The 108,053-nt window shown below is 41.8% G+C and overlaps 4 protein-coding genes across 12 annotated transcripts; 1 reads left to right on the top strand and 3 right to left on the bottom strand.

Annotated features, from left to right (window-relative positions):
- Positions 1 to 7,545: 7,545 nt before the first annotated feature.
- On the bottom strand, positions 7,546 to 10,633 carry LOC115598812. 8 transcript variants are annotated; one of them, XM_030456700.1, is made up of 5 exons: positions 10,279 to 10,631; positions 9,675 to 9,826; positions 9,433 to 9,553; positions 8,474 to 8,585; positions 7,546 to 8,378 (listed from the first exon to the last, which is right to left on the bottom strand). In XM_030456700.1, exons 1-5 carry the CDS (start codon positions 10,548 to 10,550, stop codon positions 8,373 to 8,375), a joined length of 663 nt encoding a protein of 220 aa, XP_030312560.1. In that variant the 5' UTR covers positions 10,551 to 10,631; the 3' UTR covers positions 7,546 to 8,372. The 8 variants fall into 8 exon arrangements, 7 of the variants coding, with proteins under 7 accessions (XP_030312560.1, XP_030312559.1, XP_030312562.1 ...); XM_030456699.1 differs by having other exon boundaries at positions 7,546 to 7,911; XR_003987936.1 differs by lacking the exon at positions 10,279 to 10,631 and having other exon boundaries at positions 9,433 to 9,533; positions 9,675 to 10,188.
- Positions 10,634 to 11,948: 1,315 nt separating this feature from the next.
- On the bottom strand, positions 11,949 to 61,985 carry IQGAP1 (IQ motif containing GTPase activating protein 1). The gene is made up of 38 exons (XM_030456697.1): positions 61,836 to 61,985; positions 60,377 to 60,476; positions 46,047 to 46,203; positions 45,598 to 45,675; positions 44,686 to 44,762; positions 44,521 to 44,588; positions 43,386 to 43,499; positions 42,787 to 42,965; positions 42,121 to 42,211; positions 41,491 to 41,654; positions 40,621 to 40,705; positions 39,415 to 39,578; positions 38,893 to 39,053; positions 38,275 to 38,399; positions 34,148 to 34,311; positions 31,573 to 31,663; positions 30,224 to 30,391; positions 29,727 to 29,869; positions 29,224 to 29,394; positions 28,040 to 28,123; positions 27,877 to 27,948; positions 27,704 to 27,773; positions 27,056 to 27,264; positions 26,409 to 26,564; positions 26,085 to 26,248; positions 25,534 to 25,758; positions 24,208 to 24,348; positions 24,030 to 24,114; positions 21,545 to 21,777; positions 20,668 to 20,800; positions 20,217 to 20,319; positions 18,957 to 19,092; positions 17,940 to 18,027; positions 17,275 to 17,487; positions 16,022 to 16,188; positions 15,263 to 15,385; positions 14,745 to 14,853; positions 11,949 to 13,826 (listed from the first exon to the last, which is right to left on the bottom strand). The coding sequence occupies exons 1-38, from the start codon at positions 61,885 to 61,887 to the stop codon at positions 13,713 to 13,715; spliced, it is 4,977 nt and encodes a 1,658-aa protein (XP_030312557.1). The 5' UTR covers positions 61,888 to 61,985; the 3' UTR covers positions 11,949 to 13,712.
- A 4,437-nt stretch (positions 61,986 to 66,422) lies between these two features.
- Positions 66,423 to 79,373, top strand: TUBGCP4 (tubulin gamma complex associated protein 4). Its single transcript, XM_030457155.1, has 18 exons — positions 66,423 to 66,545; positions 66,634 to 66,762; positions 67,348 to 67,470; positions 67,975 to 68,028; positions 68,472 to 68,528; positions 69,090 to 69,169; positions 69,795 to 69,996; positions 71,655 to 71,820; positions 72,940 to 73,064; positions 73,621 to 73,671; positions 74,077 to 74,182; positions 74,525 to 74,632; positions 74,846 to 74,984; positions 75,448 to 75,625; positions 76,553 to 76,687; positions 77,516 to 77,632; positions 78,048 to 78,187; positions 78,528 to 79,373. Exons 1-18 carry the CDS (start codon positions 66,468 to 66,470, stop codon positions 78,538 to 78,540), a joined length of 2,001 nt encoding a protein of 666 aa, XP_030313015.1. The 5' UTR covers positions 66,423 to 66,467; the 3' UTR covers positions 78,541 to 79,373.
- A 1,216-nt stretch (positions 79,374 to 80,589) lies between these two features.
- On the bottom strand, positions 80,590 to 107,829 carry TP53BP1 (tumor protein p53 binding protein 1). Of its 2 annotated transcripts, XM_030456911.1 has the most exons (27): positions 107,499 to 107,829; positions 107,334 to 107,403; positions 107,191 to 107,264; positions 106,803 to 106,870; positions 106,045 to 106,204; positions 105,498 to 105,579; positions 104,492 to 104,638; positions 103,229 to 103,349; positions 102,818 to 102,909; positions 102,118 to 102,314; positions 99,873 to 101,091; positions 92,708 to 92,827; positions 91,772 to 91,999; positions 91,195 to 91,237; positions 90,261 to 90,353; positions 88,904 to 89,405; positions 88,422 to 88,571; positions 86,913 to 87,205; positions 86,406 to 86,579; positions 85,715 to 86,136; positions 85,394 to 85,585; positions 84,710 to 84,910; positions 83,941 to 84,153; positions 83,733 to 83,827; positions 82,541 to 82,740; positions 81,534 to 81,679; positions 80,590 to 80,922 (listed from the first exon to the last, which is right to left on the bottom strand). In XM_030456911.1, the coding sequence occupies exons 5-27, from the start codon at positions 106,057 to 106,059 to the stop codon at positions 80,735 to 80,737; spliced, it is 5,133 nt and encodes a 1,710-aa protein (XP_030312771.1). In that variant the 5' UTR covers positions 106,060 to 106,204; positions 106,803 to 106,870; positions 107,191 to 107,264; positions 107,334 to 107,403; positions 107,499 to 107,829; the 3' UTR covers positions 80,590 to 80,734. The 2 variants fall into 2 exon arrangements, with proteins under 2 accessions (XP_030312771.1, XP_030312770.1); XM_030456910.1 differs by lacking the exons at positions 106,045 to 106,204; positions 107,499 to 107,829 and having other exon boundaries at positions 107,334 to 107,381.
- Between the last annotated feature and the right edge of the window lie 224 nt (positions 107,830 to 108,053).

The raw sequence follows: 108,053 nt of genomic DNA, 5'->3' as shown, positions 1-108,053 counted from the left end.
CCGCTTGCTCCTTTACCTTGGCCCGTCACCCATCTGCCTGCCAGCCTTGCGGGGTGCCAAAATGAGGTTTGGAGGGCACCCAGAAAACACAAAAAATAGGGGATGCCAATGCCTTCCACGGCAATACAACACCTGAGAAGTAACCGCTTCTGCAACCCACCGACCTTTGATCTATGGAGTGCTGCTTAACGTATGGACAATTCTGCTGAGACTCTTCCAAGGACCCTTGACCATACAGTGTGGGCAGGGCAGCTCCAAACCAAACTCTCAATGCTGAGGCCAACCCAATACACAACACTGCAAACCACAAAACTCGACCTCAAGAGAAAACTCTCAGGAAGATGAATGGTTCCAGGATCCAAGACAGCTCGGCTGGAAGACATACTGGGATGCAAGAGTGACACACAGAGGCTCCGTTGTGGCCCCAATAGTGTTGAAGGGCACCACAATTAAAGATGCTGCTGCAGTCAGGAAAACATGTTAGAAAACAACCTTTGAGAAAGCTATGATATACAAGACTGTTTGATGTTGTGAATTTGTTATTCAAGACAACACATCACTGAATGCATTGATAAGGTGTTTCAGAGCCTAGGGATGGTGCCCAAGGTGCAGGACCTGCTCTGTGAGCACAGCAAGGACATCAAGGCCGTGGAAAGTTCTAAGACAATACAGACAAACAGCAGAAACTACACACCACCACACACAAAGGCTGGAGCTGCCCTGCCCATGTTTGCATCATGTTGGAATCTAAACTGTTCCCTTCACCTGACCAAAGCTGCTCCTGGACAGCCCTCTCACCTACACTATCTTCCAACCCCCTCCTTGCAATTCTCAACTTTCCTCCTCCCTGCCCAGCCCTTCCCCACACCTGGTTCCACTTATTTTTCAGAGGCCTGGGCACCTGAAGCCATGGTCAACACAGAAAGCCACATCAGTAGGCAGGGATGTTCCTGTAGCCACAGGGTTCCTGTCTATCATGTGCCATGAAAAACTTCCAACCAACAGTACCACCAGCAAGTCCCACACCAGTAACACTAACCTCTTTTAGAACGTGGAATTCCTCCCAAGAGCCCCTGGGTGTTCCACTTACCCTCATTCTAGAGTTGAACACTGCAGCTATTACCACTTGAGGAACCAAAAAATAGCAAGACAGAGCAAACAACCACTGCACCAGCCAAACAACCCCAGCCCTCCTCCTCTCACCTGGTAGAGCTCCAAGCACAACACAAGCCCAGAGCAGACTGAGCCACTTACTAGAGGTGGAGGCTTATATGCCTGGACCCCACCCCAATGTGCTTCCCACAGTCCTTTGGGAAAGGCCCCTCATCAACCTGACTGCCCACACCTGGGCTACCCCAGCCCCAGCTGGAGCCCTTCAGAGAACATCATCCCCTGCTCCAGCCACAGCTGGGAGCTCTGTCCCCAGGGGCTGCCAACCCCACCCCCACCCCCCATTCCCCCCAAAGTAGGAAAATGTTCATTTAGACTCCTCAGAAATCCCAGTAGAGATGGAGACAAGGCTCAGTGCCTGAGCTGAGCCAGAGAAATGAAGAAAAGGAAAGAGAAAAGGAGAGTGAGGGTGAAATTGGGAGGGGTGGGAAAGAAGGGCACAGCTGCACCCATAGGGGGAGGAGTAAAAGGACAGGGCCACAATGACAAGAAGGGGGCAAGGAACCAAGCCACAACCAGTGCTGCCAATGAGCATCACACCAGCCACTGCCAACCTTTTCAGCACCTGACTCCTCAGACCCCCCACAGTGTTCTGCTCATTCCAGAGTCTGATGCGGGGGCTATGATTTCTTGACGTACAGAAGACACCAGCAAGACACAAGATTCCTGTTATGTTTGTCAGAAGTCACCTGCCCCCTGACCCTCCTGGCTACCATCCCAGCTCACCCCGAATGCCCATCCAATCCCAACAGGGCCAGCGCAGCACCTTCAAACACAACTGGAAAATGCTGCACTGAGCTGCCACAAGTTTCTTTCCCTTAGCACAAACCTGCCTGAATGCATCACCATCTGCACAGCCTACTCATGGGTATGGAGCTTAACCACCCTGGAGCACAGCCCTGCTCAGAGGGGTGGGACGAGGCACAGGTGTGGGGGCACCAACCAAGTGTAAGGCTAAAAATGGGCACGGGGGGGGGGGTCTGTGTGGGAACCTATGGGGCAGCAGGGATACCTGATGGGGCACTGGGGATCTCTGTGGGGCAGGCTGAGAGACTCTGGGGCAGCCGAGATGCCCAATGGGGCACTGGGGGGGGTCCTTTGGGGGCTGACTGGAGGACTATGGGGCAGTTAAAATGCCCTGTGAGGCACTGAGGGTTTGTGTGGGGCAGGTTAGGGGACTAAAGGGCAGCTGAGGGACCTATATGGGGCAGCTAAAACGCCCTATGGGGCACTAGTGGGCCCCTTAAGGGGCTGACTGGAGGACTCTGGGGCAGCTGGGACACCCAATGGGGCACTGGGGCTCTGTGTCAGGAACTATGGGGCAGCAGGGATGCCCTATGAAGCAGTGAGAATACTCCATGGGGCACTGGGGGCTGTGTGGGGCAGGTTGGGAGACTATAAGGCAGCTGAGATGCCCAGTGAGGAGGTGACTGTGGGTCAGGTGGGGGTGCCCGCTTGTCCCTAGGGGTCAGCATGTGTCCTGTCCCCCCCCCCAAACCCAACTCTCCCGCTACGTGTTCCAGCTGGGGTCCATGGCAGGGTTGGATCTTCCGTTACCTTGGCGCCTCCCTCTGCTGCTGCTGCAAGCCGCGGCTGCTGCCGTGCAGACATGCCCCTCTCATGGGCACAGGTCCTGCCCCATTCTCAGTGGACAAATGCCCTGGTGTAAAGGCCCCGCCCCCTCTCAGGTGTAGACACGCCCCCCGTGTGACAAACGCCCTGTGTACAGGTCTCATGCACACCCCCCTTTGTGTAAAAACCCTGCCCCCTCCTAGAAGACGCATCCCAAGACCAGGAAGCCACGCCCCCTTGTTGTGTGTGTGTGGGCACCCGCTCTGGTGCAAAAAACACACCACCACCGCCCCCTTGGCGTTAAGCCCCACCCTTTGGGAGCGCAGACACACCCCCCCTCTGAAGAAAACCCCACCCTTATTGGGTGTTGACATGCCCCCTTTGGGTATAGTCCCGCCCTCCTGAGATTGGATACACCTTCTGTATGGTGCAAACCCCGCCCCCTTTGGGTGTGGACGCACCCACTCTGGATGTGGGCACGCCTCCTTTGCATAAAGCACCGCCCTCTTGGAAATGAACACTTCCCTTGTGTGATGTATACCCTATCCCCTTAGCTGTAGCCAAACCCCTTTCGGGTATAGCCCCACCCTTCTAAGAAACACTCCTTGTGTAATGCAAGCCCCACCCACTTTGGGTGTGGACACATCCCTTCCAGCTTAAGCCCTGCCCTTTAAGGCATGGATACACCCCTTCAGTGATGAAAACCTTGCCCCACCCCTCTCTGGCTGTGGGCACGCCCCCTGGCATGGAATAGCCACCCCCTTTTGGATGTGGAATTGCCTCCTTTGATTAAGCCCCGCTCTCCTAGGAATAAACACTCCCTGTTATGCAATCCTCCTCCCCCCCCCTTTGGCTGTGGACATGCCCCTTTGCTTTAAGGCTTGCCCTCTTTTGCATGGAAATCCTCCCGTGTGAGGTGAACCCCGCCCTGCATGGGTGTGAGCACACCCTTTTGTGTTAAGCACACACACACACACACACACACACACACACACACCCCTTACAATATACACTCCCTTTGTGACAACCCCCTCCCCTTGGGTGTGGACACACCCCTTTTGTGTTAAGCCATGCCCTCCTGAGTGGGCACACCCCCTCTTCTTTGAAACCCCACCCCTCTTGGGCATGAACATATGATCAAAACACCTCCTCCCTTTGGGTGTGGTGTGTAAAGCCCTGCCCTCTTAGGAGTGGACACCCCCCCCACCGTGTCATGCATAACCCACCTTTTATCACTGTGGACACGCCTTCTTCAGATTAAGCCATGCCCTCCTTCATACAGACATGCCCCTCGGGGGTGCAAGCCCCACCCCCTTTGGGTGTGGACACACCCCTGTCCCATAAAGCCCCACCCTCCTGGGAAAAAACACTGCGTGATGCAAACCCCACCCACTTTGAGTATAGTCCCCCGTCATGAGTGAACACACCCCCTCTAATCATAACACTGCCCCATTTGGGTATGGACACACCAAGTCTGGTTGTGGATACGCCCCCTTTGCACTAAGCCCCACCCTCTGGGCAATAAACGCTCCGTGTGGAGACGCACCTTTTTTTTCATAGCCTTGCTATCATATGATTGGGCACATCCCCTGTGTGATGCAAGCTCCCTCCCCCTTTAGGTATCGACACTGCTCTTTTGGGTTAAGCCCCGCCCATTTCCGATGGACACAACCCCATGGGGTGCAAACCCCAACCCATTTTGTGTGTAGACACACCCACTTTTTCTTAGTCCCACCCTCCTGTGTGGACACACCCTCCGTGTGACTCAAACCCAGCCCCCCGCCCCCCCAGCCCCTACTCTAGGAGCCAATGCTGGTCTTCTGTTCCTGTCCTTGTCTCCCCCCACACACCAGCCTCACAAACACCTCCAGCATCACACAATTCAACGCGTGCCCGTATGGCTGCATCTCCGGTGGCAAGAAAGCTCCGTCCAACTCCTCGTCGCTGTGCCGAGAGACGCCATTTTCTCTCTCCGAGCTCTTCAAGACACTCCCCCACCCTTTTTTTTGCCGCTGCCACTCCCGCGCCCCCCCTTCGGGTCCCCCCGTGTTCGCGGATCCCCTCTGACTGTTCCCGGCCCCCCCCCCCAAGCCCTGCTCTGCCCCCCATGCCCATCTCCCCGGCAGCCATTTCCCCCTCCCCCAGCTCGCTGCCGCCGTTTTGTCTCCTCGTAGGCACCGTCGCGCCATCACACTGGCGAGTCACTGCTGCAAAGTTTCGGGGCCCGCTGATTGGCCGCCCTACCCGCTTACATTGGCTCAGCCGCTGGTGTGCCCAACCTACTTCGTGAGGTGATACAGGCGCTGATTGGTTGGCCCTCTCCCGACTACGCTGCTCGCACCCGCCCCCTCATTTTGCACTCTCCCGTGTTTCTGATTGGTCAGCGACGCTGAGGCCGCTCTGCCATTGGCCAATGGGCGGGAATCAACAGCGCCCCCTCATTGGTCTCTAAGAAAAATTAGTTAAAAAAAGAAAAAAAAAAAAAAGGTGAGGGAGGGGCAGAGAGTGCCCTTCCCTTGTCTAAAGGACTCAGGCACCTTCTCCTCTTGGAAGAAAGGTCGTCCATTTTTCCGTCTGTTATTAAGTACACGCTGAACAAGTCAGGGGTTTGTCGTTCCCCCCAGCAGCCCCTGATGGACTGTCCCGCACTTTAGGGTCCCCCCCTGTCCCCTATAGCCACCAGTTGGGGGTCTGCTGCTGCCCCAGAGCACCCTCCACAAGTGCCCCCCCCAGCACTATAGGGTCGCTCCGGTTCAGCCGTGGCCGTAATTTCACCACCGGCAGCTTCTTCACCAGGTCCTGACGAAGTGGTAGCTCCTGACCTGTACCGACCAGTACACACTGTATAGACCCGTATGCAGTATAGATCAGTCACACATTCACTGACCCATTATTCACACTCAGTGCACAAGAGTAGCCCCCAGTGCACCCTTCCAGCCCCCTCAATACACAGCAGTTTACACCACTACCCCCAAGTTCCACTTCAACCCCTCCCAGTGCTCCCATCCCCCCTCCAAGTTGCCTCCTGGTCTTATCTGTGCCCCTCCCACTCATTCCTAGTTGCTCCCAGTGCCTCCACCCCTCTACCAGTACAATCCTGTAGCCCCCAGTGCCTCAGTGCACACCAATTAACTCCTTACAGCCTCTTTATAGCCTCCCTCTAGTCCATCCCAGTGCCCCCCAGTATAAACTGCCTGATGCAGACGTGTAGAGAACAAGAAACACATTTTTATATAAAATGACCTGTCTCTCTCCCTGAGGCTTACCTCCTTCCTTCCTTCTCTCTTTATAAGGGGTTTTTTTATATTTCTAAAATGTAAACTATGACATTAAAATTCCCTGGAAGGCAAGTTATGATCCAATTATCAAATTCAATCACATTTTAAGATATTTCTAAAATTAAGTTCAAGTGTTAAGTAATGTCAAAGGCATTCAAACTGCCTCTTCTCTGTCCTGATATGCTTCCGTTGCTGAAACTCCTGAACAGCACTTTTTTTTTTAGACAGAAAAAGTCCCTATAAATGTAATCCAGTGAGCCAGATTGCAGGAACAAAAAGGCAAACCTCGATCAGAAATTACAGTTCTGTGACTAGTTTGTATGTATGCAGAGCAAGGTAATTCCAAAAGCAAGGTAATTCCTGTGTAGCCAAAAAACCACATTCAGATGACAGCAACTGACTAAGTTCCTCTATTTTCTGTCTGCTTAAAGCTACACTAACCCTCTCTGTTGGGAACCAAGGTGGTGTTACCTTGGGGTGAGAAATGGAGCTTGGGGGGAAAAAGGGAATTGGAGGGGACCTAGTGGGAGAAACGGGGGTTTAGGGAGGGGGGAAGGGGACTGGGGGGAAATAAAATGGGTAAGAGGGGATTTTGGAGGGGGGGAAAATTAAGAGTTATGGGGAAAAAAGAGAGGAGAAATGTGGCTCTGGAGGAGGAAATGCAGTTAGAGGAGGGAAATGGGGGCTGGGGATAGAAATGGGGATTTTAGAAAGGGTCTGAGGGGGAGAGAAATGTGCCTCTCGAGTGAAAAAAGGGGTTTAAGGGGGGAAATGGTGGTTCAGGGGCTGATGTGGGGCTCATAGGGCCTAAAGAGCTCCAGCCCCACAGCGGGGGAGTGAGGGGTAAGTTAGGGGGTGGGGTGGCTGTTGCACACCCTCAGGGTCCCCCCCAGGGACTTCACCCCTGCAGGTCTTTTTGCCTATTAGACCCCCCCAGACCCAGCTCTGCCATTCTGGGACACCCAAGAGCTCCTTAAAACCCCCACAACCCCACTGAGAACCCCCCCAGAAACCACCTGGACCCCCCAGGGCACCAAGAGCATGAGTTACTCGCATCATACTGAAGCATGATGGGAAATGTAGTACTGTCACACTAAAAAAAAAAACATTTTATCAAATTCAAACCAAATGAATTGGTTGAAATTATCCAATTCAAATAATCAAATTCAACCAAAGGCTTTTCTATAAGGTATTTCTAAAATTAAGTTCAAGCATTATTTAAATAGTCTCACAAGTATTCAGACTGCCTCTTCTTTACTCACATGCGCCTCGTTTGAGGAAACTGTCAAAGAGCTCCTCCCTAAAACAAAATCGGAAGCTTAAATTTCACATGAAAATTTAATAATGAAATCATAAAAATAACAATAAAGTAATAAAACTTTACAAAAAAGAATGAAAATCTAGGCACTCGCAGAAAAATTATACCAGCATCACCAGGATTTCCCATCTGAAATGATAACCTTTGACAACATAATAAAGAGGTGAAAATCAGCTCAGTGGAGCCACATTCTGAGATGTAGTGCTATATAGGTGTATGTTGTAAAGTTTGGACAGAGAAAGTCTCAATAAATGTAAGGTCACAGTATGCTTAGCTTTTATCCAGAGATGATTTTGGAGCCAAATCCGGGAACTCACTATCTCCCAAGATCCGAGAGCAGAGGGTGACTTTACCTGAGCAGATCTCCCCACAACTGGCTGATGCAGAGGAGACACAAAACCACAAAACTGTTTTTTGTTTTCGTCTTCAGTGTAAACCGGCATCCTGGTCAGGTCATAATAGAGAAGAAAGATGCCCTGGTTTTAAGGTACCAACACTGCCTGTGAGCCAGGCCAGGCTGCGAAGACTTGGATTCAAGCAGACCTTTTTTCATTTCTCTGAAAGCACAGACACCTGCGTAGAGGACATAAGTCTAGTGTGAAGTGAGGCACTTCAGGATAAACAGAAATTGTACCTCAGCCGTTAAACCCCACACAGATACACCACCACTTAAGACACAGATTCTTAATGATGCTTTCACACTTTTAATTTACCTTATCCATTTAGTGTTTAATTGCATTTGCTTACTGTTTATTAACTGCATCTGCCAACTAATATACTGCATCACTACACTAAACTTATGTTCCAACTATATTCTACATATTAAATATTAAAGCTTCATTGTAATGTATTCACAAAGTAACACACTAAACTTTTATCAGATCTGTCTTTTGGTAACCTCTTAATCTGCACACAAAGTAAGCTTTTCACATCTGCCTACCCTATATTTGGTAAATCATACAGCAGAACAATGTATAGAAATCTTCCCTTTTTGCCTCCCACTACAGATCACTGCATCATCTTGGAAAAGCAGTTTAAATCTGCAATAGAGAAAAAAAACAACCCAGAGTTCCTCAGTGTCTCCAAGCTCTTATGTTGAATGTTTGGATAAAGAGCCATAAATAGCACCACCCACCTTAAAACATTTGTTGTGGTTTCTATCCCAGCCAGGAGGAGTTCTCCCACAGAAAAAATCAGGGTCTCTCTTGACCACGCAGATTCTGGATCTTGATTCTTTGGGGATTTCTCTATAATGTAAAGCAGAGACATCCTGTTGGCTGAAAACAGCATTGCTCTGGTTTTGACCTAAAACACGAACAGAGCACGCACACATCCTAAAACCCAAGTGCCTCCAAAAAGTCTGATCTTTTTTTTATTTATTTTATTTTATTAATTAGCACGCTCTGCAAAGTGCATGGACATATAAGGGGAACATAAAGAGGTGTAAAAGTGATACTTCCTGTCTTTAAATCCCTTTACTTCACCTTCTCAAGAGTGTGCCAACAGCAACTGGAATTTTAAGCTTTCACAGAAAAAAATAAGTTATGGACTACCCTTACTAAGCTGAAGCTATGTATTTCTCTTACATCCACATCCCGTTAGACCTTGCTTCTCACCCCGGGTCACAATAAAGGTTTCCTGGTTTTTAACCCCTTTCCTTGACGTTGAGTTCATTCACTAACTAAAACAGGGGAATGGGTGAAAATAAGGACACACATCAGAGGCCAGGACTCCCGAGAGAAACTGGAGCGAAACTGGGTTCTAGATGCTCAGCTGGATATTTTAAGCCGCTCAGCAAAGACAGGACTTGATCACAGCGGCAACCAAAGTGCTTTTGCCTCAGCCCCTTCATTTCACCTCTTGACAGTGTTTTCGAAGCCGAGAGCATGCCAGGTCTGGACATCTGGTTAGAATAATTAATTTTTTTTTCACGTAAAGCTCTATTGACCTTCAACATAAAGGATTTTATGTATAATTCTAAAATAATAAATAACTGGGAGGAGGGGGGTTGCTACCAGATTTAAATTAAGAAATTTTCAGAAAGCATGGAGTCAGGCACCCACTACCACCTGAAGAAAACGGAATCCCTCCTACCTAACAGATTCCCGGTTTCTACGCAGACCTTCAGATTCTGAGAGCCCAAGAGCCATGGGCAGCCTTGTTGCCCCCTTCCTGACAATCCTTTCAAGTAACATCTGCAACAAGGCAGCACCAGCTGTGATAGGGAAGGAGATAAAGAAGTGGAGAAAACAGCTAAAGCAAATGTTTTGTGTGATGAGAAACCCATCTAGTGGACAAAAAAAAAAAAGTTTTATATAAAAGACTTAAGCACATACCTCCCATCCATCTCTGCAGGCTTCTGAAACCAGGGAAAAACCAGACCGGTCTAGCTGCCAAGGTTTCAACGTTTTGCCCTGATGAGCATGGCGTTCTTTGACTGACCAGCAGCCGCTCGGTACAAACGGCAGATACGCCTCCGAGATCGAAACTGAAGACCCTCGGGGGGTGGAGGGAGTGGGGAGGTGAAGGGGAAGGGGGGCGAAAGAAAAAAACTTGTAAAATGGTATCGCAACCAAATCTTAAGAAGAAATCGCTAAATTTCTGCCCCAGCCAGACTCTGACTGGGTTTAAACGGAGGCCCTCTGCACTCCCTACGGATGATGCCGAGGGGTGGGCAGGGTGGGGGAGAGAGCCGCCCGGCTCAGCTTTTGTTTCTTCGGCGGCACCGCCCCTGCACAGCACACGCACCCTTCTGCACGCTACCGCCCTGGGAAGTTCCAGTCCCCCTCCCAACTCTACGCAGCCGCTCCTGCCCCCAAGGAACCGGCGAGCAGAAGGCGGGAACAGGACGGGGCTACCCTGACACCCCACCCGCCCAACCGCCCCCGGGCCAGCACTCCGCAGAGCAGCCCCGCGCCGCGCCCCCTCCCCCCCACTCACCGTCCCCGCCGATTCCGCCCCTCTCCTCGCCTCAGAGGAGGGAGGCGAGAGGAAGTGGCCAGAGGCGGCGCCCACCCGCCGCTCTGCGGTTCCGTGCTGTGCCCGCCAGCAGCTCCGTACGGTGCGAGCCAAAATCCCGCAGCGCCGCCATGACTCCGGAAGCACCGCGGTATCACGTCGCAGGAAGTCATGGCTAGCGGAGTTCCGGAAGCGATGATGCGCACGCGCGGCTGCAGCAAGCGGCGCTCCGAGCGGTGAGAAAAAAATGTCATTAAAATAAACAAATAAAAAGTAAAATAAAGGACCAAGGACCCAGGCGTCCGGGAAAGGACATTCAAGAGGTCGGGCACCCAGGTCACTCTCTGTGACCAGGGCCCTCCCTATCCCCACTCACCTGCTCCTCCCCTGCCCACCGCCGCCGCGGGGACGCAGTAGCTGCCCCACTGCCATCATCCTCCCCAGGTTTTCTACATCTTTTACAGCGGCCTCCAGGATACATGGTGGCTACCGTTACCCTGTGTCACGTCCACGCAAAGAGATTCAGAGCACACTCATTCACAGAGCAGCAAAGGTGCAGCTAGATCCTGTTCTCTCAAACCTGTCCCTCCCTGGAAAAGAGTCTTGACTGTGTTCAAGAAACTTTATTCAAGGATTAGCAAAATGGGGATGGAGAGGTAGAAAGAAACTTTTAAAAGTGATGGGAGTACAAAAAACAGGCAATAATTAAAAAACCATGGACACAGAATGTGATAGGAAACAGTGGTGGCTTGCCCTCTGCTAGCCACTAGTGCTCACCAAGCCGCTCCTGGCCCTCCTCAGGAAGACAGGAGTAGAAAACACAACATAAAAGCTTGTGGGGCAACGTAAGAACAATGACATCATTCACCCACTATCGTCACTGACAAAAGAGATTTGACTTTAATTTACTGTCAATCAAAATCAGAGTAGGATATGGAGAAATAAGAACAAATCAAACACTCCCATGTGTCTGTTTTTTTCCTGGGCTCATCTTTGCCCCCCACTTCTCTGACTCCTCCTTGCAAGCAACACGGGGAGACATGAGAACAGGGGTCACAGTCAGTTTATCCCAAGTGTCTACTGCTCCTTCCTCCTCACCTTCTTTTGCTTCAGCATGGGGTCCCTGCCCCAGGGCAACAGGTGCTGCCAGAACACCTGCTCCAGAATGGGCTACCCACAGGATCACAGCTTCCTTCAGGCACATTTGTGGGGTCAGGATTCACAGGCTGCACATGGGATCTATCCCACCATGGACCTCCATGGGGACAACCTGTATCACCATGGTCTTCATCACAGGGGGATTTCTGCTCCAGTGCCTCCTCCCCCTCCTGTACTGAATTTGGTGTTTGCAGGGCTGTTTCCCACTCACATTTTCTCTACCATAACTTCTGCAGAGCAGTTTTTAGTCACCACAGAGGCGCTACCAATACTGCTGACTGGCTCAGCATTGAGCAACAGCCAATCCATCTGGGAACTCAAACTGGCAGTGTACAACACATAGGCAACTCTTCACGGCTCCTCACAGAATACAACCCTGTACTGTGCCACAGATAATGAAACCTTTCCACCATGCTCACCCAGTGTGGAGTCCACTGTGCCTGGGCCCCACCTGTGTGTTTGTGGCTTCTACTGCACTCAGTTCACACACCATCCAAGGGGACAAATGATTTTTTACTTAGATGCAAGTTACAAATTTTACCAAGAAATAAAGAGGATTTTATAATATAGCTATCTCCCATGGTAAATACAGTCGTGCAATGGAGTAAGCAAAGCTAAAGCACAAGTAAATTATAAAATATATAGAATTAAGTGCTGAGACTGGATCTTTTAAATGGAGCTTTTTCCTTTAATTAAAAAAAAAAAATCCATGGCTAAAAACAGAATCACAGAACTGTTTTGGTATGAAAAGACCCTGAAGATCATCCAGCCCAACTGCTCCTCCATCACTGGCAAGGCCACCACTAACCCATGGCCCTCAGTACCTCATTTCCACTGCTCAGAAACCCTGCAGGGGTGGGGACTCCACCTGGGCTAGAGCCTGACAACTCTTTTCAGGGAGAAACTGTTCCAATCTAAATCTCCCCTGGCACAACCTGAGGCAATTTCCTTTTGTTCTATCGCTTGTTACTTGGTAGAAGAAGTTTTAGCACCCACCTCACTCCAACATCCTCAATCCCTCTCTTCCTAAGACTTGTGTTTCAGACCCTTCACCCAAGTCATTTAACAACACAACTGACCTATGAATAACTTTAAATTTGTAACTAAGAGATATGTCTCTTTTTAAAAAATATTAAGGAAAAAACTAGGTGTGAGCTGGAGCAACTGATGATTTTAAAGGTCAGATTTAGTTCTTTTTAAAGAGTCTCTGCATTTTTATTGGATACAGCAGAACACCCAGCACCAACACCATGGTTTAAAAAAAAAAAATCAACATCAATGCCATAAAAGAAACAGGGACTTGAGTATAGCTAGAAAAATTTAAGTTTTTAAAAGCTAACCTAGTTAAGATAGACATCTTCCTTTGACAAATCGGCAGGTAGAGCCTAATATTCATTGCATCAGATACATATATATATATAAAGAACATTGCTCTAAACTGGAAAAAAACCCTTATTTTTACATTTCAAATGCTTTGCAAGCAACATTGAAAGTTAACATGTCTCAAGAGACTTTTTACATTTCCTTCCCCTTCCTCAAAAGGCTCTTTTCATCTATAAGCACTAGTAAATACATTCCACACTCCCTCTATTTGAGGAGACATCTGTAAATCACTACAGTGTGATAGAAAGAAAAAAATTAAGAAAAATGAGACACTGAAGCTGTTCTATGCGGCTATAGTACATAATCACCAACAGTCCAGCCACCATTATGACAGTTACTGATTCCGTAGACCATACTAGTTCTTTCCTGGCAATCAGCCCTCAACAAGCTTGCAAATAAATGTGTAACCTGGACCTTGACCATTTCTTATTTTGGTCATTGCTGTTAGAGAATAATTGGAGTCTGAATACAATCTTCTTGCCAGAAAGAGTTGCAGAGGCAAACCAGCTGCTGTGCAGTGCAGTCTCTCTCCTCACACAGGCAACGATAACTCAAGCCTCATGAAGCACACAATTAGACAAATAAAGCATCCAGATGTCCTAAGCATACTCCAATATTAGTTTAATCCCCAGCGCCATATAAAAATAGATTCTAAATTAACTGCTTTTCAGAGGACCTTCAAAGGTAGATACAGATCATAAATAAGCCAACTCCCTGCAGACTCAATCAGGGTCGTCAATTCACAAGTCCTCCTTCATGATACATTTGATATATTTTAGCACAGCATGGGCATACACTGATACATAGCTATGTCATTAAAAAGTTGTACGTGCAAGTATGTAATCATCTCCCCTTTCACTGCTGGCAGAGGTCGGTTACTTCCCATAAAATTTCTTATTCAGAAGAAAGATCAAAAGGTTGACATTCACTTTTGCTCTGTCAAACAACTTCATGACCGCAACACCTTCGTACTGCAGCTGCAAAAGATCCTGCCAAGGAGAATGCTTCTATGAGTGCAAAATCTTCAGAAGGTTAGAAAGAATATACAAGACCCTGTGCTACAGAAAGATTTTGAGGAATATCTGATCACAAAGCACATGGAGTAAGACAGAGCAATGAGGGACTCGTAAAGATCCACTCATCCTCCATGAAGAACAAAGTTCCTCTAAGGCATTTAAGATCCTATTTATTAAAAAGTAATAATTAAAAAGAAAGGCAGAAATAGCAGACAATTCTAAGAATGCCAAATTTCTTGTCTAGCCATCTCCACAATTTTCATTTGAACAGTAGCCATAAAGTTGTAATGTTCAGAAAGGGTCTCCTGCGTGCCTAGTTATATCGTGTACCTGTGAAACATTACAACATTCCACCGTGTTACTTTCTAAAAATCTCAGTTGCCATAGGTGTCAGTCAGGTGGCTTACAGCACTGCAGTTTAGGGCAGAGAAAGAAATGGCATCTCTGACAGGACCACTGACATTATGCCAACTGAGTCTTTTGGGTGTTCATGTAGGCAGAATTTCCAGTTAGACTTTGCTCCTGTCAGTGATGCACCTGACAGAGAAACAGAACTCCTTGCACACAGTTATCTTGGCAATGAGTTTCTTCCAGCAAGCCTGCTCTTGAACAGTACTTATTGGAGAAGGCATTCAGGTAGTGCTTCTACTTATGTTGTGCACATTCCAAAATTCAAATCTGGTTCCTGCAGCCATCCAGCCTGGGTGATACTGGAGTAAACAATCATAAAAAGCTATTTCTGCTGCCTTCTGTAAAAATTCTGGCAAAGGCAATGCAAGGCTTTTGAAGTGATGCTAACTATACTTGGATGACCAACAGCAATTCCCTCATTGCTGTCCCCTCAGCAGCAAGCAGAACTCACGTGGCACTATTAAATAGGACAGTTCTTACCTGATAATGTAACATAAAGGTTTCCATCTGTACCCCCATGAATTTTGCTTTTACCTCAAAATCTCCTACTTCTTCTGTTGGACTGATTTCAAATATCACATTTTTAAACCTAAGAAATTTGAGAAATGAAAAACCACAGTTCATTACTGAACAGGGAAAGAACACATGGGATGAAATCTGAAGGTAAGTTGTGCTGCACGTGCACACCTCATTCAGTGCACAAAGTACAAAATGCAATTCAATCTGAAGAGAACTGAGAAGTGATTTCTATGCACGGTTTCTTGGCCATTGGGATGCGAGTCCAGATTGCCAAAACTATGCCTTTAACAGCTAAGTCTACCAGCACTGTTAAGTTCCAAGAACAAAACTGCAAGACAGTCTGTCACAATCTCAAAGCTTCTGTTCCTCAACTTCCAGCACCTAGACTATGTTCAGAGAAATGAGAATATAGGATATTTGGTTTCCTCTTCCTCTGAGAAGGTAATTTAACTCCAAAAGGATTTTTAAAAGATACTCACTGGTTACCTTGCAGGTCCTCAATCTCTAACAGCACTCCCTTCTCATGAAGTCGAGCTGCTGTATATTTTAGAGAAATCTTCTTACTGTTTTTGCCTTTCATCTCCCGAGGTTTCTTAGAGACCCTGAAAAAAAAAAACCCGAGAAAAAAACAAAACAACAACAACAAAATCACAAGATGATCAAATGAGTAAAGAGATTTCAGATAGTAAACGTTCCTGTTTGGATGATGGGATAGAACCATCATAGCTAATTAACTATAAGTAACGCAGATCATTGATGATATATTTCTACTAGTGAGTTTATCCAGAAAGCACTTGTAGCTCATATCAGATATTCGATTTTTCACTATTTACCCATCGCTCCTATGCTACAGGAGAAGAAAATAAAACCAAACAAAAAATACCCAAAACATTACCACATGGTACTTCATAGAAAGCAGCACCATCTATCATTAGGCAGTCCAGTGCTTTCCCAGATATTTTAATTCTCTGTTCCTAGAAAGGGTGGCAGGACAGACTCACTGACCACCATGTGCATTATGGGCAATCTGCTTCATTGCCAATGGACTCTCTCCAGTCCCCTCTCCACAAGGGACCAAAATTCTTTCAGGTCCATCTTCTTGACCTCATTTGGAGCACTACCCACCACTGCTGAGACCCCTCTATAGAGAGCTTTGAGGAGATGGTTTTACAATTGTTCCCAGCAACAATGTAGAAATGCTTCCTACTTCAGGCATGGCATGTCTCCAAGACACTTACTTGCCCTTGCTGGCCAGATTATCCAAGCAGGTTTTGATGTAGCTTTTGTAATAATCCACTTGTTCCCCATAGAAAGTAGCTTTGGAATTCAAGGCACTGTATGTCTGCTGCAGCTTGACCAGCTCTGCCTTTCTTCTCTGACGGTACCTACGCTGATTTCGGATATCCTGAACCACAGGAGAAGACACACAGAGACTTAAAGTCATTCAAGCTCTCCAGTTGGTTGAAGAGCACGTAATCTTTGGAACACACCATTTGATTTTGCTTAATGTTGGTTCATGCTACAAACTGGAATTCTCAGTTGCAACTTGCTCCAGTTTAAGTGTCACCACTTTTCTGTGCAGTTTTTTGAACTAAACAACTCTACACAAAGCAATTAATTTGAACCTTCTTTCTGCTTTCTTAAAACTTCTATTTGAAGTGACTAGAAGTGTTCTAAGGCATTTAGACTAGTCTAATGACTAGAATGCTCACTGACAGAAAGTGATCTAAAGGAAGACAGCAATTTTTGCCACTGTGGGGCTGGAAAGGTACCTTACAGCCTAAGCACAACACAGACTTCCTTATCTTTCTTTGTTAGAGAGCTGTCCTTAAGGATACATAACCCTAAAATCTGAAAAAAAATCTGAAAAAAACCCATCGTGTTAAAGGTGACTTCTATCTTTTGAAATAGAAGAATTTTATGCAGATCCTTAAAGGGAATTATTTAGTTGGATGCAGTGATCTTAGAGGTCTTTTCCAACTGTGACAATTCTGTCTGTGATTCACTTTACATATTTAACATTTTCCAAACAGCTTTTTGGTAAACATGTGATATAAAACACATGTTAGATCACTTTTGCAAGTTTTTCTCAGCTCCCCCATCTATTGTTAGGTATTCTTGAACAGGTACATTTAAATAGCAATCACAACTTGGATGTCTATAAGTTAATGGGCAAAACTTCCACATGTAAGTCTGTAGAGGCTTTACTTAAATTAGTGAAAAGTAGCAGAAAAAAGATCAAATATCAGGACTTCCCCACCAAGCTGTAATGCTTTTCCTTAAAACTCCCTGAGATTCTGGCAACAGAGTCACTTGAGAAAACACAAATGGCCTATAATGGAGGAGTTCACAAATGGCAAGAGGTGGAAATGCTAGGGTAATAGGTAGGCTGTATGTCTGTAAATCAGTTACAACAAAACTTACTCCTCCTGAAAACTCATGCCAGTTTCACAACACTGAACTGTGGAAAAAGCTCCACTATAATTAGTACCTTGGCAATGTCATTGATTAGTTCTTGGTATTTGTTGTTTGCATTCACTGTCCCCAGTTCTGTCAACTTCTTCAGGCCTGCCTGGATTTTTTCTTTTTTTTCTTGAAGATTTAAGTTTCCATCTTCCTTTACAGACACAGACTTTTTCATCTTATCAGGAGTTTTAGCATCACGAATGGCCCGTTTCTGCATAGCTCTTTGATGCTCCACTTCCTAGAAAAAGAAAAAAAATAGCAGTTTCACCAGCAGATCGGTTGTAAGGTGAAGAAAAAATCCAAACCCTACCACCAACCCCCGCCAAAACAAAAACACACAAAAAACCAGAAACAACACCACCCAGATTGTCTGACCTCCAACCTAACACTGGCAAAAGAGTTTTACATTTTTCTTGGTTGTTTCTCTACTGACTCCAATGAATCCATGTTTGATGAACACATTCCACATATGGGAACCAGCAAGGCCTACCTGCTGTATAAAATGGTTTTCTAGATAAAAAGTTTCTAACTACTGGAAGAGCAAGATTCACAAAAGCAAATTATTTCCACTATATTTCCTCCTAATTACTATTACGTACTGCTCCATCATCAGTGGAGACAGCTTCACTGCAACAGAGAAATGCAGATTCCTAAATATATCCATATATATCTATGTAAACCATGTCATACTTGCTCTGCGGTAGCTGGAGTTCCCAGGATTTCAGTCAGCGTTTCCCCTGGCTGGAAGCGGATTACATCAACAATTAAACGTTTTGTGCTGCAAAGAAATAAAGAACAAGAGGAAAAACTTACAATTGAAAGACCTTCAGTACTGTTCTATTCTATCCTGTTCTGTGCCAATGTTACTGGTTCACCTAAAGTCAGATTATCCCTGGACATGCACTTAGATATTCACAGGCTTAGACTCGACCAGACCAGAACCACAAGAAATACTTTGATTATTTCACTCTGCTACCAGAAACTGGTTTCCTGAAAGAATAATCTAGGTCATGCATACAATTTGCTCCCTATTACCCCCTCAGACAGGGACAACCTGACCCCACATATTCCAAGGCAGCCCCAGCACTGCAAGCAAATAGACATCAGCACATCAGGGAGCTGTACTCTACATCTCAGCAACAAAGCTGTTTAAAAGTAACCAGAAGTCAGTATTAGTACCAAGTCCTCCAGAACAGAGTCTGGCAATAATGAAATCCCTTCAATACTGTTTTACTGCCATTAAGCTAGTAACACCTGTATTTTCCCCAAAAGGCTTAGTCTTCACCTACAGTCAGGTTTGGGTACAGCAAGTGCAGAGAGCAGGGGTCTGCATCATAAACCAGAACAGGGAAGCAGCAACAGCATCTTATTTGAAATGCTCTTTACAAATCATTCACACATAGGCAAATCCAACTGCTAGTGTCACACTCACTCAAATCTAAAAAAATTTTCTTTTTGGGACTTTTCCCTGCCAGAACCACTCAAGATAGATTTTTAAAGAATGAAAAATTCAACACTGACAAAGACAGGGACAAATTTGACAGCCAGAGCATTGAAAGAACATGGCTAGAAATGTATTTGGATTAACAGTCACAAACTTGTTTAAATTACACTTCAAGGATTTTATTTTCACATGCACACTAACTGTGAAAATTCAGGTTCCTCCACCTCTTTACAAACATACCAGGTAGTTACCCTTTCACTTACTTCAACAGAATTGTCCTTGCATCCACCTCTGCATTCTCATCACCAGGAACATCAAATTTATTAGTGAGTGTGAGAGAAACCTCAGTCTTTGCTAGCATTTCCCTGTTGGGGTCATTAACATTGCCAGACCCTTCCCCTGCCAAGCAGAAAGAGTTTATATATTATACCATATTCTTTACATTTTGACTTCCACACTTTGTCATTTTTCCCTACATAGCAGACCACAGAAAAACTACACTGTTTCCTGTATGATCAAAAGCCAGGCTTTTAAAGGAGCCTTCCTTTAAAAGCCAGGAACAACTTTTAGAAACATCATCTAATATGTTACACTTTTTCTTTACAAAACAGAGAATGCACCAGCCAGAAAGGCACCAAGAAGTCACTAGAGTTTGTATGCCTTAATGATGGATATATATTCCACACGGTATTGCACCATCTCACTCTCCAACTGAGAGTAGATGAATTGCCAGAAATACTTCATAAATAAAAACATGACCACGCTTCTATGTCTGTGTTGGCAACCATCTTCTATTAAACACAGTAAGCTATCCTGTCTAAAGGAAATTTTCCTGCTGTAATTGTTTCTGAACTTTCACCAGAACAATTGTTAGGATGCTTCCTCTCCCACCTGCTTTAATAAAGGGCTGCAGAAAGAATAAACTCTGACATATGAACCACATTGATACAATGCATGCAGGAGAAATTAAATGGGGAAGGTAGACAAGTTCTCCTTAAGCTCAAGGTATAAGGTTGCTCAGATAACACTTCTGTTCTTTGCCAGGGCTTGGAAGAAAATGTGCTAACAACCATTCCTTTAAAAAGTTCCAACCTTTCTCAACAAGTGAGCTCAAAATAAGCATTTTGCTGTGAAAGCATCCCCTCCAAAAGACACTCTCCATTTGCCCCACACACACTAGATTTCACACTTCAAGCAGAAGCAAGACAGAAACCATGGAAGGAGAGAAGCTTGTGCAACTTTCCGGTGTTTGTTACATCCTGAAGCACTGAGCCACAGCTCAGATATTTAGATAGCTTTCACAGATTAGTAACATCAGTTCCTTCCTCCCCCTGCTAGAATAAAGAGGATAAAATTCTTAACATATTTAAAAAAAGCTCTAAAGGAAGCAGAAAATGTTACTTGTCCATATGTAAAAGATCCCTATAGAGACACACATCATTTAACAAACTTGTTACCATACTATGAGAGGAATGTATACAGACAATAAATCATGCTCATTTTAAGACAATAAATTAGATCACCTATTAAGGATTCAATTGTAGGAACCTCTCCAAGGTCATCCAGCAGCTCATGAATTGGATCATTGTGCTCAGGAGCAATCGCATCTTGATGGTCTAAGAGCAACTAGATGAACAGAAAGAACATTTATGTTGTTAACTGAATATCCGTTGCTAGACAGTACCTATACATTACTTGGAGCTGATGTATTTTTTTGAAAAAGATTTTATTTCACTAAACTTCAAGCAGCAGTATCAACATTCAAAGCTATGCCGTTATCACATACTCAAATACTTCCAGAAGAAACTCAGAAAAGCCACAAGCAATTACTGAATTCTATAAGCCAACAAGCTCTTTCACACTACAAAAGACAACTTTTGGTCTTGAATTTGGTAATTCTTTGTTTCAGCTAGAAGCAGAATTTTCTTCATAAGCACTGCTTATCAGGAGCAACTTTGACCGATATATACTTACAGTGTGTGTATTGATGATTTCACCGATAGAAATATAAATAACTGGTTTAGTGAGCGTCACCAAGTCAGAATATTCATCAATATTAAATTTATCCTGTAATTCAGGAACCTCACAGGCAGTCTGAAAAAAACGCCTTCAGAAAAAAGGAGGAGAAAAGAACAATCAGGATGACTCAGGAATCACATGATGTATCAACATCAATAATTCCCCATTAACAATCCCAGGTATAGTCTCTCTTTAAACTACAGTACATTACAGATTACTACAGCTTGTCCACTTTAGTTGAACACATCAGAAGTAACCTGATAAGTTCAATTAATGACATTAGCTCATTTTTCAGCATTCACAGGACAGGTATATGGCTCTGGTAACCTAGTTCACACCTTGTACTGCCCTCCACCGCAGTAACACCCCTTGCTCCCTCTTAGAAAACACAACGTATACCACCACGATTTTTTAATAAAGCTTACTTCAATGATATGAACAGCTAAATGCCATCCTGCTTTATTCTTGAGAACTACTAGGTTTTCATTTACACCAAGGGTTTAGATAGGAGAGAAAAATGTATTCTAGTTGTCCAAATCCAAAGTGTCACAACAAGGGTGTGCAAAAGCAACCTCTATGATGGAAACTACCGAGTCACAAAGATACTTGACTTCACAATCTCATGAGCATATAATGTACTGTTCATAAATTACAGGTACAGTTTTATCTCACGGTCGCTGACACTTATGGCAGCCTAGAGTGCAAACTCTTATTTTTAACAGGCAGCACATTTGAGAAAGAGAAAATTTATCATCTTTAAAATTTATTATTACTGATTTTTACTTGCAGTGTTACCCTCTGCCAAACTTTCAAGCTTAATTAGATGATCTACCTGAACTTCTGGTATGACTGCAACAGGTATTCATTAATTATGCTTAGGTGTGCATTGTCTCCCATGAACATCTTATTGGATGCAGCATGCTGCAACATCTTTGCAATGGAACCCAGGTTCCTGCGCTGATCCGTGGTCAGCTGACCTCCAGCTGAAAGGTCAATGATGTCAAACGCATCTGGTGCCACAATGGCTGGATTCATGTAGCGATAATAGAGCAAGTTGCCAACAATCTGGGAAAAGTCAGATAGAGAAGAAATGCACCAAGGAACAATCTGAAGCCCAACTAAATTCTGTTGAAACTACTCTGTTAATTTGATACATTATTTCCTTGTAAGCCAGACGCCCTTCCAAGGTTCTGCTGTGCTGCTGTATACAAGCACATACTATCCCAAGGAATCCAGTGTAAAAAATTAAAATAAAAAAAGCATAATAAAAAAAACAAAACCAAACACACACTACGATGCAATAGGACAGTCAAAGCAAAGAGTGAAGACGGAGCACTACCAGTCAAAGGACAATACAGCTGCAGATATTTCTATGCATAAATATTTAACACTTTTAACTTACAAAAATGCACAGACAGGAGACACTACAGGTTCCCAACAGACTACTCATATGACCATGAGACAATCTATCAGGAATAGTAAACATAATTGAGTTATTCTAACAGAGGGCAGAACAGTCATGATATAGATAAACCTGGTAGTGCAGTTTCATTATGGAATAAGAACTAAGTCAGAGAAGCATGCAGCAACAGCCACTATCTCCAACAAGGCAAAAACGGTGAGGAAGCATGACACACGAAGAAGCTAAACTAAGCAAACTACTTTCCTTTACTTCTCCAAAGCCCTTTTCTCTTTCAGAAAAATTCTTTGATAAGCCAGCAACATTTTCCAGCAGATCCTTAGTTAAAAGTTAGAAAGAGTAACAAAAAAAACCCCACATTTAATTCAGAGGTAAGAAAATCAGAACAGAAGAAAAATGGCATTTGACACTTCAAAATCTTATTTACCTGGTCAAACGTGAGCAGCAACAAACTTCAAGGAACCAAAATAAAGATGTCACATTTTCTGTATGTTCCCAAATGCACTTCTAACCTGTACCTGATATTTTGTCAAAAGTAATTCCAGCAATGAAAAAGAATTAACCCAACATGCTGATGTAAAGTGATAGTTCTCACACTGTATGCTCGGGTATTTTCTTGTGATTCAAAGAAACTTGCAGAGAGCCAGGTCACTGAATCTTGGCTTCACCTGTTTTCCACATAATTTAAATTCACGGGAGAGACCAGGGAGTAAATAAAAGAACTGAAATCAGAGGGGAAAAAAAATCTAACCATTGATGAGAAGCCCCAGAAATTATTAACCTCTTTCAGTGAGGTCATGTTTTTGACAACAGTTTCATACAAGCCCCCGCTGTACTCTCAATGACTGTGTCATGGGAAGACAACAGTCAAAGATGTGTTCCATCAGTAACAAGAAAACACATCTGTGAAACAACCATATTAATAAACTTTCAAACTTGCAGGGGGAAAAGAACAGGTATCAGGGTAACTTTGGCAGCTAAAAAGAGTAAAATCTACAGGTAGCAATTGCACACAACTGCAGTTTTGACTTTCATGTAGACAGTTATCAGGAGGATTAATGAAAACTGCATTTTTCCACCTTAATTTACAGATGGAAGAAATTAATTCACCTGCATAGAAAGAATCGATGTCTCAGAATGGGAAAGCACAGAACTAGAAGAGAGAAGAAAACAGCATTCAGATTGGTAATTATTTAGTAATGAAGCAGAGGCAGAGAAGTGTAAAGAGATGTTGTGAAGTATTCTAAGATCCAAACTTCAATAACAAGCAAAGCATTCATGGATATAAAGGCCCTTACAATTACCAAAAGCCATAATCCCAAGATACTTCAACAAAAAGCCCAAAGCTATACTCATCTGAGAGCACCTACTATTAGGATCCTTTTAGTTCTCCAGAACTACTGAAATGCAAAATACAAAATGGACTAGACATCATGTGAAGTGACTCTCTCAACATGTTGCTGTCAAAACACTCTGAAGTGTTGGAAACAGACGAATAAGGTACTTCAGAATTTTGCATAGACTTTTTAACTTGTCATTGTCTTTTTCTTAAAGAATAAGCTGGCTGTGATCAAACCAGCAAACCCAAGGTTTACTTTCTAGGAGCAAGAATACCCCGAAAGTCAAGAAACCCTAAATGCCCGAGATATTAAAAGCAAAGCAGAAACAACAGGGTATCTCCCCTTCTGAACAATGTATTACATCTCAGGTGACGTACATGAAGCTAACAATCAAAAGCCCAATGTGAAACATTTTCTACCCATAGAAGCAAATAAATAAGCTTTACATTGGTTGACGTGCACTCCTCTCCACACATACACCCAACAAAGGAGAATGAGATGTGCTTGCCACAGCCAATTGGGCTGACAATTACTCACAAAGGTTTTCAGACCCTTACCTTCAGAAGCTCATCCTCACCAGCATCAGGAAACTTGTCATGCAGGGAGTCTTTTAGTACCTTGGCAATGAAACGCATTCCGTAACTTAAGAGAGAAAGAAAACAGCAAATAAGACTGCTGCAAGCACAAACCCACCCACAGCTTCTCAGGGACAATACTGCAGTACACCAGACTCACGGGATTTTGTCCACTGAACTAACAATGGCAGACAGGAACTTGTCAGTCACTGTCCTCATGTTTCTGATTGAGGCATCCAGGCGCATCCTCACCTCTTCATGATTCAGAGCTTGCTCAGGTGTGACATCATATGGCAGTTTGCTATTTGAAAAAGTCAAACATGAAGATATTTCTTAGGACAGCCTAGAAGACTTTCTAGATTGACATGGAAACACTTGGCTGCCAAGAGCTGTGCATTGCCTTCAATTAATCTGTAAGGAACTGGAAAAGCTTCCTCTACTCTCCCTGGGAAAGGTCACTGTAAGAAAACACCGAGCGAACTCAAAACTATCTTTTTACAGCATGTGCATATGAGGCAGAAAAGTGCCACCTGTGACACATACTGGTACTTCAGGCTGCAAACAAATTGGCAAAAAATCAAGCAACATATTTGAACATTATAATGATAAAAATGCTTGGACACAAACCAGAAGCTGAATCACCATCTGTAAAATTGATGTAATATGCCATTGGCAGGGAAGCAGTGCCAAATGTGTAGATATATTTTCTTCATCAGCTGAAACTACTGTGTAGCATTCCAGTGAAGACAGAGACAAACCAGGTAATTTTTAAAGGATTTCGTATGTCGCATGTAAAGAGGAAGACCTGAGCACGTCTTTGTGTGCATTTTTATTGTCCAGAATTTTGAACCACAGGTATGACAAGATGTATGGCTGCAGACTGCTTTGAATGGGGAAACTCACTTGTGTCTTAAGCATGTTAAAAAAACAAGCAAACAACCCCACAGCAACACAGAACACAATAGAAAGCTCAAGTTATAGCAAATCACATACACTGGAAAAAGAAAGAAACCAGAATGACACAAAATCATGTAGCATAATCCAACTGTCACCAGTGGCTGACATTAACTAGAAAGATGCTAGGACTAAAAGAACTGCAATGTCACGCTTCTCCAGCAAAAGACGTTTTCTCGTGGCTTGCAAATAACACTTCAGTTTGCACAGGCTATATATGACACGAGAAGACTGGTACAGAATACAACTACCAAATACTTCTTTTAAACCATGATTTCTTTTAGGTTAGAAAGCATCCCAAAGCACTTCTTCCTCCATCTCCTAACGAGATTCCCTTTCAGTACTGTCAGCACGATTTCCAGAGTGTGATTTTTATACATCAAGGATGAAAGCCATCTTGAGGAGATGAGAAAGCCGGGATCAGTTGGACAGATGCATGCAGTGAAACCAAGGATGGCTTGGAATGACTAACTGTGCAGAGCAAAGCAGTCAAGCAGTGTTTAGAAAAACACCATAGTAAAAGCTTCCATACCTGGCTTCACCAGTTTGAGATTCCATCTGGTTAACCCAAGACTTGTAAATATCCACTGGATCGGTTTTGATATTGAGTGATTTGTCATCAATGATTTCCTTCACAACTGGTGCCAGGATCTGCCTCAAGGCATTCTGACCGCGGGCTCCACGGTTGAAACTTACCACCATCTTAATAACAGTAGGATTTCCAGTCACAATTTCCTGTATTTGGTCTACTTTTGATCTGAAGTAGAAAGAAACTATATGAATCACAAGGTATACACATAATTTTGTGAGCTTTAGATACCTTTCTCTGCATTAAAGAACCCCAGATTAAAAGTAGTTGCCATGTTGAGGAGTGAAGTCTTGACCAAAGTAAAATCCACTCATCCACAACAGACATCCTCAACTCTTTCTTTATAGAACAGATATTAAATAGGAAGAGGACAATGAAGTGACAGTTTAGCCTTGTCTGCATATTAGCATGAGACATCAGGTGAAAACTGCCTCAATTTGAGCAACTGCCAAAACTGATTCAACAGCAAGAGCGTGCTGTATGCTACCACATACTTGATCTCTTCCTGCAATGCTGTTTGGAAAAGCCGCAACAACAGGTATTCCTCTCTTTGATTGGATGCGTAGTTATACAGTGTGAAGATGACAGAATCCATGAACTTTGTGGATTTGTTTTGAGGCATCTGAAAAATCAGCTTGGCCAAGTAGGTTGGGTTAGTCTAAAACAACAAGAAAAATCACATAAGTGTGCATGTCCACACAGGCCAGTGTCACTAAGAACTATGGTGGCTCAACATTAGAGTGCATAAGCAAAGAATGTGCCAAGTCATATAAGACACTATGACAACAGATTACCAAGCACTATTAGAAGCTGCTTACCTGAAGTAAGTAGAACAGATGCTGATAGGCTTCCAGCTTTTCTCTCTTCTCTTTGCTCAAAGCCTTCAAACCTCCCCTTTGTTTGTTCAGCATCATCATGTCAGACAGCTGTTCCTTGTTCTTCTTGGTAAGTTTTTTGCTATGAGAAACAACATCCTGGAAAGAAAGAATAGAGTATTCATTTTAGTAGCTGTAGGCATACCCTGACCCTACCTTTCCACACACAAGGGGTCTCCCAGATGAAACTGTTTTCCAATACTGTTTGTTATACAATACACTCCTTTGCTGCAAACTTGTGGCATGTCACTTGCTTAACTACAAGAAATAATATAGTTCTCCAAGTCTTCAAACACACACCGGAGTCTAGTGTTGGCTTATCTTTTTTAGCTTAAGGTCTTGCTTGTTCTTCTACAGTTTTCTTTCCAGGGATACATATTACATCAGTGTAATGGAGTAAGAGACTAAAGGGAGTAAAATCTGCAAGTTTTCTACTAAGTCTGAGCAGGAGTTGGACTTGATGAACCTGATGGGTCCAACTCAACAGATTCTGTGATTCTAACTGACATCCAAGTCCAGGAGCTCTCCATGCTTACTACAACTGAGGTCAGTTCAATCTGTAGTTGGTCTCCCACCAGAACATTTCCTACCTGCAATGTAATTTTGTTTTTCACTAGCAGCCCAATTTTTATGTCCATGAGATTGAGGTCATTTTCCAGTTGCTGATTGGATCGGATCAAGGTTACAACTTCCTCACGCAATTTCATTAGCTCAAGCTCCTCCTGAAAATCTTGGTCACTCTGATCAAGCAAGTGAACAAATTTCCGAACCACAGCCATAGGTGGGTTTTCAGCATTAACTAAAAACAGGCAAGAAAACATCATGTGATGGGAATCAGAAGTAAGTACATGCCTTAGCTATGTCTAAATATGTCACATAAAATAGCAGCCAGAATCAAATTAGCACCACCATGTCTACACAGCTTCTTACATTTTGAATTCTTTGTTTTGAGTAAATCATGAGAAAAGCAAACAGTAAAGAACTAAGTCAGTATCAGGCTAGGATAGTCCACACCATCAAAGCTTACTGGAAAGCTACAGCTCTATTTTTCAGCAGCAAAAGCATCAGCAGGAGTCAAATTTTCCTTCAGCCTGAAAAGCTGCCTAGTCTCTGCACTGCCCTACCATCTTCATCCCAGTCACTCTTCGAAACTGTCCTGATGTTACAGATCATGCCAGCAATATCTCCCCACAAAGAGATTCAAGGCACAGCAGTTTTATCTTCTTGGCAATACTTACTGAGGGTTTTGTAGTCTTCTCGAGCTTTGTTTGCTCGGATAAAGGCTTGAATTTTTATAACATCATTTATCTAGGATGAAAAAAAAAAAAAAAAAAAAAAAAAAGCACTTGACCTCATTCTACAGAGCACAAAAGTCACGTAATTAATCCACTTAAACAAGATAATCTCTTACATGATTTCTGAAATACTGCAGGCGATCTCTGTAACGTCTTCTGGCTTGATACATCCTGGTCATTGATTGAATCTATAGAAGGAAAATCAAAATACTCAGATAACTTCCTTACAAAGTTCACTACCCAAAAGCTTCAAAAAATTTAGCAGAAAGCCTTCGCTACCTTTACTACTTGGTCCTTTTGTGCTCGTAGGTAATCCAAACGAATTTGATATGCCTTCCTCTGCTTATAGCCACGCCACTGGGACTGAAAACACAAAAAAAGCACACTGACTTACTTTACTAATTAAAGAGAAGTAATTCCAAATCTGAGCTTCTTTCTGCTCCTCTAACGTCCCTTTTGACCAAGTAAAATGTGAGGGAGACATGCTTATCAAGAGATACACAGTGAGAAGCATACACTATTTCACCAACTGTAATCATGAGAAACTTGATATTACCCCATGTAGAGCCCAGACCTTCTGAGGCACAACTGGAGATAAAGGATCCAGTGAAACAGTGAAGTTGACAAACTGTTTTTCACAAGATCGTGCACCACATGCTGCTGCTGGCAAGAACTGTGATCTTACATTACAAGCCTTCAGTGCAGACTCATTGCTACTGATCCTTGGAACTGAAGTCAGGCAAGGGGCTGGACTGTACTTAGAGGGGGAGGGTGTCACTTTAATGATCTGAGTGTGGTTTGGGGGATTTTGTTGTGGGCCCTTTTCAAATTAACACGCAAAGCACTTAAGCAAAAGGAAACGGCACAGATACTGCTCAAATAATGAAGTGGTAATGGGGTGCAAAGCATCTCTTCATTTGCATACATTTCAATTACAACACCATAGAAAGATTTTTCCTTGTTTCTCCTGTAAAAGTGCCCAACCTCATGGTGAATTATCCCACTCTCTCTTTCAGGTCCTCAATCCTCCAAATCCCTGGACAAATTTCAAGAGAAAATTCTTACTCAGGAGTACTGAAAACCCTATTGTTTCTCTTCAACCCATTATTAATCACATGGTATTAATATTATTTATGTGATCCATAAAGACATACTACATATTGCCCTACTCCCAAAGCACTATATCAGATCATAAAACAATACACAAAACTCCGCATGTAAGATTTTCTCTCTCCACTTAAGCCTGAGAAGACTTAATTAATTATTTTTGACAAGGAAAAGTAAATAATTTACCAAAACTCTTTGGGAGAAGGGTAACACCTTTAAATAATTTGCAAAATGAGGTGAAGACAATTGTGTGCTGCCGTAACTGTTTGAATTGCACAAAAAAACTGCCAACAACTTTATGTGTAGAAAACAACTGCAGAGTACAACTTTCAAACATAATCAAAGTATATGATTACCTGGATGCAAGTGATTGCTGGGACTTGTTTCTTCAAAAAATTCATTCTTGAGTTGAACTCCTGGCGAACAAGATATCCGCGACAGCAAGCCTGAAGTTTCATAATCAGGTTCTCATTGGCCAGCCACAATTGCTCTCGGTTGTACGCTGCAGTGACTCCAGATATGGTGCTCTGAATTATCGTCAGGATAGAAAGAAGAGCCAGAGAAAGAGAGTGCAGATACAAGAAACAGGATGTTAGTTACATCAGCTTCCTGTACTGCACCTACAAGAAACTTCCAACTTGCCTTTCAGTGAAGAACAATACCATGGTCCAGGTACCTTTTTACCAATAGGAGAAATTTTTCTGAAATGGGACACACACAATCTGATCATGCCCAACGAAATAAATGTGTTGCTAAGCTTGTTAACATAACTATGGAGTTGAAGCATTCTCTCTTAGACACCAAGGATGGGAATAGTAAGAACATTAACTTTTCAGAAAACTTGTGTTATCTATCCTACCTGTATCTCCTCTCGTGACAGCTGTGTGTCATTTTGCACAAATTTTACTGGCTCTTCCCATCCTCCCTCTTTGGTCCGCAGGTTATGATAGTAATGGTAGCCTCCTCTTACCCAGTGTTTCACCCATTCACTGCCATTGGCCCCTAAGAGCAGAAACCACAGTGTAAGTCTCAAAACTAGACAAGTACCTTATCTTTCCACATACAAATGTTACAACTAGGACATCCACATACACAGATGCTCATTCCTCCAAGTCAGAGAACTCCAAGGTATGTTTCAGAGTCCCAAATAATCTCGTATGAGAACTGTCTAAGCACACCACATTCTACAGGTGGAAAGCATTCTACTGTTTGCTATTTTTTTTATTAAACTTTATTTCACAAAGCATCCACAATTGCCAACTGTAACACAAGACTTCTCCCCAGAGTATTTTTTTCCAATTGTACATGCAATAACCTTGACCTTTTCTCACTAATAGTTAGCTACTTGAGGTTCACCTGCTGCCATTTTTCTTGTCTTGACTTTGGACAGCTCTTGCTGGTATGTCTCAGCACATTCTGGAGTGACTCCATATAATCCAACATCAGGTGAACGCAAGGCACTCAGGGTCTGGCTAACATCACCATTGTCTACAGCTTCATTAATGGAGAGAATTCCTAAGGAGACTTTGGTAACAGAAAGAAACAGGTTATCTTGCCATTCAGGGGCTCAGTGACTTACAGTTGGCATGTGTATATACACACATATTTATGATTTCATTTTCAGTACAGTTACCTATTCAAAGCAGAATCAGAAGGAAGCAACTGTGCATGTTTGTATAACTTTCTCAGCCTAACATCAAATCAGAAGTTTTGGAAGTGGAAAAAAACCCATTTTATTAGCATACCAGAGATGAAGAAACAGAATCAAGGAAAATATAAGGTGACTAATCACTTTATCAGTACTGTACAGCTCAAGCAAGGCCAGCAGTCAGGTGCAATTGTTGAACAGAAAATTAGAGATACAGGGTAAATACAAACAGAACAATACTGTACTTTAAAAACATAAAAACAGGCACTCTGAAGCACTAAATACAGAGAACAGGCATATAAACAACATTTGCAGAGAACAGGACATTAGAGTGTAGACTGAAGACTTTAAAAACCCTGATATTTTGTTAAAGAGAAAGCTTCTGTTTGGAACACAAAAATTCCCAAAAAAGACCATTAAAAAAAAAAAAAAAAGACAAAGCCAAGTTAAGCAGAGAGTGTCCAAGTAAAGCAGAGAGTGTTAGTTACTTCATTGTTTCTGGAGGCAAAAAAGACATCAGTATAGATGTACAGAGACTGGGATGTAACAATGGGTGGATCAGTCCACCTGCATTGGTGCTAAGGAGCAAAAGTGGGTATCACTGGTGGGTACTATCGTCTGTATTTGAAAAAGATGTGAGGTACAGTATAAACGCTTCATAGAACCAAGTCAACAGTATATCCCACAAGCAAAAGGTAATGCGCACCAGAAAACAGCACTTAAAGTGTGCATGTGTACATTCTCAAACCTAACCAACAATCCACAGAGACACGCAACTAAATGCAAATGACAACTGGATACAGACTTGCCTAGTCAGTGAATATGATCACATGCAAAACTCAATAAATGGCATATACCCACAACAGGTAAGAAACTTAATATCTGAAGAAGCTGACATTCACTCTTCAAAGAAAAATGACTACACAAGTAGCACCTAAGTGCATGTGATTTTCTTTGACACATTCACATGGTAATTCTAGCTCCCAAACTCTTCTCGAGTAACCAGTGTTTGGTTGATAATGGGCATTAATTGCAGTATTGTGTGTGAAATACTTACATCTCTCAGACTCCTCTGTGTCCTTGTTAGCCCTAAGAATCCCATCCTGAATTTCATCTAGCCAAAGTACAGCTGTTTCGTCCTGTGTGTCCTTAAGAGAACATGTGAGGCAAAGAGTATCACTTTACTTTGCAAAGTAAAATAACCCATGCTAAACAATGGCCAACATTGTAGTTTTCCTCATTAGAGAGGATAAGTATTTCAGTCTACTCCAACATGAGGACACTGTGTACACTTGTGACTAGCAGAGACTACTATGGTATTTCCAGATTCAGTACCTTCTACCAGTCAAAAGCTCTTCTCAACAAAGAATAAAGTCTGTCAGTGGGAATCACTCTGACAAGCAAGTAGAGCACAAGGCTAAGGACTTGGTATCAGTTAGTCCTAAAGCCATGCTTGTTCATGCTTTTCAGGAACACAAGTTAGTCCTTCAACAGAACATGGCTACAAAGAGTTCTTAGAACAAAAAGGTGCCAATGCAAGTCTGTGTGCAGCAGCTAAAACCTCTCGGGTAACAAATGCCACATCAGGCTATTCTTGTCCTGGTCCACAAAAGTTCATAAGCCTGTACAAACTAGCAAACAAAAAATGTTGTACATATTGTGGCTGGGTGTACACATGCAACAGCCAGAGATGAGCTTTAATTCTTTAACAGATTCAAGAAGGGGAAAGACAAGTGTTTAGCAAGTCCCAAAATACAAAAAAAGAACAATGACCCTGAAGTTGCCAAGCACAGCTTCTTCCCACCCACGGCTGCTTCCTCTATGCAACTGGTGAAAGAAATGCTAAGCTGCAACTGCACTCCTTGGATAACGCTGGTTGTACAAACAGAACACAGGAAACATTTACCTTTGGTATGGAATAATAATCACACAGAACAAAAGAGCCACTATTTACAGTGTTCAAGAGCTTCAGGGACAGACTAAAAATGAACCTTTTTTTTTTTTTTTTTTTTTAACACACCCTCTGCATTTTCCCCACAGTTCTGTAGGTCTGAAATGGACAAGTTTAATGATATTTCATTGAAGAGACTAACATGTCATTCACAGGCAGATCTCATCTGAAAGCCCAAACAGTCACAGTACCCGCAACAGCAAAATACCAGTCCAGGTAGTGGGGGAGAATAATCAAAGGAACAACTTCCTCTGATGTAATCCCTACCAGCAAAATTCAGCCCACTACCAAAACTATTCTCGCCATCTCTCTATCTACTGTCACAGGCTTTCTGGAAGGTACAAACAGTGTAACATACTACAGAGTCTGCTGCTTCTGTCCCTCCTCATCGCGTGTGAAATGTGCATCAAGCAGCTCCCCATCCACACAGGCGACGGAACAACCTCTTGTGGTGAGCTACCATCCCTCTTGGCCCCAAGGTACAGACATCACTAGCTAGCAAGTAACAGCTGCCTTCAGCCAGTGACTGATTTCCTCATAATGTTACTTCATAATATGATCTTCCAATACTTGAAATCACTGTCATGCTGCTGAGAGAAGCCCTGAACTGAACATATGCCTAAATAAGGTAATTTCACACAACTGAGAAGTTAGCAGCATGGCCTGGCACAAGCTTAAGCACACACTGAAAAGAGTTCATTACTTCATTCTGACTCAGCAGGAGGAAATGCTTCAGCATAAAATGGGTTCCTGAGGAACATTAACCCTTTCAGAACTCTTGGGGAAGCTGCTTAATGATTTTCATCAGAAATGCATAGTTTTCAGCGATTGCCACTGCGTGGGTTTACCTTTAGTAAAAAAAAAAAAAAGTGTTCAACACAATCTAGATCTTAAGTCTCTGCAAAATTCTGCACTGGTCTTAGAGCAATGAGTTATATAACAGGAAAAAAAAACAATCAGGAAAAAAACCCCAACAGCTGTGTATACACACGCACACTCTACTCTTTCCTAAGCTTGTAAAATGACACTCGCTCTTCCTCTCCCCATCTTCACACCTTCACACTTAAGTCAGTTCTTGAAAGTGGAAACTACATACAAACTGGTAACAAGTCCTTGGCTAATGAGAAAAGACAACTACACAAAAAAGACAACTAGCTCAAAAAAGTGATTCATAATAAAAGTGCTACTTTCAGCATGTATTTTGCTTCATTGGTTTTTCTAATTTATCACTTAATAGATTTTTCCACTTTCAAAAACTTCTATTGCCCTATACAGCTATGCCTGTGACTACATTTAACAAAGACCATTAAAAATTACTTCAGCTTGCAGAACACTGGCATTCAGAAGTTCAGACCTCCTAGAATGAACATGGTCAGCTGAGGCATGTTATTATTCCACAAAACAGACACCTATCTCAATCTGAACCCAGGATTAGCTGCAGCAAGCCATCTCATGTAGTTGACGTCCTTATACCCATACATCTCTAGTTCATGAAGATCCATCCAGTCTGACTACAAATCTCTCTAGTATAGGAAAGTACAATCTGACCGGGTGAGCTCAGTTGATGGGATGTAGAATGCCCAGCTGTCCACTTCCAGTTTTAATTCCTCACTCTCAGGACCAGCAATAAGCCCAATACACAGACCTAAAAGTTTTGAAAGGTGCATTAAATATCTCTCACCTGAGCTTTCTCTCGCTTGGCACGAAGCAGTGTATCCTGGTAATGCTGTGCTACCTTTGGGGCTACACCCTCCAATTTTGCTGCTGGAATCTGTAAGGCTTGAAGTGTCTTTTTGGTGTCCCCTTCATCCAGAGCTTCATTGATAAGACCAATAGCCAAAATCCCTGAGAAGGAATGCATAGGGGAATAAATAAAACTTTGTGTTTGGTCAACAATAATCATAAGCATAGCTTCAGAAAAAAACTGCAGTTAGTCCTTCTTAAACCAGGTATTGGCTGAGAACCACAATATTTTTAACATAAAATATTATTTAATACTAAAGAAAACAAGACTATTTCTCCACCTTAAAACAGTCATAATGCCTGGGCACTGCAATTAAAAAAAACAAGCAAAAGAAAAACCCACACAACAAAGCACACCATCACTCGGGGAGACCACATGCAGGGACAGAATTTAGTCCTCAGACATCTGGCTCAGAGCCACTAGAAGAGAATTATCAAAGCACAAATGGCCAGACTTCATGTTACAGTTTTCCAAGGCTGTAGCTTCTCTAGAATGAATCTAAAGATTTGCATGGAATATCATTCAAAAATACAGTCACTTCTATTTCAGAAAACTCTTTCATTAAACATAAGTCGTATTAGCTGTTTTAGCAGAGATGTGTACTCTACTGACTTTTTCTTCTATGCAGGAAAGACTATGACAAAACAAAGTTTAGAGGAAAACCAGAACATCCTAGGGAAGAGGTGGTATTTGAATGGAACAGAGAATAGGGAAAATTATATGTTGATACCACTGCAAGGAACAGAATTATAGAATCACTAGGATCACTAAAACACTGGCACAGCTTCTGCCAAAAAGCAGGCTCTGTTTGACTTAGGAAACACCAAAGAATATAAGTAGTAATTCTCTCTGATTAATTTGCTAATATGAACATGACATGAGTACACAGAACAGCAATCTTACAGCTGCTCACCAGAAAGCATTTTCTAATCAAAACAATTTACCAGGGTAGTGGAAATGAAAGTATATACTTCTATGCCTTGACAAACTCCTCAGACTAATTTAATTCATAGACAGGAAGTAGAATCATGGAATTGGCTGGGTTGGAAGGGACCTCAGAAATCATCGAGTCCAACCCTTGAACCACCGTTGCGGTTGCTAGACTATGGCACTGAGTGCCACATCCAGTCTCTTTTGAAATATCTCCAGGAACGGAGAACCCACTACTTCCCTGGGCAGCCCTTTCCAATGCCGGATCACTCTCTCCGTAAAGAAATTCTTTCTAATATCAAACCTAAACTTCCCCTGGCACAACTTAAGACCATGCCCTCTTGTCTTGTTGAAAGTCGTCTGGCAAAAGAGCCCAACCCCCACCTGGCTACACCCTCCTTTCAGGTAGTTGTAGAGAGCGATGAGGTCTCCCCTGAGCCGCCTCTTCTTTAGGCTGAACAACCCCAGCTCTCTCAGCCTCTCCTCATAGGGTCTGTGCTTGAGTCCTTTCACCAGCCTGGTTGCCCTCCTTTGGACCTGCTCCAGGACCTCGATATCCTTCCTGAATTGGGGGGCCCAGAACTGGACACAGTACTCGAGGTGTGGCCTCACCAGCACTGAGTACAGGGGGCAGAATCACTTCCTTGGACCTGCTGGCGATGCTGTTCCAGATACAGGCCAGGATGCCATTGGCTTTCTTGGCCACCTGGGCACACTGCTGGCTCATGTTCAGCTTCCTGTCGATCCAGACTCCCAGACAAATTACTGCTTTTTGAAATATTATTGCTAATTGAAATAGAAAGTGTCCTTGCATAAGGGCATACATGAAGCAGACCAAAGAATTAAGAAACTCCCCATGAGAACAGGCTGTCTCATTACAGCATTTTCTGCACCCTTCCTTATTGGATGATAAGGAGTGTTATAAGAAATGGTGTTGGGACTACACAACTTTTAGAATTCTGCCGTGACTTCTTGAAGAGAGGATGCTGTGCAACCAGCATCTTGGCACATACCAGCACCGGTGTGGGTCTGCCATTGTGTGCTTTCCACAAATCTGCCCATGTGACCCAAACAGGAAACCCCGTGTCTATTTGGAGATCATGGAACAATTGTGTTAATTAAGATAGCAGGCTTTTAAAATAACACTTAAGCCCTCTCTAAAGTCTTTAAAAGTTGATACACAACTCGCCAGCTTTGCAACAACAAGTAGCAGGAGGCTGCTTGTCTCAGTATCCAATATAAGCTTCATCATCACCTTCACATTTGTGGTAAATCTCTCTCCCGATGCAAGGCTTTAAGCTAAGTATTACAAAAGATGGCTTGAAAGTAAATATGCATATGCAAGAGGTTTTCAGTACCCGTCATAACAAAAAACTATGGTACCTTAATGAAACTGGAAAAAAAATCAGTAAAAAATTAAACTACCTGATACAAAAGCTGACCTAAGAGTATGTTTGCTTATTTGCGCTATTTTCAAGGACAAATCTATCTCCACTCAGGACTTTAAGACAACTAATGCTGTCTTAGAGAGGAAAATTTTTCCCATTTTCTGTTTTGCAAATATTATCATTACACTCAATGCCAGGTTTTTTTATCACTGCTAAAAGGCACCTATTGGCATAAACACTACTAAAAAATAGATACAGGAAAAAAAACCAGAACTAGAAAAAGCACAGAAGTTAGGTTAATGCCCACTCACATTTCTCAGTCTGCATCAGGATTTTTTTCCTCATGCATATCTAAGCTTTGGTACTCACCCTTACTCAAAACACTGTACTAGCTGTAAGTGTACGTAACATTCTACAATCGGGAATTTTTTTTGCACTTGATCAATACTTGATGCTAAAAGGCAACAGCTGCACAGGGATGTTCTACTGGTCATAAGGTCAGTTATTGGGTCACTTCAGCTTTTGGAGATGCTGGGTTAGATGCATGCTTTAAAAACTGATGCAGCTTTTAATAGATGCTGCTTTTAAAACTAAGTCGTATGCAACGTAAAAACAGAAAATAAAAGCTTCTAGTTTCCTGACAGAATTAATTGTAAGCAAAGCAATTAAACTCTTAAATCCCATTTCAAGTCTAGGAAGAGATCTGGGTCCCAGTATCTGGAACTAAGAATTTCAATTGCATCAAATTGATGACAAAATTAGTTTTTAAATTAAATTTTTCCTTTAAAAAAGAAGAATTTGTATCATGGTTTAAACAAGAGCATTTAAACACATAGCTGTTGAACAGACAGCATTTCAGAATAAACTTTTGGCATCTCTGTTTATTTATCACTGAATCAATGTAACTTCAAAAGCCTACTTCTTTGATGCAATATTTGCATTACTTCAAAAAAGCTATAATTTGGAAGTAGAATTATTACAGACAGGAGTTAAAGAACTAAGATCTGGAAATAAAGTGATCTGTTTGTTCATTCAGTCTCATTATCCGTGGCAGAAAATACATCTGACAGATCATTGCATCTGAGAGCCACGAGCACAAAGATGGCTATCTTATCATGCATTTGCAGGTCAGATTACCCACAGATAGAGTAGAGGGGGATCTGGAGTAGTCTGTGGAACTCCCACTAGATACTAGAAAGGTTAAAAAAAAAATCAAAGCATATTCGACAAGAGAGAAGAGCACAATCTCAACGGGGCAGAGACTGCAGTCAAGAAGAGAATAAGACTTCAAGAAAAGTAATATCTACTGAATACAGCAAATTAGGAACAAGAATGGAGTACTCCAAGAGTGGGCTACACTTAAATCAGATTTGGGCAATTCTAGTTTTTATTAAATTTGAGGGGCTGAAGTGAAATCAGAAGAGATTATAAACTAACCCTACACACAGACCGCAGGCAACGCATGTTATTATCAAAAAGGGTTGAAATATGCACAGGAAGTATTAACTGGCCGGAGATACCGATTTCAATACCACAAGCACTCCTGACTGCTGGATCTCTCAATCATCAGTCCTGCTATCAAGCCTTTCACATTACAAAGTCTTGCCTCACAAATAAGATCTTCCTAAGTATCTAAAACATGACAACTACAAGTCAATCCATATTTTTTTGTATTGATACATATCTAAGTTTAGCACTCATTATGAGCTAGGATCAGTCTAGCATGAACAGAGCAGAAAAACTTACTTTCATGTTCTTCATGCACAATTATGTTCACACGATCAATGCATGACTGGATATCATTCCACGTGACAAATTCATTTCTTTCTGCACGTGCTTGAGCTTTCAGCTTCATCAAATCATCAATGTATCTGTCAAAGAACAAAACCCCAAACCAACAAATCTTACATCACAACAAGCTAGCTAGGGAACACAGTACACAGCATGAAAACTGTACACAAAGTGGAAGAGGTGACATGTGGGTAGAATCTGGAACAAATATGAAAATTATGAAAAAGAGGAAAGGCTGTGTGAAGGATGGTCTGCCCAAATGTGAAATCATTGACAAAAGCACTAAAACACTGAACAAGGGTCTACGATGTGTGAGCTGGCATAGCTCTAGCGTCGACCAAATTACACCAGACACTGATTTAATGTGAAATCTGTAAGTGTTGAGAGACAGCTGAGAAATCAGATCAGTAAGAAACAGTAATCACAAAAACACGACAGAAGAGCCAACACAGCTTAAATTGATACTGTAATAAATAACAAAGAGAAAGCAAAGTGTAAGGGGGAGAAAAAAAAGTCAGAAAGTTACAGAATATAAGCAACGTCAAGGACAGACAAAATTCTTGAAATATCTACCTCTGAGAGTTCTCATCCTCAATGTTTGTAAGCCCTGTGGCAGGACAGCTCAGTTGTTTCCACACTGTATTAACATCTCCTGAATCCAAAGCTCTATTAATCAGGGCCACACAAGACAGCATCTCTACAGCAACAGATAATTCTGGATGGGTGAGGTTACCCTGCACACAAAAAGGACAAGAAATTAATTCCACTCACCCTTTACACGCTATTGCTGCATACAAAATGGAGCAGTTGTCAGAACAGACATATGACAAAGCAAAGGGACACCCTTTATTACACAGAAGTAGAAAGACAAATATGATAAACAAAACCAGAACACCAAGTAAGAGATTAAACTAGAATCTTAGAGCAGCTCAAGATTTAGGGTTTAAACTTCACATTAGAACAGACTGAACACCAAAGCAGCTACATGAAGGCTTGACAGGTTTGTTTGTTCCAGAGAAAACATTTAACAAAAAGACAAAGCAGCCCCATGGGTCCATACCAAATTCCAGAAGTAAGAGAGAATGTGGTACTCACTTCAGGGCTCTGTTGCTGCAAGGTGGCCAGCTCCCTTTGGTAAAGATCTGCAGCAAAAGCATAAACCTCTGGTAACTGGGCCTCTGGATTCATCAATTCTGTCACAGTCTTCTCAGCATCACCCATTCGAATTGCAGAATTAATTTTGGCTACTGCTGCCAGCCCTAGAAGTTCAAAGAGGCAGCATAGAATGAGAATGGTCAATAGTTGAGTTTCCAGTAATAAAGAGCGCCTTTATCCTACTCAGTAATCAGATACCTATCCCTTAAGCTGCAGGAAATTATGGAAGCTCTCTGATCCATGCTTCCCCCGTTGGTCTTTCATTAGGGCAGGCAGCTACAATACATAATGCCTTCTTTAAAACATGTTTAAAATCAGCCCACTTTCTGCCTGGTTATCTAAGCACAGCTTCCTAATAGTAAAAAACTTGATCATTATAAATTTGGGAGTATTTTCCTTTCTGTTCATGTCTATCCTGCTCAAGGCAGTAGCAAGTATTTTATAGTTGGCTAATTTTATAATAGTAGAAGTAGTTAAATGCTGAGCTCCACGCTGAATAAGGTACTTTTAAGGCAGCCTACCAGCTACTTTCCTCTTGTATTCTAACACCCTGTCTCCCCAGATCTCTAGTAGTCTCCTGTCTATCATAAATTGAATTAATTGCTCCTGCACAGCCAAAACTGAACACCGATCTCCAGAAAATAGCTCTGCATGGTGTCAGAAGCACCAATCAAAAACCAATAAGCCATCATGATCTGCATTTTACTTGCTACCTGTAATTATAAACAGTTAAAGGTTCTGTAACTCAACCCAACTTAGATTTAGATCAATCCACAGGTAACCTAGCTATCACACCTCATGGAGCAATCCAGATTGCCTTCACAGATCCACAGCAGAAAAACTCATAAAAGCATTATGGAAAAAGACATTATTTAAGGTGGATGCAAAAGTTCTGCATTCCTTAATATTTCAAATTATATGTTGTTATCTCCAGCAGTACTGTAAGAGCTGGATAAAAGACACTACAAAACAACACAGCGACCACGTCTGTTTCATGTTCTAAAAGCAGTTGTGAAGTACACAAAAAACATCCCCAACTCTTGGAGAGACCTCACATATCTCCACATAGACCCTGATGCTGTGCTGTCTCATCCTTTTTATCACATCCACAGTCATTTTGCAGCAGTAATTTCCACTGATCCTTACTTTGCTGATACTGCTGTGCTGCCCTGTTAGCAGAATCCACTCCTGACTGCAACTCTTCCTTCTGCAGAAGACCCATGAGGCCAGTCTTAGGGGGGAAAAAAAAAATTAAAACACAATACGAAGAGGGTAAAAGCTGTCAGCTTATTCACTTCAAATTGCTCACTAAAAAGGAAAAAAACACTGCTTTCCTAAAAACATTCTAGTGCCACATGGCTTCTGAAAACAATGCCACATACGTGAGGAAAACAGAAATTACTTACCAGATTCTCAGTTCATATGCTGAAACACCCTACATGTACAACCGGATCCTTTCTGCAGTATTAGGAGTGCAGTCCCATGAACACAGAAATTAAAGGCGAGACCCAGCTTCCAAAATTATAAAATATTTAAGACAAGGGGGACAATTTTGTGGGAAAACACTGGAGCTGTGTGCTGAAGTAGAATTGGTATTTGCGTAGTTTGCCATGAAGTGACACATATTAATTAATATGTTTACTCTTACCTCTGAGCAACAAAAGACTTAGCAGGACATCCAGGACAGCATACCATTTTGGCTTAGGTATTATTTGACCACTACTAGTAAAATGAGAGGGCAAACACACTTATAATATAATGGTTCTATAGGCATAGCAGTTACTGTTTTAAGGTCTGGTGAAATTATTTTCGTTATATACACATACATATAAGTATTATTCTGTTCTTTCATATGCAGAGATGAAAACTAAATTATAAGTATGCTCACTGTATGCTTCTGTCTCTTAGTGTGAACTTCCTCAAACCAACACTAAACTGTAATGCAGGTAGATAGCAAGCAGTGGTATGGTGAAAAAGGGGACCTAACAAATCAGAGTAATCTAAACTTTTCCATACCTCCTGTTTCTGTTGTCTATCACTCAAAAACTGCTTGAAATACCAGTCACAATTTTCTCGGAGCAATCCTCGGAGTCCCAGGGCTGGTGTTGCCAAAGCGTCATACAGTGCTAACGCATCTCCTCGTTCCAAAGCCAGGTGAATCTGTGATATGGCTGCATGTGCTAGCAACAGTAAAGCAGAGTTTTGAGAGAAACATTCAATGAGGAAGTCCCAGGTTTTATATAACCTACTGCTCAAAAAGAAATACTGAAGAATAGCAAGCCAGGTATGTGACTCACATAGGAGACTTCTTGCAAAGTAGCACTTGAAAAAGGGGCTGAAGGTTGGAAATGGCACACATGGCTCAAGATGAAGAACTTGGGGGGAGCACAGCAACACAAAACAATCCATTTCACTTTATTTAAAGGGCAATAGAAGTAAAATGAATTCAGCTTACAACTAACCATGAGCGAAAAAAACCCACAAAAACGAAAGAAAAAAAAACAACCCTCTCCACACACAAAAGAATCCACAAAAACAAGGGAGCTGCCTTCCACTTTTGTTAGCATTACAGAAAGTCAGGAAGAACAGAGATATAATTTTTAAGTACTCTTCTGATTTAGACTTCTAGTTTAGCATGATACCTACTGTTTACTTTATTGATATTTCCTTGAATCTCAGCTTGAGTCAGAAGTTCTTCATACACATCCCTCTCTCTCTCTGAATTTTCTGAGGCCATCTGAAGATGAAATAAAAACTAATTAATCTTTCTGCAATTTCCTTTGCCCTTTCAGATCTTCTCATTGCTCATGGCCTATATATATATATATACACACGATATATGTATCTATATAGAGCTGTGGTAAGTCATAGATAGGCTACCTTTACGCATGCAAGAAGCAGCCCTAGAAGTAAATAACTAGAAGTACACTCATACTCTGATACAGACAGCTTAGAAACACCTTATTCAGTGGCTCTATATGAACATAATGTAGAGCTCCAGCCAACCTAGCTAGATATTTGATAGCTAGTGTTAAAACCAATATTGACCCCTTCTGAGAGCATCAGTCAGTTATGCTTGTAACTGTGCAGAAAATATATCTATTAGAAGAGACAGCTGGAAGTAAAATTACAGGACAGAAAATTAATTCTATCCTGGCCCAAACCAGGACAGGAACACCCTAGAACGGCACCGGGAGTAAACTGACCAAACACTATACATACAGGACATTCTGTGAATTCTCAAAAGCTCAAACTGAAATAAAAAATCTGCAACGAATGCAAGGAGATGGCATGAAAGAAGAATTGATCTACCCTATTTTTAGTATTCTCCATCTTGTCTTGCTTTGCTCTGTAGAGTGTGTCTTGGTATGTGGATTCCAGTTGATCATCAAGATTTATTAGCATGGCATTAGGGTTCTTCATTGCCATGAAAGTGTCAGATGGAACCTGACGGTCGATTGCATCATTAATGGCAATGACAGCAGCATGTACTGAAAAATAAGTCACAGTCTGCCAGTTAGCCCCAAATACAACAGCTCTGTTAAAAATTGAGAACTTAACTGGAAAGAACAAAAAAATTAACTGAAAAACAAAAGAATTATGGAAGTACCTCTGATTCCATCATGGCTTTGTCTTCCTGACAAAGCCTGCCTCTCGTTACAAATCATCATGTTAGTCAAATCATCATGTTCCAGAAGGAAAATTAAAGATACACAAGGGAAAGAAGAAAACACTCTTCCCAAAGGGTCTATCAGAAGGACTGTATGGTCCTACATGGGAAGCATTAAAACCAACACAAAAAAAAAAAAAACAAAAAACCCACCACAAAAAAAAACAAACAAAAAAACCCCACAAAACACCTCATCTGCTGATTTAGTAATCACATTAAACAAAACTCCATTTTTTCTTACATGCTGCTTCATCCACAGAAAGTTCATTTGCAAGAATTCCTCCAATCTTACTGAACGCAGGCATCTGGATACCATACTTCTCCAGTTCAAGCCTCATATTACTGATTTCCTCCTCTGAAATATACACAAAAAGAGTTATATAAGCTTAAGCACATTAGGAATCAGCACTGCTATACCAGCTACTGCTACAAAAAATTGAGGATAACTACAATTAATTACAAATACTGTTTAAATGTATCTTTGACTATAACTCAGTAAGTGAAACAAATAAAGGAGAACTGATAGACATTTTACACACTTTCTTAAAAAAACAAAACTGCTCCCAGAAAGTCTTATAGGAATATTCATTAGTCTTTCTCACCAGAAAAAAACACACCACTCACGTGAGGAGCTGGAAATAAGATTCCATCATTCTAAAGTACCTCAACTACGCTGTCAATGGATCAGAAAAATGCACAAGTATTTTAAAATTCTTTTTTTTCCTGACAGAGAGACTAGGCTGAGAAAAGTGAATGGAGGTTATTAAGACACTGTGGCTAAATACCATACAACTCAAGAAGAGAGTTGATAGCCTAGCATTTTTTAGGTACAACTAGTATCTCTTTTGTAGGAAAGTAAAGTTCATACACCACTTAAATCACATGCATACCCTCAGGCAGTAACCTCACTAATACAAAATACAGAATATGGCACTTTTGCAAAAACTGAGGAACTGAAACCATGAGGAGGCATATGGACATGAGACTTTGTGCTGGCATCTCCTGCAGCAGATCAGCTGGGAAACTCCTCTTCAGCTCCTCTACTTTAAAACTGCAACAGGAAGTAAAAACATTTACCAAGTTCCAAATTGAAACCTCTCTAAAGGGGATGGAGGCAAGGTTTAGGCATCTTATAGGAGTGGTAAAAATGGGCTGCTATTTGCAAAAGTAATGATTAGTGAACTGATGGCTATTTAAAAGCCTGCCTGAGAAGCACCCAAATCAGACTTAGTCCTTACTCCTTATAGTAATTACGTTCTAATTTAATCTGCATTGGATATCAAAAGTAACAATCCTATCATTGATCTACACAATGTTTAGTATAGTATGAGATAATACATCAACACTTCTGGTTTTGTTTTGTGTCTTTTTTTTACCTGTGAAGTCAACTTTCCCATAGAGATCTTGAATCTGGGGGGCAAGACCCAGTTTAAATAGGTACAGGCTAGAAAATAAAATACACAAATAATTAGAACTAGTAATTTTTCTTTCTTTGCAGAACGATTTCAGAAGCAATTAGACTTCTGCCTAGCATGCCTTACCTGAGTGCATGAATACAATAGATACAGCGTGGCATGTTCTTGCGATCATAGATGTCCGTAGTTTCTGGGTAGAATATCTGAAGATAAAGCAAAGTCAGCAGTCTGAATGACACTCATGTTACACAGCCAGTCTGTGTAGCTGTGGTAAGGCCAGCTCTTCTGCAGTGCATTAATGAAACAACCCCAGAAAAACTCCAAAACTCTTCAAGCTTCTCTACCCTGGCCCAACTTTTCTCCTACTTGAAGCATCAATACTTCCACTTTTATGTGAAAATCTTGCCTTATACCTGGCTCTTAACTACCCTCTGTCTAGCCCTCTCCTCATTTTGAAAAAATGTATGTACTATGTATGTATACAACTTGACTATGAGCAAAGCACCACCACAGTTCCATGTATTTTCAGGCAAGAGTGTTTATTTGCTTAGAGGAGTTTATCTGGCCATCCCTCTAGGGAAGCCAATAATTTGATTAACCTACACCAGGAACACTTAAACATGATGTAAAAATTTCACAGGGAAATCTGAAGAAATGGAGAACACATTGTCTTCTGTTGTGCTTAATAGCATAATTATCTAAGAAAATTTCCACTCAAACTGTAGCTCGGATATTGCTAAAAAAAAAATTAAAAAAAAAATGCACAGCAAGAACAATGTAATGCAGATGCTATGCAAGCTTAGTGACATTAAGGATACAGTACAGATGAGAAATTCTTTTGCTCCCAATCATTCTCACACAAACAGCAGAATAAAATCAGGAAGCTTTAGAAGATAATTTCTATAGGGACACCAATCTAGAAAATTAAGAATTAACAAGATGAAGTCTGCTGAATTTTGTACAACAGCAAATTTTTCCGGGGAATCTAGAGCTTTCCTGAGATTATTTATGTATCTGCAAATAGAACACAGAAATTACCTTGGGGAGACCAATTTCAGCCATGGCATTCAGCCACTGGATTACATTATCTGTGTGCCGGAAGTGGAGACCAGTTGCCTGAAATAAAAATGGGCAGGAAGAAGGGAGAATACAACAAGAAACTAAATACCACAGCTGCCAAAAGACTGGAGAGGTTCATTAGGACAGATAGCAAAACCAGTGTTCTTCTAGAAGAGCAGTCAGTTAAGTCTTCTCTATACAATAATACTGACTGTTTATGACAAATTCTTCCACATGAGTGCAAGTTCAGAGACAAAGCTGAGTCCACCCCTCCACACTTAACCAGCACTCTAGAGTAAAGGTGGTGTTTCTCAAGTAATACTAATGTGAAGTAACTTTCTGCTTATTTGCTCACAGTATCTCTGTGTGGACATTTACCCGTTTTAGAGGCCTACCTAAAGCACTGTCTACAGCAAACAGCCTCTCACCTTGTATCTAGTCTGCTCCCTATCATAGATTTTCTTCACAGACACTACTTTAGGGGAGAAGAAGTTCCCAAGTTTGGCCAGGTAGACTCCATTTCTCAATCCTTCTTCCAGCTCTGTTGTGGGAGGCAGCTCTTCATTCAGACAGGCCTCCATCCATCTGGAAGTGCAAGGAAAACACAGTTCATCACATAAGCATACTTCCAATATGTGAACACAACTCCATGCTAAACAACTTTCATGCTGTTGCTGCTGCCATACTCTAGCATATTATTTACTAAGCACTAGGGGTTGAAAGCAGATGTAGCACTATCACACAATCAGTGCAATTAAAGTGCTAGTTAGTAACACTTCAGACAAAATATTAAGGAGAAATAGAGTCCAGTAGCCACGTTTCACAAGTAACTAGGATACCATTTCACTATCACGTTTCTCCTTCAGCCCATGATTTAGCTAGTACTGGTCTAGATATAGTGGCCAACATGTTCTTTTAACTAACTTAAATCTTCCTCTTAGGTACAGACTTATCTCAACAGCATTTCCTTATCTTAATTAAGTATTCATTGTTTGTTTCATGACTTTGTACCACTTATTCAAGCTCTTTTGGCGCATCTCATAGAGGGGCCCTACAATGTTGTCAAGCTTACCTTCCTGACCTGTATTTTCTTCCACCCTGCTATACCTTTCAAAAACAGGGTAACAAAATGGAACAAGCATTCCTCTCCTCAAAACAAGTGATTTTTCCTTACCTTTTTCCTTCCATCTCATTTAATGGTGTCATAGATCCCCATGACAAAACCAAGGATTACAGCAGCAAATAATCTGAAAAGTCATTGTTCTCTAAAGAGGTGCACCTTGACATTTCTTCTGTACAGAGCTACCAGAAGCTGCCTCTTGCAAGCTCATCTAGTTTCTTCCAAAGATGACAGGACTGGAGGACTGGCTGGCTGTCCTGTTCTCTCAAAATGGAAGCTGCAGAGCCATAGGCCACTTCCCAAAGTGTTCTCCTTAGACCATGTCTCACTTGCAGCTAAATTCTGAGGTCTTACAGGACAGATGAGCCTTGGATCAATAAAAATCACAGAGAGGTGGCTTTCAACATAATACTGGCCCAGAACAGCAGCAGCCCATATTATATAAGCATGAAGCATAAGCCAAGTTAATAATTTGGCTCAGGGGGATGATGAGTCCCATATTACTGGGACTGATATTAAAATAGGCAAGTAGAGGATCTTGCTTGAACCCAATTAAGAGAATTTTAATAGTTCAAGTACACATTTAGGTGTATGCATAATGGTGAACTATTTAGCTCCATACTATTGCGAACAAAATGACAGGAAAACACTGTGCTGGTTTCAACTAGTAAATATGATTTCACAGAAATCAATCCTGTAATAAAATACTTAAGAAAACTAGTCTGGTGATCAACTAAAACTGCAGACTGCAAGCCTCATAATATTCTGATTAAGATCAAGCACTGTGCATACATACAAAAAATAGCTCACATATGTGAAGAACTTACAGATAACTCCAAGCAGTGTTTTCAGGGGGATTCATCAATTTGTGCTGTTTCTAATGCGTTTTCCCTTACGTGCATCTTATGCCACCCTCTTTCAGTTTTCAGGAAGTAAACACAAAAATTGAGGCAGACTAAGAAGATCAATGGAGGCAACACCAATATTAGCATAACTGTAACCTATAATTACCACACAGGTGGTCACATCTTGAGTCAGGGCTGTTCAAACAGACTTCAGGTTAAATATTAGCTCATGGATTTAACTTACCTACAGACTGGAGACGGTATTCTGAAAGACAACTGCAACACTGAAAATGTGCAATGGGTACAGCAGACATAAGGAACTCCGCATTAAAAACTGTAAGACCTAATGTTATCATGGGGTGTATACAAAGGGAAACTACTATTTTCCTGTAACGACACCGATGAGACTGACCTGGTCACTGTGGTCTGAATTTGTTCAAACTGGAGTGCAAGAATAAGATAGGAAAGAAATTTTTTAGTAGCTAAGATAATACTTCTCAGTGAGAGGCCTGAACAATGCACTGCATTCAGTTTGTTGAATTAACACCTGAGAAGCAGCCTGCTCTGACAATTCTTTCGTAGCAGACTGAAATCAGATAACTGAAATAGTAGTCACCTAGTCAGCCTGCTCCATCTTCTCAAACAATACCAAATTATGCTTCTTCTGCTTCAAAAGCAGAAGCATAAGAACTACACATGAAACAGCTTCTAAACCACTGATTTTCAGTCAGGCATGCAAGGCTCAATGGAAAGAACTAAAAATTATTTAAACTGTGATATCTAAGATGACAGAATAAGTGACTACTCTTTATTACCTTAATGAGAAAATAGTACATGATTACTTCTGTACAGAAGTGTAGAACAGAAGCGTTATTAACAAAATTTAATTTGCATTTTGGGGATAGTTTTCCACAGTTCACTCTTGATCTCAAATACTGTACAGTATACACTGTAGCAGCACATGACAGAGATGAGATGCATTCAAATTCACCAGGACCAATTTTCCACCTCTCCTAAGGAGGCGTAAGCTGCATTTCTAACTAAAGAAGACAGGGAGTTGCTAGTGAAAATTAAAATTTCACAGGCTGCAATATTTTAACAGTCAAAGGAAAGAAAATTGACTAGTGCAGATATGCAGTCTCAGAATACCTTAATTGCCTTGCCTGTACTCTGCATCAATTATCTCCCAGTCTGTTTTAAACCTACTACAGAGCTAGTCTTACTCTAGCACAGCTCCTCCATTTTCACCTGTTAGCATAACAGAATGCTTGCTAAAATGCACATTTCAGATGAATGTACATCTTCACTAATCAAGCGCAAGGGGAAGGACTGTGAAGTTCTTACATCTGAATCTATTGTTTCTTCATCTCTACTTGAAATTTTAGTAAACAATGATATCTCAGAGTGCATAAAGTACTTATCTTTTAAGATAAATAAGATAGCGTTCTTAAAAACAACAAAAAAAAGGCATAACACTAGTGCTTTGTTGTTTGCTCTAGTTCTATATTTGCCTAAAGGTACAATTCAAACATCTATTTAACTCAGCTGTCACTAACCCCCAACAGTCTTTTCTATTAACACAAGTTAAAATCAGCTGTAGCAATTTCAAGCATCTTTTAAAACTCACTGTAGAGCAAATACAGCATAAAGTCCTCAATTTTTTATCTTGTCTCTCTTGCACTCCTGTTTGATGTGGTTTGCTTGGGTTTTGGTGGGTTTTTTTTTAAGTATTCCATAGCTGCTCATTATATAGTACCTACAACAGCCACTGTTATAGTCCCCAAATCTCAGTTCCACCTATTCTTCCACCTGAATGCAAACTATTTAATTTAAAGACCCAGGAAAGACTTTTCCTCAACACTTAGCTTCTCTACAGCGTCAAACAGAAGAGATGACACCTTTGAAAAGCTAACAGAAGCCAGAAAAAGATGCCAGGCTACTCTCAATGAGATTGCTGCAGCAAGTCATCACAGAAAGAGACTAGCAACAAGATGTCTCCAACAGACAGGTGAGCATGGAAGGCAGGGGAAGAAAAGGGTAGCACATTTCTCAGGAATTAGCACTCTCAACAATCAACAGAAAGAAGAATTTTTACATTGCTGCTAACAGCTTTCCCACAAAAAAGAGAGGTCTTCTGCACAAAACAAGCAACACACCCGATTCTTCATTTCTGCAGGATCCTCCTTTTTCAGCCCTCTCACTCTCTTGTCTTTCCCAACCCCCCAGACTAGAATAAATTTCCTAATTAATATCTCACACAACTCTTCACAAAACATACAGTCTGACAACTGTTGCCTCTGCTATGAACGTCGATTTCAAAGGCTATGTGTGTGGAAACCTGCAATCAGCAGGTGATGTTCAGCTATGTGCTCGCCCATCTTGAGCTCCTTGACATCTAAACATCAGGAAAAGTGTTTATGCAAAGCCTGTAAGGTAGAGAAAACAAACACAACCCGAAGGACGTGTTACGGGAGTTAAGTACCTGTTACAGAAAGCAAACCAGCCCAACCTGTTGATAGGAGCTCAGTAATTCACAGGAATAGCTTACAAATTTTAATGCAGTAAAGGGATGGGAGTGCAGAAGGCACCAGAGTCATCCGACAAAAAAACTGAATGTTTCACCCAAGGACATAGAGACAGTGAATTCTGTTTAAGTATCTCCATAAAGATAAACAGCCCGTAATTACAGTATGAGCTGTCCAAAAGTACTCAAACCTGTTACAACAGGCTCCCAAGTGGGTGTTAATATCACTAGAAAAGCAGGGAAATCTAAATACAACAATGCTCCCTCCCGGTGAAGTACTGTTTAACCTTTTGCTAGGCCAGAGGACAAGGCCATGCCTACAGAAAGCAGTACCCAGTGGTTTTTACATTCAAAAGCTCACATACTCATATGAAAATTAACACCTGCCATCCTTAAACAGCAGCAATAAATGTGGAATTTCCAGATGAACAAGAGAGATTGGGAAGAGGGAATCTCTGCTTCCTTTAGACTGCAGGCCATCAGTCCATGCCACCAATAAGCTTTCCACAGAAACTTCCAATTCTTTTTTTCTGCTTCAGCAATTTCCACTGTTGTCCCTTCCCTCTCACCAGCACACACTAAAAACACAATTTTTAACCCAGAATTATTTAATCAAATTTCACCACATGGCTGCAGAGGCAATGTTAGACCCTCGAATTTAACTGAAGCTAGCTCAAATTAAGTAGTAATTAATTACACCATTCTCATTAGTCAGTCCTACTGCTACAAAATGCAGATCTCCTCCTAGAAAATGACCCTTGAATATCTAAACAAAGCTACCACTATCAGCTGCAATTTGAAGGCAAGCTTCCTTCAGAAGACTAAAAAGTAAAAATGTAACATCAAGTATTGTCAGGAGCCAGTCTCTCAAATAATGATGTCTTAAAACTTAAAGAAAATACACATCATTAGCAAGAACTGGAAAAAATTCATCTCAGTAACCTCCACTATTAGCTGGCTTACTCTCCTCTGCAGTTTTGCCCACAAGAAAATTTACACCTGACCTACCAAAGCCAAAATGAAAGGAAGACTGTAGCTGAAAAGACCCAAAAAACGTGGATATGCTTCAGGTTTTGGCAGATAATTAGCAAGTTTCACAGTTCCTGGGTTATCTACCTTTTGAAAAGCAAGGACCTGAAACATACCTGCCCCTGGGCTGAAAAGGACTTATTTTATTGAAGAGTAGTTTTTGTGCAAGCATTTCTGACATGCAGGAAGGAGAGGCTGCATTAACATCCTATTCACAGGGTTGCTGTAACAGGAGAATTTGGCAAGAATCTGGTAGATGGCAGAAAACTACAAGAAGGCAGAACCCTCTGTCAGACTGAATTTCAGTGATCACAGTATAAACAGTGATCAGAATCTGGAAAGGAGCCAGTAAACACTCCTAACCAGACATTCAGTTCTTCCTACAAAAATGATGATTCCATCACACAAAGGCTTTCAGAAATACCAAGCGTTCCACTTGAAACAACAAAACTGCAAGAAATCCAAATCATCTCTCTTTCCCTAACTCCCCACCAGGCTTGCTCACCCTCAGGGTCAATGTTTTCATAACATATCACTCACTGCCTTTCCCCATTTTGTGTGGCACCCTGCACTGACACACAGAACTTCAAACATTACTATCCTTTGCCTGACAACTCATCCTACAGAAATAAAGCTCCCAAAGGCAGACCAGGGGACACTAAAAGGTGTCCAAGCCAAAGGAAGCAACCGACAATAAGTATTTAAAATTCCATGCTTCAGAGAACATACTCAAATACACTGGGGGCTGGAGGGGTGGAAGTTGGGTTCTGCACCTATTTAACAATCAACATCCTGGGAAACACTATCATCATCAAGAAACACTCAAACCAGCATGACATATTAAGTCAGGTACCTTGACAGCATGTGCTTTTGTAGCTGACAGCAATGACTGTCTCCATCTTGTGCCACCTCCATGATTTGTCAGGATTTGCTCACTGTGCTTTGCCTCCAAAGGGTACCTCGTGAAACTGAAGACATCCATGCTGGGGTCCTGATGACTAGCTGTTAATCCAGGCATTGTTAAACAGAGGTCATTCCAACAGTCCTTTCCTGCTGGAAGGAGTCCAGAGGAGGCTGCAAAGATTATTAAAGGGCTGAAGTAGCTCTGTTCTGGAGCTAGGCTGAGAGAGTTGGGGGTGTTCAGCCGGGAAAACAGAAGGCTGCAAAGGGGAGACCTTAGAGCACCTTCCAGTGTCTGAAGCGGCTCCAGGAAAGATGGACTTTTTACAAGGGCATGGAGTGATAGGACAAGGGGTAATAGCTTTAAATTGGAAGAGGGAAGATTTCAGATTAGGTATTAGGAAGAAATTCTTCACTGCAGTGGTGAAATTGCCTAGGTTGCCCAGAGAAGCTGTGGCTGCCCCATGCCTGGAAGTGTTGAAGACCAGGCTGCATGGGGCTTAGAGCAACCTGGTCTACAGGACCCTGCCCATGTAGAGGGTTGACACCAGAAGATCTTAAGACACCTTCCAACCCAAACCATTCTATGATTCTGTATTACATGTGGTGCCTCCACATATAGATGCTTCCATTCACACCCATTAAGCCCTTAAATAACAACAGCATCACAGCAGAGGAAAAAGTGACCAGAGCAAAACAGCATTTCCCCTCCCCCCCCCAAAAAAGGGCCTACATAAGCCATCTGAAACAATGTATGAAGCTACCTATGGCTTAAAGGCTTCTGCAGTGCTCAGTACCTCAGTACTGCCAACAGCACAGGTATGACATCTTTGGAAAAATCATACTATTTATTTTACTGAAAGAAGAGGAATCTCATACTCCAGCACATCACTGCCTCTACATATAAATTTCAAGCATTTTTAGTACAACTACAATCACAGCCATGGCACACATTTTCAAGATCTGAAGAGCATACTTGCAGACAGCCTCAGCTGTACATTCATCCCATTCATCTGAGTAAAGACATTAGACAGCCACGCAAAAATCCCAAAAACTTCTCTAAAATAACTCATTCTACCAACTCTATAAATCAAGGAATCATTCAGGAGGATGGAAACACTCTCAGAGAGGTAACAACAACAAAGTGAAATAAGTCACATCAGGAGCATTCTCTTCTAGAAAAATAAATGGAAATTTAATACATTTCAATAGTTTGTGCAGGAAAAGACATGGCCTCTCAAATGAAGACCTAGGAAAACAAGTGCTCCCCATATCAAAAAGGTCCCAGAACGTTATTATTATCCAGAGACATTTTCAGTTCAAACATACCAAACAGCTAAGGATTAGGGAGTAGCATAAGCCAGGTTTCTCCCAACTATTGACGTACCCTCCCTGGCAAACATGCAGCGGAACTAAGGACAGTATTAATATTCTGGTGCTGAAAACCTTTCTTTTTCCCACCTGTTAGATTAATTATGAGGTTCCTCTTTGTTCCACTGACCCTGTTTGTCCAAAAGATTAGGCCTGAAGAGCCTTTTGTTGAGTACCACATGCACAGACATGAGGAAATTATCACACATGCAAAAATCTTTTTCAAGATATATTCAACCTTTCTATTGCCAAAGCTAACTGTCTTCACCACTTACCATTAGAAACTAAATATAAATTCTTGGAAGGTATAACATAACTGAAATTGTCATATTTCAAATTAAGTTGATTTCTTGCAACTAAGCAACACTCCACAGTAGTGCTATCAGGCTGCTAGGTGACAACTACTCACTTCGGTTATTTTGGGCTGCTCTCTCTTGTATTACATAAAATATTCCTTCAGAAACCACCATCCAAACAGCAAAACCCTGGTCTTTGCACTGAATTCTGTGCAAACAGATGTTTCTTTCCTACTGGTCCACCTGCCTTTCACTAGTGTTTCCAGTGAGTCATAAAGCAAGGATTCAGAATGAAGCAAAGATTGTGGTATTGCACCATCATCCTCCCCCCTCTCTCCACCCACTTCTCAGAAAAACACAGTTCTGAATGTGCATTCCAAAATACTTCCAGTCCAGACAGCCACTCCCTGCCAGCTGCATGCGGTCATCAACCAAACAGTACAGGATCTATAGAGAAGTATCTCCTCAAGTCCGAACAGGAGCTGATAAGAAGCCTCAGATGAAGTGGTAACAGCAGCTACCTCTACTCACAACTATTGATAATAGAATATTATCTATTGAATTTCATTGATAACAATCTATCATGGGACCTGTGATATACACAGATATACAGCAGAAGCGGAGAACAAAAAACCAAAACCACACACACACCAAGCCCCAAAAAAGCAACAGACCACCCAAAACCAGTACCTGACCCAATTTACAAGCAAGAATAAAATGGAAATAGAAGGAACTCGACTGAACTCCACAGACTGCAAATACCACTTTTCCCTCAGAATTCTCCAAGAGGTAGCATGTTAACTACACAGTGTCAAAATTCACAAGAAATTTCCATGTATCTAATTTGCAGCTTAATTTAAGCAGGATTTAAATAAGATATTCTGCATGCAACTTGCTTATCTGGAGCACACTGAGAACTGAATAAAAGAAAGTGAGAAAGCCTCATCCTGCATTTCTCCAGTTGCCCTGCTGGAACCTAATTCTCAAGTGCAGCCCTGTTCTTGACAGAGGCTCATAAAACATGTATTATAACTAAACTACCTCAGCTTTTCCAAGTTCAGGTTAGTAAGAAAATGGACAAATGCAATTTTTTTCCTTTCTGAAAAATAGCTTATTTCCAACAAAGAATCCTCTTTGCTATCTCTGTGTAAAAGAGGAACTACCACATTGACTTCACAAGCAGATTTAAGCTGCGTTGTACCATTGTAAATGGTTATCTTCAAACAAGAGCTCCTTCAACAACTGGTACCTACACCTTTACAGACGATGATGAACTGGCTTTACAAAGCCACTCGCAGAATAAGCTCTACAGAACCTCCCACCTAGCACTAACTCTAGATGTGTTCAATCTGTCCAGATAGAGGAGTCCTTTCCATATTCTTCCTCTTCATTCTTCTGAGCACCCTACACCTGTTTAAGCAGATCTTGGATGACTGCATCAAATTTGAAGAGACCATTATTTGAGGAGACCTATCCAAAGTAAAAGTGGAAAACCTAAAAAGATGAAGACAGAATCTTTCTTTAAACCATAGCTTTATTCTAAGAAACAAAATTTAACTGGGTCACCTGGCAAGCAATTTAGGTTGGTTTTTTGAGGTTTTTTTAAGGCACAAACAAGTCATCATAGTACAAAAATTTCCTCCACTTTAAAGAGAGAGAGCATGCAGGACAGAGAGGAGAAAGTAATTCTTACGGAAAAGCAACTGATTGAAAAGACCCTTCAGACTTTACCACACAGGCATAAAACATTAATTTCTCTTAATTATATCATCAGATTGCTTTAAACCATCTTCCAGTCCGTCAGAAAGTAGAGGATTACCACAAGATCACTGTCAGCATGCTTCAATCCCAAACAGATTAAATCAACAAAATAGAAAAAGCAGCATCTTCTTCTTGCTCAGTAGGAACCAACTTTTACAAGAAACTCCAAAAACCAGAAAAACACCCACAGGGGCTGATTCCATCCTGATGCATACAGAAAGAAACACACTGCTCACCTTTCCCAGTGGAAGCTACACAGTCACTGGAAGCCTCAATATCTGGGCACTAGTATGCTTACACCATGCTAGGGTATGACTCAAAATAAAAATATTTCCTACTATCCTAGTAGGATATGCTTTTTCTACTATCCTAGAGGAAAAGCATGGTACAATGACCCAGCAAGCCAAATAAGGGAATCAAGAGAGCCAACATTCTAGTTTCCAACTTGGAGAACCCAAAATATTCCACAGTGAAATACAAAGTTTGAAGAAGTGTTTGCCAAATTGGTAAGCACTAATTTTGTTTTGAAAATGATACAATACCCCAAGTAACCCACACAGCAAAAAAGGGTATAACAGAACACAGATGAAGAATATTATAGTGCACCAGCCTGACTTCTAGATAAGGACCACAAAAAACAACTTCTTTTGGGTTGCTTCTATTCAGATAAGTACACACTTACCCTTCTGTAAGCACACACTGCCACATCACAACAGAACACTTAGTTTTATCTGTACCACCACAGCTTTTCTGTACAGACTGCTGTGATTTGCAGACAGAAAAAAAGAAAAAAAAAACCACCAGAAAAACCCAGTCAAGCACAAAATACCACATTTGAACTATTAGGCAACACTTATTAGAAAAAATTGTTACTTTTTTATTCAAGAAAGAGGTATTTCATCCAACCATAGCACAGGAAACACTCTATTCACAATCATTGTTTAGCTCCCATTTTCATTGCAATGTCTTTCACAATCTTGAGCACACTCTACCTCACTTTCTCTGTTTCACAAAACTGTTGCACATTAGTAGCTGAGGTCAAAAATTGTTAAATAATAGAAGAGCAACAGCTCAAGAGAAAAAAAAAACAAACAAAAACAAACAAAAAATACCACACCACAAAAAACAGCAGGCTGAAATACTGTTAAACAAGTACAAGTAATTGGCATTCCTCTGAAAATGCCTCTGATGTACTCTCCTAAGCAGACAGATACTCCAAACAACTTCAAAAAATACTCAAAGCTACTGCACAAGTGCTGTTACTTCAGACAGGTAAAAAATCCAGGTATTTCTGGATTTTTCATTTCATGAAATTAGGTGCTACTCAGTTTTCATCTTACCTTTCTCTGGTAACATTTACAGAAAAATTAAAAACAAAACAGAACAAAACCAAACAAAAAGCCCACACACTTCTGCTGCTAGGTTCCCTATTTGTTGCTTGGTTAAAAGGATAGTAAACTTCTGCCAATGCTGACACAATGCACATCAGCATGATCCTATTCACATCATTTTCGTGCTTTTATCTGAAAATCTCTCACCATGAAAAAAGATTATAAACCCTTCTATCCATACCCACAGCTCTGAGGCACTGTAATCAACAGCACAAGCAAAATGTTACAGTATAAAGTCACACATTATGTCTTGGCTGCACTACTGGCAAAGTCAAATACAGAAAATCTCAGACCAAGAACAGCAATTTCAAATACAATGATCTCATACACTTCCAGTTTCGTCACTTTTGTTAAATAAATTCCTTTCCAACAATGCAGCCAAAAGCCCTTCTTTTGTCCTGTATTAATAATAATAAAAAAAGTTAAAACACAACTTACAAAAACATTGCTCAGTGAGGAAAACAATTCTTGCAAACAGACGATGAACTCAAGCCTTTCTGCTCTCACTTGTGCATTATTAATAACTATCTATTTATTTATTATTAGTAATTAACAATTAATTATTAAACTAAGGAGTCTGCTCCTTTCCCTATGATCATTAATCTTTAACTACTATGCAAAGAGGTATGGCTTCAGTTACGGTTATTCCCACTCACATGGCCCAGGCTGCCCAGAGAAGCTGTGGTTGCCCCCTCCTTGTAAGTGTTCAGGACCAGGCTGGATAGGGCTTGGAGCATCTTGGGCAGGTGGGAGGTATCCTTGCCCATGGCAGGGCTTTGGAACTAGGTGATTCCTAAGGTCCCTTCCAACCCAAGCCAGTCTGTGATTCTATCATCCTATGACATGCATGAACAGACTGTAGACCACTACACAAACATGGACTGAACGTTGGAAAATGGGTATTTGAAACTCTGTAAGCACACCTTCCACTTAAAAAGTAAGTGCCCTGACTGCCAATATGAGTACAAGGCAGGCTGTAACATCACTACTTGCATTTTGAGAGACACAGCTGTTGCTTCATTTTTCACAAAACATTGGCAACCACAAGGCATTACTTGAAACATCTGAAGGTTCATTTTGAAACAAAACAGCGAAAACATCTTGTTTCTAACAAGGTGCAGCAAAAACAAATAACCAGCTGCTCATCCTCCTCAGTACTACAACAATATTGCAATTCTGGACATGGAACTGAGCAGAAAATACCTTTGAAAGCATTTACTCTGAGGCCAATGACAGAAAGAGCCCTCAAGTAGTGGATCTGGGGTTCCTTCATGCATGGATACTAACTGCAGAACAACTCGCCTCTCCCTGTCACCCAGCATTTGATCCTAAAGACTTTAGATTCAAATGGGAGGAGTTATTCTGGCATGTAGTCAGACTGTTCTCACTACTCCAAACCTCATCCAATTCTGCATGGACAGAATATTATCCGCTAGTAACTAAGCAGCCTCCACAAATCTGTAGTAGTGACAATTGTTATAAAACACCTAAAAGACTACAGCATAAACTGAGTGCTCCATGCCCCTTTAAAATAGTACTATACATTCTTGGTATACATTCTTTAAACTATTAAAATCCTGAAATTAAGGTCTTCTTTAAACTCCTGTACAAACTCAGCATTTCCCCCCCAGTAAATTCACTACTTCAGAACATCTCTGTCTTGCTTGGGAAAACATACTCAGGTTTATCCAAAATCCATCATTCAGCCAGCAGAAGAGAAAGTTTTCTGGCTCTTGATCCATATCAACTTTCGAAGAACAAAGGCAGACTGCGTATTAAGTGAGCCATAACAAAACATCCTCTTGACCATTTAGAACATGTTTTTACACATGCTCCATACTTCTCTACTGCTTCAGAAGTTATTTTCCGTGGCACACACATTGGCCAGTTTGCCTAGACCTCAGTGGGAACATGGAAAGTGTAGGCTCACAATACACCTGCTGACTAATGACAAAATGCTCATGATCCAGTTCCTGACTAATTACAAAATACAAACTGAAACACTGGCCTTACTTTCTGAAGTGCTGGGGGAAGCACGAGTCACAAACACAAATGCTACCTCCCCTCTTTCATCTTATTCTCGAAAAATTGTCTCTACCTCAACTTCAAAATTAATTTTAAATTCCCAGTTTAAAAATTCAATTTATACAAAGGCATTAAAAGATCTATCCTAAAGGCAAGCAGTAGACAAACTGGTCTGTATCACTCCTATTCTTCACAAACAGCATGCAGGATTGAATGCTCACAAAAATACTTTTAAAATACCTACTGTAAGACTCCAGACATTCAATTTTAATATTATTTTTCCTTTGTTAACAGATACATAGCATCTACTGTGTTATGATCATGCTTCTGTTAATCATCTGAATGAAGAAATACAGCATGTTTACATGTTCATTAAACATGGAAATGACACAAGAACTGTGCACATGCTGAGGACAGAAATAAGATCAAAATTATTTCAACCTATGAAACAAAGATCAGGAAAATTCAAATTCAGCAGGATCAAGTATGACACTTAGGAAAAGATGAAAGACTGCACAAACACAGGACAAACTTGAACAGCACAACTAACCTTCAAGGAAAAAGGCAACAACTCAGATAAACTCTACTGTATCATACCAGTATAAGAATGTGGGTAGGGTACCATGCTGTAATGCACGATACCACCAAATCTATCAAGGGACATAAAATAATCCCGGTGCTCTTCTAGGTATGCATACTCGCATACCATTTGAAAACATTTCTTTGTTATGTGTCCTGATTTGGGCCAGGATAAAGGTAATTTTCTGTCTTGTACTTTTGCTTTCAGCTAAGTCTCTTGTAAGTAGCTGCACTTGCTGAAATTAGCAGCACGTTTCTCAGTATCTGCTTCTATTTATCATTACTGTTTCCTTAAAGCTGTGTAGTTTAGCTTTCAATCCATAAGTCTCTCTCCATTATTCTCTCTTCTTTCTTTATGAGGGAGGAGAGGGTGATTAATAGAGAGCATCTGTTATTCAGTTTAATTGCCGTACCAGTGTTAAACCGTGACAGTTATGGCAGTGCTCTTCCAGAAAGGCATGGAGTGAGCAGAGAGAAGTCTGAACAATCCAGGGAAAAGTAATACAGATCTATTAAATATGACTAACAAAGAAATATGCAAGAATTAGGTTTTCAGTGTAAGAGAAGGTAAGCACAAGTGAAAAACACAGTTACAATTTAAATATCTGTCAGGTTGTAGTTACTAGGAAGAGAATAACCTGTTCTTCACTTCCATTGATAAGTAGCAAGGCAATGTTGCATCAAGACAGAAAACAGGGAGAACCCATCCAGTGCTAGGAATACTGGAGCACTAGAAACACAGAGTCTTTGTCACAAGAAGCCTTTAAGAACTTCTCAGATAAGCACCGCAGGAGCTGCTAGTTTTTTGCTTGGTGGGTTTTTTTGTTTGGTGTTTTGTTTTTTTAAACTAATCTATATGGCCAGAAAGAAACACAGACAAGAAGTAAACTGCATCCCATTTATCCACTTATTCTTACCTCTTTGCTTCCTCCAGATGACAAAGGTATTCATAGGCTACATTCTGGCGTCTTCTTTCATCCATTTCCTCTGCTGTTAATCTCTCATTATCCAAGACAGCTGAAAAAGGTCAAATCACACTCTTAGATTGTTGAAGATTGAATGTAACTGAACAGGCATACCAAAAATCAGATCCAGTCTTTCCCACAGAATCTCATCACAGGTTTTAGCTGGTTCAGAACATACCTGTTTCACAAACTTACCATCTTCCCTCTCAGATTTTTCAACTTGACTGTGATCCTACTTTTTTCACCTGCAATTTCTTACAGTTACCTACAGAGGGGTGCTACAGCCCCGCTCTTTTCATGCCTAAGGCTGAATACTGCACCTATGGTCTCAAAAAAAACCAAACACACCACAACCCAAATTGTTTTAGGTTATACAGACCAAGTTGGCAAATAAGAAATGTCTCACACTATTAATAATCTCAAGTTGTCTTACAGCTAAAATAGCTTCGACAAAAACATGCGAGTGATGAGCTACCAACTACATCTCCTGGGATCAAACAAGATCCTGGTTCAAACTTCAACAGGTCTCTGAGACACGGCAAAAGCACCTTTCTGATGATTCCAACCCCACCTGAAGCTACACGAGATGAAAACTGTCCCAAACCATGGGGCAAAGCCTACCAGGAAGCAAAAATTCCCTCGAACTCCCCAGTTCGATCCTCCCTTCTGCCCCTAACCGAGCACAGGCCCCCTGCCCTGCGCTCCACGTGCTGCCCGCCCCGCCCGGCACCGCCCGCTCCGGACGGCGGTCTCTTACGACATCTCCCAGTCGCAGCAACCCGTTCTTCCCCACCTTTGCTCATTTTTGACGTGGCACCGTAGCACAAACGAGCACGTTTCGCGGACACCTTGCACCAAAGCCTTCTCCCGCACAGCAACAGTGAGGAGACGGAGGTGCCCGACAGGAATGTGCATTCCGCCCGGTACGTCAGGTGCCGACACCAGCGGGACGGAGGGCGGCAGTCGCTGGTCCCCCGCCGCGCCTCCTCCCCTCAGGGACACACACCCTCCCCCGGCAGACATCTTGGGCGAGGCACGGAGCCCGCCCGCGGGAGACGAAGGCGGGGGAGCCGCGGGGGAGCCCCTGCGCTGCCCACCCACTGCCCCCTCCCAGCGCTCTGCAGGAGCTAGGCTCGTAACGCCCAGGAGAGACGTGGAGCTTGGCCGAGCTCCCGCCCCTGCAGCGCCCACCCCGAGGGCCGCGCCCTGGGGCCCGCGCAGAGAACCTGCAGGGTCCACCCCGCCCGCGGACCCGTCCTGGAGCCAAGGCCCCCTGCAGACCTCCCCCCGCCCTGCTCGTAGCACCCCAGCACCAGCCCTGGGAGGGACGGGCAGCGGGGGCCGGTAAGGGCGTCACCAGGCAGGTCGCAGCTCGGCGGCCCCGCGGGTGCCCGTGCGCCGCGGTACTCACAGCCGTAGTGGGGCCGGGACATGGCTAGTCCGTCCACCTCCTCAGTCGCCATGGCGCTACGCAGGGCCCGACAGGGAGCAGAACAGGGCGCGGCCGTTCCTCTTCCTGTCGCCCGGGTGTGGCGGGGGCGGAGCCACCTCCCGCGCTCGCCGCTCCGCCCGCCCCAGCCGCGCCCTGGCCGCCTCCGCCACCTTCGTGTGGTGACGGAGCGGGGTTTTAGGCAGTCAGCCTCGCAGCCGGCATTACAGGGATACTTATTTTCCTCCAGTTTCAAAATTTGACCGATCGAACCTGTAAAAAATTATTCTTTTAAGTGTTTGGCGTTAATGTCGAATCACTAGGGGACAAGAGCTCCAAAAGTAAGTCTCTTATTTGAACTGCTGTTACCTGTTGCTTTGCAGATATTTATAGGCCACTTCCTTTGTGAGGAAGATTACTGTGAATGGTGTTAAAAAAAAAAACAAACACGTTTAGAGCTCCTGAACAATCTGAAGCTGTGGTTTTATAGTTACTAAAATAACCAGCTGCAAACTATCACTGAAACATAAGGTATCTCCAACCTCCTCAAGTTCTTCTCAAAACAGGATACTATATAGAGTTGTCACATACGCCCTTCCAAATTATTAGTCTTGCAGTTAAAAAAAAATAAATTAAAATAAATAAATAAATAAAAACACAGAAACCAATAGTTTGGGGGATAATAGTCCATTCAAACAGCCTTCCACTTGAAGGCAAGAACGTCAGTATAACTCAATAGCCACTGAGACTACTAAACAGGGTATTCTTTATTACAGCACTGAGTACATGGGGGCACTGCTCCTCCAAACACACACACCACTTGGCTATTCAGTTACACTTTTATCCTTACAGATAATACCTATGCATTACATTTCCATACAAGAAACAGGGTTATTCAAATAATCTCCCAGAAGTTATTAACTGTTATAAGATTCCACCCATTTCCACATGTGCACCGTCTCCTGGTGGTCGTGGGCAAGGTTTGTTGGGAGGAAGGTTTGAAGTCTTCTACTTTTAACCATCAGCCTTGAATTTTTGCACTTAGGCAAGAAATGCTGATGCAGCAAACCAGAACTATTTGAGTCTAGCTTTTCTCTAAGCTTGTCAGCATCAGCTCCTGTATTGCTCAACTGCAATAAATCAGAGGTATCCTGCCTCAGGATGCCCTGCCTGGCCATTTCATTGTTCCTGTGTTAGCAAGTTTTAACCCTTTGCATCACACTGAATAACTGTTCACATGTATCCTTGTTTCTGGCAAAAAAAAGCCTGAACATGGAGTAGGATCTGCTATCTGCTGTAGATCTGCTATCTGTCCCATTTAGCCCCAACAATTTTAAGCCATCACTTTTCTCCATAGCTGTCATATCCAAACTAGGGCAATAGCACACATGAAACTTAGCTGAAATAACTTAATCTATTGCCATTCTGTGTCTTAGCATCCTTCACTATGATGATTCATCTCATCCTTATTGGTTTTATCTTGGTGCTTTTTTTTTTTTTTTTTTGTACTCCACATGCATAGCCAGCCATGACCTTTCCCTTTAAACTCCAGTTATCCTGGAAAAGCTGAGCTCTTATCTTCTATGTGGGTAATAAGATTTAGATTCCTATTAATTTTTGCATTACCTGGTTTAGCAACCTTTCCTGTGCCCAGAAGCTCACAATGCCCTGTAGGAATCCAGATGAAGCTGTCTCAATTAAGTGTGTATGTATATATATTATATATATATGTATGTGTGTATATATGTATTATATGTATGTGTGTGTGTGTGTATATGTATTATATATATGTGTGTGTGTGTATGTATATATCCACATATATAAAAGACTCCTGCTCCTCATATACTTGATGATACTGTTTTGTACACCGTAGCATTTTAGACTATGGAGTGATAACAGCTGCAGTTGCTAGCATCAGATCAAAATCTTAGTAGTCAAATAAGTTACTGACCTGGTCTTAAAGAAACACAGAGACTCAGACAAACACCCTCCCCCCCATCCCTCAATGCTAGTTCATAACTTAATCTCAGCACTAGCCCAGGTAACTCCCACAGCCCAGATCCGCAGGGAATTTTGCATGAAGCTCTGGAGAAACTGCAAGGGAAACAACTGCACACTTGGGGCAAGAGAACACAGACCTTCCCGTTCCACATGCACCATTCCACATGTTCCTTCCATTGCACCAGCCAAGCCAGGCAGGAAAAAGGGAAGTCTGGCTTTCAAAATGTGTCCCTTCAATTCTCTAGCTTCCAGAGTCTGCTTTTGCATCCTGACCTTGCTTCAAGTAGCCCAGCAACTGCCTAGGATACAGCCCTGTGTGCACACTATCTGCAGGGTTCCCTGTGAAGCCCATGTCTTGGACAGTTCTGCTGTAAGTCATGACATCATGTAGAGCATAGCAGCAGGCTGCTGAAATAGCAGGAGTTCTTATGCTTTGGAAGCAAGTTAAGTTAGCGATCTCCCCCCCTGAGTGCTCATGATAAACTCTTCTCCTTCCCCCATGACACTGTAACACAGGCATGCTCTGCACTAGCCAAAGGCTCTTGAGCTGGAAAAACACACACTTGTCCCCACACGCTGGGTACAGTTTCTCTTGATGAACCTGTAAGCCCCAAGGAAACCCCACAGCTACCTGGAAAAAACAGAACAAACCAAACAAAAATTCTGTAATTAAACTCTCTGCAGTACATACTGTCTTTTTATCCACTGTGGAATGCTGTTCTGTTTTCTCTGTGCTCCAGTGTAGACTACCTAAAAAGACACTTGGGGAACCAATAAAGTCATTTAAGCCCAGAGCAGGCCACAATATTGAGCTGGAAGCAAGTTAGTAGTAATGAGCCAAATTACAGATTGTAAAGCAAAGACACAATGAGATATATAGTCTGACCAGTTCTGAAATACCAGCCACATGCCAAACACCCTGCATCAAACCCACAACTTTCACCATCAAAGCAGGACTCCAATGATGCAAAAGCCACCCAATCTCTATTTAAGTTGCTTTAATGGTTAATTGCAATCTTGCTTCTAGTATGGTTCACTTGCAGCAATTGACTGCCTTCCACAGAAATCAGGTCTCCCCACAATGCCTGCCTTCAACAAAGGAAAGATCCTTCTGGTCCAGTCAAATTTTACACCCCATTTACTCCTGCCCCATTCATAAGGAAGACACTTGGGATGTTCCATTACTTTGTGAAGGACTATTGCTGTAAGCTTAGTTTCTGGCAGCAGATTACTATGTTTCAATTCAAAATTTGTCTAATAGATAAAATATGTAATGTTTACATTAATAAAGTTATTACATTAATAGTACTGTACAAAGACACCACTCAATTACATATTTAGTCTTTATAGGCTAAACTTTTTTCAGTCAATTATTGAGCTCATTACTACTTCCTATAAGCCATCTACAGCATACTTAGCTTTATAATCTACTGAAAACAGTATTTAAATCCAGCATTAATCAAAGCACATCTGTAAGCACAGAACTTTGGCCCACAGCATGGAACCAAACCAGAGCCTTTTACCAACAAGGGAAGAAGCCACTAAAAAACTTCAACAATGCAAGATTGAAGCCACTGAACCTCAAAAACAGCTTCCTAAAAGCAGGGATAGTACACAGCCAGGTGCATACAGTAGTATTTGTGTCAATTACAAACTAACACCTAGCCAAATTCATCAGTAGTTATTCAGACAGTAGCTTTGTCAATATGAAAAGGGTACTTTTATTACAGAATTACATGACAGAACAATACTCTTTTGGTTCCTAAGTTGCATATAGAGATAGCTGTAGAAAGCAAACACATACGTGTCAGAGAGATTCCATTAAAAGAAAAATATCTTTAGAAAATGTGGCAATATACTATAAGTTATTAATCACTGTAAATGCTGAACAGTTCTCCTTCCTACATTTCAGACCTCATTGTGAAAAGCTGACCGTGTTTACAATCGACAGTTTAACAGATACCTATTCTATGACACTTAACACTAATTACTTCTAAACGGGTAAGTGCAAAAATACACATGAAAAAAACCACTGCCAAAAAAAGAACATAAAAAGGACATTGCTAAAACCTAGTTTATTAGATAACTCCGCAATTTTGAAAGTGGGCAGTTTTGATTAGAAGACTACCTCGGTTAAGAGAGAAAGTAAGGAAACTGAGACTATACAATAAATATATATAGTATTTATTATAATTTAATAAGTGGAGAAAAGTAGCTGACACTGGTAAAAAACTGACAATATAAGAAACAGAAACTCGGTAAGGAAAACCAAAAACCAACCTAGAAGGCTGGGGTTTTGCTGCTGTCCCGGAAGGGACCTTCCAGAGCAGTGCCTGCCACCACAGCCACCCACGTAACTCAACCCTATCCAAGCAAACTCCAGGGGCCGCCGAGGGCGCGGCCACCCTTCTCAGCGACCTGGCGCCCGCGCCCCTGCCCGCCCTGGCCTCGCCCAGTTGCTGTCTGGACGGAGGAGACTCCGTCCCCTCACACACGATCTGCTGCACCCCACCCACCGCAGCCGCCCCTTGCGCCCCAGGCGCCCCTGGCCCCACCCCCCTTCCCGGCAGGCCCCGCGCGCCTTCCGGCAGCGCGCGCGGCCGGCGGGGCACAATGATCCACGAGCTGCTGCTGGCACTGAGCGGGTACCCGGGCGCCGCCTTCACCTGGAGCAAGCGCGGCGGCCTGCAGGTACTGCCCTCACCCCACCCAAGGACCCCGGACCCCGCCCCCGCCGGGCCGCCCCACCCCACACTCACCGCCGTTTCCCCCCCCTCAGGTTTCTCAGGAACTGCCGTTCCTCCATCCTAGCGAGACCAGCGTTCTGAACCGGCTCTGCCGCCTTGGCACCGACTACATCCGCTTCGCCGAATTCGTAGAGCAGTACACGGGACACGTACAGCAGCAGGTGGGGCCGCCGATCCCTTCTGGTTCTCCTCAGTGCCTGGGTGCCGGCCCGGCCGAGCCGCTCCCAGCTCGCGGGCTCTGCAGCGCGTATCCGCAGCAGCACGAACGCGCTTTCCCGAGCAGAGCTCCGGGAGTCTGCCTGATGCAGATAAGGCAGGATGCGGAACTGCGAAAGATGGACTAAATGTAAAATCTGCTTCATGGGGAAGCTTACTGTCATAACTGCAGTAGTGCCTGGTCACTGCAGACGGGCCAGGATTTGCACAGAACTCTCATTCCCATGCTGTATCGAGTTCTTATGGCATGTGAGGAGTGTTCAGATCCAAAAGCCATATATAAGTACAAGGAAGCACTGAAGATAACAGTGGTTCCCAGCAATCGCATATGTCCACAAAACAGCTGCATGTAACTCTGCTCAAGTAACTCCTTGTAACAAATTCCTGGCCTTTTCCTGGGGACTTTTTGGTGGGGGAAGCTTCATGTCAACAGTTGGACCACTGTCCGCCAGCGTAACACTGCACAGAAGCTCCATTACTGTTTAGAACTAAGCTGCAAAGTTGATGTAGATTTTATTGTTTGGTTTCAGGATCATCATCCATCTCAGCAAAACCAAAGTGGATTACATGGCATTTATTTGCGAGCCTTCTGCACAGGTCTTGATTCGGTGCTGCAGCCGTATCGACAAGCACTACTTGACCTAGAACAAGAGGTAAAGGACAGAAACTTGAAACAAGAGCCTGTCCTGCTGCTGGCAGATTGTGGAAAAGTTAGTATTGCTGCAATTAATATGCTAAGCACTAGGAGCTAAAGAGGAGAGGAGGTATTTTCATATTAGATATGTCTTCCAAATTTTTCCTGTGAGGTGCCATTGTAAATGACTTTTCATTCTAATAAGCATGGAGACCCCTCTACCTTCATTTCAGTAAGTGCCCCCTTCTGACACAAACCCAGTACTGTCTCAGACTATATTGTGACTTTTTTCCAGTTGTAAAGGATTTGATTTATCTCTGCTAGATTAGCAGCTGGTGTATCTTGGGTAGCATCACCATCCAGTGGTTGTTACAGCATCAAATGGCACACAGCCCAAAAGTATGTGAGGGGAAAAAAAAAAAAAGCTGTGGGAACTAAAGGCTTAGAATATAGAGACAAACAAGTTTTTTCACTTATGCATACAGTATTTTAATTTTCATTAATTGTTTTGTTGTTCTTACAGTTTCTGGCTGACCCGCATCTTTCAATCTCACATGTTAATTATTCCTTGGACCAGGTATGTTGTGTTAGTAAAAAGGTGGTGGTCTTTGGTTACTCTTACAACTCCTCTAGTCTAGTAAGAAAGAGGGTGAGATAAATAAGGGTTAGTCTGTGATGCTATGCCATCTCTTTTTAACACCACCACATTTGTAGTCCCTTAATCAAGCTCAGAGGATCGCTTGCACTGTGATGCAAAGTTAGGTCCTCCAGCTTCACTACTGCATACTCTTCACTGGCTGTGTTTAGCCTGAACTGCAGCTGGAATACACCTTGGTCCAGTGGAGGGAGAACATTCTTCCTAAAGATCTTTATGTCATGTTTCTAATTTGTGGGGAAAGCCAGATGATAGCTTCACTAAATTATTGTAATTGGTCGTTGTCCACACTTACTTGAGCATAGTTTTTCTCTTTCCCTTGCATAGCAACTTAATTCAATATTTTGCTCTCCTTGATTCTGCAGTTTCAGTTACTCTTCCCATCTGTGATGGTCATGGTGGAACAGATCAAGGCTCAGAAGGTACAGTAAAAATGTAGCTATTTTTTTTCTTAACAAGTTTTCTCTTCAGCCATAAAATTCTTTCTGCCCTCATCCCGGACCTTTAACACTACAAAAAAGTGTGGTTTCAGTAATGGGTGCTATGTTGAATAATTATTTTTCAAATCCATTTATACTGGACTGGACTTGACTTGGATCAGTATGATTTTTGAATACTTGCATTTTATAGTCTCAGCACAATTCATAGTATAAGGTGCTGCTTCATGAGTTTCTTCATTTCTGCTCCTGCTTTCTCCCACTGTCATCTAAAAATACAGGGAAGAAAAGGCAGAACCTAGTGTTTTCAGAATTCAGAGGAGATGCTTACTTTTTTAAGGGAAGGAAACTTTTTGAGAAATTTGGGTGTAGAGCCATACATAGGCCTCTTCACTACATGGATCATGTTACATCTTTTTTTCTGTAATTTGTGCAACTTGTTAAGGCATATTCTTATTAGCCAAAAGCATAGTAGTGTTTAAATGTCTCAAAGGTCAGTACAGATCCAAACAACAGACCTAGTCTAACTGTGTTTTCTTTCTGCAGATCCATGGATGTCAGATATTAGAGACAGTCCACAAACATAGCTGTGGGGGGCTGCCTCCTGTTCGCAGTGCTCTTGAAAAGTAAGTAGATACAGTAAAGATACCATTTTGTTCTTCTGTAGGTAGTGTCAAAGTGTTAATCTCACTTGTGAGAACCGAAAATGCCAGGCAGGCTTACATGATACACAGGTAGGAGTAGCATGCAGGGAAAACTGTCACAGTCCTTCCTAATTTATCTAAAGCAGGCTTATGGCAGGAATTTTGCCTTTCTCTGTGTTTTAGACTTAGGGGATGAGGAAGGTGCAGACCCTGTGCTTTTTCTTCTAAGGTCTACGTGAACTTCTGCATATGGTAGAACTGTTACTGTTTTTTGATCCTTAAAATGATAAATGTCACTGGGTGAACGTTGCTAGATTTGTATGTCCTTGAGGAGAAAGTCAGATACTTATTGAGTAGAAACAGAAGGACTGGAAAGCCATTACAAATTTGCTTGTACTTTTGGTATCCCAACAGATCTCTGTATTCAGATGGTATGTTCATTTCGCAAAGCGATTGTTCCACCTACCTCTGTTTAAAATAAGTACATAAACAGATAAAATTCACATTAGCCACTTAGCATTTGCCATATTGCCTGGCTGCCTAACTCAGCTCTCCAGAATGAAGTACAGTGATGTTTTGACTCACTATCTGTTTCTCTTGACACCAGGATTCTGGCTGTGTGTCATGGAGTCATGTATAAGCAGCTGTCTGCCTGGATGCTGCATGGGTTGCTCCTAGACCAACATGAAGAGTTCTTTATCAAACAGGGCCCCTCTTCTGGGAATGTCCCTAGCCAACCCGAAGAAGATGACGATGACCTAGGAATTGGGGGACTTACAGGAAAACAGCTACGAGAACTGCAGGACCTGGTAAGACTGCAAATCGTAGCTTGGCACTCTTTGGTCCTTAGGAAAATGAAGAAGAAATAGATTGTCTTCTGCTTCAGCACAAGCTGTGTTAGACTGAGACTTGGCAGGCTGGCACATCCACAGAAGAATGTAATGGGTTGCAGCTATGCATTAGGGGCAGAGACATACCATTTGGTACAGCTGGATAATCTCAGGGCAGAAAGCCCAGTAGATAGAATCTTTGTAGACACGGATGTCAAGTAGTTGAAACTGCTGTACTCACCCTGCTCCTGACTGACTCTTCTGATTCCTTACCGTTAACTCTGATCTGCTCAACAAAGGCATCAGTGGTGTGAGCAATCACAAGGGAAAGAGTGTGGAGAGTTGGGTGGTGACTTGGATTGTTGACCTTTCTATTGGCAACTGTGTCAGATACCTTGCACAACTATCTGTTGTGCAAATGTTACTTAACAGGGTAATGCTATTTGACAGCACGTGGGAATACATGCTATGCAAGACTTAAGAGGATGCCAAGAACTTGTCCAGGGTGCCAAATTAAGGAAGGAAGCAACCTGCCAGTGTACTGGTGACATAGTAACTCCTCATGTAGGTGGCATACTACTAGAGTGCCCTTGTACAAAGTGGCTATTATTTCACTATATTGAGTAGAGGAAGAATGTGAAAATGGATGAGTCTTCTGGATCCATGGTGGAAAATGTAGGCATCAAGAAGATCACACAAAGAGAGCCTAACTTTTCTTCAGTATTATTGGCTTAGTGTCAGCAGTTCTTCGTCAGAGAGTAAAACCAGAAATCCTGAGTTTTGATGGGATGTACTGATAAAGTACTTGCATTTCCTCATCTAAAAGCATCAAAAGAATCTTAAGAATTACCAAGCTATGAACATTAGTATACAAACTTGGACTAAAATATCCTTCTAAAATGAAGAATTCTGTAGATACCAAGCATTCTCAAAAAAATTTTAGCTCAGTTTTGGTTGTTTTAACAATAGACTAACAAATCTAATTCTCCAGTAACAAGAAAGCCAAATGAACTAGTCAGTATTGCTGCTGAGAAGGAAAATCTTGCCTCTCTAGATGGAGGTTTTTTAATAAATATATTCAGAAAAAAAGTTAATGTGTACTGTTTTAAACACCTTTTGGAGGAACTGAGAAAAATCACCTAATTTATGCTAGCAAGCCTACAGATCTTTAGCCTATGTGCTCACTAGTGGAGGTATTTACACTTCGCCTGCATCACAAGTGTTCTAGCAGTGTTAAAACATATACTGTTGGGTTGTAAGGGACGATTATTTTTTTGTACTGTTAATTAACATTGTTAGGGCTGCAAAAACGTACCGTAATGCAATTACAACAGACCTTCCTTTTGCTGATGAAACATTATTCTTTGAGAGAGCCAATTTGCTGCTATTCTACAAAAGTTTAACTTTGCTTTTTCCCACATCCTCTCCCCTCTCTGATGAAAGCAACATCTTCTCTAGGGAGATTTAGTATAAAAAGTGTGCAGAAGTTTGCAGGCTTACTCAAATGATGCAGATCATGTTTGCCACCTTTTTACTTACTTCCAGTGTTCCTAGATTCCTCCCTTGTTTTTATATACCTGTTCTTTTTTCCTCAAACTTTTTTTTTCTTGATTTCATTTCCCTGGGGTCTCTAACAGCGCTTGATTGAGGAGGAGAACATGTTAGCTCCATCTCTAAAACAGTTTTCTCTGCGAGTAGAAATGCTGCCTTCATACATTCCTGTCCGAGTTGCTGAGAAAATCCTTTTTGTGGGAGAATCTGTACAGATGTTCGAAAATCAAAATGTGAACCTGACCAGAAAAGGTAAGGAACATCTTTCTTGCAGCCTTTGCTCAGTTATGAGTGACTGACAAGTATCTTCCAAAATGCTGTATTGAAAAATTCCTCAAGTCACTGACTGTTAGCTTCGTGACATATGGATGGTTGTGCCAGGACAAAACTGTGGTCCCAGCATTCTACTTCTGATTGATTTGAAGGTAGCTGTGTAAGAACAGAATGAGTTAACAATTAGACTTCCCAAACATTGTCTCCAAGTTTCCAGCTTGGAGGTCACTGTCTGATTTTCTTTGTATAAATAAAGCAATTGCAAAGGCTTTGCTTTCTTTTCAGTTTGCATCCCTGTCCCTGAAGGGTACAGACAGGCACAAGGACACATTTGGTCTGAATTTGTATGTTGCAGAATGACATCACAGGGTTAAAACACATTCACAAACATAAGAGATTAATTCTAGCGTGGTACCAAAGGTTGCCATGGAAGATGAATTATCAAGGTAGAGCCTTTAAAACAACAACAGAGACACAATTCCAGATGATGGTTCTCTTTAAGAGCCTGGTAATTTTCCATTGGAGACAGTCTTGGAAATCCATTACTACACCAGTTGAGGAGGACTGCTGTAGAGGTTATTTCTTGACCTTATCTATGCAAAAGTACTCATAATTTGAGCAACATTGCAGAAAACAGAAGACCAATTAAACTGGATTGTTTTCTTGCTGTAGGAGAAGCGAGGTGAAAAGAAATTGGTCTTCAACCTGTGTTGGTTCAAAAAAAATAAATCCCCCATCTCAAGATGTAGGATAGACTTGAAAGGGGCAGGCAGAGAACCAAACTAAGTGGTTAATTTGGCAGAAAAGCTATAAGTTCAAAGATCTAGCTTAGTCCTAAGAAAAGGGCTGTTAGTGGCAATCATTTACATATAAAGTATTTTGGGTTTTTACTGATAGCACATCACTGCCATGTTAAGTGTCTATATTGTACTGTCCTTGTACCTTGGTACTTGTACTTTGAGGCCTCCTCAACTTCACATTCCTCACTAGACAGGAGATGGGGCTGCCCGGACAGCTCTTCTGCCACATAGTGCTGGAAGGGATCTGCACTTCTCCAGATGGTACTCCTTTTTGTTGTCCAAAACACTGTTCTTACAGGCTCCATCCTAAAAAACCAGGAGGATACTTTCGCAGCAGAGCTACATCGACTCAAGCAGCAACCACTCTTCAGTTTGGTGGACTTTGAATCAGTGGTTGACTGGATACGAAGCACTGTTGCTGAGGTAAGGATCCTAGGAAGGAGAATGACTTTACAGGCTGAGGAGTTCTTCAGTTGTGTGAATGACTGGGAGAAAGAAGGGGGCTCTGCAGAGTCAGTGACTGAGCGCTACAGGAAGCCTTCATGTTCTTATGGGGCTCATAGCTTCATGTTACCCCAACTTCTAATGACAACCATACTTTCAGCATAACAGGTGGCATCTCACTGGAAAAGTTGTTTGCTTTGGCTATTTTGAATATTTTGGTTTTTCTTTGTTGCTTTTTTTAATGAGCCTGGAACCGGAGAAGATAAATAGGTTAGAGAAGTGAAACAAAGCAGGGGTGGAGCTGATTTCACAGGAGTTTTTGTCATGGGTCTCCATGTATCTTGTGAAAATATATAAAAAGCATTCTAAATAGAAGCTTAAGGGTGTTCTCTTATGCATTTTATAGCATTTTATATAGGTGCTTTTTTGTATGCATCACAAGTATTTTAAGATAGCTACTGTTGTCACTGAATGGGTTTAGATAAATCTGAGGGGAGTTTTCTTTTTATTTGTTTGGTTTTTGTTTCCTCACTAGCATCTCTGGAAACTGATGGTAGAGGAATCAGATTTACTAGGACAACTGAAGGTAATATAACTCCTAGCTTGTTTTTACTAAAGCAGCTTAATTTTTTTCTTTCTTCTTTTTTAATGGCTTTTTCCTATTAAATACCTTACTATCTTAGAGTCTGCATTTTCTTCTTTAAGGAAAATCTGTTTTCATTTTCCAGGAACCAAGAATGAGCACAGGGTGATAGAAATTGGTGAAAAAGAGAGTTAGAGGGGTATGTGTATGTGGTTTTGTGATTTGCATTCTGAAGCAAAGGCAGCATAGACATTTTGGGCACTGGATAAAAATCATTGCTCTCCATCTGTGTTTTGAAATGGCAGAAGCTGTGCAAGCAATAGTAAAAACTGATTCTATCAGCTAGGATGCTTAAATTTTCTGCTCAGTTTTTGATATGCCTATGTACAAAAAACCCTATCTTCACAGATTATAAAAGACTTCTACCTTTTGGGAAGAGGTGAGCTGTTTCAGGCCTTCATTGATACTGCACAACACATGTTAAAAACACCACCTACGGCTGTAACTGAACATGGTGAGTGTTGCTTATTCACTTACCCAAGTATCCTCACTGTGGTGTAAGGGGAACATGATGAGCCAGGTCCAGTACAGAACAGCTCTGTCATATCCTCTAAATTATGTCCTTCGTTTTGAAACAACAGCACTTGTAAATTAGAACGTCTCACAGAGTGGGCAAAAGTAACGTCGCAGATTTTTAGGTGGCATGTTTCTGTCCATATTTGAAACTGGAATGAAATGGAAACAGTACAAATAGTGTCACTATTGTCTTTTATGGCCAAGCAAAAATAATAAATTAGTGCAAAATTAGCACTAGCTGCATCATCTTGTGTTGGTTACTGTGCTCTCTTGTTGTCAGATGTCAACGTTGCGTTTCAGCAGTCTGCTCATAAGGTGCTTTTAGATGATGACAACCTCCTTCCCCTTCTTCACTTAACCATTGAGTATCACGGAAAGGAGCACAAAGGTATCTACTTGCATGTTTGGTAGTGAGTTAAGATAGGAGATGATGAGCTTTTTCTCAAGTCCTATTACCCTCCTCTCAAGTTAAAGAAATATTAACTTTGTTCCCTGTGTGATGGCCTAGCCTGGTTTAGCTCCTCTTATTCTGTTCTTTCCCCTTTTATTCCTTGCCACAATTGTAAAAGAGGACTTAATTTAGGACCTCATTTTTTTTCAGATACTTGTCAGACTCGTGAAGGGCCTTCCCGGGAGTTATCTCCACGTGAGGCCCCCACATCTGGATGGGCAGCTCTGGGCCTTTACTACAAAGTTCAATGGCCACTGCACATTCTCTTTACTCCTGCTGTTCTGGAGAAGTAAGTACTAGGTGTGGTCTCTATATATTCATTTATAGGTTCCCTGATCTCAAGCACACACTAATGTGTCAGGGTATATATTTTTTCTCTCTCTGGAGAGAAAGGAGAACAAACTTGCTCCTTGAACTTTAAATTACTCTTTCCACTTACTGATATTGAGGTTACTTGTTTTAAAGCCAGTAAAACCTGCAACATGCTGACAGATCTGCACTATTTTACCAACCGTGCTACTTTAACAAAACATTGTCAGCTCTTTCCTCCTTACAGTGAAATTAACTTTGTTTTTTAGGTCAGTAACCAATACAAGCAGAAAACTGTTACTCTGAGATTGACCATCACCTGACCTAACCTCCCTGTTGCTAGGCAACCCATTTCTTTATTCAGTCTTGGATTGTTATGTTCTCCAGTACCTGCATCCAGGGAAGATTTTAATCTTAAAACAAATTGTGGGTTTTAATTGTAGGTACAATGTTGTGTTCAAATACCTGCTGAGTGTGCGACGAGTCCAGGCTGAGCTACAGCACTGCTGGGCTCTCCAGATGCAACGCAAACACCTGAAATCTAACAGAACTGATGCCATAAAGTGGCGTCTGAGGGACCACATGGCTTTCCTTGTGGACAATCTTCAGTATTATCTGCAGGTCAGGATTATAAAGAAAGGTAAACTGTATCAGTTAATTAGAAACTGGCAGAAATTCATGGAGGGAGCACTGAACTCCTTTTTTTAGGGTTCAGATTCCTTGTACCTTAAGGAAATCAGAGTTTCCTTCAGAACAAGTCTAGAAGTTTCTCTGAGTTCCCAGCCTTACTGCTACAGTTATAAAGTTTTTGGACTTGTGAATTTGTAAATGTTAATGGAAATGCAAGAGCTCTGGCTCTCCAGTGTTACTCATCATTTGTGAGAAGCCACAGGCATCTCTGAAGTCGCATAATTAAGATACTGTCCTGGCTTCTTCCCTTGCCCCTTTAAGTGAACTCCAGTTTGATTTCACAAATTATCTGGGGTTTTTTTGTTTTGTTTCTTTGTTAAGAATTGAAAGAAGCCGTATTCCGATCATTTGAACTAAGACGAGACTTTTCAAGTGTAAACACCAGTTACTAGTAGAGCTTGATTTTGTGAGAATTGCATATAATTCAGTTAATTGCCATAACAGATGAACGGAGAGGGCCTGGCTTTCTAAATTCCCCACAGTCATCTGGCTGAGCTTTTGCACTGTAGTCATTGCTCTGAGATTCCAGACAGTAACTCCCAAAATTTGGAGATGACTGCGATCAAATACCTGTTTACACGCCAGTTATATACTCTCTCAATAATCACAGAAAGTGACTGTTTCCCTTTCTACTTAGATAATACACTGAGGTATCAAAAATTGTTCTCCCTCCCCCCATTATGTACTACTGTTGTAGATAATTCCCCATTCAGGAAGCAGAGAGGTGGTGATCCTCAAGTAAGATCCTAAAGTAAGAGCAGCAATAAGGAAAGGAAGTTTCTTATATAAAACTTCTGGATGGCCTGAAGTACTACCATTCCTGAAGGTACTCATGAGATTTCTTCACATACTCACCAGGTGGATGTCCTGGAATCACAGTTCTCACAGCTTCTGCAGCAGATAAATGCCACACGAGACTTTGAGAGTATACGACTCGCTCATGATCATTTCTTAAGTAATCTGTTGGCTCAGTCTTTCATCCTCCTAAAGCCTGTAAGTTGGTCTCTTTTTTACCACTTTTTGCAAATTCTCTAACTGCCCTGAGAAACATACCTTTTAGAACAAACTCTCTCTTTTAAAACAGATCAGTGATAATCTGCAGAGCACAGACTACAATTCTAGGAATAAAGCAAGTATAAGCTAGAAAATATAGCTGAATTATCACTTAATTTATGGTTGGTGAGTGTGGATGTTGAATTCCTGGCAGCATCATTAAATCAGGATTACTCTAGTGTTCAGTTAACCTTATTAATTTAAATTTTGTTGCTTTTTCTTCATAGGCAATTTTTATTAAGGAAGTACTAATTAGCACAGTGCTAGGAGCTGTATTCCTGAAATGCATTAGATTAGGAAAAATTCCTTCTCTTGTTTATCTTTTAGATGATAATAGTTGAGGTGTTCCTAAGTGGACTTTAAGGGTGATTTTTAGTGTTGTTTTAGTCAAAAGAGATGTTAACAGTGTTGCCGGTATTATTAAACATGTAGTCTCTCAACAACATCCCAAAAGAGGCTTGGTATCAATGAAACAGTGATACCACAGATCTTGTGTGTTTCATTATTTTGCTCAGTCTGTGAGGCTACAGCATAAAGGTGGCAGCCCACTAATCATCCAGCCCCGGATGTAGATGCACCTAATATTTAAGTCCTTCCACAAGAAACCTTAGAAAATACTACAGGTGCTTTAAACATCATCTTTACTAGAAAAGCATGGTAACAGCAAAATCTTGAATGATTAATACTGAAACATCTCAGGTCCTAAGACCAGCTTTCCTTGGTTTTGAATTGTTTAAACTAATGTCTTGTACTTTTTATCACATGCAGGTTTTCCACTGCTTAACTGAAATTCTGGATCTTTGTCACAGCTTTTGTTCTCTGGTCAGTCAGAATCTGGGGCCATTGGATGAACGGGGTGCTGCACAACTAGGTATTTTGGTGAAGGTGAATCTATGCTTATATGGAACTTCTTCTCGCATGGAAACATTTACCTGAGCACCCATCTTGGTTTTAACAGCTGTAGAACAGAAGTTAGTTTAAGCTAAGACATACAATATGAGTGCTTGTAATTATTTTAATTTATCGACTGTGTCTAAGTCAAAAAGTCTGTGTGCACAGGGAGGAGGAATGTGGGCAAATACGTAAAAATTATCCTAATGGAATAAAAAGGAATTAAATACCAGCCTATGCCTCTACCCCTCCTTTTGGATACCCAACATATAGTAACTGACAGCTTACCTTAAAATCATTACTTCTCTTGCAGCGATTATTTTCTTCAGGCTGTTAAAGGGTGGTTTAGGTAGGAACAGAGATGAAAGGCTTGCTTGAGTACTCAGAACTGACTTCTTCTAATTTTCAGGGATTCAGTCGTCAGTCATCACTTCTTTTCAAGATTCTTTCTAGTGTTCGCAACCATCAGATAAACTCTGATTTAGCTCAACTGCTGCTACGCTTGGATTATAACAAATACTACACCCAGGCTGGAGGAACCTTGGGCAGGTAGGAATATCTTCAGGATTGCTTGTAAGCATTACCCTGAGGTACCTGCTTATAACCATTAGCTTGAGGAACCTGAAGTACAAAATCTAAGCAATATAAAATGTTTTTTTAATTGTGTAAGCCAAAATAATTAGAAGCAAAGTGTTGATAAATACTATGACAGAAAAGTAAAACAGCAGCGTGAGTTTATTTTTTGCTTTCATGCGTTTTTCCCCTTCAGGTTTGTTTCACCATGAAGCTGAACTAGCTGCTAGTTCATATTGGCTGAAAAATGCAGATGTGGGTCAGTAAAGGTCAGTTCCTTTCAACATATAGTTAATACTATAACTTTCCCTTGCAGTTTTGGTGTTTAAGCACTAAGATCTTCAGCCTGTGACCAACAACACATCAAGCACTGGAGACTGATGCTCTTAGAGAGTCTGCCATCATCTGAATTTTTCTTTGTACCTGGCTCCTGCCTGGTGAGCAAATGTATGAGGAGGAGTTGGCAGGAAGTGCCATTTACATGAGGCTGTCCAGTAATTGGAGAAAGCTAATCCATTTTTTCTGAACTAGTAAAAACATGCTTTCTGCAGCCTTGCATGTACTTAAAACGCTTCTAGGGAGTCAGTCTGTGCCTTTTCAGAAAGTGGGAAAAAAACCCAAGAATTATGTCTTGATTCTTCATTTGTACTTTGACCTTTCCAGTTGGAGTGTGGAGGAGGTAGTCTTGTTCATGACTGAATGCGGTTTTGGCTGCATTCAGAAGGTCCATTTGTGCAGTAAACTGATTCACCCTACAACACCATGCCTGCTAATCAAATACGCACCTCTAGGTAAATAAAGCAACTGCAACAGCAGTTTGAGGTAACAGGAGGAGGGGGAAGGAATAGATTTTAAGAATCTCTTGCCATGCAGTGCACTGTTTTGGCATATCTGTATAGGTAAAGAAGCCACTAGTGATGTCATGTGCTTTCTTTAGAAAACACATTACATGTGTGCTAAAAATATGCACGTCAAACAGAAATAGAAACTTTGCACTAATCAAAGTACAAAGCTCTCTCTGCTGGCAGAAAAGTGTCCTAGAATGAAACAAAGAAGAAAATGAACTAGGATGCCAGCTCTGAATGTACTGTTTTAATTCAAGACTATTTTTATTTGGAATGCTACTAGTGACTATGCTGAACCCAAATAAAAACCATCTGGTCATACAATTATGTGGAATAGTGTCAATGTCTGTCCCCAAGTGCAAAAGGACTAGAGTAGCACAGCATCCTATTTAAATTAAAAGCAGTGTCTGGGAAGTATTTCCTTCATGTTTCTAAAATTTCCTGGCCTTGTGGTAATAGACAATCTTGCACTCCGTCCATGAAGACGAATGGCTGAAGAGAGCCCTCCAGTGCCACTGGGGTGTGGCATCAAGTTTCCCAGTTTGAACACAAAGGCTGCTTGGAAACCAGCTTTCCCCTCAAAGCCTTGGTATTTTCACAGTACCTGAAGCTGCAGGTCTCGCAGGAGTTACAGTGTCCTTCAGGGAAAAAAAAAATCCTCTGCTCACTGAGACACAGTAACAACAGCAAGCAAGTGTAAGGCCTGGCATCTTCAATGCACTACAGCTATTCATGGTCGGACTGTGCCTGACACAAGTTTAAAGTCCTGGGACCATGAAAAAGGCTTGAAAACAGGAGAAAGGGTGTTAAAGTTTAGCTGTGGAATTTACAGACCAACACAGTCAGGTGACCTAGCAAATGACAGAAGGAAAGATAAACATCTAGAAAGACTTAACACTTCTGAAGCATGGGACTAAAGACTAAAGGAGGCTGGATGGAGGCCTAGAGATACTTCTAGGCTATGAGAATTGTTAAGTGAAGAGCTGCTGAACTCTGGCTTGTTCTTATGCCAGCTGGCCACTTCCTCTGAAGTGCCTGGTTGTGAATGCAGCCCCATTACCATATAAACGAAGATACACAGCACTTACATATTGTTTGCACCTCTGTGTCCCAGCAGTTCAGTTGTCCTAGGTCACTACATCTATATATCTACTTAGGTAGTGCCAGCCTGCACTAAGGCAGGTCAATACCTATAAAGGCACAACAGGAAAAAAGAGGTAGTCAAAACTCACTTCAGCAACATCTTGATTAAATTAATGGAAAATAAGAACATTAAGCTGGAGAACATGTGCTATTATTCCAGTCAACCCAAGTGCTGCTGCCCTGAACCTAATCATAGGGTATTCACCTCTGTAAATACAGGTTGCCTGTTGAGAACACCTTTCCCTTTATAAACTTTGTTTTGAGGTCAGCCTTCACTGAAAGAATATAGTGCTGTTCAGCTCAGAAAAATGTAACTTTTTTTTCCCTCCTTGCCTTTCTCTTAGGGCATAGCCCTGGAATAAGCTTAGATAAATGAGGAGTCCCAGCAGCTACCACAAGAGATTGAACATTTATTTAATCATAAAAGTCCAGCAGATAAAACTATATACAATAATCCATGCACGTTGTTCAATTACACAAACATTTAAAACCTGATTAAAACACAGTCTGCAAAACAGCAGGGCAAAGTTTTCATTTACTGGGGGACATAGTCATATCTGTATTTTGGATGTTTGTTGTAGCCTACTCTCTCCCCAGCAATAAGGCTCTGGATCACCCACTCTTGCGAAACAACAGGCAACCGTAAAGCTTCTGCACACTTCAACACACCAGCTGGGCAGGAAAAATCAGTCACCACCACGTCATAAATACCCAAAGCAATATCTGCACGGGAGAAAAGACAGGCATCTGTCAGATGATGTTCTCTGCAGCAGATCAACCTGTTCCACCATGGAATTTGCCTTCCATGTCCTCTCATTCATAGGCAGTGAATTCTCCTGGTAAAAGTTAAGGCACGCCCCACAGCAACACTACACCTTGCAAGTAAAAGATTCCCTCTAGTCCTGACAGAAACTAGCAGAAAACCAGTAGCCAAGATTACAGGCAGGGCTAGATAACCATAAATGCTGACCACAGGGTGTAAGTACTAGTTAGTGCCTGCATCCTATATGGAGGGGGAGAGACAGATGAGTTCAGAAGGACAAGGAAGCAGCTTTAGTGGCCTTCAGAAGGTCTAGGAGCACTTCTTGCCTATTTCTCCCTTTTGACACAGGCTGGAAGCCGACAGCTTGTGTCTGGAATTGCTGCAGCATCTCCCCTGGAAGGCAAGTCTTTAATCCTCTAAATGACATTTAAGCAGCGAGCTAGTGTCCTTTGCCTTGCTTTCTGCTTATAGACACCTCCATAGGCCATCCTAAATGGTTTTAAACTGTACCAGAGACCACAGTGGCACGGGATTCCCAACCAGTAGGCCTGAGAAACTATTCAATGATTACCTTTGTTGTGAGCATTTGAGTAATGCTGTTTAACTGACGCTGCACCCCCTGTCATGAGGATTTCAGACCACAGATCCAGGAAGTTCTGCTGCTGGTCTGACACCAGGAGAACCTTCAGGTTATGGAATGGGTTTTCTCGTGGATGCCTGCAGAATAAAAAGAAATGCAGACTGCTAAAAATATCCAGTAGTCTGAGACTTTGAGACCATTACCTGCTTCTTTCAGTCACCTGATTGGCTTTTATATTTATTTTTTATATTTATTTTTATTATTTATATTGGTTCTTTTAATATCTTGCATACAATGACCTGCTCTCTTGCCACCCCTCTTGAAATTCCTAGAACAATTAGTCTCTGTTTACAGATAGCACAACAGACTAGACAACATTGGTAGGGTGTGTGTGCAGCAGCCTAAGTCCAAAACTAGGCAAAGCTCTACCTCAATCCTGAACCACTTTTTCTGTGCATATCCAAAATACCTCCACTTAGACAGGGCTGAGTAGGCAGGAATCAGAGATTTACAAACAGCTTTTGTCCACACATCACCTTGCCTAAGGAGTCTGACCAGATATTTGTTCCCTAAAAACAGACTTACTGGGTTAAACAACAGAAAACGCAGAAGCTGGCTTCAAAACATAACAAAGGAAAAGGAAATTACAGTAGCATTACTCTCCCTTGTCCATTTCAGAGCAATTACAGAAGTCAGGCAAGTGTGTGGGAAACCTTGTCTGAATTCAGTCTTCCTCAAGAGGAGATTGACATCTCTCTCACTTCCCAGGAGACTGTCTTTACTGTGTATGTAGCATCCAAACATACCTTGGCATTAGAAGTCACTGTAAATCCAAGAAAAGAGATAGAAGTGCTGTTCCTATATGGAAGGGAAAGCATGGGGAGGAGTACTAGGGACACCTTCAGCACTTGAAGTACTGAAGAGCATCCTAAGGATAACAATTCTCTCTGATTAAGTCTTTGACCTGTGGTCCCAAATCACATTTGTCTATCACTTACCATTCTAGCAATTTTTGCTCCTGGAGGCTATAACCAGCTGGCAAAAGGTAATTTCGATAATTCTGAAGCTGGTTAGCATGACAGCTGTCATGGACCCAGATATGAGACACACAAGGGATGCCCCTGGCAAGGCACAGCAGATATTTCCGAGTTCGGCAATGCTGGTCCGCAATTAACAGACACTGATATGCTGCGTTACACTTCAGGGGAGATAGAGAGATAAAAAGGCATATAAACAGGAGACAATGCTTGCAAAAAAAACCCAGAAGTTACACTACTGCTACATACTTTAAAGAAGCAACTGAAACCCTGATTTTCACAGCCATATGATGTGAAACGTGAATTAGGTAAACATATTCTGTATCTGCAATAGTCACCCATTCCAAGCTATTTAGTTCCCAGGCAAACTCTACCTACTAGTCTTTGTATCATAATTATCTCTTCCAGTTCAAAGGAGAAGATTCATCTTTTAGTTTGACTCAGTAAGTCACTACAGAAAACACTGCACACTCAGGCAAGACAGATGCTCTGTGAATAATTTATCCTGTCTATTAAAAATCTAATTTTAAAGTAAAGATGACACTAAATGAAATTACTTGTCTATTTAGATCTGGTGAGGGAAGAGCTCTATCTCTAAGTGTTCTGAGGCACAGACTGTAGCAAGACCACACCTGGAGTACTGCATCCACTCCTAGGTTCTGCAGCACAACAATTTAAGACAAGGCCAAGGGCCACTAAGATATTTAGGCACTGGAACATGTGGCATACAAGAAGAGGCTGAGAGAGCTGAGCATACTTAAAGGTCAAAAAGCGAAGGCCTGGGTGAGCAATCAATTAACATTCATAACAGATAGGAGGGCACACAAAAGGTGGAGGCAAACTCTTATCAGTGTTATCCACTAAAAGGACAAGCAGCATCAGGTACAAATTGAAATGCAGGAAATTCCATTTTTTTTTTTTTCCTTGGTTTTTCTTTTAATCAGGAGTGGTCAAATACAGGATTAAATTGGCCAGAGAGTTGTGGAGTTTCCATCCTTGAGGATACAAAAAAACCCCAACTGGACAAGGACCTAAGCAATCTGCTCTATTTGATTCTGCTTTCAGCGGGGGGTTGGACAAGATGAGCCAAAGAAATTCATTCCAGTCTCAACTGCTCTGTGCTGTTGTTCTAGATTAGTAAGCAAACCCTTACCTGTGTTTCATTGAAGTCTTCCAGGATATAGCCAGCTCCTGCCCTCAGCTGCTGTGCTATGTAACGTTTGTCATATGGAGTCATCGGTAAAAATTCTGCAGCAGAAAAAGGAAGTTCACTTTCTGGCTTTAACTATAATCTATCGTAAGTCCATACACTAAAGCCAAAGCATTCCACTTGGAAATGCAATGGGTAAGATCCGTCTCACCTTCTTCCTCCTCACTGCTCCCTGTAGGACCATCTGATGGCTTCTGATGATTCACCAATTTGTCAATAGGTGTTGCCATGGTGAGAAGAAAGGCATAGCCCAAAAAGAGGGTCTTATTGTGGGGTAGAAGTCCATGATGGTCCCCTAGTACTGGAGGATCTACCCCATCTGCACCTTCACATGTGCCTACAAACTCTCCGTCTCTCACAGCCCCTGCAGAGAGACAGAAACACCATGAGTCTGAAAAATCAGGTTCAACACAAAGACCCTGGGTAACATTTGGAATATGTTCAACTTCTGTTATTTTAGTAGAGGAGGAGACAGGGAGTGGCAGGATTGTGTTAGGATTATACTAGGATAGGTAGCAATCTTCTACCCTTCTGGCTGCAAAGAATCTTCAAACAGAAACCTGAATGGTACTAATGTTCACCAGTCTACCAACATCCTGGAACAACACTTAATGCTGTGAAGGATCCCTTTAACAGCTAGGCATTTCAGGACTAACTAAATAGATAAAAGAGACAAGAAAGGAGAGAGGCAAATCACAACACTGAAGTCAGAATGGTTCTAAAAGACAGTACTGAAAAGATGGCAGGTAAATACTCAGGCTATGCTAAAAATATCACTGGCTGCTGAATGCATCCAAGGAGAATCAGCCTCAAATCCTGCAAAGCAAATAGTCTCATCTACATTTTGCTTTTGGGAAGCAAAAAGATCAATTACAGAAATAGCTGAATGCAAGTTTAAGAGCAGAAACTCATGTTCTCACCAGGTTTCATTGCTGACTTGCGGCCACGTTTAGCTGGGGATCTCTCTTCTTCAGAAGCAACAAGTTTCCTTTTCCCAGACAATGTGCCAGGTGGGACACGGGGACTCTCCTGCCCTTTACAAGTGGGAGTTGTGCTGCTGCTGGAAGTGCTGGGAGAGCCAAGGTTACCACGTCGCCTCCGCTTCCCTTCCACAAGATTATCTGTAGTGCAGTATGCAGAGATTGTCACCAAGTGTCATCTAGTTCCATGAGCTTTCACCCACCCTGTATGTACAGATTTGGCTAAACTCAGCACCACCTAGAAGGTACACACTACCACCCTCTGACAGAAGAGCAAAGATATCTCACTTCTGTCTCTTTATTCTCAAACCCTGTCTCTTTTCCTCCCAGTACTGCTGAAGAGCTTGTATCATAGCAGCCATCCACACATGTAAATGAGTACAAGAAACAGAGCATCCTCCACAAACCAACGAATACCACTGAGTCCTTCTGAGTCTCTCTTGCTCTCTGAGCAAGACGAAAAACACGGGAAATATCTCAAAGATGCCATTATAAAATATCAAAAGCATTGCTGAACACCCAGAAAAACTTAAACATGACTAATTCGTATCAGGAACTAGAAGCATCTCAAAGGCACAAGCTGCAGACCACCACAGCCAGCAGGTCAACATCCCCTCCCCTTACCAAGACTGATGTCAGCTGCTTTGGCCAGAGGAGTGACAGGTTCATATGGACCTAGCCCAAACTGCTCCCGGAGTTTATTTCCTTGTTCCTGAGACAGGATGACAGATATTCGTTTGTACCACTTCCTCTGGCCTTCCTTTTCAATGCAATAGTAAAGCTCTCCAGAATCTTTCCGGTGTCCCTTCACCACACCTGACAAGACAGCAAAAAACTCCTGCTAACCAACCATACCCAGACTTCTTGGGTAAGGAGGAGCATCCATCTTCTACTGCATTCAGCTACTTAGAAAACCCAAGGATAGAGCTCAAGCACTGGTCTTACCTGCACTGAAGTAGTCATCCTCTGAGAGTGCAGTCACCTCAGTCTCCAGTGGGATAGGATCACAGAGTAAAATATCTTTTCCTAGCACATCACATTCATATCCATCATCAAAGAGCAACTTGTACTTTCCTGCCCCTACATCTTGGGTAATCGTTCCAGAATAGAAGTACCCATTTGAGGCCCACTTTGCTACAACCCTAAGGCCCACAAAACTGTTCCCAGAAGATGAGTCTGCATAGTCCAAAGGACCAGTCACCACTTGTAACGGGATTTCCGGAGAGTCACTTCGATGCAAGGCACAGAAGCCAGCCGTCTCAGATTCCTCCCCTCCATCTGGCAGGCAAACAGAACGAGTACATGATTTCTCCTCAGGTGATGTTGTAGTTGAGAGATCCTCAACACCAGGCAGTGCAGCTACATCTCTTAAAAAAAAAAAAAAAAAAAAAAAAAAAAAAAAAAGAAGCAGTTCAAGAAGGAAAAAAAGATAAAAATTCTCTCAGACAGTTCAGTTCAGTTCAGTTCAGTAAAAACAGTTACTAAACAAATACTTGGGCAAGATGCTTGCAGCTGCTACATGCTTTCACCAAAACTAGCTTCTGAAACATTCAATATTCTTTTTTCTGTGTTACATTAAGACAGCAGTTCCCCATTCTTTTCCTTGTCAATAAATTACAGTCTTTTTCCAGGGTACCTTGTTCCTGTTGCTCGAGATGGTGGGCGGCCTCTTCTTCCTCGGCCACGAGGTGTCATAGGTGCTTGGCCACCCTGATGGGTGCCAGGCAGAGAGTCCTCTTCCTCACAAGGCAGTGATCCTGTCTGGTTAACTCTGAGCAGAGATGCTGGCTGACCAGCTCCTTTCCTAGGGCTAGAGAATTTATGAGTTAAGCATTCTGAAAAGAGAAGCCAGCTCACTGAGATCCCTGCATTTTCCCTGTGATCTCACAACCAGTCAAGAATCTTGCCCTGTTAGTGCTCAACTGGCAAGAGCTTAGGCCAAACAATGCCTCACAAGGAAACAAACTACTCCTTCAGGAAGAATAGATGTGAAAGCAAAGACTATCTTCTTATTTCAATGCATCAAGTCAGATCCTTCCCTGAAAATGTCTGATTTACAGTATTCCCTCCTTCACATTCCACCCAAGCCATCTGTTCACTTCTGCAAGTACCTGTTCTTCCTTTCCCAAAGCTCTGAAGGTACCTTAATTTTCTTAAGATGCCTCTCCCAACAGGTAAAGCAAATTCTCCAGTTTCTGCCCCACACACTTTCCCTTTGACAGGTCCAGTTCCTTGCCCCGAACTACTGCTGCTGCTGTGTGTGGCAGAGTGACCACTGCTGGCTCCACTGGATGTACGGTGGAGGCTTGAGGCCTTAGATGAGAAGGAGCTGACATCACCCAGGTCCCCTGAGGTCAGTGATGAGCCTGCTGCAGTCCTAGAGGAGGATGTGTCAGTCTCACACTCCTGGCACTCCACTACAGGCTCTTCTGTTTCCTTAAGAAGATAAAAAAAATGTTTTATCAAAGCTGATGCACTATCTAGATGGAAGCTCTGCAATCATCAGGCAAAGCACAGACAAATCAAGAGCACACCCATGGAACTGAAAGGGGCCATGCAGATTTCAGTCTGGAATGATGAAGGGCAGACAGTGTCTCTCTCACTATAGGGCTGTGCAAAAAGAAGTCGCATTAATAAATCAGGAAACAAGACAGAGATCAGACAGAAACAAGACGAAATTAGTCTGCCTTTGAGTAATTTCTACCCTTAAAGGGTGTGAAAGTGAAATAAATACCTGAGACACCAGAAACCTTCAGTTACTAAAAATCCAAGATCATTTTCTCACAGCTAGTCATGTGGAGCCAGCTTTACGGATATAAAAATATATATCTACAAGACAGTGATATCAAATGCTGGTAGATAAATTGGAAATATTTGTGATTACACAGCCTTTATAAGCACATTTCAGGAAACTTAAAATCACAATAAGCAATTTCATGTGTTGTATCAAATGTGAAAGTATAAGCTCTGCACTGAACTAATTTTTCCTTACTCATGGTAACAACACAGCACAAGACTTAGATTATTCATCTTCATAGCAGAACAGCAGTAGCATTTTATGGCTAGCAGGCTGATATGATAACTGTGCACATCATTTCAGATTTTTTCAGCTATCTTGAGATCCCATTAAGATTTGCTGGTTAATGAATGGGCATATGCAAAAATAATCTTGTTTTCAAGTTGCTTTTTGTAGACTTCTTATGAAATTTGGCCCACAGGATTCAAGAGTGTAGTGAAAAATGACAGATCTGCAAAACGGGCTGAACCACTTTAGACAGCTGAGTTTTACAGGCAAAAGTGATTTTTGCTTACTAGTAGAATTTCTGACCATTCTGAAATCTCCCTATTCTGACAAAACCCCAATAAATTTAGAACAGCTGGAGCCACACAGGAAAGTCTTTTATTCAGCTCTGTGAAAGACAAAAAATTTGTTTTTCTCAGAATACAGTAACGGGCATGAAGTACAACAGGAATAAACAGACAACTTTCTCCATGCACTAAATAGTCTCCATGTTTTCACATAGAGAAAAGTTTAACATCACAGCAAGCTGACTTGCTCCTTCAACTCATTTTCTGCAGCCAAAGCACATTCTCATTTTAATTTTATTTTGTAGCCAACACATTACATTTAGCCCTAAAAACAGGAACTTACCTCAACTACCTTTCGTTCCACCTCTGCACCATTTATGTAGTAAACATCTGTTATAACCCTTGTCACAACAGTGCGCACTTCTCGAACAGTCCGCACGTGGCGATGCTGAACTCGGCCTTTGGGTGGGTGAAGGTTAAACTCCTCTTCTCCCTGTAATGAACAGGACAAATTAAAAACCAAACAAACAAAACCCAAAACCTCCAAACCCCAAACAAACAAACAAAAAGTAAAAAAAAAAAAAAAAGCCAACAACAAAACCAAACAAACACAAAAAAACCCCACAAAAAAACCCACCCCAAAATAGTCCACAAGGAAAAGAAAGTATTTCTGAGTAAGTCATTAGATTTTGGGTAGACATTAACATTTTAAATGGGCTTTTGGATTTTTTCAAGAGTGAACCTACTGCTAGTAAATTTGCTGGCTGAAGAGATACTTCACTGTTTTAAAGCAGTAAAATTAAATACAGGCAGCCATCAACCCACCTGACTGTTCAGAGAGTCCGTGTCCTCTCCAGAGGCGTTCACGAGCTTTTCACCACTCTCCTCAGTTTGGACATTCACATCTTGTCGCCCAGGTCTTTGCCCAGACATACTTGTTCCCACTTCCACCTGCCTAGAGATTTCTCCTGATGTTTGTGTTGCTTTTGTAACAGTTGCCAGGGTAAAAGGAGAGTCTTCTGTAGTCTGAATCCCTTTACTGTTGGTGTTTGGCCACCCTTCTCTGCTTCCATCAATTTTAACAGCCTTACTTGGCTTCTTCTGTGTCCTCCTCCCTTCTTCTGTCTGAGTGCCTACAACACCAGTCTCTGCAGAATCCCCATCCTCTGCACCAGAAGGTTGTTGATGGCAGTCCTGCTCCACCCTCTGGGGAATTAGGACCTGTTCACCACTGTCATCTGCCTTGTGCTGCTGGTACTGCCAGCCACTGGGATTTTTATGTAATTCAGCATCTCCTTGTGTGCCAGGAAAACCGAACAGATTCCCCCTGGAAAACAGTCACATATAGATCAAAATTATTGAATAAAAAAACCAAGACAACCAATAGGCTGCCTCTTGTGTGACAGCACTGTATATAAAAAAACCACATATCCTGGTATTCATTCAATTGTTTCTTAAGGCCTGTCAAAAGTGCTGTCAGGTACTATGTGGGAGAGTATCCTGATCCTTACTAGAAGCATACATTTGGTTTTCCTTGTGTACTTGAGGACTTTGAAGAGTGACTGTACATTGACCAGCACTGAAACTCCCTGTTCATTATGTTCTTTAGCATCACTGTTCAGTGCTCTTGAAATAGACCTTTGTAGACCAAGACCTCAGTGCCCCATCAAAAGACAGAATGGAAAACAATGAAGAAGCAGATTTTCTACATTTTCCATCCAGCATCCTTATCACCATAGATAAGCAGTGGTACAGTCCTTTTTAAAGCAACCACAGAAAGCAAAAAATTGATAGATTTGTAAGGGAGACAAATAGCAAAAACAGTAGCAAACATCATACGTTAGAAGATCTTGGATCAGGAGAAGGAAAAGGTCTTTATCCAACAGCTGTAAGCATGATCTAGGTTCTCTCAATCACTGTATTTTACTAAAGCTTATTAGCTAGCTGGAATCACACCTCTGCTCAGACAAAAAGGTAAGTCTGATTACCATGTAAGATACAAACACACAGGACTTATACTTACCCCATTGTCCCCAACCTTCTAAGCCATCAAAAGGCAGTGACTTAGTGCAATTTCTTTGATGTAGAAAATACACATGTACACATAAATCCAATATGTGCATATAAATCCAATCCATATAAATCCTACCAGGACTGGCAGGCAAAGACTGTGAGGAGTTACCTAAATGGAGAAGTGGAAAGACCATGACCTCTGGCCTCATCCTCTCGACGAACTTCACAGACACGACTAAACACAGATGATGCTTTCTGGGAGCTAGCAGTGCAGATTTAAAACAAACAAACAAAAAAGCATCAGGGAGTAAGAAAATCCCTTATACAGCAAAACAAGAGCACTCTAGTCCCTCAGGAAATCCACAACTGGTATTGTGGTTGTTGATCCATAAAGCCACAGAATGAGAGACAGTAAGTCTCAAAGGTCAAGAACCAAGCTGCACTTGCATAAACATTTCCATCATTTCTGCAGATATCCTACCAGCCAAGAGCAACATAGTTCCAGAAAACAAAGTGTGGAAAACTACAATGCCATCAGGAGTTTCACCATCTACTACCTCTGGCACCCACCACTTATGCCTCACTTCTTGGGACTTTCATGACACTACAAAAATATTGGAAATGACAGTTACAAAGTAGACCATGCGAGAACAAGTTCAACCTATACCTCCTCCAAAGGCAACCTATCCTCAATCAGTGAGGAACAACTGAGGCATGATTACTACCCAGCATGCAATCCTGGGACAAGAGACACCGAGTTCATTTCAAAGTCTTCTCACTGTTTCACTTCACTTAGATGACTACAAGTCATTACCCTGTGACTCAAATTCTTACTAGTACTTACAAACCACACTCTGCTTTTGCCTGCAATCAAAATGAGGCTAAGTGCTGATAATAGTAGGAAGCACAAAGCCCGTAGTGAAAGGGCAAGTGGGGCACCCACATTGCCCATGTACTTCAAACTTGCTGCAGGAACTACAGAGCTCCTGTCATGGCTACTGCTAAAAGCATTTAATTATTTTTTCCCCTGCTGCTGCTAACAAGAAGGAAAAGGATTTACCCAGAACTCTGTATTAACCCTGTGCAGCAACAAGCCAAGTTACCTGGCAGCAGAAGATCCATCTTTCCTGTTGCTGGCTGTAGGCTCTGAAACAAGAAAGAAGGAAAGCACCATTCCAGTGTCACCTGAACAGACTCTCTGGCCCCCTCTGTGCCCCACCACACCTAGTGAAGAGCAAGGTTGACTAAAGGGTGCCACCCATCTTCTCATCACAGACCTGAGTTTCTAGGTTTCAGAAACTGACAAACTTAATGTCACTGTTCTAATTAACATGCTTTCAAACTTTTTTGTGCAGATTAAAATTCCAAATTTTTTTCCCCTGGAGTTTAATCAAACTCCAGTTCCTGTCCTGTGATGTTGCCACTATACATCACATTTTTCAGACTGCTGGAAATACCTTTCCTCACAACAGAGGCCTCTCCTCTCAATCCATCCTTGCTTAGAGAATTGCAGAAACAGAAAAATGAATTTAAGTGACACTGCCCAAAAAGAAAAATGAGAAAAATCACAGACTGTCTCAGGGAATAACACAAGACTGTCTTGGGCAATGCCAGAAAGAAGTTTTGATTGAGGGCTGACATCCAGTAGGACCTGTAAATGTCAAGGTTTCATGCTCTTACTTTCCAAGCTGAAAGGCAGGGACTCCTCACTCCCATCATTCAAAGGTGTAACAAGGTTCATTCGTAGAGAGAGTTTTGCATCAGGCTCAGAAGCCACATAAGAATCTCCTTTCTCACACACTTCTGACATATCTGCTGACACCACTGCACTTTCCACGGTGACATTGTCTGTGCCCTCTGTTGTAACATCACTAGTTGCTATAGTGCTGTCTGGACAACTATCATCCACTGAAAATACGAAAACAAACAAACAAAAAATACTAAACTGAAAGTATCTACTGTAATTGACACTGCTAGGGCTCAGGTTTTGTTTTGAAGATGCTTTACTGCATCATTATCAGTAATAGTGAAATCTAGAGTTCTGAAGCATGAAAGTACTGTAATACAGGTATTACATCTTATATCAGTAGATATAGTATATAATATATAGTAGTAGATGTATACTATAGCAGATAAATATTATTATCAGTAATACAGGTATCAACCTTAGCTGGCAACAGAGTAATTTACTACTATCCAAGCAGAAACACACACTTCCATTCATCCAGCAAATGCACGTGCAGTTTCATGAACCCTAGCAGAGAAAGCCCCGCTAAAATGATGATTATTTGGAACCATCTTGGTTTAGTCTAAACTCATTCACTATTCAGACCAGTCTTTTGCATTCTTTATGGAGGTGTATGTGGGAATATGGTGAGTACAAGGAAGACTTATTCCATGCCACCCCATCCTCTGGGAGCAAACACCTTCACAAGAGACCCAGAACAGAACCAGGAAATTGTGAAGGGATGAGCCGTCCCCAGAGTAAAGCAATGGTGCCACCTGCAATGTCTTCTGCCAAGGTAGGTTTGAGATACCAAACCACATCCTGCATCAAGAGTCAAAAGCTTCGAGGCAGACTTTTGCTGCAGAACAAGGCCTATTACTCAAACTCACCAATTGGTGTGCTGTGCCTTCTGGGTCCCATTTTAAGCTGGCCAGTAAGAGGCGGTGTTATGCTGGTCAAGGACTGAATACTGCCACCATCCTTTGGCAAAGTAAAATGAAACTGAGTTCCTAAAAAACAGAAAATGCCAGGATCAGTAATTTCAGGGGACTACTTTGGTTCAAATACCAAAAGCACGGGTTCACTGTGCTGGGGGAAAGTATAACCCTGCTGCTGTCCTGTACAAAACTCTCCTGAACAGTTTCTGATTTCAGGACAGCTGCTCTAACTCATCTTCCTCACATTTTGTGTGGAAAATCTCTCTAGATGAACATCTGGGCTCCTGCCATCCTGATACAGCTGTCCCCAGGTGCTAAATAAACGTACAACTAAATATTCTGTCACAAATACGACTTCTGTAAGTACAGCTTTGCTTTAGAATTGCTCAGGATTTTCCACAGAAAAGGAAGATGAAGACAGAAACAGAAATAAAGGTCAGGACACAAGAGGCAGAGCTATGTGTTGCCTGAGTTAACCTGAAATTTATACAGAACGATGCTTTATCAAACAGTCTTCAATGAAAAGTGAGCAGATACACACCTACGAGCACAATCAGTAGCATGCAATTGATGGTTAGACAAAGGCGGCAGAAGCTTGACTAGGAAGTAAGCTTTTAGAAAAGTGATAGATTCTGAAGTTTCCTAACTAGCTGCAAGCTGCTACCAGAAGGGGTGGCCGCCTCCTCCTCCTCTTCCTCCTTCTCCTCTCCATTAATTCTGCCCTTTCTTGTGCAGTCTCCAAGCACAAAGGGTCTGCAGGGTCTGCTGGCTGAGGCAGCCTATTCCCACCAGGGAAACCACACCTTCATGGATTTACCACATGTGGATCTCGCAGTATTTAGCAGATAGAATAGCTTAAAAAACTTAGTAAATGTTCCGTCCTTTTGCCTCACCCCATGCCATTTATCTGCAAGCATTCAACATAATATATCACTAATTTGCAGGCTACGTTCTTTCCAAATACTCAGAAATACTCAGTAACACCAACAGAGTAACCGTTTCCTCTTCCATACTGAGGTCAAAAGAGGTTTTCATAATTTTGTCACTATCCTCCCTTTTTCCTAGAATTTTTTCTTTGCATTTCAATCAAGATACTACTCAAATAATGCAAGTCAAAATTTATGTAACTCCCCAATTTTAAGAAGCATGTATAAAAAAACTATCCCCAAAATAAACAGTATTGGAAAATCATTAACTAATGTCATGAAAACACAAATTCAAGTTACTTAAATTCAAGAGCTAGCACTAGATATTCAGATCACACAACTACCTTGTGGCAAATGAAGCCATGAATACATGAAAAAGACAATCCCCCTTGCAGAAGAAAACCCCAAGCAGCAAAAAGCTATCTTTTGCCCATTTGAAAACTCTGAAACCCACCACCTGCCCTGATGTCACAGGTTTCAAAGACACAGTTCAGCAACTGAAACAGCCTTGAGATCAACCTAAAGATCTCAGTGTATTTTGTAGGTATTTCACAGTGCAATGGTACTCACTTTTCACAGGTACACAACACATCAGAAGGCCAAAGACTCCTCACAAACAGCTTACCAATGGCAGTCATATCACAAACTACAGCACATCTCCATTTACAAATGTTTTAAATAAAAAGTGAAGTACTCAAACTGCACTGAATTTTGATCAGTTTAGCTACCACAATTCCTTCTAGCCTACAAATCTACATTTGACAGGCTAATAACAAATGATCAAAAGAATTTATTACATGATCAGCCTGCATTTTAAAAAGACATAGTTACTAAACCAACAGATACTGATAGAGAAAACAAACAAGCCATCACAGTCACAAGACCTGAAAAAATATGTAGGCCCAAAAGCTTAATTGCTTTCATGTAATTGCATCAACTGCTGTGACAATGAAAAAATGTTAATTCTCAGTATGAACTTAAGTCATTAAGACATAACATTTTTATCTTTCAGCTTCAAAAGACTGGGTATTTCTTTGGCCCACTTTTTCTCTCTCAAGTTTGCTCATTCTAAGGTATAAAAAACTGTCCTTTCTCTGGGTAACCCTGCCACAGGGAGAGATGGATGTTTCTATTACAGTGCAGATGGCAACTACCAGCACAGGGAAAAACTGCATCCTCAAAATGGAAGGAGAGGAAGGATCTCCCAGTTCTGTGTCAAGCACAGCAAAACAGAGCTATGAAGTCTCACTGCCTTTTCTGCATACTGTGGTGATGCTTGCACACCACCATGTGGATGGCCAGCCTGCAGCTCTTCAGCAGCTCAAACGCATCTCTGCCTGCTTCAGTTCTTCTCTCCTGTCACCTCTACTGTGTGGCTCTCGGCCACATCCAGATCTACAGAGAAGACTAACAGCAGTGGATGGCCACTGTTTTCTCTGTATTCAGAAGAGAGGAAAAAACCAGAACACAAAACCCATCACTCCCTTCTATTTAAGAACTTTTGCTTTCGCTTTACTTTCTTAGCTCTGTTCTTAACTCATTAGCACAACTATTTAACTGACAGGACAAAAGCTTGATTACATAAATATTTCTCCATTGGTAAATCAGATAAAGCTGTGATATATCAAAAGGACCTCCCTAGAAAACAGGAAACAACTTTATGTCTAGAAGTCCTTCTGACTAAGAATCATCATTTTAGCCAAACCTCAGGCAAAGTTAAGATGATTTAAGTGCTTGAGCACTACTATTCACCATTTTAATAAAAATATTAACTATTAGCTTTTTATTTAACATGGTATGCTTAAACTTAAGTACTGCAAGTACTGCATTAACTGCACTGCTTATCTGTTTCTTCTTTTTTTAATACTAATAAAAGATAACTTTCTGAATAAGTTTTTGTATGTACAAAATTGTACAATCTACAAAAAGACTTCACAACCACAACTTCTATAAACTCCATAAAGTCCTATAAACAGACTAAAATAAGTAAATATCTTTTCCCTATCCCTACATTCTATCACATTCAACCCTCTGACTATTTTTAGTAGAGTAACTAAACAGTTAGTATCTTATTCCAGGCAACCTCAAAAACAAAAAGATACCCCTGCAAACTTCACCATTCAGTTTCTACTCCTGCTCCAATGGACTCTTCTCAAAGTTCATTGCAGTCCTCATCCAAAGTCTGTGCTTCATAATCTGTTGATAAGGCATTAGACTCCTGTTGGAAATAGCTATTATGAGAACAAAGCTGCTTTAACAGTAAAGGCAATGTTCTGAAGCTCTTCACTCCTTCAGGAGTGAGTGATGGAAAGAGTACAGATCTCAGTCTGCATATTTTCCCATGCTTCATGAGTCTGAAGACAGCAGGCAGAACATCTCAAAAGCCTGAACTCTCTCCTAATACAACCCTCTAGTGAAATACAAATGTACAAAACAACCACCAGCATTAATTTCCGAGTTCATTTTCTCCAGAGTGGCCTACTGGTTTGTTTCGAAAAAAAATCCAGCCAAGTGTGATGGATTTAAGTTGCATTTAGATTTATCGAAGAAAAAACATTTCAAGTACAAAGAAACGTGCAATGCTTTGGAGTGCGAGTTCTGTAAAAGGCAAAACTGAAAATGAACGACAGCTACTCATCTTTATCTTGCCATAATTTCGGTGGTGTACTGCCAAACATATTATTTTATTTCATAAAAAGCATAATGTTCCTAAATTCACAGACCAGTACTGTTCTCTTGCCTATGCCAAATTCTCTTCAGAAACATGCAGCACCAGCACACCAAATGCTCTGGACTTGTTCACAGAAAAGTTAATTTGACAACACAAAATCCAATGAGATCAGAACACCTCTGAAATTCCCGGCCACTACTTTAACCAGAACCTCTCAAAGTATGATTTTCTCTGTAATAAAGCTTTTATTTTTTTTCCTTTCAGTTACAGGAAATTAAGAATATTGCACCTATAACTTTATCATTCAACTTCATGTTAAGTAACATTCGAAACAAAAATTGTTTTTTTACCCAGTACTTAAGCTAACTTCCCACCCTAGGAAGCTTTGAAGCCTAAATACACATGGAAATTTCATGGTGGGGGAGTAAAATATGCCTATTCAAGACACAATCTAATAAAGACATCACTTCAGACTCAGTATGTTCCTCAACCATACTTTTCTTGATAAGGAAACACATTTTTACCCTCATATTCATATATATGCACTGAACAGGAAAGACTGGAAAAATCCACAACAAAACCAAACATAAATGGCAACAGAAGAATCTAACAAAGAAGCTGGTCATCTTAGTCTACAGAGTATCTCAAACCCTGGTGATTCAGATTTTATGTGCAGTCTCCAAGATCTGTCACTGAAACTTTTTTTTTTACCTACTTTGAAAACTACAGCATAATTCAACACTACCCTTGCAAACAATATTCAAAGCTTCCCCTAAATATCATTAGACAGCCTCCAAACTTGACAAGATGTTGCTAAGACACATCTAAATATCACAAATTAAGAACTTAAACCTAAAATTAGTGACACTACTGTCTTGACTGATAACTCATCAAGTTGCCTCTAGTCCCTTACTTGCTTAGCACCAGTTCCCTAAGCCAACCAAGACTCTCCATTCAGTAAACGCACTAAATTAAAAAAAAAACAAAACCAAAACAAACAAACAAAAACAAACAACAAAAAACCCACAACACCCACATTGCATTTCTGGCCAGCTGAAACACTGTACTTTCAGCCTCCACAATTAAGCAGTTTGCTATAATATTCTGAAAGAAAGTGATGGTCAGTAGTTATAGGATGTTAAAAAATGCAAAATCAAAAAAAAGCTCCCTAATGTCTGACTGGTTCTACTGCATTCAGAAGAACAGGTGCAAAATCGAATCAATTAAATTGCTATGGTAGCTGGTACATTAAGCAGGACTCAGCAGTACATATTCATTCCTATCACTATATTATTGGCAGAGTTTTAAAATCCAAACACAGAAGGTATCAGAATCCCTAAACCATGGAAATTTTTACAGGACTAAACATGTACTTAGCTCAAAATAAAGTAAGCACTGCAGAAGGTGCTCTCAGATGGTAGTCACCTTATAAAGCTGTGGACACAGGGATTCAAGCTCCCTGAAAATAATTGCTTTGTTTTAAACCAGATAACTATAGCAAAGACTAATTTGAAAACTGCTATTATCTTTTGTTAGAAGTCTCTCCAAAACTGATGACCTGAATACGCATTGACATCTCTTCTCCATACCTCACTGTAATCTGATTTCTACAGATATCAATATTTACCTGTTGTTATCTTACAACACAAGATACTACCTTCATCCTATTTTTAGTACCTCGAGTTTCTGTTTGCTATCCAGTTCCACACTATTAGACAGCTATCTTTCTCAAACTCATCAGCAAATTTGGTTTTAAAACCACACATAAGTATCACACTCAATCCCTTTTCAGCCAAGTCTCCATCTAGCACTTCAAAGACATCTCACCTACTTCTGTTCAGACATAAAGAAGAAAGATCTTCATCTTGCTGCTTTTTGAAATCTGCCATTTTGACCTTTCCAAAGAGGATCACATGTTCCAGAAGTCAGCACGGTTCAAGGTCACAAGAACTGAAGAAAAGGGGAGGGAACCACGTAAGAACAAGCTCAGAAGGCTTTCAAGAAGAAGCAGCCAAAGCTGCCATAATGGCAGTAAGGATCCATTCATAGCTGGAAAAACTAAACAACTATTTCAGGAAACAGTAACAAAAAATAACGGACGCCTAAAAGTGATTGAAGAAGTTTTGAGGACATTTTGAAGGAATGTACAGCTCTTGAAAAAAAGCCAACATAAAGTGAAAGAGAAAATGAGAGATGTCCTTTACTAACAAAGAGTGGAAAATTATTCAGACATGAACTGAGTACATAAAACAAAAAAGAAAACTGAGTGTTAGGAAATGTTTTTTAAGCAGTACATCTTACACTAATTTCTCAAAAGGTAAAACCAGAAAATATTACCACTTGAATAAATAGGGCTACATAACAAAACCATGACCTTTGAGTGGTAAGAGAAAATCTATCTAGCCCACAGCTTTATAGGCTCCACAGATGAAAATCAGACCGGTCAATTGGAATCTATCAGTTCACAAACATCTTCCCTGCTAGACCTGTAATTCAGTTTTAGTAGCACAGCAGAAGTCTATTATCTTGCACTGCACTCTAACTGAAGGACTGAGATGATACACAGAGTGTAAACTACCTGGCAAATCACAAAAAAAAAAGTTTAAACAAACATAACTGGTCTATTCAGGATATGTAAAGACAGCCATCACCTATTGACAAGTAATGTTTTCAGATCCTCAATGGTCAAAATCACCAACTTCAGAAGACTGGAAGTCAACTACTGTTATCATGAGAGAGGAAAGCTCCATTATCTGGATCCTGCGGTTTTTAATTGAAGATTACTCAAGTAAAACTTTGTTTTCTGTTATTTTCTCATTTGAGGAGTACAGAACTCTGCATTTTAAAATGAAATCAACTAAAAGGCAAAAACTGCACAAAACGCAGGTATAGCACCCCGCATTTTTTTGTGTAACTACATTAACAGTATGTTAAAGGGATTTCAATGCATCATGACCAGCCAAGCCACATTTTACATGAGTGAAAAGCCATTCTACTTTAAAATAATCTGAAAATGAATGTGTTGTATTAGTTTCTAGCTCAAAGCTGCTCTATACACCTCCACAAAGAAAGCTCTCCTCAGAGAAGGAAAAAAGGAAAAAAAAAAGGCAAGGAGACCTAGTAGAGTGAAAGAACAGACTGCCACACACCCTTTACATTTCAAGGACACTGTTGTTGTTGCTTACCATGGGGAAAAAAAAAGTTACAAAAAATCCTTGAGCAGTGCCCAAGTCACAGTTTTGAGTTGTTGAAGTTGCTCTGGTCTTCTGCCATGAAACAGCAAGACAGCGTGAGGAGCAAGAATTACCTTATCATTCTTGCCTGAAGCAGTGTGACAAAGGAGAAATCTGCAAAGGGGTGTTACTCAGGTAACACAGTAACCTGTAGCGCCACTCTTATGAGATGCTGCTCGGACAGCATCCAAGATGAGCACTCCCTGAGAACACTGAAGGCTGTACACAGATATCCCTGACATTACTCAAACTACACACCTGTGAACCAGTAACCTTAATTCACTTACCACTGGAAGGACTGGGGGATTTAACAGTTCCCTTCTCCTGTGGCTTCATCTGCTCTTCTCGCTCCTGACTCCTCATAACAGTATCCTCTGTATTCTTTGGCATCTGTGCCTCCTGCTGAGCCACCAGCAGGTAAACTCCTCCCTCTTGAAGTGGTGGCTGATTACCTGTTACCGTTATCTGTCCTAATTCTGAACAGCCAGGATGATTTTCGGCACAGAGCATCACTTCTGATGGAATGTCACTCTTTAACTTGGGAAACAAACTGTTGTGCTGTTCCAGCAACTCCCCTACAGAAGGCTTAGATAAAACTTCATTGTACTCGGGCATGTTTTCCAAAGCAGCTTTACAGGAGAGTTTATCTGTGCTCCTAGCCTGCCCAGTGTCAAAAGCACAACTTTTTGAAGTTTCTTTTCGCCAGCTTTCTGGTCCAGTCTTTTCTAATTCCTGAGGCTGACCAGACAAATTTTTGCAAGAACCATCAACAAATTCCACTTCCACATCTTCATGACACTGTTCTTCCCTTTCAAGAATAAGTCTCTGAGAAAGTGTTACGTTAACAAGGGACCCTTCCTCATTTATTTGCTTCTCTTTTACTTGCAGTTTTTCTTCTTCACACTGGGTCTCAGGAACTGTCTCAGGTTCTGATGTCTCTTCTGATGGGTGATTCTCTGACTGTGCTTCTCCACTCCAAGTGTGTGACAGAATCTCAGGCAGCACAGACTGATCTGCAGCAGCCTGACTTGCAGAAACACACTCAATCTCCTGATGAGCTGTAGGGGCTAGTGACCTATCTCCTGCTATCTCTGCACTAACTACTTGCATTACAGGCTTTTCTGCAGCCTGTAAATCCTCTTTTGCTTTTTCACACTTTTCAGAGACCGATTGATCACCTGCATCCATCCTCAGTTTTATGTTGTCATTCTCCACAGAACAGAGTCTCAAGTCTGTGGCCTTGCATTCAGAAATCATCTCTGCCTGTGTAGCTTCACTGTCTTGGCCTGTGTTCAGAGAGCCTGAACTGACCTCTGGATTTGTGGGCTGGCTACAGCCACTCGCAGAAAGCATCAGCTTACAGGACTCAGAATCACTTGTTGAAATCTTTGACAAAGCATTTGTGGGCCCAGAGACATCTCCACGTAAGCTTAAATGTGTTAAAGCAGCAGCTTTTTCTTCTCCTTCATGCTTCCTCTCTGGGCTCTGAGTTGGAATAAAGATATCCTACAATGAAGAAAGTGGGACATCAAGCATCAGGGCATCCAGAATAGGACTGTTTATCTGGAACATTAGACTGGATTATAGAGCAGAGCAAGATTAGCATGAAACTACAAATAAAAAAACCCAGTCCCCTGGACATTCTTCTCTCCATTCATATGAGCCATAATTGCCCCGTTCTGGCTGTGAAGTTATCGCCACCCTGTAGTGCCTCTATGGCAAAGTCAGGTGCAATACTTGGTACACCTCTCAGACCACCAAATCATAAAGTACAGGTCAAGTATGACAAATCAGAAGCTGTTTTTAGTCAAACAAAAAAGTGTTCCATGAGGATTCTCTGCAGGAATCTATTATATTAGCATGAAAGCCATTTTCAGGTAAGAAGTCCTGCTTCAACTAATCAAGTCTCTAACATGACCTTTATTGCCTCAAATTAAGAGAATTTGTAATATCAAGCTGTAAAGCCACCAAATGTCTGTTAAGTCCCTTAAAACAGTAGTAAATTCCAGAATTGAAAAACATACAGGAAACAGCAGCTACTAAGAATAAGCAACTTGGAAAATTCATTAAATGACTTCTAGCCTTGTGGAAGAACATTATGCTTCATTATAAAACAGCTTTGCTTTCTTCATGACAAATAATGCTAAGGTCTAGCCCAATAAAAGTAGTCTAATTTATGATGCAGTCTGAGGTGGAGGATGCTCAGCTCAGCATCAAGAAGCAGTAGCCTCTCAAATCAAAAAAAAGAAAAGAAAAAAAAAAAGCACAAAAAAAGTTTCTAGCTTATATTAAATTATAATTACTTCTATGCTCAGTAACTCAACTGCACCCTCCTAAACTGTTCCACATATTCTCTGTGGGATTAACTGGCACACAGTATGATAAATATGTAACTCTGGTGGGAACATGAAAGTGCTCATGAGAACCAGCTTAGCAGGGAAGCTCAACCCAGAAACACAGAGCCTGACTCAAACATATCTCATGTAACAGCCATATAAAACCCTCAGAAGAGGTATCTAAATGAACCCTTACATGAGAGAACTCTGGTTGTGATGGTATAGGTAAAGATCCAGGAGAGAAATCTGGTGCACTCTGGGACACTGGAGTTGAAGCTTGCGGCAGGACAAGACGTCCTGGTGGGATACATGAGAAAACCATCTCCAGTGGTGTATCTCCTCTCTGCTTCTCCATCAGCTCTCTGTCTTCTGTGGCAACAGATATCTGTTCACCTGGTTTAATGGAGCATAACATACATTACTAGCAAATTCTTCTGTTGTACCTAAAGTTTCCAATATTGTTACAAGATTTGTCTCCAGTGGTGCACAGAACTCTTTCATACATTAATGTGTGAATGTAAAAATCTTATCTTCTTCTATTGCCTTTACAGCATACATTTAATATAGGTGTCTGCCTGCAGCAAGAATTACTTGTCCCTACAAAAGAGGAACAATTGCAAACAGCAATCTGTATCCCACACAAAGTACTTCCCACATTTTGAGTGAAGGGGAGCTGGCCAACAGAACTAATTTTACTATGACAGCTATGCAGGAAATCTTGACAGTACATAAGCATCTGTATTACAAATACAGATCTGCCTTCCTCTACTTCTTTCAGTGTTCTCAATCCTGCTTTACTCTTTAAATATGTTAGCAGGTTTTGAAAAGGCTGCATGCTCAGGCTAAACCACGGGGCACAGAGGCACAACCACAGAGCAGTATGCTGAGAATTTTACCTTTTGCTTGCTCCTGTTCAGTAGGACTGCTGGGGACAAGAACAGTGGATCCAAAGGCAAATGGAGAGGGAATAACTAGGCCTGAAGAGACACTGCAGAACAGAAAAAGAAAACATGGAAAAGACCATACATTACTGGGAAGTGCATTAACCACTCCCCAGATGTAGCTCCAGCTTGTCATAACAGAAGTCTTCTCATAAAAGGAGAGTGTGGGGCGTTCACTAGAAAGAGACTTAAGAAGTGGCCATTACCCACACAGGCAACATCAGCTCATATCACAAAACAAAGCAGTGCCCCTCTCAGAGCACAAAATTAAAACACAGATTGCTTAAAATTAAGCACAGGTGCTTGAATAAAGAAAAAAAGTGGTGGAAATAAGCTATTGTAATAGTTTTGGGATTTTTCACTTACATGGAATGACCCTCCTGTGCAAAAGATCCCTGTCCAGAGAGCTGCAAGAGCTGCAGGCCACGTGCAGGGGTGCACACCAAACAATCTCCCTTTTCCACTCTGGCTGTTGGACAGCCACTCCCTGCGGCAGTTTTGGACAAAAGTTAAGGTTAGAAATCTAGCCAATAACCAAGCTGACAAAAAAATAATGAGGAACTGTATCCACAGTACTGGACAGTTACTTCTCAGCTGGGCAAGGACAAGATGATTTTCAGACAGAGCTGGAGAAGGACTGCACATGAAAGTTCAGTATGTGAAATGTGAGCATAACATAGTTGGGATGAAAAAGACAAGTTTGTACCTACAGAACAGATTTTTATCAGGACAAACCATACAAGTCATCCTGCTTGGGAATTTTAAAAGAAAATTGACCAATGACTCCTTTGTCAGCACATTTGGCCCACCACCAGAATGTAAATACAGGCAAGGTTCTCACAAAAGAAAGACACCTTGCAATGACCACTGACTTCATGTGAGTTGGGAGGGTTCTGTACAGGATCATACTGGTATTGACACAGTAGTTATGCACAAATTAAAACTAAACAAAGAGCATACAGCAAGACTTTTTAGCTCATGCTTTATAAACTGTGACAAAGCTGTGCTTCAAAACCTCGTTTTCTAGGCCTTTCTCTAGCAAGACTGCAATTCTTTTCTTAGCTTTTCAGTTGAGGATACCAAAACCAGACACACACACCCTCCTCCCAAGACATACCAGGATTACCTCTATCCTGATCCTATTTCATGTCAATCTCTTCTCTGAGAGGGAAAGAACATTAACTCAGATGACAAATAAGATTGACCAAAATTGTGCTACAAAGATTTTGATTTCAGGATGCTGTCAAATCTCAAACAGGAAGGCCAAATCAGAGGAACAAGATCTTGCATAAGAAAGTCTACTACTTATCCATGGGTAAGCATCATTTTTTCCAGGTTCAGAAGGAAGGTTTCCTGGTTTGTTCTTCAAGGGGCACATAAAGAAAGGAAACTAAATGTATTTAGCAAACCAGTGTAACTGTTCTAACAAGAAGGGACATTTAGACATTGCTTCATAGTATAGTGAAAGACACTGATCCTTGTATTTCCAAAGCATTCTCAATTTCAGCAGAAATTACATGGAAAATAGTCGCAGCACTCTGCACCCTAAAATACTAACTGCCTAAAACAATTAAGTATGGATGACAATTATGATGATCACTGGACAGACATCTGATTGTCTGTTGTTACCTGGTGTATCATTTCTCAGGAAACATCTCTTCCTGAGTTGATAAAATATCTGACTCCTTGTGATCATAATCAAGGGATTTCTCATTTTTAGTGTGGTCACAAACAGGTATTTGTTTCCTGGTGTCCTCCTCTGATTCCTGCAGAGTTCTGGAAAAGAAAAACACAGAGTCACTGACCTAAGAAAGTCGAAGTATGAAGGTAATTACTGCAACACTGGAAGAAAACTTTATTAGCACAAACATTCACTTTGTGTATACCACAGGGGAAAAGAACAAACCAACCACCGACAAAAAAACCACGCATTCACCCCTCAACAAGTTGCATCTTCAGAATTATTTTGCAAGCTTTTCTAAGAATCTAAATGATGCTTAAATGGAATGCAGATTGTTCTACTGACACAGTTCAATGCAGGTTCTATTAACGTTATTTCACCTCACTTTTAATATTTTTAATATTGTTTTGTCATATTCTGCCACAAAATAATTACTTAAATACTTACCATAAATTATAATAGTTTTCAACAAACCGAAGCTTCACATTTAAAAATCATTAAAATTACAAAGCTTATAAAAATTCAAAAGCATCCTGGAACAGCCATCGCTTAACCTCCAGATTTCTCCTGTGAGGCCAAAGATTGTATTGCTGTGATTAATTTAATTTGAAATAACTTCTGTGACTTAAACTGAATTATTAATATATTCCAGCCATTTACGAAAATTATTGGTATGTTTTTATTATCTAAATGTACACTCCCTTAAAAATAAACCTACTGATATCTTTGTGTGTAAGATCTTGACAAAACCTCCTTTCTGAGCTAGGAATGGGGAAAAGCACTCCCTACTTGTCCTGCAAAAAGGTCTCATCAGCACTTCATTTTCCCCTGCACTTTTCTTTCTTGGTTTGAAGCCTGAACCCTTCTGAATCTACAAATCTAGTAAGAAATACAAAAATCAGTTTCCAGAATGTAAGAAAGAGACTTGCTATAAAGAACAGGGACTGGTTTTACCTTTCAGATTTTCTCTGGTTGGTCTCCAAAGCAGTTTGTGCTTCTGTGCTAGAGACACTTTCCGTGCTGTCCTCATGCAGTTCTAGTAGGAGAGAGAACAAAAATAACAGTTGCTACTCAGGTCACCTAGATTAATACAGAAAAAGAAGAAAGTGTAGTTCTGTAAACCACACAAATATCAAGACAATCCTTATATGAAAAAAAAAAAGTTGAGCTATCATTAATGATAGCAACAAAAAAGGACAGAATGAGGTTTTCCCAGGGAGGGAATTCAATACAAGAATTATGTCAATGTTATGAAAACAAATTAAGAAAGAGAGGTGCAAGAATCAATGACTCCACTTGGACAGCCACAAGAAAACAAACTAACTAGCCCCGCAAAAAAAGAGAGGACAAAATTCTTTTCAGCTACCAATGAGCTGTGAACTCATTTTTGAAAACTACAAATACATTATTTCCCACTGAAGAAACCTGAACACCCTATAATCAAAAGAAATCGAGTGAACTGACAGAGCAACAAAAGAAAATCCTAGATAATTTCACATACCATCTTTACTATCATTCTTCACAAGCCTGGAGGGAGGAACCAGCAGCTCCAGCCATGAAGCTGATGAGTGGCATCTTCTTCATTGGGAATGAAGTCATTTCCAAGTCCTGGCTTTGGAGAGCTCTAGAGCTCCCAAAAGGCAGCTGTGACATGCCCGAATCTAACACCAAGATCCACAAATAATACATATATGTGTGCATATTATATATAAAACAAAAATCAAAGAAGCCATTTATTTTACAAGGGCAAAAGATACACCCTGTAACCAGGAAGGGATTTTAGGTTATTGCTGAAACTCTGGAATACACTAAAAGACTCTGATCTCAGCTACACTAATTAAAAATAGGGTAGCAGAAACAGTGGACCATGAACTCAGAAAGCAGTGTTACTCAGCAAGGTCTTACACAATGACATTAGGTATTGCAGCAGATTTGATGAGAAAACAAGCCTGATAACACACAGACTCTGCCTAAACGTCCTTTGATGATAATGACCTTTATGAAGGAGTTTCTTTGCCATAAAAAAAGGCTTCATCTCTTAATGGTCAAGATGCATCCATGTCTCTTTAAGATCTTGTCAACAATTATATGAAATAACTGCAATTTTTTTCAATTACCAAAGCATACAGATAAATTTCCAGAAAAAGACAACATTTGTGACCCATTATGACCCCCGATGAGACAGCTGAACTGAAAAACCACAAGAGATGGTTGGTGAGTTTCACAGCCCCAAGAACAGACCCAAAAAGGATAAGTTACCTCCTCCAAAGGGCTCAACAGCAGAGTCAACACCACGTTCACCTCCTCCTCCAACATTTCCGAGGGCACTGCAACAGAAAGACTTTTTGTATCGCCGAGGGTTTTCCTGCAGGCTGTCTCCTTACACCCGACTCGTCTTCTGAGGAAGTGACCCTCGCAGCTGCAGCACCTGAACAGCCGCTCCCGAACACCTCGAGCCCCCACCCAGCCGCGGCCCGGGACAACGCCGCTGCGCCGGCCGGCCTCCGGAGACTGCAGCGCCACGGCGGCACGGCGCGGCCGCAACGAGCACCGAGCCCGTGTTTTAAGCCCATCCTCGGAGGGCGACAGTGGTTCTACAAGGCCCGGGGAGGCCGGGGGAGGCGGCCGAGAGCCACCGCACACGTACCTGCGGTCTCCGGCGGGGCGCTGGCACCTCCTCAGCGACGCGGTCCTCGGGGCGAGCAGGATTCTCCATCGGCTCTGCAAGCACACCGCCGTTAGTACGGCTGCGGCCCCCCGAACACGCCACGGCCCCGCGCCGCCTCTTACCTTTGGGTCTCTCCGGGGCCACCCGGCCACCCGCGGTGCCCCGGCCGCCGGTGAGACCGCACACCAGCTCCTACAAAACAGAAGCACGGTCCGCGTGAGAAACGGGTCGGAGTCAGGCCAGGCCAGGCTGGTCCGCGCCCCCCCCCCCCCCCCCCGCGTACTCACCAGCACGGGGCTCGGGCTCCGGCGGCCGGCAAGCAGACGGGCCAGCACGCCGAGGCAGCCTGCTCCGCGTCCTCCGCAGCCCGCGCCCTCGGGCTGCGAATCCTCCACGATCAGGCGGGCGTGTCCTGCTGCGAGAAGCCGGGGTCCAGCTGGCTGCTGCTGCTGCCGCACTCCATACAGAGCGCCACGCGAGGCGAAGCGCTTGGCGGAGCCTTGCCGCGACCCTACGCTTCCCGCATGGCCTCACCGCGCCCACCGCCCGCCTCAAAGGCCTCCCGCTTCCCCGCAGCCATCTTGCAGCGCGCCTTTGGCGCGCGAGAATCCGCCAGGCGCCGCGCAGGCGTTACCAGGGGAGACGCGGAGAGTCTCGCGAGCCTGGCGGGAGCGCGGTCGGCAGCGGGGGAACGGGAGGTGTCTGCGCCACTGGACCGGGTGTTGCTCGGTGTTGTAGAAACGAAAACGGCAGGAGAAAAACAAAAACCCGCGCCTGAATAAACTGTTCTCGTGCGGAGTTACTGACAAAAGTTTGCACATAGTAAGGCACTGTAAAAACGA

Source organism: Calypte anna, chromosome 10 (assembly GCF_003957555.1).
Source record: "Calypte anna isolate BGI_N300 chromosome 10, bCalAnn1_v1.p, whole genome shotgun sequence".
NCBI lineage: Eukaryota > Metazoa > Chordata > Aves > Apodiformes > Trochilidae > Calypte > Calypte anna.
This window is presented reverse-complemented; position numbering and strand designations above follow the sequence as displayed.

What these genes read in the sequence shown, in the direction of transcription:
- TP53BP1 (XM_030456910.1), bottom strand. Translation starts at nt 106,859, where the DNA reads ATGTTGGAGGAGGAGGTGAACGTGGTGTTGACTCTGCTGTTGAGCCCT. An exon ending in CCTGCCTTTCAGCTTGGAAA is followed by an intron (nt 91,238 to 91,771) that starts GTAAGAGCATGA and finishes TTCTTGTTTCAG; the next exon opens with AGCCTACAGCCAGCAACAGG. An exon ending in TCTCGAGCAACAGGAACAAG is followed by an intron (nt 86,137 to 86,405) that starts GTACCCTGGAAA and finishes TTTTTTTTTAAG; the next exon opens with AGATGTAGCTGCACTGCCTG.
- TUBGCP4 (XM_030457155.1), top strand. Translation starts at nt 66,468, where the DNA reads ATGATCCACGAGCTGCTGCTGGCACTGAGCGGGTACCCGGGCGCCGCC. An exon ending in GCAAGCGCGGCGGCCTGCAG is followed by an intron (nt 66,546 to 66,633) that starts GTACTGCCCTCA and finishes CCCCCCCCTCAG; the next exon opens with GTTTCTCAGGAACTGCCGTT. An exon ending in ATCTTCAGTATTATCTGCAG is followed by an intron (nt 75,626 to 76,552) that starts GTCAGGATTATA and finishes CATACTCACCAG; the next exon opens with GTGGATGTCCTGGAATCACA.
- IQGAP1 (XM_030456697.1), bottom strand. Translation starts at nt 61,887, where the DNA reads ATGGCGACTGAGGAGGTGGACGGACTAGCCATGTCCCGGCCCCACTAC. An exon ending in GCATTGCAGGAAGAGATCAA is followed by an intron (nt 25,759 to 26,084) that starts GTATGTGGTAGC and finishes TTTCTACTTCAG; the next exon opens with ATCAAAAGTAGACCAAATAC. An exon ending in CCTTTATGTTACATTATCAG is followed by an intron (nt 13,827 to 14,744) that starts GTAAGAACTGTC and finishes TCTCCTTGGCAG; the next exon opens with GATCTTTTGCAGCTGCAGTA.
- LOC115598812 (XM_030456698.1), bottom strand. Translation starts at nt 10,550, where the DNA reads ATGACATTTTTTTCTCACCGCTCGGAGCGCCGCTTGCTGCAGCCGCGC. An exon ending in GGGCGGAATCGGCGGGGACG is followed by an intron (nt 9,827 to 10,278) that starts GTGAGTGGGGGG and finishes GAGGGTCTTCAG; the next exon opens with TTTCGATCTCGGAGGCGTAT. An exon ending in CCTGCAGAGATGGATGGGAG is followed by an intron (nt 9,554 to 9,674) that starts GTATGTGCTTAA and finishes TCCCTATCACAG; the next exon opens with CTGGTGCTGCCTTGTTGCAG.